The sequence below is a fragment of the Miscanthus floridulus genome, chromosome 5 (genome assembly GCF_019320115.1).
Source record: "Miscanthus floridulus cultivar M001 chromosome 5, ASM1932011v1, whole genome shotgun sequence".
Taxonomy (NCBI): Eukaryota; Viridiplantae; Streptophyta; class Magnoliopsida; order Poales; family Poaceae; genus Miscanthus; species Miscanthus floridulus.
The window spans coordinates 96,923,432-97,067,610 of NC_089584.1; the positions used below are offsets into that span (position 1 = coordinate 96,923,432).

Genomic DNA, 144,179 nt, shown 5'->3' on the forward strand with positions numbered 1-144,179 from the left:
CGGCTACTACAGCTCTAGTGGCTACAACCCATCTGGTGCCGGTGGTTCTTGTCCAGCTGGTGTTACCTACTCTGATGACGAAGATGCTGGGAGAGACAATGATGATGATGAGTGATGCCAGAGATTAGTGACAGCTTGTAGCCCCTTTGTCCTTAGTATGTCTTTGTTGGACCTTTGTGGTGATAGATGACAAAGGGGGAGAGAGACTGATTAAAGCTTCAGGATAGTTCATTTGCTTATCTTTGTACCTGAAGATATATACTACAGGCTGTAGTTTATTTTTGAGCTTCATTGATTATATCTTGTGAGAGATGAGACTTATGCTTTATCTTTGTATCTCTTGAGACATGATCTTTATCTATATATCAGTGGTTTCTGGACTTGAGAAAATTTGTAATGAGTGCTATGTGTGAATTACATGTGTCATATTTATTTTCATAAGGACTATGCATGCTAGAATGAAAATATTTGATGCGATGCCTTTATATTTATTCTTGTATGATATATCTTATCATATGCATCACGGTTTTCTCTTTGTCACATGCACCCCACGGATGCAATGATTTAGGGGGAGTCTCCTATTTGTTTTAGTATGTGCAATTGACATTTGAGGTCAGTTTGTGAATTCTAAATCATAAGCACATATTAAGGGGGAGCCTCTCATAAATCATTGAACCCAAAAGTTTAATTGTTTATATCATTTTATAAGCTTTAATCAAGTTGTCATCAATCACCAAAAAGGGGGAGATTGAAAGTGCATCTAGCCCTTTAGTGGGATTTGGTTGATTGAATGACAACGTGATTAAAGGACTAACCCGTTTGCTAAGTGTGGACAGGTAATAGGTTATCTCACAGGTACTTAGTGAAAGCCAAAATGATGTGTTGTTGTATAAACAATCTAGTTCAAGCACAAGACAACAATGCAAATGGAATTCATGTGAAGGCTTATTTATTGTGGGATTTCCATGTACTATGTGAAAGCAAGCTCGTGATTATTAGTTAATGAGACATGAGGGATTGCATATGGAATAGTCTCATATTTGAAGCTTGCTAAATTAAAATGAAAAAGATAACAATACATATGAATGGATGATTCAACAACAAGATGTGACTTGATGGCTTGAGATGGTGAAGATAGCAAGGAAAGGCTTCGAGGTACTAAGCAAGGGTGAAGGGCAAGCGACGGCTTGGCGGCTGAAGAACCTAGCTAGGGTGAAGAAGAAAGTACTTGCATTTAGTTGAGGTACTAATCAAGCTAAAGATGGTCATATTGATGTGAAGAATCAAATCTATAATAAAGTATTTGATGGAAGTGACTTGATACATTTGGGATTATTCAAATTTGATGAATGGAATCAAGTCACATGCTCAAGATGGCTATGCTCAAGTGAAAAGATCAACATCAACTTGTTAGCACCCTTACTTGATAAAGATTGGAAGGGACGGCATCAATTCAAAAGAAATCAACTCAAGTGGTATAAATTCATTTTTCCTTTGATCTTGAGTTTAATAGGTATGCCGTACTATTAAGAGGGATGCATCATATTGATAGATAATGTTTCATAAGTGCTCAAGCCAACCCATGTGAGTTTTGAGTATTTGAGCGACAAAAGAGCTAACTGATTTGTTGCTAGTCTGGCAATACCGGATGTGTCTGGTATTCACACCGGACGTGTCCGGTATTTGTCCAGTAGCTGTAAAATTATTGTTCTCGGGTTGGTTCGTCGGGAGTTCCGATGGTCGGGAGTCCCGGCATGGGTCGGGAGTTCCGACGTCTCGCACTTCAACTAACTTGGAGGGTTCACTGTCCTGGTCATACCGGACATGTCCAGTATGGATGACCAAGAAGCCAACGGCTAGTTTTCAAAAGCCTTGAGGGTCGGGAGTTCCGACGTGAGTCGAGAGTTCCGACGGTCGAGAGTTCCGACATGCGTCGGGAGTTCCAACACCTCACTAACTTTAACTCAGTTACATGTTTTTCAAAATTGCTGAGGGTCGGGGGTTCCGACTTGAGTCGGGAGTTTCGATGGTTGGAAGTCCCGGCATTCTTCGGGAGTTCCGATGCCTCACAACATCACTGTAACTTAGTTACCATTGACGCAGTGTGAGTCATACCGGACGTGTTCGGTATGCATACCGGACATGTCCGGTATTGCAACGGCTATAAAACGGCTAGTTTTCCAAGGGGGCTATAAATACCCCCAAGCCTCCACCTTTGGAGGCTGCTGATTCTGCTGAGATAGACACACGTTTTTGAGCCTTGCCAACTCTCTTAAACCCTCTCTTAGTGAGTGTGTGATCCAAATTGCAAAATCAATTTGTGGGTTGAGAAAGAATTTGAAAAAGAGAGCAAGCCACCACTTGAGCACTTGTGCATATTGTCAATCTCGTGATTCGCATTTGTTACTCTTGGACTCTTCGGTACTAGATGGCTAGGCATTGCCGAAGAGCAACCGAGAGATTGTGGTTGCTTCGAAAAGTTTGTAACGGTCGATTTCGCCGCCTTGGAATCATCTAGTGGAAGGAGGAAAAGGAGTTGGAAAAGACTCCAGCTAGAGTGACCTTCATGGTACCCTCTAGGGTGACCTTTGCTGGGTCACCCGCAGCCCCCTCAACGGAGAGTAGGACTCGAACGAGTCCGAACTTCGGTAAAACAAATATTGTGTCTTAATTCGTATTTCATTTGATATTTGTGTTGCTTTAGCTATTCTGTAGGTTCTCTGTGTATTTTACTATCTTTAATAGTTTCCTGTAGTTTGGATTGAAGATAGAAATCAAAAGGAGCAAGTTAGGGGCTGTTCCACTAAAGTCGTGAATATCGGACACGTCCGGTATTAACCCCTGCGCCAAACTGAATTGAATTGTGTTCTAACTCTTTGGTTGCAGGCGTTTGGCTCCTAGATTCATTTAGTATCTTTTATATACTCTATGGCTAACTTGTGAGGGGTGGTACTCTTTATTTGGAGTTTCCATTTTTGGAAACACACTTTACTAATCGTTTCCGCTTTTAAAGGTGTTAATTTTTAGAAACGCCTATTCACCCCCCCCCCCCCTCTAGGCGGCATCCTAGGTCCTTTCACCATGGCCAGAGCTCGCACAGCTCGGCCATCTTCCCGCACGTCAGCGAGGCGGCAGCGTGGTGAATGGTGAGGTAGGCCTCTTCCCCTTTTTCCCCTTTCTCCTTTTCTTCATCTATTTTTGGATCTTCTTCTCTATTCTTCTCGGATTTCATCCGATTCGGGATTAGGGTTAGGGTTACATCAAGTAAGGGTTAGGTTTTGACTCACTGGAGTCAATGTTCATCTTCCCCATCGAGTTCTTCATGGGTATGAGCTTGGATTCAGGTTCTTCTTGAAGCTGAGTCCCTCTTCTTACTCTTTTCCTTCACCCAGTTAAGGTTAGGGTTTCGCTAGGGTTAGGATTAACCTAATTCAATTTTTTCTTTCGGTTTGGGTTTGGTTGAACCCTCTGATCTTTTCTTGCCATGCGCCGGTGAAGATGGCGGTGCAGCACCTTTCCTCGCACAGTGGCAGTGGTGACCGACAGTTGAGTGACGCCCGCCACCCCCCGATCTCTTTTCATTTTCTTTTACCTGGTTAGGGTTAGGGTTTCAATCCGAACCGGATCGAACCCTCTGTTACTCTTTGATTTCTTTTCAATTCTCTACCCCATACTAGATCTACACACTGACAACCTAGCTCTGGTACCATTGAAGGAACAGAGTACCTCTATAACGTAGATCAGGGGATAAACATCTTAGATGGAGAAACTAATTCCTCTACTTTGCCTTGGCGCAGTTGCACCGTAGTCGCGTGGACGCCGGTTGTAACAACCCAAAAATCCACACACCAAAAATCCCAACTACAAATTTTTTTCTTCAAAACCCCATGAGATGATGAGTGACATTTGTAAGAGATAACCCTAAGTGTTGCATTAGTCATAATCTAACTAAACCTACATGACTTGCACAAGTATCTCACCTCATCACCTTGAATCTATTTTACCACATAGCATACATCAAGTTGCATTATATTCAACAAGGTGATTTGGATTTTATTTGGGTTTATGTGTTGATTAATAAAAGCTAACAAATATTTATAAATAAATGTACTAACATGGGATTAATATCCCAACATATACTATGACCAATGTTTATCACCATGGGACATTATACCAAAGGAGAAATATGCCACTTGAATTTATATACATGAAAGAAGTGTAACATAATAAAACAAGAAATAGGGAAAGAAAAGGAAATAGGAGAGAGGGAGTAGCAGCAGCCCAGGCCTGCTCGGCCTTGCAAGCTAGCCTAGCCGAGCCCACCTACCCTCCCACTCACGCACGCAGCCCATGAAGCCGGCCTAGCATCACCCTGCCACCCGTGCGCACACAAGCCGCTGACGAGCCGGACCCGCCCGTTAGTCGTCATGCACCGCGCGCCGCCGCATCAGGACAAGCTGGCAAATGGGCCCCCTCTGTCAGCCGCATAGCAACAGGGCCTTCTTCCTCCCCACGCCAGCCTCTCCTCCCGACCAAGCCTCGACCACAGAGTAGGCATGGGCCTGGGGTCACGCACATCGCATGACCCTGTTCCCCCTTGCACCGCGCTTACACTACCGCCCGTGAGCTGTCGGATGCGCCGCACGCATCACCACTGCCCGATCGCCGTCCGCCATTGGAACCCTTGGAACTCGGCTATAAAAGCCAACATCTGTGAGCCCTAACCCTCAGCCCATTCGTCGCCACCGCTGGTGGCACAGCACCACACCACGTCAAGATGAGAGAGAGGGAGGAGGGAGAAGCAAGGAGGAGAAGGAAGCCACTGTGGGGAGGACCTCGCCGGAGCCAAGAGCGCCGCCCCGATCAGCTATAGCGACGTAGCTGCTCGGCACGGCACTGCATCGCCTCATGACACCACGGCCTCGCCTCGCCACCGCACCACCACCATCGCCTTCAAGCTCTCCGTGGTGAGCCATCTTGCTGAGACCACCTGCCTAGCCAAATGGAACGTGCACCACCATGATCGAAACCTTGCTGAAGCTTCAAGCTCCGGCCTAGCCCAACTGGTTAGCTAGGGAGACCACCATGGCCACGCTTGCTGAGACCTAGGACATGCCATGCACACTGCCTTAGCCAAAAGGAGGACCCTAGCCATGATGTTGTACATCACAGCAGGAGCGCACAAGCACAGGCACGCTCACCATGGCCAAGAGCACAACCACGGCGAGACCACCACATCTTCTACATTGCGGTAAAGGCGATGTTGACACCCCGACTGGCTCCACCATGATGAGAGACACACCATGCTCACCTTAGCTGAGGAAGAAGCCCACTGGAGCCCTGTGTTGCCACACCGCATCTCGTCGGAGCGCCATCGCCTCCGCTTTGCCCCCACCACCGTGGCTAGAGCCACTAGTATGGATGAAAACGGTACGGATATTTATTCGACCGTCCGTTCGACCGAACAAATATGAACACTTATCTGGATAGTTACTCAGATATCCATAATTTTTTTGGATACGGATAATAAAACGGATATCTTAGGCGGATATCAAATACGGATGTAATATCATCGATATCCGGCGGATATCGGATAATCCGGATAATTATCGGATATATCCGGATTATTAAAACGGATATTATCCGGATATTATTCAAACTTTCTCAAATGAAAAAATAGCCTATATAAGGATTGTAGATCTTGATGATCTGAACAAACTTGGTATTCAAAACTTTTCAATTTGAGACAATCTAGGGTTCCGAAAACTAGTTTGTAGGCGTCGAAATTTAAAAATCACAAATTTGAACCGTCCAAACTATCTCAAATGGAAAGTTGACCAAAACAACAATTGTAGATCTTGATGAGTTGAACAAACTTGGTATTCAAAACGTTTCAATTTGAAGTCATTTAGAGTTCATAATACTAGAGTCAAAGTGTTGTTTTTTTATTTGACCAAATTTGACTTGGTCAAACTTGCTCAAATGAGACACTAAATGACCTCAGATGAAAAAACTCTGAATACCAAGTTTGATCATCTCAGCAAGATCTACAATTGTTACATAGCTCATTTTCCCATTTGAGAAAGTTTTATCAAACACTAGTCACAAATTCTTGAATCTCATATAGACTTTCTGAAACCATGTCACACACTTGTGAAATTTGAACTATATTTAGTTCAAACTTTCTCAAATGAAAAAATGAACTATATAAGGATTGTAGATCTTGATGAGCTTAACAAACTTGGTATTCAAAACTTTTCAATTTGAGACAATCTAGGGTTTTGAAAACTAGTTTGTAGGCGTTGAAATTTAAAAATCACAAATTTGAACCGTCCAAACTATCTCAAATGGAAAGTTGACCATAACAACAATTGTAGATCTTGATGAGTTGAACAAACTTGGTATTCAAAACGTTTCAATTTGAAGTCATTTAGAGTTCATAATACTAGAGTCAAAGTGTTGTTTTTTTATTTGACCAAATTTGACTTGGTCAAACTTGCTCAAATGAGACACTAAATGACCTCAGATGAAAAAACTCTGAATACCAAGTTTGATCATCTCCGCAAGATCTACAATTGTTACATAGCTCATTTTGTCATTTGAGAAAGTTTTATTAAACACTAGTCACAAATTCTTAAATCTCATATAGACTTTCTAAAACTATGTCACACACTTGTGAAATTTGAACTACATTTTATTCAAACTTTCTCAAATGAAAAAATGGCCTATATAAGTATTGTAGATCTTGATGATCTGAACAAACTTGGTATTCAAAACTTTTCAATTTGAGACAATCTAGGGTTCCGAAAACTAGTTTGTAGGCGTTGAAATTTAAAAATCACAAATTTGAACCGTCCAAACTATCTCAAATGGAAAGTTGACCAAAACAACAATTGTAGATCTTGATGAGTTGAACAAACTTGGTAATCAAAACGTTTCAATTTGAAGTCATTTAGAGTTCATAATACTAGAGTCAAAGTGTTGTTTTTTTATTTGACCAAATTTGACTTGGTCAAACTTGCTCAAATGAGACACTAAATGACCTCAGATGAAAAAACTCCGAATACCAAGTTTGATCATCTCAGCAAGATCTACAATTGTTACATAGCTCATTTTCCCATTTGAGAAAGTTTTATCAAATACTAGTCACAAATTCTTGAATCTCATATAGACTTTCTGAAACCATGTCACACACTTGTGAAATTTGAACTACATTTTGTTCAAACTTTCTCAAATGAAAAAATGAACTATATATATGCTGCTTTTACTCAATATCCGAATAGATATTTGTATCCGACCTTCTCCGAATCCGATTCATACCGTATTCGATACTCATTATTCGTATCCGTAACCGAGTCAATCCGTATTCGTATATGTATCCGAACGCTATCCGTGTCCGAATCCGAATCCGAACAAAAATATGAAAACAAATATAATATGAGTGATATCTGTTCGTATCCAATCCGTTTTCATCCCTAGCCACTAGTAGCACCAGGAGCTCCTTCAACACGCCCACCGTGGTCGTAGAAGCACCATGGAGCTCACATGCTCTTCCAACTGGGCTCTTGCTACCATTGTAGCCCTGTCCATGCACACCGACGAACCCATGCCACCAAGCTCTGACCACGACCACGGTGACCACGTCCCAAGCAGCTCCACCGAGCTCTGACCACGACCACGACGACCACGTCCCGAGTAGCTCCGCCGAGCTCCGACCACAACCACGTCGACCACATCCCAAGCAGCTCCACCGAGCTCCGACCATGACCACATCATTCACGTGAACCAAACCCTAGGAAGGAGTAAGTGGACCAAGTCCTTCATAGAACGGCTCTGCGGTCTATGGACCAACACAGGTGGGTTCACCATGAACCGCGCCTCACCTACGCCCGTGGATCACGGCCCATTAGTGGCCTAGTAAGGTGACATGGCCACACCAGTGTGTGCCACGTGGTGGGCCAAGCCTGGCCCAAATCCAGGCCCAACCATCCCATTCGAGGCCCAACCTATATTGGCAATTAACTGGTCAACATTGACCATTGACCAGGGCCACATGTCAGTGACACCGTCATGCGAGACCCACTTGTTAGAGGATGAAACAGCCAAGATGACATCATGCTGGCGTCAGCATGCCACGTGGACCAGTCACAGCATGACACGTGTTAGCACAATATTAATTCTGCTTCTTCCCATTTTCAGAAATGATTGAAACTTCAGAAATTCATAACTAATTCATACGAACTCAGAAAAATACAAGACTAGGACCAAAATTCATCTAAAATCGATCTCTACGCAATGAACCCATGTTTGAGTGCATTTGACTCTTTTGAATTTTCATTGCTTTTTGTGTTATTCTATATACATCGCTAACGCGACTATAATGCGATCATTTGCAGACTCGGAGGAGAACTAGATGAACGAGGACCGAGAGTACCGTGAGGAGTACGGAGATGACTTCACTGAAGGTGCCACATCCCACCCAACCTCATAGCACCTATTACGCATGGCTAAAATAGAACTGCTATTGCTTTACTTTATTATTATATTCACACTATGATAGGACTTGCATGGTAGTATGCTTACTTGATGGCCTTTACCTTGATGCAACCTTACCCCTGCTTATCCTGCTATTAGGCTAGACACACGCTTGCTGATATATTTCATTGCTTATTACTTCTACTATGCTTATACTACATTGAAGTGTGGTGGAAACTGGTGTTATCTAGACTATGGGGAGAGTGCTGCGTGTGTGACTTGGGTGTGTGGAGGGTGAGGGTTGTGTTGACCAAGTTGGAATATACAATGAGCCTGAGGCAAGTCTTGCTGTGGGGTGCTACCTGGGCACCCCTGGAATGAATACATGCGATGGGTAAATGGTGATATGAGGTGGCCCTGGGTGTGAACCTGTGATGGGAGGAGCCCGGAGTGGAGGTGATGTGGTGGCACGGTAAATGGAAACCCTGATGAAGACATTCTGGCTTGGTCATCCCTAAGGTCTTACTAGCACTCAGATTCATCGGGAAGCCTTATGTACCACTCGCCCTATATGGTGTGGGACGGACGGACTACTTGATAGGATATTGCCACTACTGCTAGGTTGATAGTGGACAGTGTAAAGAGGTACAGGACGTGGAGGATTTCCCCCACACCCTTTCGAGACTTCATGGAGACCTTGTGGACCCGGCTCATGACTCATAGTTTTAGCCACCCCAGACTAGACTTGGGGTGTACCAGGGTTGAATGGTAGAGTGACATTATCCTAGGCTAGCAAGCGGCCAGAATTAGCCCAGTTGACGACGGTCAGCGAAGAAGGCAGATCTTATGGTTATATAAAACCTCTACAGAGTGTATGGTTGATCGATCGATACATATGCTGACTAGTCGGCTATGGACCTTTCCTAGGTTTCGCTTAAACTAGATGTGAGATGAGTCCTTCTCTTCTCCCCCTATGAGAGAGTGTCGGTCGTAGCTAGGGGCTACGGGCCTTGAGACAGTGCCGAGAGGGAGTTGTCCTGTCGACTGAGTGATGGTATGGTGATGATATGGAGATGGTGATATATCGATCCCAGGATCGAAACCTGGCTCTGGACAGGAATGGGGTGGAATGGGAGTGGGAATGGTGTTAAAACTTGACTATACTATTATACACTTGATATGCTAATACATAGGAAACCCCAGCCTTATAGGTTCCTTTTGATTATATCCAACTTGCATCCAATTTCCACAAAGCATAGCTCATAGGGTGGGAGTGGCCAGTACAAATCATACTGATAAATTTTAGCACACAGGTTCTGCTGAGGAGTATAGCTCTGAGGAGTTTGACGGTTGAGGGGTTCATTCCTACGCTCGAGTTTGGCGATCTTATCTTCAAGCTGTTCTGAATGAATGCTACTTTTGATTCCACCAATGCGGCGATGTAATAATTTATGTAATTCTGCACTAATTGTACTCTGATATTATTGTTGTATGGATGTGGTATTCGACTGGAATTTGGGTAATATGATCTACAACGGTCATAATACACTTCAACTCTGTGGATTTCCCTTCACAGAAATCAGGTCATTTCAGTTGGTATCAGAGCCATACTTGACCCTAGGACGAAACCCTCAGAAATGGACAATAGAATAGGACGTGAACAGCCCTTCTTTTGGTTATATATCGACCCTGCATTTACTTTTATGCAAGGCTCATCTATTTATTGACCTGCTAACACATGTTCCTTAAAGCATGCAGATGGCAACAAACGTCGAATGGCCGCCTCTAGGACCGCTACCTCTAGACCACGCCAAGCTTACCTTTGACCTACGTGAGCTCATGGGTTTTGCACAGACCCTCTGCCGAATTCTCATCATGTTAGGAGTCCCTGATGAGCTTGTCAAGGTCACCTGCACCGAGAAGTCAGCTCAGGAAGGAGGAATCGAAGGACCAGTTGTCACCTTAGTCGAGTTTCCAGCTAGCACTACTTTACCTTCTGTCCTAGCTTTCACCGAGTTGACTATAGAGGACATAGTTGAGGGACTATGAGCTGTCTCACACAAGGCACTTTGCAGAGTGATGAGAGACCACTACGAGCACCTAAAGGCGACAGAGTTCCATCTACTTCCCTAGGCCCTCGACCTCAGCCTTACCCCTAGTGAGCAGAGTTTCGTAGCCGGCAGAGTTATCTTTGTTGAGGAGGACAGATGCCTCCGTGTCTCAGCTATCCACTTGCTAGAGCAGGACAGGTACGTGACCTAGCTTGAGCAGAGGAGACGTCAGGACTAGGCCCTTCTGTGGGAGTACCAGGAGTGAGACTTGCAAGGAGCATAGGAGCGAGCTAGTCTGCTTGAGATAGTTGCCAAGCTATAGGACAAGCTCAACCATCATGAAGAAGTCCATAGAGCCAAGGTCACTGACTTATAGGACAAAGCCACTGACCTAGGCAACAGGAACTGCTACCTCGACAGTAAGGTCTTGGAGTTGCAGAGAGAGTTGGATGACAAGAAGGTCGAGTTCAACCATAGAGGAGACAGAGAGAGGTCTAAGGGGATTGATATGCTGAAAATCCAATCTAAGAACAAGACCATGACTTAGGAGCTAGAGGAGTTCAGGAAGAAGGTCGTTCACAACTAGGGTCACTTGATCGAGGCACTCAAGCAGAACGAGTACCTATAGGACAAGTGTGAGAGGACTTGGCAGGCTTGGCAGAAGTCTAACAAGAAGCGCCTTAGGGAGATGAAGAGTATGTGGGATCAGCTACCCAAGGAGATTCACAGCAAGACGAAGCCTAGGATAGAGGAGTTTGAGTTAGCCCCGACTCACCTTAACCTAGATGCCTACCCTACCCTACCTAGAGCCAAGCCTACTGAGGAGCTCACCGAGGCCTTGAAGTACGTGCCCCGACTTCACAAGTCTAATGAGGAGATCGAGATCGAGAATAGTCGTATCCCAGCAGCGGTGTACGAGTTAGAGTAGATGACCCTGCGTGGACATGAGTCATGTTAGTGGCTTCCATAAGTTGTGCCCCATGATGTACCCCTTATGAGATGTAATATGAGACACTATGCGTAGTATGATTCTCGCAAGTCTCCAAGTGTAGCTACTAGAGATGATGCTATGTAATAAAACCCATGTAATTAATGTTTTGGATCTTAATGCATCTTATGGATCTTATTGCTTCTTTGTAATGAGTGTTGGGTAGTATAAATGTTTTTCTTTAAAATGTCAAAATCATGTAATCATACTGAATTATAAGCACTTATGGCACAAACACAAAAAAATTCCTAAAATCCGTGTTGTAGATGCCGAACCGCCAATCTGCTCGCCTAATGAACCGTGGACGTGTGCCCATCCCTGAACCAGTCGGACCAAACAGGGGGCGTGGCGGCAACAACTGTGGTCATGGCCGTGGCTGTGGACATGGAGGGATACCCTTCCACCTGGAGAATACCCCACCGCTTGATGAGGAGAACATTCTGCCACCACCACCACCGACCCTGGTAGAGGTGATGGCACAACAAACCTAGCTTCTTGTAGCTCTTGTTGATGAAGCAAACCATTGCTAGGGAGGTCAGCAGAATGACTTCCAAAGGAAGCTGGAGGGATTTCTGAAGCTAAGGCCACCTACCTATGATGGCACTGACCCTGACCCGCTGGTAGCTAATGACTGGCTCAAGGAGATGGAGAAGAAGCTTGACCTCACTACTTTCATCGATGATGAGTGTGTTGGAGCTACCACACACTAGCTCACAGGTGCAGCACGCACCTGGTGGGGCAGTTTCAGTGATTCCCATGAGGACCCTGCCAACATCTCATGGGATGAGTTTGCCGAAGCATTCACTGAGTATCACATTCCCAAGGGTATCATGGAGGCCAAAGCCGAGGAGTTCTGCAATATCAAGATGGGAAAGGACAGGGTGACAGAGTACACCACTCGCTTCACCAACCTTCTACGCTATGCACCTTCCTATGTTGTGAACTCTGAGAAGGAGAAGATGTACTATTACTGCAAGGGACTTAACTCGCACATCAAGCTGAAGTTTGGCGGTATTGAGAGTAGCACGCTACGTGCTCTGGTGGATCGCTGCATCTAGATCGAGAAGGACCGTGCTGAAGCTAGAGAGGAGTATAGGGAGAGGAAGCATAAGCCTGAGGAGTCCTTCCATGACCGTGATCACAAGAGGTTCCACAGAGATGCACCATCTAGGGAATGCTCTTGCCACAACAGGGATGACAACCCTAGATCGAGTAGGGGTGGTGGAGGCTACACCACCAGATACTCCTGCCCTGCTTAGGATCATTACACCCGAGACCATTATGCTCAGGACCGCAACACTCAGGACCGTTCCAACCGTCCTCGCTCTATGAACGAATGCCCAGCACAGAACCACTCTACACCAAGCACTAGAAACTGGAAGGCACCCGCGCCAACCCCTACAGGCGGTGCACCTTTCACCTGCTTTGCTTGTGGCCAACCAGGTCACAAAGCCACTGAGTGCCCTTAGAACTCAGCCGCTCAGAAGTCTCAGTTCAAGGGATCTGCTACTCGTGGATGTCTCAACCATCTGGACGCCAAGGAAGCACAGGCTGCCCCTGACGTTGTGTACGGTATGTTTTTAGTTAATGGCAATACTACATCAGTTCTATTTGATTCCAGAGCAACTTGTTCTTACATATCATCCAAGTTTGCATGAGAGCATGACCTGCTTGTAATCCCATGTGGAAAGCCTATCATCACCAACTCACCTTTAGGAGACCTAAAGTGCACCCACATCTGTAAGGGAGTGAGTCTTACCATTGAGGGTCTTATCTTTAAAGCCGACCTAACCCTATTACCTTCCATGAGCCTAGATGTCATCTTAGGTATGGATTGGCTAACCATTCACCGAGGTATCATATCATGTTCACCTAGATACATCCAAGTGACCCACCCATTAGGCCAAGTTATTAGGTGTGAACCTCAGTCCAAAAAGTCCACTTCTATCCTATGTGCCCTTAAAGCCAGTTCAGAATCACAAAAAGAGGAGAAGATAGTTCATGATGTGCCTGTGGTCAGAGACTATCTCGATGTATTCCCTAAAGAATTACTGGGTATGCCACCAGACCATGATGTAGAGTTTATCATTGATCTTTTACTAGGAATAGGACCCATTGCCAAGAGACCCTATCGCATGTCAGTTGACAAACTAGCCAAGCTCAAGAAACAGCTTGATGAGCTCATCTCGAAGGGATATATCAGACCCAGTGCTTCACCCTGGGGATCCCCTATTCTGTTTGTTAAGAAGAAGGATGGCTCAATGAGAATGTGCATTGATTACCAGAACTTGAACGCGGTCACCATCAAGAACAAGTACCCCCTGCCAAGGATCGATGATTTGCTTGATCAGCTTCGAGGTGCCAAGTATTTCTCCAAGATTGATCTCAGATCTGGCTATCATCAGATGAAGATTCGAGAGAGTGACATCCCAAAGACAGCGTTCGTGACTAGGTATGGGCAGTTTGAGTTCACTGTGGTGTCCTTTGGACTCATGAATGCTCCCGCATACTTCATGAACATGATGAATAAGGTTTTCATGGATAAACTAGATAAGTTTGTGGTAGTATTCATTGATGACATCCTTGTCTATTCACCCACCGCTGAAGAACATGAACATCATTTGAGAACTGTGCTTGAGAAACTAGCCCAACATCAGCTCTACGCAAAGTTCAGCAAATGTGAATTTTGGCTATAGAAAGTTGCCTTTCTAGGCCATGTACTATCAGCTGAAGGTGTCACAGTTGACCCAGCCAAGATTGAAGCTATGAAAGAGTGGGATCAACCCCATAATGTGATAGAAGTCAGAAGTTTCTTGGGATTGGCTGGATATTATCGCCGATTCATTGAAAACTTCTCCAAGATAGCCCGCCCAATGACCAACCTTGTGAAGAAGACCAAGGAGTTGCTCAAGTAAAGGAGAATTTGAGAATTGCTCAAAGTCGATACAAGAGCTATGCTGACAAAAGAAGAAGAGAACTTGAGTTCAATGTGGGAGACTTCGTCTATCTCAAGGTATCCCCGCTACGTGGAACTATCAGATTCCATGTGAAAGGCAAGCTCGCCCCTAGATTTGTTGGACCATACAAGATACGCAAGAGGATTGGAAAACTCGCTTACAAACTTGAGCTACCTGAGGAATTGGCGGGTGTACATCCCGTATTTCATGTATCCCAGCTACGCAAGTGTTTGAGAGTGTCCGATGAAGTAATCCCGACTGATACACTTGATATTCAGAACACTCTCAAGTATAAAGAGCATCCTATCAGAATTTTGGGTAGAGACACCAAAGAGACCTGAAGCAAAACTATTCCTATGTGCAAGGTCCAATGGAGCAATCACACTGAGAGGGAAGCAACATGGGAGAAAGAGTCTAACCTCCGGCTATGATACCCTTATCTCTTCGAAGAGTACGTTACGCTTTAATCTCGGGGATGAGATTCTGTTAAGGGGGTAGGACTGTAACAACCCAAAAATCCACACACCAAAAATCCCAACTACAAAATTTTTTCTTCAAAACCCCATGAGATGATGAGTGACATTTGTAAGAGCTAACCCTAAGTGTTGCATTAGTCGTAATCTAACTAAACCTACATGACTTGCACAAGTATCTCACCTCATCACCTTGAATCTATTTTACCACATAGCATACATCAAGTTGCATTATATTCAACAAGGTGATTTGGATTTTATTTGGGTTTATGTGTTGATTAATAAAAGCTAACAAATATTTATAAATAAATGTACTAACATGGGATTAATATCCCAACATATACTATGACCAATGTTTATCACCATGGGACATTATACCAAAGGAGAAATATGCCACTTGAATTTATATACATGAACGAAGTGTAACATAATAAAAAAAGAAATAGGGAAAGAAGAGGAAATAGGAGAGAGCGAGCAGCAGCAGCCTAGGCATGCTCGGCCTTGCGAGCTAGCCCGGGCGAGCCCACCTGCCCTCCCACTCATGCACGCGGCCCACGAAGCCAGCCCAGCATCACCCTGCCGCCCACGCACGCACAAGCCACTGACGAGCCGGACCCGCCCATCAGCCGTCATGCACCGCGCGCCACCGCATCAGGACAAGCTGGCAAACGGGCCCCCTCTGTCAGCGGCACAGCAATAGGCCTTCTTCCTCCCCACGCTAGCCTCTCCTCCTGACTGAGCCCCGACCGTAGAGCAGGCACGGGCCCGGGGTCACACACATCGCATGACCCTGTTCCCCCTTGCGTCGCGCTTACGCTACCACCCATGAGCCGTCGGATGCGCCGCACGCATCACCACTGCCCGATCGCCGTCCACCATTGGAGCCCTTGGAACTCGGCTATAAAAGCCAACATCCATGAGCCCTAACCCTCAGCCCATTCGCCGCCACCGCTGGTGGCACAGCACCACACCGCGTCAAGATGAGAGAGAGGGAGGAGGGAGAAGCAAGGAGGAGAAGGAAGCCGCTGCGGGGAGGACCTCGCCGGAGCAAAGAGCATCGCCCCGATCAGCTACAGCGACGTAGTTGCTCGGCACGGCACTGCATCACCTCATCACATCATGGCCTCACCTTGCCACCGCACCACCACCATCGCCTTCGAGCTCTCCGCGGTGAGCCATCTTACTAAGACCACCTCCCTAGCCAAATGAAATGTGCACCGCCATGATCGAAACCTTGCTGAAGCTTCGAGCTCTAGCCTAGCCCAACTGGTTAGCTAGGGAGACCGCCATGGCCACACTTGCCAAGACCCAGGACGGGCCATGCATGCTGCCATCAGCCAAAAGGAGGACCTCAGCCATGACGTTGTACATCGGAGCAGGAGCGCACATGCACAAGCACGCTCACCATGGCCGAGAGCACAACCATGGCGAGACCACGGCATCTTCTACATTGCGGTAAAGGCGACATTGACACCCTGACTGGCTCTGCCATGACGAGAGACACACCGCGCTCACCTTAGCCGAGGAAGAAGCCCACCGGAGCCCTACGTTGCCGCACCGCATCTCATCGGAGCGCCACCGCCTCCACTTTGCCCCCACCACCATGGCCGGAGCCACTGGGAGCACCAGGAGCTCCTTCAACACGCCCACCATGGCCGTAGAAGCACCATGGAGCTCACACACTCTTCCAACTGGGCTGTTGCTACCACTACAGCCCTATCCATGCACACCGATGAACCCACGCCGCCGAGCTCCGACCACGACCACGACGACCACGTCCCAAGCAGCTCCGCCGAGCTCCGACCATGTCCCGAGTAGCTCCGCCGAGCTCCGACCACGACCACGTCATGCACGTGAATCGAACCCTAGGAAGGAGTAAGTGGACCAAGTCCGTCATAGACCGGCTCTGCGGTCTATGGACCAATGCAGGCGGGTTCACCATGAACCGTGCCTCACCTATGCCCGTGGATCACGACCCGTTAGTGGCCCAGTAAGGCGACGTGGCCACACCAGCGCGCGCCATGTGGCGGGCCAAGCCTGGCCTAAATCCAGGTTCAACCAGCCCAGTCGAGGCCTGACCTGTATTGGCCATTGACCGGTCAACATTGACCGTTGACCAGGGCCACATGTCAGTGACACCGCCATGCGGGACCCACTTGTCAGAGGATGAAACAACCGAGATGACGTCATGCTGGCGTCAGCATGCCACGTGGACCAGTCACAGCGTGACACGTGTCAGCACGATATTAATTCAGCTTCTTCCCATTTTCAGAAATGATTGAAACTTTGGAAATTCATAACTAATTCATATGAACTCAGAAAAATATAAGACCAGGACCAAAATTCATCTAAAATCGAGCTCTATGCAATGAACCCATGTTTGAGTGCATTTGGCTCTTTTGAATTTTCATTGCTTTTTGTGCTATTCTATAGACGTCGCTAACGCGACTATAATGCGATCATTTGCAGACTTGGAGCAGAACCAGATGGACAAGGACTGAGAGTACCGTGAGGAGTACGGAGATGACTTCACTGAAGGTGCCACATCCCACCCAACCTCATAGCACCTATTACGCTTGGCTAAAATAGAACTGCTATTACTTTATGTTATTGTTATATTCACACTATGATAGAACTTGCATGGTAATATGCTTACTTGATGGCCTTTACCTTGATGCAACCTTACCCCTGCTTACCCTGCTATTAGGCTAGACACACGCTTGCTGCTATATTTCATTGCTTATTACTTCTACTACGCTTATACTACATTGAAGTGTGGTGGAAACTGGTGTTATCTGGACTATGGGGAGAGTGCTGCGTGTGTGACTTGGGTGCGTGGAGGGTGAGGGTTGTGTCAACCAAGTTGGAATATACGACGAGCCTGAGGCAAGTCTTGCCATGGGGTGCTACCTAGGCACCCCTAGAATGAATACCTATGGTGGCTAAATGGTGATATGAGGTGGCCCTGGGTGTGAACCTGTGATGGGAGGAGCCTAGAGTGGAGGTGTTGTGGTGGCACGGTAAATGGAAACCCTGGTGAAGACATTCTGGCTTGGTCATCCCTAAGGACTTACTAGTACTCAGGTTCACCGGGAAGCCTTACATACCACTCGCCCTATATGGTGTGGGACGGCCAGACTACTTGGTAGGATATTGCCATTACTGCTAGGTTGATAGCGAACAGTGTAAGGAGGTACGGGGCGCGGAGGATTTCCCCCACACCCTTCTAAGACTTCATGGAGACCTTGTGGACCCGGCTCATGACTCACAGTTTCAGCCACCCCAGACTAGACTTGGGGTGTACCAGGGCTAAATGATAGAGTGGCATTATCCTAGGCTAGCAAGCGGCCGGAATCAGCCCAGTTGACGACGGTCAGTGAAGAAGGCAGATCTTGTGGTTATGTAAAATCTCTACAGAGTGTATGGTTGATCGATCGATACATATGCCGACTAGTTGGCTATGGACCTTTCCTGGGTTTCGCTTAAACTAGATAGTGAGATGAGTCCTTCTCTTCTCCCCCCGTGAGAGAGTGTCGGTCGTAGCCAGGGGCTACGGGCCTTGAGACAGTGCCAAGAGGGAGTTGGCCTATCGACTGAGCGATGGTATGGTGATGATATGGAGATGGTGGTATATCGATCCCAGGATCAAAACCTGGCTCTGGACAGGAATGGGGTGGAATGGGAGTGGGAATGGTGTTAAAACTTGACTATACTATTATACACTTGATATGCTAATACATAGGAAACCCCAGCCTTATAGGTTCCTTTTGATTATATCCAACTTGCATCCAATTTCCACAAAGCATAGCTCATAGGGTGGGAGTGGCCAGTATAAATCGTACTGATAAATTTTGGCACATAGGTTCTGCTGAGGAGTATAGCTCTGAGGAGTTTGACGGTTGAGGGGTTCGTTCCTACGCTCGAGTTTGGCGATCTTATCTTCAAGCTATTCTGAATGAATGCTACTTTTGATTCCGCCAATGCGGCAATGTAATAATTTATGTAATTCCGCACTAATTGTACTCTGATATTATCGTTGTACGGATGTGGTATTCGACTGGAATTTGGGTAATATGATCTACAACGGTCATAATACACTTCAACTCTGTGGATTTCCCTTCGCAGAAATCAGGTTGTTTCACCGGTGTCATGGGAGCTCGATGCGGTGGAGTCCAGCGTAGTGGTGGCGATGCAGAGGCGACGGTGACATGAGGTGCCGCGGTCTGGTGGTGACAGCAAAGTTAGTGGGTCTTTCCACCGCTGGCAGCACCCTCTTTAGATTGGGTTAGGTTTTTAGCTATTGGTGGGTCACGGTGGCTTAGGTCAACCTCGTAGTTAGAGCCCTGGTCCCCATCTCTTTTTATAGTGTTGTGCAATAGGGACCCACCAACCATGGAGTGATTGAATGTCCCTGATCAAAATGTTGATCCAAGGGTCCAATTGACCGTTGGGCCAATTGGTGGAGATCAAACTAACATGTGCCTCACCTTCCTCCTACTTAAACACCAGCCACACCGGCGAGACCATACCACACTTCATCACCAAGCTAATTAAAGTGCTAAACATGGCACCACCGCCCAGCAATCCCCGCCATTGCACTCGCCAAGTCCGCATTATGGTTGTGGTCCTACTCCTCCTGTCGTCCATCGCCACCACCCTCGTAGCCGTTGTCCTGTCCTCCTACTCCTCCCACTGCTTGTCCCCATCTCCTGCTCCCGACCTTCCCATCGACGTCAGCAAGGACATTGATGAACTCGTCAGCTCCTTCCATCTCTCCACTGGCTTCTTCTCAGGCAGCGGTGCAGACAGAGCCTCTTCTACCCCGACAACGGTGTCGGCTTCCACCACCCCTCCTTCAACTTCAACCTCCACGACCGCTTCTTCACATTCATCTCCGACGACGTCTCCTGCACAACCGACCCTGCCTTGATCCATCTCACCGCCACTCTCACCCTCTTTGGCTACCGTGTGGAGACCTATGAGTACAACGGTGACACCATGCGCGACCATCGTGCCCATTCCATTTCCTTCCACCTAGACGGCTACTCCTCCTCCACCTCTGCTAAACTCTGCATGGTCGGCGCAGGCGCTGAGCACGCCGCCGCCGTGGCTGGTGGCTTCGTAAAACACTACACGAACGTCGCCCTCCGACTCCGTGTTCCCAGCCCTCCCAGCCTCACCGACACCTTCGTCACTGGCTGACTTGAGGTTGAGGCAGCCAACTTCAAGGCCGTCTCCCTCGTCATGTACACCGAGGGCAACGACGTCTACAAGTACAGTAGGCGTGCCTCGTGCCCCCCCCCCAACGCCCATGGAGCTAGAGGCCACCGCGGGGCACACTCTCATGCCACCGCAGGCACAGCACAACGGCTTCTCTTGTTCGGCCCTTAGAGCCCGGCTCATCACTAAGGCTGTCTCCAACAGCGCAAACCCAAACATCAAACCCATTCTATGCATTGAGTCCAGCACAGTAAAAAGGTCACCCATCCAAATCTTTGCTTCTCCAATAGCCAACCCAAAGGGTCCCTGCATGTGTCGCCGCCGCCGCCCTGCTCTACAGCTCCGCCCATCTCTGCTCCACCTCCATTCTCCTCTCTATCCCCATCTTTGCTCTGCTCCACACCGCCGCCGCTGCCCTGCTCTGTAGCTCTGCCTGAGGCCGAGCGCCGCGCTCGCCTCTGCCTGATGGAGCCGCGAGCAAGAGAGAAAAAAAAGGGAAAGGCGGGCAAGAAAGAGAAGGCAGGCGAACCAAACCCCAAGGAGGCCAAGACACGGGCGGCAGCAGGCTCAAGCTCCGACTCGCCGTCGTCCTAGCCCTCTCGCCCCCGCCAGCGGGGGCCGTCGTCGGAGCCGTCTAGCTCCGACTTCGGCACCGACGATGGCGCTGCCGGCTCCTCGGCCTCCGACCGGCGCCAGCGCAAGCTCAAGCTCGTAGTCAAGCTCTCCCAGCTGCCCCCGGATCAGCACCACCGTCAGGCCCCCACCTCCCCCGCCGTACTCTGACGGCTCCGACGGGGCAGAGGACCTGGCCGGGGACAGAAGCGGCGACGAGGAGCAGGTCAAGCCACCCAAGAAGCGCCGGATCGAGCCGCGCGTCGACAGATCTCGCCATCGCGAGGTGGTCCACGTGTGCTTCTTGCCGGTGATCCTCCTCGGAGCAAGAGCCGCGTCTGGCGAGCTTCTCCTCCTGTCGTCGACTTGGGTCGAGGAGAGAGACATACGCATTTTTGAGTTTCCTCTCACCTCCGACGTAAATTGGGTCTTCCCTTTGCCTACTCTGCTGAAGGCCATTTCTTTCGTATGAACTAGGCATTTTGGGTATAGGTCGCGTGATGTGTTGCCTGCTGGAGACCGTCTAACTACAGACTGGAGTACGGGAGTAGCAGGCACGTGTCAAACACCTCCTCCTCACTGCCGTGGTTGCGTGAGCCATGGATGAACGTGAACCAGGTGCGTTGCGCCGCTAACGGCGCGGTGCGCGTCTACGCGGTGTTCTCCAACGACACCAACCTGTGGACGACGCCCATGGACCGCTTCTTTATGGAAGAACAGGCCATCGTCGCCGACAGGTTCTGGGACTCTGCGATGAGCCGGCTCTACCTTAGCGCGTGCCGGGTAGTGCGCTCGGCTTCGGGGCCATCTGGGGCTACGGAAAACCTAGAGGTGCGCGAGTGCGGGATCGGAATGAGCTTCTGGTTCCCGGCCGTGTGGACCGGAGCGTCGCCGCCGGCTTGCTTTGGAACGCGAGCCAGACAGCGAGCGCCAACAGCCACGCGGCCGTTGGTGTCGTACAACCCGTTCGCTTGCTCGTATCCGGCTTATAAGTCATGGCTTATCAGCCAACAAACATTATTTTTCTCTCACACCAACCCAGTCAGCAATACTTTCAGTCATGGCTTATAAGTCAAATGAGCCTAACCGAAGTCTCCAATCCAATAACAGCGTCGAGCTTTACCAAGGTCATCCGTGGCAACCTCTCTGACGTGGCGTACGAGTACAACCATACAATGCTTGAGACGGCGAAGCAGCATTATCTCAAGGCCACGCTGAGAGCAAGGATTCGTTTCCGAGCAACCACACTTACTCGTACCGTGCTTTCGAGTTCAGATTCTTCCTGGACGACCAAAGCGGCGGCGGCGACGGCAGCGGGCGCGCCTACCCTGTCATTTGCGATGGTCGACAACGTGATGCTACAGTAAATATGTGCTAATGACAGATTAATTAGGCTTAAAAATTTCGCCTCACAAATTAGGCTCCATCTATATAATTGATTTTATAATTAATCTATATTTAATGTTCTTTATTAGTATCTAAACATTCGATGTGACATGAATTTTAGGAGCGACTAAAGAACCAAATATTCCCTAAAACAGGCTTCCTGTCCATGGTCATCTGCCAAGAACGAAATGGCTCAACGGACTGTCAGATACTGATGACCGTCCAATTCACTTCGTTCGACGCGCCACAGGGATTTGGGCACGGCAAGGGGAGGATCAGTAGCCTCAGAGACAGCACCGACCATCTCTACTTCGAGCCGAGGGACATCACCTTGCTTGGCGTGTACATCCAGGCCGGTAGGAGAGGGCAGGAGATGCGACTGTCGCGGCCCAAGCCACTAGGGGACTATATATTTATATGTTGTAGATATACATAGCTATTATATAACAGATAAAGCGTGGAAGGTCCATGTATTTACTACAGCAGTCCATGAGAGCTTTAAGGACGACAGGACCAATGTCTTCTCCTATTGCCGATCGACGTGGTCTGTCTTTCTCGCGGTCTCGTCTGACATCCAACACATCATGCCTCGACTAGTCAACCGAGCGTGATGCCGTCCTACTTGTACGCGAGCCCGTCAGCCCGAGCGACGGCCTCTTCGGCGCCGCGTGGGACATCGGCCATACCTTATGGAGTGGAGCGGTTCTTGCAGCAGCTGCTCGGTGGCGACTTCTTTCTCTGTTCGAGGGGCAGGAGGTCAGGTGGCTACCAGATGGTCTCAACTCCCCCATAGAATATATAGATCTTCAGCCAAGAAGCCTGGCACTCGATAGTACACTGATGGATATGTATCAGCCTTAGTTATTTGAGTGAAATGTAAGGGGTATATATATTGACTGAAATTGCAGATAAATAAGCCTCCGTCAGCATCTGCTGTGTCACTTTTAAGCTATACAAATGGTATATATATGCTACCAATCGAAGTCTTTGGACATGCTGTAGAGTAGAGATGAGACAGGTATTCATAATGGAAGACGTGGTTGAAGTTAACGAAAAGCAGGGTAGTACTAGTAGTCTTTTTTTTAGGGGAATTTAAACTTGTACTAGTAGTCTTAGTACCATTAAGATGAGTTATCAATCTGAGTTTTGAGATCCATCAAGTTCATTGCTCAACATATGGTGCAGAAGAATATCAACCATAGTACCCTTCGTCTTCACACTGCAGCACGTCAGCACTTTGTAAGCAAAGGATGCAACAGTAAGGTACGAAGAACTTAGCAAATACACTTCAGTTGATTACCGCATGGATCGCCGCTTGTTTCTTCCTTCGGGGGTAGAATCCTGCAAGGGTGGACAAATACCCTCAACATTAGATACAATGATCTGTGTAACTACTTTTAACGAAATATTTACTTGGCAAATGAAGTAAAATGGTGACAAAATGATAAGAAAGTTTTTAAAAATCTAAATGTGGCAAGTTCTTCTCCACCAAGTGTCTGGTGTGGTAAAACATGCTGAAGTCATGATACTAGTGCCAAATGTGTCGTTGGTTGAAATTCCCTTTTCAAACCTAGTGAAATTAAACCTCTTAGTAGTGAGAGGCTAATTTGAAACTTTTTAAAACGATACTGTGAAGCTGTGTATATCATAGCCAAAGGACAAAGTAACCAGAACTGAATAGCATTCTGGGCTCATTAGCAAATAAGGTACCAGCAATTCCTTAATTACTGACTTACACCAGTTTTCTGAGTAGAGTAATGATAATTTGTTATGAGCAGAAACATTCGTCTAACCTGCGTATCAGCTTCTCCAGCTTTCTCCAGTTCCATCTCAGCAAAAAATGCCTCCAACACAAATGCCACAATCTGAAAATACAAAAGGCTACATATGGTGACAAGACATCTAATAGCAAAAAAACAAGGTTAAAAGCATACTTGGAAGTATCATTTCTGAATAAAGTTTAAAGCTAATCACAAACCAATCATAACTAACAAAGTTTCTGTTGCGGAAATTAGAAAATTTATATCATGCAGAAGCCTGGACCAACTGTTAAAAGAAAAAAAAACAATATCTTACCAGATTAAGCAGCAGTAATACTGAAATAAGGTAAAAACTGACAAAATAAACCAGGCTCCAAGAACTTCCAGTCAGGTGTGCATAGCTCTGAAAGAATGGGAAAGGTTAGGGGAAAAAATGCCATCCAATACAAAATTGGTTCAATACTTCTGGCAGAAATCTTCTAATAATCGTTTAGACAGACAATCCAGAACCCATGAAAAATTAGGGGGCAGTTTCAGGGAAAGACATAAGTATTTCAAGCTAGTTCCTTAGATTTTAGAAAAATCAAGTCAAGCAAAATAAAAGGACGTGCATAACAAACTGGTTACATGTCAGACCCCTAAAAGAGATGGGTCAAGAAAGAAAGCAGATTGCAGTTTAAGGGTGCGTGCGAAATTCTTACCTCCATCCAGACTTGCCAATTGCCCATCACTAACAAATTGAACAGAGTAACCATACCACTTGGGTAGTCATTGAAGTTGAAAAGAAGATAACTATATACGTCAAGGGAAAAATTGACAGTACTGGGCATAGTACATTTTGATATCATAGTAAGTATTAGTATAGAGGATATGTGAGCCAGGACAAACTGTAGAAGTCTACGTGAAGATCAAGATAAAAAAAGGATACTCGTTCCCAAAGAGATCTGTTTCTTCCAACTTCGAGTTTCCAGCATACACGATGCCACCGAAAAACTGCAAACAAAAGAGCCACAACCATCATCTTATGAAAAACAGAGATGTAAAAAATGCCTATGGTATTTCAACAATCACTGCATGTAGTTCAGCTCAGGAAAAGCCCAAGCAACAGGTGTTACAAGTAATTTGTGATCAAAGAGAAAAAATATCTAGCTAACAGGTATATGTAGTTATTATACAGGTGTTCAACTAAACAAACTGAATCAGTAAATTGCAGTCCTTTACAGACTGTAGATTTAAGTTCAATTCCTTACTTGACACCTGTGAAAACTAACCATAAATGCTACGTGTTTAATAATAATTAAGCTCTCAGGTGAACTAGTTTATGCAAATTTATCACGGCAAAGCACAATTATATTAGGACCTGTAAACCAATGGAGCAGTATACACAAAGTATACAAAACACAATCCCCAAGTATGGCAACAAGCTAGAAATGAGGGTAAAGAATGTCGCAACAAATGCTCTGAAACGCTGAACTTGCAACAAAATTCTTGTCAAACGCAACATCCTTCCAAGGAGAAGATATCGAATCCTGTTAACAGAAAAATCAAAGGAAAATGAATCACATATTTGACAGCAAGATTGTTACAGCAAGCAACAAGAAAATGTTGTCAGATTTTTCTCAGTGCTCTATCATCTTGAAGTGGCAAAAATATTGAATTTACAATTATTAGGAGTACAGGCGTACAGCACAGGACAACTCTGGGAGTACACCCTAAATCATCAACACATGTAGCTCGACATAATTGTGACGGTGGCAGGTCCTTGACTTGCATTTGCAATATAAAGGAAACTGAATAATAGCTTAACATAGATGCATAATGTTGATTTTTTTCACAAGTTTAGAGACTTCTAGGCATATTTGTAAGGATGATGTGTATTTACAAGGACTAGACTAAATTTTTGAAAGTAGTGCATCCAAAGCAGTGATGTTACCATTCTCCATTTGAAAGAAAAGGAAGCGTGGATGGGGAGGCAAATGTCAGGGTCTCTCCAATAACTACAGGAAAATGGGAAGTTAGATACTACAAGAATCATTTACTAGTACACTTATTTTAAAAAAAAAAATCACTATGACTTCAGAAGATGCCCTCATAGAAACGAAATAAATAATTCAAGTCAAGCATCTTGTCATGAACTTATTTACAGTGAGGACTTTAGGAGATGTATGCAAACTCCCCGAATATTGAGAAAAGGTGTCTTTATAGCCCAGGCTTTTATAGACAAACTATACTGTTGTTTTTGTAGCTTATTACCTTTATTTTTACTTGCACTTTTTACATATTTGGCTTCTTATGTTATCCTCTTAATGCAAGGATATGCAGCTTTCCTGTGTGTTCTAAAAAAGGATAGAAAAAATCTTAAAATTTAACAAGCATCATGCATCTGGCACAATCATTGTTCTGTAAGAAAATATGGCTATGATTAGTTAAGTTGATTACCAATCAAATCAGATCTAAGACTAACCACTGGAAGTCAGTGCCTTAAACATTATTATGTAACATATATGGATTTCTGTTCTTACAAAACGTCACTGCAATGCATGATTCAGCGAATTTACAGGTTTTTATTGTAAAAATGGAGCTAATCCTTTGAACCAAAATATTTCACAGTGCAAGTGACTTTTTCTTAATATAATGCAAAATGAAAAAAATAATAATGGAACAGTACAAATAAACTCTTCTAGAACTGAGGTTACACTTACAAATAGTCCAAGTAATCACAAAATCAAACTTATTTTGACCCTCCATCCAATAGGCACCAAATCCTAATGAAAATATTTTGAGTGCCATCTCCACAACATAGATCCATCCTACAACATAAGATTAGTATTAGCATTCATGGTAATAAAGGAAACACAATATATGGTTAAATAAATGTTTCATGAATGATGTCTTCCAGGATGAAATAGCACCAAGGAAGCACTTCAAATGCTCAGCTAAGTGTCAACAGGACAGATAGGAGGTGACAAAAAGGAAGAAATGTAGGAAATGCAATTTATGTAGTGCAACACTATTATAGTATGTTACCTCACTAAGCAAGAGCAATGACCAGTCTATAAATAGCCAATCAGGTACTCGCATATTTAGCATATCTTTCTTATGAGCTTCACAAAAGAAAAAACAGGTCTTTTATAACTTATAAAATTATTGTGGCAGTGCTTATGTGCAGAAGCATTGCAATTTGCAAAATTTACATTTGCACATGATAAATGAAAAGCCACTCATAGCCTGATGAAACTTTAGCAACCTAACAAAAAGGACTAAGGCCATACCCATTTTCAGGATATACTTAGCAGTCATAACTAGTACTTGGACCAAAAGCTGTATGCACCTAGTGGAGATTTTGTAGGCATGTGCAATTTACTAATTAAAAAAGGGCGTACCTAGTGCAGAGAGCTCCCGCTCTGTGCGGGGTCTAGGGAAGGGTGTCAGTAGCAAGCCTTATCCTCGCCTGTGCAATGCGAGGAGACTGCGACTCGAACCCGGGACCTTCCGGTCACAGGCGGTAAGACTCTACCACTTGCACCAGGCCCGCCCTTCATGTGCAATTTACTAATTATTCTAGGGAAATGCATAGCAACTGGACCAAGATACCCCCAATAGAAAATGTTGACATGTTTTGGACACTAAGGTATCATCCCTAGATTATTTATTTATTTATTTATTTGAAAATGGATCATCACGAGAACCAGATCATTTTTTGTAATTGTATTTAGAAAATGGTGTAGATGTTTTCATTTTAAAACTTGAAAGTTAGATGTTTACTGCAGCCTTGATTACATGCTACAAACCATTTCACTGATTCATATTTGCCACAGTACTATGGCTGTATGCTACTCCCTCCATTCCAAAATGTAGGGCGTTTTGGTTTCGTCCTAAGACAAGCTTTTCTTATATTAACCAAGTTTATAGAAAATGCACCAATGTCTATAACATCACATTAGTTTCATTAAGTGCGCTATGAAATATGAGATAGAGCATTCATTTGGTATTTTAGACATTAATATATATTTTTTAACTTGGTCAAAGTTAGAAAAGTTTGACTTAGGACAAAATTAAAACAACCTACATTTTGGAACAGCAGCAAGAACAAAAAGAAATGTTATTTGACAAATTAAGTGCAAAAGACTACCGGAACATTGTGGCATAAATAACAAAGAGACTGACTTTAAGTTAGAAAGTCAAAGACTTTACATAATATACCATTATAAATTCCATCAGAGCGACTAAGGACATGTTCACCACAATATACTTACCAAAGACAAACTCAACTTCTTGCCACACTTTCTGTGAAGAGCTGTTCTCTATATCTAGCTGCAAAGATCACAGCCAAGAGATTGCATTTTATTTGACTCAAACTCTCAGTGTGCTATTACATTAATTTCAATTCTAGTTTATATTTGTAAAAGAAAGATACACTATTGTATCTATTATATTTTTTCTCAAATACGCTGCATATCACTGCAAGTATCTATTACATATTTTGTTTCAGCAGAAACGAGACATCGAACAATCAAGGCTTTCAATGGAACAAAGCAAACATAGGTTGCTTATTTCACCATGCCAGTAAAAGGATATATATGGTGGGGAATCCTCATAAAATTTTGTAAAGATTGCTGTTCTGGCAGAGTTGTAGAACTCTTGTTCAAAAAAATGCCAAGATTACATATTTCATTTTTGTTTTGTGTGCATTCTCGTACCATCATAAGAGTACCCAGAAGATCATCATCTGGGAAGTCATAATCAGTGTGTATCATGGCATCCAGCACTTGGAAAACATGCTGCGCTTAGTGGATACTGTTAGAGTGGACTGTACTAACCAGATGAACCCAAGCTTTTGGGAAGAGGTAGGCAATCCACTTAAAAACTTCAACACCCCCACTCACATGCAGCCAGAGACGAAGGCGCAAACGTGAGCCCAAGTGCAGCCAGAGACAAAGGCGCAAACGTGGAAATAAAAGGGGCAGAGGCAGAAATGAAGCCTTTGCCAGGACTCGAACTCGAGACCTCTAGCTTTGATACCATCTTAGAGTGGACTGCACTAACTAGATGAACCCAAAAGCTTAAGCATTTGGGAAGAGGTAGGCAATCCAATTATACACTTCAACAGATACATCATACAAGTACGTGACATGGAGGAGACATGAGATGGGATGGTGTGGAGACAAATAAAGAAAGTTAGCTACTTCATGACTCTGCTTCAAAATTACTTGTCTTACACAATAACTAACCTAACTAGTAAAACTAATGTAGACTCTTTAACTACAATTGTAGACTCATATTACATGTGTAAACATGAACATGAACAAACCAACCTTCCTGAAGGTTCCTCATGCGGGACAAAATATATTCATATATTTACCATGGAACACATACTTAGTGAACGAAACATGATAGTTTACCTTCCACCAATACAAAGAATTGCTCTCATTTTTTTCATTTGTAAAAGAAACACTTATAATTTGAAGCTTTGCTGCATGCATTCCAAAGATTCAATACATCTGACCTACGTTACACGGATACTTCCCTGGAGCCGCGTATCGCGTATCCGATACGTATCGGATACGGATACGTGTCCGATACGCCTAGGATACGTATCCTTGGAGTATTCGATTTTGTATTATTTTCGTGATAATCGGATACGTCACTGGACACGTATCCTTCGTCCTGATACGGCCCAGCCGAAGCCCAGAAGACATTCTTATCCTCTGCCCCGACGCCCGCAGTCGCATTCCCGCAGTCCCGCACGGAGACAACCTCACGGCTGCGCCCGCGCGTCGCGCCGCAACCCCGCTCGCCGGCCGCCAGCCACCGGCGACGAGCCTCCGCCTCCGCCTGCGCTTGCCGGCGACGAGCCTCCGTCCCTACTCGTCGGCTGCCAGCGACGAGCCTCCGCCTCCGCTTCCGCTAGCCGGCCGCCAGCGACGAACCTCCGCCTCCGCTCGCCTCCGTCCCTACTCGTCTCCGCCCTGGCGCCCTGCGACGTGGATCCGTGAGGTAATCCCCTTCCCTCTTCTCCATCTATGCTTGATTTCTTTGCTCCCCACGCCGCATGGCACTGACAGTAAATGGGGAAGCGCGGCGGGAGGCCGTCGATGGCGGCGCTGCTGCTGGCGTGCGCGGCACTGCTCCTGCTCCTGGCGCTCGGCGCGCTATCGCTGCCCGGGGTGTCCGAGGGCCGCGGCGCGGGGCTCGCGCGCCCGCACTTCCGCAGATCCACCTTCGACTCCCCCCCCCCCCCACGATCTCTCTACCGCGCGGTTTTACCCTGAGATGCTTACTCCTCTGAGGTGCTTACGCGTGGTTGCTCGTGCTTGCGTGCTGCAGGGGGCTACAGATGCGTGGGGAGAAGGGGGAGCCGTGGACGGAGGTGCTGTCGTGGGAGCCCCGCGCGTTCGTGTACCACAACTTCCTGGTGAGTCCCTTGCCTCATTCGTTTCTGTTTGGTGGGAAGGACAAGGACCACATGTTCTAGATGCGATTTGCTTCATACTTTTGGCCAGGAGGTCTCGAGTTTTCTGTTGTTTCAGTTATGTTGAAATCTTGGATGAGCAGTTGGCACAGCACCAGACCTGTTGATACCCTGATTATGGAGAGCGATCGAAATGGCTTAGCCCTTTGCCAGATTCCTTGCTCCTTTTTCAGTAACATTTACGGACGCTTTGAGAAAGCCTTTGCCCGAAGTGGCTGTACAAAAATAGTGGCATTGGGTTATGCTGCGAATGAGATGCCGAATTGTGTGGCTTTGTTAACTCTTCCAGATCTGGGCGGCAGCACTACTGTCAGTGTACTTGAATTTGCTAGTCTACATATGAGATATGAGATATGGCTGTCATTGAGCTTCACCAAGAGCCCAAGAGTTGAAACTGAGCCAGGGGTACTAATCCCCATTTACTGTCAGTGCCCAAGAGTAGTACAAGGTGATGTACTGAACTACTACTGATTACTGAATACTCAAGTAGTCAAGTTTTAGTAATAAATTGATTGATAGTTGGTTACTTGGTTTTTCTGTGCAAATTCTGGACTTGGAGTCTTGGAGAACTCGAGAATGGACAATTAAAGAATGGAGATGCTTCCGGAGTTCCGGTCTTTGCTTTGGCTGGTAATTGCTATTGCAAGGTAATTTATTGCTTTCACTCTTTCACAATTTTAATATGCGCTATTATCTATATTTATTAAAAAAACAGTAAAACGTATCCGCGTATCGGGTTTCTTAGGAAATTGCCGTATCCGCGTATCCGTATCCTTCCGATACCGATACGCGTATCCGTATCCGTGCAACTTAGCATCTGACCTCTAAGAAGTCAGAAGCATGAAGGTTTATAAATCACAATCATATTTACTGGTCAAATTGTCATTTTATCCAGCCAGGTAAACATTAAGAAAATATGACTGCTCATTATGAAATTGAGACAAATATAAAATGTGGAAAAAAAGAAAAGGAAATAATGCTGCACCTCCATACCGTTGTTTCAATAACGACAGCAATTAGGTTCACCAGAAGAACAAAGACAACAATATACTCAAACAGGCGACTCCGTACAAAGGACTTCAACCTTTCACACTGTGGTGAATGGTAGAAAGATGGGTACTTCTCCAGATATGAAGGCTGCAAAGACGAAAACAAAAATACAAACCAGTCAAACTGTCAGTTACAACAACATGGGATCCTATCCTATGTCCTATACTCTTATAAAGCTAAACCCCACTAGACATTTCTCTCAACATGCAAGCTATCCACGTCAACAATCCACTAGAACTTGAAATTATAGCCAACTAGCACATGTAATTATGATAGTTATCTCTTCATCCACTAACATGCATTTAGCTGTCCACATCGATGTGTCAAACCATTCACCAAAATTAATTTAAGATAGTTTCATTCATATAACTATAAATATAAATAGTCTAATTTCTTTATAAATTATCTGGCGCGGGGATTCTCCTAGTTAACAATAAAAGTAAATGATTGAAATATCGCTAGTTTTGATCTGAAAACATCAGTTCTGTATTAGTGGTAGACATATCTTTTCCTAATCTAGTTACTGCTGACAGTTAGTGCTTTTCTGCTCTCCCAAAATTTAAATACACAAATCCTAAGGCATTATTGTTAGTGGTTGGAACAGTGCATCAGACCCTTGATGCCCCCTTTTTGGTTGAGCATAACAGCACTATCATTTATGCACTGCAAGTATAGGTACAGGCCCTGAATGATAGATTTGTAGTAAGAATATGATTTCATAAAACTATGAGTTCAAATATGCTTTCACATTATAGCTTGTGCTTGTACATAACACAAATGTTTGACAATGAATCAAGCCTCGTCCAAATATGAGCACAACACAGAATTATGAGCAATTGAAGCAGTCAACATACTGGTGGTTCTTTCTGGAATTTTATTGCAATAGTATTGCATAGGTCAGCAAATTCCTCGGAGGTAACCTGTATAAGGGTATATGATTTAAAATCATCAATATTGATATGCAAGCATATTTATATTTTGAAAAATCAAAGGTTAGAGGTCATAAATAACAGGCTGGGAAGCTAGCAGAACTTCAATATTATATTTACTTAATTTTCTCTGGATTTTTAAATTACAGTCCAAAAACTTGAAAACTTTCAGAAAGTAGAGAAGCCAGTGTTTGATTAACATTTCTGCACAAATACTTAAACGTGAGCATGCAGCAGGTGTACACTGGTCTGTTCCAATAGATGGAGCACTCAAATGCCTACTTTTTCTTCATCATGGTGCTAATGAACTTAGACAAATAATTTATTCCTGATTTATAAATGGCAGACATTCAAATGTACATGAAAAATACCAAACAAATTATTAAAAAATTAAGAAGCAAACCACAAACATTTTGGAGCTCAATAACATTCCATCTCAAGCTAATATTTTGAATATCGAAGACACATTATTTAAAAAAAATCAAAATTCCAATAAGCCTTTAGAAAAATCACAAACGCAAAAGTATATAATCAATATACCAAATAATTATAGTAGCCCCCTTTTCGTGTGTGTGTGTTTGGGGTGGGATCATACCTTGAAATCACCACTCTGATCAAGCTCGGCAAAGATTAGTTCAAAATCTTCCCTTGAGGTTTTGGGCAACGACCTAAAAAGATGTTCCATGACATGATGATCTAAAAGCCACCAGCAATTCAATGATGTGTACATCAAATGTTAAATCTTTAGCATGTTGGATCCCTACTGGCTACTATGTTAAACTAATAAAGGAAGATTCAATTAAGTAACTCAAGACCGCCATAAGCGCTGTTGCAAAATGTTGCGCCAGTGGCGACACCAAAAGTGCAAAACTAAAAAAACAAACAGCATAAGATGATGCACAGCAACAACAAAGCGGGCACCAACAAGGGTATAAGAGTAAAAAGTGTATAGCAAATTATGTAGATGAAACCAAAAGACATTTCGTATTATGAATACTGAGCTATAATTAGAGTGCTAGAATAAATATACTGATACTAGTTAGTAATTTAGTATCATACTATCCTTTTTTTTTAACCTAGTATCATACTATCCTTACTTGAAAGGAAAATCTAATTTGGTTATGAACAGGACAGTTCTCCAGGAAGATTTGACAAGATATAATGCACCAGAGAGCGAAAGGAGACACTTTAGTTACCTGTACTTGTTCAGCTCATCAAGCAATGATATGCACTGTTCCTTGTTAAGGTAGCCCTGACCCTGATGCACAGAAAAAGGGAACATATATTACTGCTAAATTGGATAGTACATCAATGTCCAAGAGAACATAAAAAAGGACTCACGTTAGTGTCGATGAGATCAAATGCCTTCTGTAGAATACTTTTCCTTATACAGTCCATTTGAGCAAGTTGTTTTGCAAGCTGGATCACAAAAAAAAGTTCCATGTATGCATTCAAATTACATTTTGGCATAGCAAGAACACAGCAGAATTCGGAGATAAGAATACTAATGTTCAAGAGAATTAGGATGCGAGGAAGGATTCTACCTGCTCTTTAAAGCTATCATAAATGACAGCAAGAATCAAATTTGTTAGGAAGTAAACTCCTAACAGCACATAAATAACAATAAACAGGGCGTTCCAACGAGAGCTCCTACTCAAGAGATGTGTGAGCATGTGTGAGTGAATCTGAAGGAATTATCAAAACTCTTCAGGAATAGTGATGCGCAGCTTACTTGTAAGCAGGGACCCATACGTCAGGATTATTGGATGTGGTGAACAGGACAAACATCTGATATAGTGTTGTACCGTATGATGTGAAAATGGTCTTTCCTTGTGGCGTGTCCTCAAATGTTACATAGGCTAGCCAGCTTGCAAATAATAGGAACAACAGTGACAGAGCCTACAAATGCCAGTGACAAAATCATATGATGAAACTGAAAAAGATAATGCGCACAACAAACTTATAGGCATATGATACTATGAGTGGTATAAAAAACAAAGCCTCACCAAAACATTAAGGTATGTCCCAACAATGCCAACCAGCGTAACAGCACACATTCGCAGTTCCCTATTGCAGAAAGGAATGTTTACTCAGTGTGTCAAAACCACAGCAGTCCTTAACCAACAATGAACGTGCTCTGTGCGCGTGTCTCAAATTCCTTGTTTCTAAACAGCATGACTCTCCTCTTAGCTTTTATATTCCATGTCAGTTAAACATGGATTTGGTTGGAAGCCCTCCTACTGTGTTCATTATGGCAGCAGAAGTAGCATCAGTTTGGGCAGATAAACACATACCTGATCGTCATGATAAGAAATACAACGCGAATGTACGGAGCTACTCTGAAAGGTCCAGGACTAAGCATAAACACAAGTATGTCGCATGCTAAGATGAAGAGAAGAAGAACCTGCAATGCAAACCAGAACCATGAACAAATTACAATGACTGGAGCAGCAAAAACACATACCCAAACCCAACTCGACAAGTGAGAACAGATGTGTATTGCAGCTGTCTTGGTTAATTCATCAAAGGATGATTACAGAGTACACTTTATAGAAGAGAGCTAGGACTAGGAAGTAAAGGGTCAGAAGCCAGGGGAGGAACCCATGCGACGCCCAGGAGCCAAGGCAGCATGCTGGAAAAGTTCCCAGGGGCAGGCCAGCTAACAGTAAAGCAGAGCGTTAATCATGCATAGAGAAAATCTCTAACAATAAGAACTAGTAAAACAAGAAAAATAGAAGTACTATGCCTGAACACAGCTCCATGTAAAATGCAGAACTCAAAAGGATCTAGACCTGTGCAAAGCTAGTATGCTAATGACTGAATAGTTTATCACGCACTACAAGATTACACTAAAATCACAAAATCAAGCACGCATTCCTAAATTTACTATCTTAAAATTGGTGCTCTACTTTCCCAAACTGTGTTGTGGTGGGCAAGGGCCAGAAATATTTCAAATCATTTTGCTGACATTACTTTTTGAGGTGACATTTCTCTTTGAACTTGGGATAGCTTTAAAGTAAAACACAGATATTTATTTTCTACTCGTAGTCATTATATCTATATCACAATGTATAGAAGCTACTTTAACTCTTTCAATCAGCATCTATGCCTTACCAAATGTTTGAGTTATCTGATCTCTACTCTGCTAGCCTCTATTTACTGTTCCTAGTCATCTATATATAAAAGAAAATTAATGTTTGTCGTTGGCATGGTCTCCAAAAACACAACTTTAGCCATCCTATTTTATTAAAATATAATATGATAGAAATAATTTCTTGAGACAGATTTACACCACATTTTCATATGTACGGTTTAAATATGCATAATATGCTGATAACCAAAGTTCAGCAAAGTTTAGCTACATATTCTAAAATGCCAATTTATGTTTTACTGGATAAAGATATTATAGTGTATCAAAACCTACTTTCACTGTTTCAAACCACAAAAATAAATAATATTCAAGCACTCAGATCTATGCAGAAATGTGCCCAAGAAGACATTAGCGAAGACAAATGTGTTACCTTCAATTTGTTCATGGAATTCTTCCAGAAAATATTTAAACCTTCATAGGAAAGTGGGTAGAAGATATCCAAGACAAGAATGACAAGGGTAAGCGCCTGAAATTAAGAGTAAGCAACATAAAGCTCTGATTTTCAGACTCCTTATAAGAAACTATATGTTCTTCATTCAAAACATGCACAATTGTTTACTATGATAGCTCCAACTCTAACTGAAAGTTTGAAAATTTGTAAAAGACTACTTTAGGTAAAAAGGGTGTACCCAGGTAACTGAAGATAAATATACATGCCCTGAAACACACTACTGACCATAATAATGCTTTAAGGTTTGAGTCATTAAGTTCTTGCCTAGGCACTGAAGCACTATACATGTCAAGGAAGCCTTACCTCATATACGAGTGATTCTGTTTTGCTTAAGTATGGCAGCTGCCCAAGAAAGTAAAGATCCCTTTGATCACAAGTATGTGAGGCGTATTTTTGGCACCAGAGAGGCTTCTGGAAATGCAAATAAAATATCTCATTAATTGTTGTAATGGTCCTTGTGATGGCATGTCATTATTTTGGCCAAAGCAAACTTGTTACACTTAAGATGCCCAGTTTCAGCTATGAGTAACAAAAGGTCAATGTTGACCTAAGAACTTATACAGCATAACAAATGGAGATCGCAAATATTGGGAACTGACCTCTAGGAAATTCAATAGAATCAAAGCAAATAGGTTAAGTGACCAGAGCCAATCCAATCGGAGATACACGAAATAAAACCTCATGGCCCTCTCAAACCTTGTGTCATTCAAGACATCCTCAGGGATACCGACACCATCTTCTGCCTGTCAACCAGAACTGTACTGAGATTTTCAAATATGCCACAGGAAATGACAACAGAAACCTAATTTCAGATTGACAAATAAGCTTCATCATTAATTGTTCATTTCTTGTCAAGGAAAAGTGCATTTTGCCTCCAATAACTACAGCCCAGCTCTCAGGAATAAAATAACGTTGTTTTGTGGCACGTAATAAAAAAAATGTCAATTCTGGTAAGGTAAAATTCTGTGTCAAATGCAAATATTTCTTGACGCCGTAACTGTGAAATCATCACTAGTTACATACAGCATCACAACTACCCCATATCCTACAACACAGCACAGTAGTGCATCATCTTCAAACAAGCATCAAACATATGGCAACCACATACTCAGGTCAACAGTGAACTCCACAAGCAAAAGCACTGGAACGTAAATGCTCCTCCATATGCTGATAAACAGTTAAGTATCCCCAGAGGACGAAACACTCCAAAATCCAAACCACCCGAAACTAACATAAACAGCACATGAAGCGGTACCTCAGCTTCATCTCGACGTTCTAACCAGAGCACAAACTCTGAAACAAATTTTGTGCAACAACCCACAACCCAGAGCTCAACGTTGCATCTGTCTCGAACAGGAAATTCGTCCACTCCACCAACAGCAAACTACCTCACCGACATCAACAGGCTACCAGCACCTCAATTCTCAGCTACAGCAAAGCATCACAGCATTTCACATAACGAAGCAAAGCGGGGAGAGTGCGAGAGCAGTGAGAGGCGGAGCGGGAACCGACGAGGTCGACGAGCGCTGCCGCCTTCTGGTAGCGGTCGCCGTACGCGAGCGCGTCCGAGCGGCGGTGGTACTGCCTCGTGCCCCGCATGCCGTTGCCCAGGCCAGAGCGGCCCCCTCCGGCGGACGCGGAGCCGCGGAAGCCATGGCCCTCTTCCCCCTCCACCTCGGTGATGAGCGGCGCCTCCACTTCAGCCATCGCTCGCTCCACCTTGACGGGGACAAACGCCGACGGAGATCTGGAATGGCGAGCCAAATCTGGGATTAAAGTACTACACTTCCACGCTCATCGAAGTGGAAGTGGAAGTGGAAGTGGAAACGGGAGCGGGGGTGGGATTAAAGTAATCAAACGCGAAGATGAACGTGTTCAGTTAAGGAGTCCGCCGCGCTTGGGAACAAGTCTGTCGTAATCATATGGCGATTTGTAGCTTTGGAGTGCAGATATCGGCGGGTACAACGTAGCTGAGGGACGCCATCGCGACGAACACGCGTTGCACGCTGCCGTGCAGCGTCTGCCGGTTCATTGGTGGGCGCTGGTGCTTGGTGTTTGTGTACGCACGTTGACCGTGCACGTCGGCGCCATTGCCGAAACGAGTGGCTTTCGGAACGGACACGGGCGTGATGACGACACGAGGGCCTTACCTGGCTGGACAAGGACAATGTCGGCAAGATCACAACGGTTCGCAGATATGCAAGAGCATATGGTACAGTATGCTGTTGATGCCCGAACCCTGTCCACACCCACCGACACACACACCGGAGCACCATGGCCATGTTTGTTCTTGTTCATGCAACCTAGAAAAATTTGGCACTCGTCTACCGGAGCACATCGCCAGGACAGATGATGGGCGTCGGCGCCCCGGTGTTTCTTGGCCGCGAGGACGAAGTGACAGCGCCATAGTGGTTTTACAAAGTCCAATGACTTTTGGGTTAGCGAACAAAATGTAGCTCGATTAGTTTGAATTTTCTTTTCTGGTGTTCATCTAAGTCATTTTTTTACTTGACATGGGTGCTCGTTTGTTCGTGGATTTATTCTAAGATTTAATAGTATTATTCTTTTTTTTGGTAGACAACGTGTTTGTTAAGTGAGCTTAGCTTAACTGGTTGGTTGAGAGATGTGGCAATGCACTCAGTCACCCAGGTTCAAGTCCCGTCTTAGACCGAATTTAGGTGCCTATTTTCTCTTCTTAATGAAAAATCACCTAGTTCCTCATAAGTTGGATCTCATTTTTTTTAATGATAAGACGTCTGTATCGAGACCTACCATCTTAGTCTTTTAGAGGGGATTAAGTGAGCATATATGTATGTGAGTGTCTATGACTTTATATTTAGAAGCTTTATTAAGTGACATTATTTTCTGAACCACGTTACTAATTCGTTTTAAAATTGGTGTCCCAAAATTCGGCAGCAATGCGCAGGGTGAATTTTTTTAGATGGCTATAGGGGCTAAATAGTCTAATTAAAAGTTTCTACAAATCACAACATTAAGCAAAACGTGAGATAACAAGATGCTCTAATAAAGCTACCTCTAGCTATTGTTTAGCAAGCTTTGGTAAGCATAACTACACAAATTCTAGTGATCAAGATAATGGATTACACTAAGTCACTAACACCCTCTCTGAACTAGCCTCTGGTGCTACCACCAAAAGGCTCTGGTGCCCATATATTTGAAATTTTCGTGCGTGCCATCTTGTCAGATCTAAACTCTAGTGGTTACCTCTCTGGTGTCACTGCAAGGATATGTTTGTCTCAGTTGAAAACTACAATCCAAGTGTGTGCTCAAAACTCCGTAGTCGAGCCACGGTGACCACGGGTGATATTCGACGAGCGATCGTACTTATCCGAACAACAGCAACTAAGCTCAGGTGGGTGCACTCTAGTGCCCACCGGATAGCTTCGATGGCTATGAAAATAGTTCACTTAAGCTTATTTTAAAACCTCTTTAAATGGATAACTTCAATAGGTTTCTCGCCGGATGATCGTCGTCTTTAGCACTGAGTTAGCATTTTTCAAAAAAAAAATCAAAGTTTTTCACTTGCATCTCGTCGTGCCACCCGATCTTAATGCGCATGCAAAGCTATATCTCACCTAGTGGCACTAGATAATCGTAGAAGCAACAGTTTGTCCCTCTTTATATAGTACGCCTATCTCTACCCTATCAACCTTGCCATTCAACTTCTCTAATCACCACATGGCCGGTGAAAATAAAGCATATGCCTATAACTTCGCCGTGCACTTTGTTTCCACCCTTTGCACTTCCATCCGCCCATCATTTTTAACCCTTGACTTGTTGAGCCTTTGCATATTCTATGATCAATGCCATCTACACCACCATGGCCTCGTGTAAGCTCAACCTAGCTTGTGGAGTAAGCTTGGTCTTTTTATCTCACAAATGTAACCATTAGTTCACAATTACCAAAATCCAAACGAGTCTTTCAGGTATTCAACTAGCCATCATTAATTTGCTCTTTTGTTGTGAGCTATCTATTTTGCTCAGCTTGACATTCATATTGACTTTCTTTTTTCCTCGCAAAAAAATATTGACTTTCTTTTTTGGATTATGTGACCTGTATGGTTTTATGGCTTTGCAATGTGTAATATCTTGTCTAATTTAGCAAGTATGTCTACCATTTAACTAAATTGTCTATATCTTTTTGTTGCAATTTTGCAATAGGTCAAATAGGAATGAGTGCCTACTTAAAGCCTAAAAATAGACACAAAAGAGATATTAGGCCACCACCAACGCAGGCATATAGGATAATATGCCTCATGAAAAAGCGTTCATCCATGTAGGAGCAGGTGCATTGAGACCAACGCAGCCTCAACACAAGGCACACCTCCATATGCCTCCTTGGTCTGATCATTGACCACTGCCCCTGTCATTCTCTCTTAACTTTCCCAATCCTCAAGGTTATTCCTCCCTAACGCGGTTGTCGTGGTTAGAGATGGCAACGGGGACCCGATCCTCGATTCCCCGCGGGGAATTCCCCTATTAGGGGACGGGGATGGAGTCAAATATGCCCCCACGGGGATCTAAACGGGGAGAAAATGTCCCCCGTCGGGTTTGGCGGGGACGGGTCTGGGGGAGCATTCCCCGTCCCCGATACCCGCATCCCCGCCCCGTTTATATACAGGCTTTGCTATCTTTCCTAATGGCCCAACCAGCCCACGAAGGCCCAATGTCTTCTGAGTATATATAACAGCAATAACCCTAGTTCTACACCTTTGTGATGATTAATATCCTGCTTCTTGCTATTTAGCTATTTTTGGATTGTGATTCGTGGTGTACTCTAATATTGTGTCGATGAACTCATGTGAATGATGATGAATTAACCTGAATGGTGATGAACAAATGTGGGGACGGGGATCCCCGACGGGGATTTTTCCCCTCGCGGGGGCGGGGATGGGGGAGAAATCGTCCCCGTGAGCTTTGGCGGGGACGGGGACGGGGATTTTTTCTCCCCGCGGGGACGGGGATGGGGAGGCAACCTCCAACGGGGAATTCCCCGTTGCCATCTTTAGTCGTGGTAGCTTCGTCAATTTGTCAGGTGAGGCGCCTGCTACCTCTGCAAGCTCCTTTGACAGCTTGCGAGACCACCATCTTCTCACCTTTTTTTGTTCACCTGGTATCCGGGCCTACGTGGACTACGGAGCCGGTAGACAGCGTAGATTGTTGGGGCTGCTCTTACTACGGACGCAACGTGCTTTTTTAGCCCATAGTTCTTTATTTACTGCACATATGAACATTGAAATTTGAAATTCACCTGAACCTTCGTGGTCCGTGGACCATATAGTCAGTAGCTATAGCAAAAAGCCAAAAATGCACAAACATACTGTGTCCCTGTGTTTCTCTCTGTCTCTCGCTCTCGATTTTCTGATCCCGTGTTGGCGTGTCGATTGCGTAATTCTCGCGTCCGCCTTCATACCCTGCTCGTCGGCCTGGATAAGATAACGCCCATCTGCACGGGCACGAGAAGCGCTCGAACTCCTCCCACCGGCAGCCATGGCCACCGCCGCCACCTCCCCGCTCTTCTCCCTCTCCTCCCTTTGCGCCTCCCTCCCTTCCCCCACCCGGATCCCCACGTCTCTCTCGCTCCGTGCCCTCTCCCCACGTGCCCGTCTCTCTGTCTCCCTCCCTTTCGCCTCCCCATTCGGTACGGTTCTCCGGCACCTCAGGTTCCGATTCCTAGACGGCTCGGCAATGTCCCTGTGCTTACTCATCGGATCCTGTGCTGGGAATGGCGGTTTCAGGCGGGTACGGGACCTGGGCGGCGACTTCAACGTCGTCCGCGGGAAGGTTGAGACGGCGCGGGCTGGAGGTGGTGTGCGAGGCCACGACAGGGCGGCGGCCGGACTCGGTCAAGAAGAGAGAGCGCCAGAACGACAAGCACCGCATCCGCAATCACGCGCGCAAGGCCGAGATGCGCACCAGGATGAAAAAGGTACCTGTTTGAATGAGTGATGCTTAGTGGCAGCGACTATATGACTCTCTCCCTGTTGCTTATAATTTCGCCAGAAATTTAATCGCCTTGTGAGATAGAAATGCTTAAGTGGACCAATGCAGTTAGAAAGGGAGGTTAGCTTTGGAGAAGCTCTTGCAAGATTGTAGTGCCAGTACATTTTATCGAATTAGCTTTGTCTTGAAATAAGCATGTGAATCAGCTTGTTAGAAGGACTCCATTTGTGAATCATACAGCCCAATCGAAGTGCTGAGTTTGTTCTTCGCTGACGTTAAGTAACTGGGTTGTTTTGGTTTACTTTGGCAGATTGGCTGGTTGCTTATGTAAGCCGGTATTTATCACAGGCTAATGTGTATTGATTGAGGGGCATGGAGGACAGGAGAATTGAACAGAGTCTGAGTTTTTTAGTCTAGATTAGATATTTGTAGAGTTAACGGTATGAAAAAAATTTACAAATGTAGATTGATTTGACTTTAGTTGAATATTAGAATGTCAGCTCATTATTTTAGTGTACGTGGAAGTAAACATTTTGTTATTATTTATGAATCATTGCTCTCAAAGGGAAAAAAAACAGCTCAAGGAAAAGAGGAGACATAGTTAATGAATTTCATTACCTGGTTATCTTGTGCGTGAACAATAGTTGTTTTGTGTTGATGTGATGAATCTTATGACACAAATGAAACTGATAATGGTCAATGGGGACGAGAATATGAAATTCCACTTCTCATGTGGCAACCAATATCATCATCATTTTGTACACAGTTAAGTATTGCATACTGTTCTCTGAAAAACAATCATAAATGTTTGCTCTTTCACTAGGTCTTAAGAGCTCTTGAAAAGCTTAGGAAGAAACCTGATGCCCAGCCTGAAGAAATAATTGAAATAGAGAAACTGATCTCTGAGGCATACAAAGCCATTGACAAGACAGTGAAGGTTGGTGCCATGCATAGGAACACCGGGAACCATCGTAAGTCTCGACTGGCGAGGAGGAAGAAGGCCATCGAGATACTTCGTGGTTGGTATGTTCCAAATGCTGAACCTGTCGCTGCCACCTAGGATTCTTGTGAAATCACTATCATGGATCCGCGGTCGTTTTTCATCAGATTTCACCAATTTTGGGCAACCTATGCTATTCACGGATCTCAACAGCTTGCCAAGTTCTCTATTGAAATGGTCCGATCATACCTTTTCTGCTATCTTCTATGTTTATGCGCTTGCTCTGTACTAGCAGTTAACTACTGACTAGAGTGGCCACCTCTTCTCCCCCGTTTCTGTTGTTGTTCACCTCATTGTTGTAAAACTAAGGTCAGAAAATTTTAAATATAGCTGTCCTCTGGTGTGTCCAGATTTCTTCAGCTGGACAAAATATATTACTCCATTACGCATGTTCTATTCCATTGTGCAAATGGTGGAATAATCCATGGTAACTAGGAGTATTTGGTACAAAGGACAACGTGTAAGGCTGGATTACACGTTGCTTCCTTTCTGAATATTTAACTTACAACTGGATACTAGCTTCCTATCCGATTGTCTAAGCTTTATTTTACTTTATAATACCCTTTTTATCAAAACTATAATTTTTTGATTGTTTCAATATGTCCCGCACGTGAGGAAGAGATTGCCAGTGGCAGCAGCTGCTGTAACTGAATTTAAACTTCTGTAGATGCACAGCAGCGCAGGGGCTACTTGAGAGTTGAGACTGAGATGCTGAGACACTCGTGTACAAGGTTTTCATTTTGCTGCCTATAGAGAGAATGAGAGATGCAACCGTGAGACGTCTGGCCTACGAACATCTCCACCTGATCTCTTTTTCCTTTTTCTTAAAACTTATTATAAAGTTATTTAGGGGATTGAGAACACAAGAGCATTTCTAAATCTCACTCTCTAAATCATCACTTAGAGAATCATTTGCATAAAAATCACTTTCTATATCTTTTCATCCTTCAACAATTTTTCTATATCTTATGCGCACTCTAGATATATATTCTCGTCTTCTATTTTGACTAGCGAAAAATCCGGAATAAAATATGACTATATTTGAATAACCATTTAGAGAAGCTGTTGGAGGGTAGTTTTTTATCAAAATCTATATTTCAAACATTTAGGAAGAATATGGAGAGTCTCTTGGAGATGCTCTAAGAATTCTAATTTTAAGAAAATGTTGCTCTACAAATTGAGAAAAAATCACATCCCCTTTAACTTCATTGCATGTAAGTGAATCATTTTAGGGTGTGTTTGGATCTCTCATCTAAATTTTAGACCTACAAAAACTTGAGCACTTTAGCTTAGTTTTGAGATCTAAAGCTCTAATGTGAGTGGACAAAAGCTTAGGTCTAATTTTAGACCACCTGTTTAGACACTTTAGCTCTAAACTTTAGAGGTGGATCAAATAGACTCTCAATCCATGCTAGTTCTCCCTTCTCTCTCATGTGGCCAGCAAGGGGCGCAAGGCGGAGGCCTCCCGACAGCTCGGCGTGGCGCCGACCTGCCCACAGCTCGGCGTGGTGGTGGCCCGCCCGCAGCTCAGCACGGCAATGTGGGCCCCACCTCGCTCATCCCCATGCGCTCGGCGGCACGGTGGCCTGTGCGCTTACCCGCGTGCTCACTCCTGTGGACCCGCATGTCATTGTCCGGAGGAGGAAGAAAGGGGATTGAGAAATTGAGTGGAGGTTTTTAGGGGTTGGAGAACAAATACAGTAGTAGTAGATTGAGAAAGAGAATCTTTTGGAGCGTGATTTTTTCTACCAAATCCCTTGTGTTGTTGATTATAGAGAAAGGGAATTGAGTATTCTCGATCCAGTGGAGATGCTCTAAGGCCGGCGGGCTCTCCATCGGCTAGACCGTCATGGAACTGGCGCATTTTTTTTTGTTTCGGATCACTTGGCCATACTGAGCTCTACTGCTTGCTTGTGTTACATGTCATGATTTTATATACTACTTTCATTCCAAACTATAGAAATTTTGGTAGATACATAATTTTTTTACTATGCACTCGATATCTAGATACATAGTAAAAATAATATATCTAGAAAAACCAAAACGCCTAGGCTGTCATAGAACTGGAGCATCTTTCGGTTTCGGATCACTTGCCATACTAAGCTCTGCTGCCTGCTTGCGTTAGATTTTAAATACTACCTTCATTCTTCTAAATTATAAGCCGGTTTGGTACATCGTTTTTTTTTGTTATGCATCTAAATAAATATATATTATATCTAAATATATAGTAAAGCAATGTATCTAAAAAAAAAACTGTCTTATAATTGGTTGGAACGAAGGGAGTAGCTTCCACGCCTTCACTCTTCATCAGGTAAACTTAGAGGAATGGTAAGGTTCGAATAACAAAAATGTTTCCTACTTAAAACATTTTTCTTTACTCTGGAACAATGTACCAGAAAAGGACTAAAAATGTACCAGAAAAGGACTAAAAAAGAATAGCATATGCCTCACAGGGGGCACAAGAACCAAGAGGCAGATAAATGTTGAACGGAAGATACATTCTCATAGTCAGTGCAGCTAGAGAAATACTCCCTCTGTTCTAAACTATAAGACATTTTTTGTTTTTTAAGATACATAACTTTTACTATGCATTTAGATATACTATGTCTAGATACATAGTTAAAGCAATGCATCTTGAAAAATCAAAATGTCTTATAATTTGGAAGGGAGGGAGTACATGATTTGCCTAGGGCAAAACACCCGAACATCATGATAACCAGCAAAGCTTGTACACAAGCTTTCGAATTGGAGCTATACTCAATTTAATACATAGCATTATATATGAGACTAATCTATCTCAGACCCAATAACCTGCTAGGCGCAAAAAGGGGCAAAATTTGCAGGCTAAATCTTCACAAGCCAGAAAGGCTGATTTGAGGACTAGGTCAAGTTTTCATACTATATATATACCTACACATACTAATGGCTATGCAAAAGGAACTGATTATATCAGTTTTGTCACCATCAACAGATCAAACCACATTCTCGATCATCTAATGATGAGTGCTGAAGCTAGCTAGCTCTTTTTATGCTATTATTATTACACCTGATCGCTTCAAGGATTGAGACATCGTCATGCAAGGTGAATGGTGTACTGAAAAATGGAGTGGAGAGTATTTGGTTAGGATCAAGATATGTTAATTTGGAGGGAGCATCAGTTTTGAATTCTGGTAGCAAACAGAGACATACCAGTTGAAGTCGAAACCAGCAAACTTTGAGTTTTCTGAAATCTCAATTTCCACCCTTGCTTTTCTGGATGCCTGCTCAAAAATAAATTCTACTAATTACTACCTACAAGACTAAAAAATGTCCAGCACGTTTTTAAAATTATTAAGCTTGTTGATAAGCAAACAGGAGGTATGAGCCCTTTTGCGTGCGTGCATAAGTCAAGGAGTTGTGTGCTACTCAAGTCACCAAGTAGATTGAGGTCAATGTGAACTCAGAAACCTGTGTGGACTAGCCAGCAAGCAATGTGGAATCAGCTAGGTGCTGCCTCTATATGTAGCTATGTTTCTTTGATATGTGTTGAGAGGAAATATCAAATTCATCTGCTGCCTGGTGTGTTCTGCGTTTGTTGCTTTTCACCATGTGTACAACTGTACTTGAGTTTGCATGTGTCTCCTAAGTTCTGAACCAATAAAACCATTTATATATAAAACCATTTATATATGACACAGATTAATTTTAAACTATTACTATACGGTATTCATGCCATGAAATCGAATAATTTTACTATCCAAAGTGCCTAATCACTAGCACAGTTGTAGTGATCCACATTTCAAGTCAGGTAGCTGGTAGGATATTTCCATAAACAAGTATAGATCAGGCCACCTATGTCAACCATATTTAATTGAACATTTGAAACATGCAATGACACAAGTTTGGACCGGACCATCTAAGTCAACCATAGTAGGTTGAACATTTGAAACACATAGAAACCCAATCTATGAACATCCAGATATTACAGCTGAGTTGCAAGCTGCTTTTGGAGGGTAGATATTTTCGGCAGCTGTAGACCAAGAAAAATACCTTGACCAATAAGAATGGAAGGCAGATACCATTCGCACTCTCTGCTGGTCTCTGTAGTAACTGGTTGCGAAACTTGATATTCTGGAGGTCATCAAACTTGAAATAAACAAGGAAGAATCATGAGACAATAGTAACTACACCAGTTAGGAAGCAGTAGTTATATCTCTAAATGAAAGCAAAGAAGAGTTTTTACTTCAAAAAGAAAACAAAGAGTTATTGCTACTCGCTAGATTCACAAACAATGAAACAACTTACCTGTCGTTCAATTTCGTGGAGAAGTTTTTTCTTGTTCTTAATCCTGACCATGAGTTCTTTGCGAGTTTCCTTTGAAATAGAACATGACAGGAATCACATACAAAATCCTCCTCAATTATTATTTACCTGCCAGCACTGCAAAGCACAAATACTGACCTCCAACTTTATCTTTTCATATTGGAAGTTAGACAAGCCCATCCACTTTATCTCCTTTTGGTCTTTTGTAATAACACGTAGTGCGATTAGCACATTAAAAGCATCATACACCCTCCTCCTAATATTCTTCTCATCAAACTACACCAATAAGTTTATTTTCTTTGGATCAGCATTTTTTTTTTGGGGGGGGGGGGGGGGGGGGGGGGGGGGAGTGCAAGGGAGATCAAATTTGTGCAACATAATAATACGAAATAACCTCTTGACCAATAAGAGTCAGCTTCAGCTCCCCACAAATTTCATCTGCAACCTGGAAAAGACATTAACTAGTTGAGGTAGCTTACAACCCAAAATGGGAAAGAAAAAAAAATCACATGTGATGCCAAAATATGTAGAAGGAATACTGTACTAAACTACCAATGTAGTATTTTGGAGATACCTTTCAGCATTTATACAACACGCCAATGATTTTATATCAGGCATTTAGGATGCATCATATGCCTGTGACCTTAGAGTTCATCTTGGCCACAGGTTGAAATAAATACTGTAAAGTAGGATAATTCATATAAACTAAAAAAAAAATCTAGATATAGTCTCCATTTTATCCATAATTTTATCTATAAGGTCTACTGAAAATGGCATGTCTAAACAGTAGAGAGTTGCAGAAATGCATATGTTACGTTGGATTTTTAGTCATACAAGGAAGAACCAGTTCAGAACAACAATATATGTGATAGGCTAGGGGTAGCACCAATCAAAAGGACTGGTTGAGATGGGTTGGACATATCCAACAAAGGCCCTAGGGGCACCGGTGCATAGTGGAATCCCAAGGAAAGATAATAATCGAAGGACAGGCAGTGGTGGCTGAACCTGACATGGGAGGAGGCAGCAAAAAGGGAGTTGACATGATGAATATACCCAAAGAATTGTCATTTAATAGTAATAATAGTAATATTATTAGTGCCTTTTCATTTCATTTGAGTTGTTTCTTTCGGGTTGGTGGTTCAACTTGGGTTTCATCTCTAGCCTACCCCAACCTGCTTGCGTTTGAAGGTTTTGTTGTTGTTGCAGTCTTCATTATGAAGTATGGTCTGTTAGTGAGAGTTTGAGGGATACATATATAAGAGAATACCTCATTGTAAGTAGTCCGTCCTTTGGCCTCAACCTTTTTAGAAACTGCAATGTCAAATCAAATGATGGTTACATCATAGTAGCAGGTTAGCAACTTAAGTTTACATCATCGAAGGAAAACATCTAACACAAGTGCTAATTGCGAAACATAAATATTTCAATTAAACTACACCCTATTTACTTTTGCTTCACATTTATCCTAACAAATATTCTATTACACTACTCCTATGTCCTAGCACGTGTAAATTGTAAACAAAAAGAGCCTGGTGGATGAATCATGTTGCACATACATCATATGCACCAAAAAGGTGCATGCATCACCCAACACAGCATGCTCCAAATGCAACCATCTCATTACACTAAGCAATAACTTTTTCTGAGCTCAAACTCAAATAAATTCACTGTCTTTCAGATCAAAATCCACAGGAAGAGGGCCTCATCCAGTCACAGTGAACATTTTCCAACCTAAGTCTTGCTTATATAATTTTGTCAAAAGGTGAGCTGAGTAACATTCACCTGTACAATTTTCCAACAAATGGAAATTCTTGGTTTAACCACACTAATAAAACTTGTTTCAGCAGAAGCAAATGAATTTCAGGACTGAAATCAGCCCGAGAACGTGAATAATACAAGAAAGAAAACAAATGCAGTATACCTATGAGGAGGTATAGGCAGTAGCAAATAGCAACCACATCGATGAAAGAGACACCAAATTTCAACGTGAAACCCACTCTCCCTAAAGGGGTGTAATTACCACACTTTGTTGCTACAAGTGTGGCATGTCACACTGTCACAGTTATCGTGGTGGGCAAGAAGGCCACCACAACTTTGGTAGTACTCCATACATTCCGAATTATAAGATGTTTTGACTTTTCAGATACATTGCTTTTAGCATCTAGACATAGCGTATATCTAAGTGCATAGCAAAAAGTAAGTATCTAGAAAAGCGACAACGTCTAATTTGGAATGAAGAGAATAATTGGCAAGAAAATGAGTCACTGACAGTAGGGTCCCAGTGAAGACATGTTTGGCACAACTTAAGTTGTGGTTACTAACCAAAGACCTGCCACAGTTGGTCGTGGCTCCCCAAACCCTAAGGTGGGGCATTGTGTAGCCACGATAGCCCAGCCAAATCTCCTCCACTATATGCTTGTGGGATTCCACCAAGTCATCTTCTAGGCAGGACTAGAGGCTAACATGAATCAAGATTCACGGTTTTTAACACCAAGAGCAAGATTCAGAGGGCTGCTAGCTTAAGGTTCAGATTTTCCACCTCATGAGGACAATTTCCCAACAGAAACTCTACACAAATTCTATACAGCTAGATCAAAATTGGATTAAGTAGAAATTTTGCTCCCCACCGGTTCCCCAAACGGCTCGATGTCACGGCTACACCTACACGCCTTCTGTCGAGAACACAAGCCGCAAAATGGTCTTTCGCGAGGCGCGACGTCTCACCTATCTTGCTGAACTCGCGGAGCCCCCACCCGGCTATCCGCTGCGTACCGGCCTTCTCCTTCCTCGCCTTCTTGTTCGCATCGCCCTCCTCCTCTCTCTCGCCCGCATTGCCGCCGACGCTTCGCCTGCGCGAACAAACCCGAAAACCCCCCAAAACCCTCGGTTGAAGGCTGACATAAAGCGTTCGTCAAGGAATCGGAAAGTGAGTGAAAGAATGGTCGGTACCGTCCAGGAAGCGGAGGGAGCCCAGCTCCTTCGCTGATGCGCAGGCTGGTGAGCTCGGCCGCCGCGTCGCCGCAGGGGGGCGCCATTGCGGTGCTCCCTCGGTATCCTAGGAGAGGGGCAGAGAAAAGTGGGTTTGGACCTTGTGCCTAGGAGTAGGGACGAAAACGGTAGGAAACCGAATCCGTACAGAGGGCTGAGATATGTCCGTATCCGAGTCCGAATATTTAATATCTGATATCATATCCGTATCCAAATACTCAAATCGCATATTTATGATGTCGATATCCAATTATATCTTATCCGACATAGTTGACACTATCTGTATTCGAATCCAAATCCGAACAAAAATATAAAAACAAATATAATATCGGTGATATCCGTCCATATCCGATCCGTTTTCATCCACCTAGCAGCAAGAGGGCACCAAGATACGGCGGCCCAGGGATCCAGAGGTATTCAGGTATAGACCGGTGGCCCATATCTGGCCATTGGGCATTGGTTGAGCTTTGTTATCTTTTTTTTTCCTCCTATTATTACCTCTGGGTCCTCGGTCCAGAAAAGAATAGGATTCTAGTACAGTATTTGAATTAAATAAATGTTGCTCAAAAAAATATTTTAAGCTTGACTAACTATATATAAAAATTATTAATCTTTATGATTACCAAATAAGCATTATTATATTTGTTACGAGATTTATTTTCATAGTATAGCTATTTGGTGTCATAAACATTATATTTTTTATATATTTGATCAAACTTTAGATAATTTAATAAAAAATGCATCTAGAGTTACATTTTTTTTAGACAGAGGTAGTACAATATAAATTCATATTTGTTGGGGGATATGACCCGCCTTCTCGGTACCCACGTATCATCCTTTCCAGGAGCTATCATCTCATTTCGGCAATGGAAGAGCGTTCGCCATCGGCGAAAAGAGGTGGCATTTAGTCCTCAGTATGGCAAAGAGCAGACGAAACCATGCCGGCCTTTACGCTTGTGCCTCGGCAATTAAGTCGTGACCCTTTCGCCTTGTCCCTGGGTTTCTTTGAGCGACACATTTTCGGCTATCACGTAACGTTGTCACGTGACTATGTATTGTGCAGGAATCATCACCCCACGTCTCCACTTCGGCGAAAGGCAGCCGGAGGAGCAAGGGCGGCTCAGTCCCCAGCTGTCGGCGCCCAAGGAAGGCCCTGACTGGGGGAGGCTGGAGGCAGGCTGGACCACAACTACCCTCACGTTTTGGAATATACGTTGACATCAGGGTAGTTGGAGAGGGCAAGTTGGTCCTTTAAGGTGTTTACAGGCTTATATAAATAGAACCCCAAGAGGGTCATGTAAGGAGAAGATGATGAAACCTTAATTTTCCCAAAGGAATGCAACCTTTCGATCATTACTTTCAGTGTTATCATTTCTTCCTTGCGTCTTTCTCTTGTCTTCGTCTACTGACACGGCAACCAAGTGTTCGAAGACTAAGGCCTAGAACAACAATATTGTTAACTTTATGGTATTATTACTCGATTCAGAAAGAAAATTATGATGCTATATACCACTTTACATGTCCTGGTCTCCTGTATACCATATACTCACCAAGTAATTAAATCACAATGATAATAAAGAAAGTTGTTTTGTACGATCAGGGGCGGACCCAGCGCTAGGGCAACCAGGGCCATTGCCCTAGTCGCAGCGCCGAGTCTTGAGTCGCGCCGCTCGGCTCCTCGCTCTCCTGGCCACCTCCACGCCGTCGCCTGCCGCTGCCCCTCACCGGCTCGCCCCCTCCGGCCTCCGATTTGCGCTCCGCAGGCCGCTTCTCCGCCATTGGCTGGTCGCTGGCCACCCGCCCGCCGTCAGTCGCTGCCCAAGTGGCCGCCCCGGCGCCCGGCCCCGCTCGGCTGCCCTAGTCATGGCGAAATCCTGGGTCCGCCCCTGTGTACGATAGGAAATACTTGAATCTGTCTAGCTGGCTACACATTATAATGTGCTATAGGAGGATTTGCGTAGCCACCTTGATTCCTATAAGCGTGCAGCCACCAAGACACTGCATCCATTTATTATATGCATCCATGTGCCACAAATCAACAAACCGTAGAGATTTGTTATTTTGCAAATCTAGGTAAACACGCTCCAATCATTTGACACCATGTTTCGCATCCGTGTGTGTAACATATTATTTATGGGAAAAAGTCTACTTAACCCCCCACCTTTTATACTTGGTCTACTTCACCCTCAACTATGAAACCGTCTGTTTTACCCCCCTGAACTTTCTAAAACCGTCTATTTTACACTAGGTGGTTTTCAGCAGCGGTTTTGCTACAGTGCCAGTGGTTTTGATTTTTTTTATTTATTTTCGGTGAATTTTTGAAAAATCATAGTAAATCATAGAAAAATCATAAAATGAAAAATCTAATTTTATTGGACTCCACATGAGTAGCTACACAGTGAATATATAATACGGTATGCTTTAGTACAAATTTTTTTTGTAGCTTTAGATTAATTGAAAAATCCAATTTTGTCTGTAATTAATTAGAATTTATCTATAACTAAGTTATACATAGTCCAATGAGTACAAAATTTTTACTATAGTTCAAGCATACAATAATTAGCGTACCCTAAAAATTTCACCACAATTGGACCATAGAAGCTGCAGCTATGAATTATTCTAATTAATTACAGACAAAATTAGATTTTCCAATTAATCTAAGGCTACAGTAAAAATTTTGTACTAAAGCATACCGTATTATATATTCACTATGTAGATCTACTCATGTGGAGTCCAACAAAATTAGATTTTTTTATTTTATGATTTTTCTATGATTTACTGTGATTTTTCAAAGATTCACCGAAAATAAAAAAAAAAGGAAATTCAAACCCACCGTTATTGTAGAAAACCGCTGTTACTGTAGCAAACCGCTGTCAAAAAACCGCCCGGGTGGGTAAAACAGATGGTTTCATAGTTGGAGGGTGAAGTAGACCATGTATGAAAGGTGGGGGGTTAAGTAGACTTTTTCCATTATTTATGATACAGAAGGATGTACAATGTTGTTTAACCGTTCATGATCGAGCACCAAAAGTACACAACTCTCGTGCTAGTGCCAAAATCTATTTGCCATGACACGAAAGGTGCTTTTGTAAATTTGAAAGAAAGAAAAAAATGTGATGGAACAGATTGGTCGAAACTCTCGAATTTTGGTCTTAGTGACTAGTTAAGACCCTACTTGATATCTCATGGTCTAAAGTTTGGCCACTAAATTTTAGACCACTTTAGCTCTTGAGACTCAAAACAGAAGGTTTAAAGTATCGTCTAAAGTTTAGCTAATCTTAAAAAAAAACTTTAGACCACACAAATGAGCTAAAGTGGTAGTTTTAGCCGTCAACTTTAACCAGCTAAAGTTTAGACCAGAGAATCCAAATTAAATAGGCCCTAAGCCGTCTTCCTAATTCTATTTTTACAAATTTATTAACCAAGATCATGTCATTTCCTTAGAAAATTTAAGATTATGGGTGGGGCATACCTCTCTTCCTGGCTTATTAACCTCCGCCACTGTCACAGTTGTACTAACTTTGCCAAGGAAACCATTGAGTTTTTACATCATGTTAGTATGTGACTTGGCAATGGATTCATATTCTACACAAAATGTTTGACTCCGAAAAAAGAAGACCAGTCCGTCGCACTGTATACTAAGTTATATACCATATCAATGGCAAATTGATGATAGTTTATTCAATTTTTAACATTGCAGGAAGCTTTGACTATGCCAACCTGTCCTCCTCCTCCTTTTTCTTTTTTTCTTACTTTATTTTTGTGATCCAGGCTGCTTATCTGTGAGTTTGTCTGGTGGGAATGGGCGACGACCATCACGAGGCAATTCGTTACCGACTCACAACTTCAGATGCTTGGAATTTCTTGCAATGGTATCTTAATCTTGGAATTCGATTGGAAGCTTGTTACAAAGCTGTACACATAGCACTTATGACTTACCTGAATGTGTCCATTACATCATATCATTCAGCCACCTATCAATCTATAAGCTGAATGATGGAGAAAGACCACGCTAGAATCATAGAATGAAAAGGACAGAAAGAGAATGTGCATGGAAAGAAACCAATTCTTCCAAACCGATGATTGACCCAGGGCCACAGCTGAAACTCAAGTGCCTTCTGCTGGAAGAGTGCGTAGTGGCTTTTCCATCAGCGAGGAACTGATACGGATGGCCATGGTGTTGCTCTCTCGGTCTCAGACGATGGTGCAGGGCCCGGGGTACTCGTCCTCGATGGGAATGTAGCACGGCTTGAGGTACGGGTACGGGCACGGCGGCGGGCACGGCGGCGGAGGGCACGGCGTGCACGGCGGCTTGGGGCAGCACCTTTTCTTCTTCTCCTCTTCCGCCTTTTTCTTCTTCTCCTCTTCCTCCTTCTGTTTCTTCTTCTTCTCTTCCTCCTCCTTCTTCTTCTTCTCCTCGGCCTCCTTCTTCTCGTCGATCACCGACACCACCTCCGCCGGATGCTTCGCCTTGCGCAGATGCTCCACGATGACCACCACGTCCACGTCTCCGACCACCGTGAGAGTGCTCTTCTCGTCGTCGTATGTCAGGGACTTGATCCCTGTAGTAGGCACCGTTATCAGTCAGTTCATGACCACACACAGCTAAGCTAGCATGTCCATCAACCATCAGAGAACGAACACCCTTGAATGACAAATGCATACACAAAAAGAAAGGATAAATTTACCTTTAACTTTCGAGGCGATCCCAAGGACGCAGGTTTTGCACTTCTTGCAGGTGATCGCCACCTTAAGTACTATCTGACGATGATGCAGAGAAGAACAGTTAATAGATAGACCATAGAAAATCCGTGGGAGGGATCAAGAAAATTTAAATGCTAACCTTCATCACCGCTGCAAGGTTGACTCTCTATACTGCTTGTGGTTACCAATTGGTGGTTCTTATATATCGTTTCTGTAATGAGCTCAGCCGAAAGCCTCTTCTGCTATAGGTGGCTTTATACAAGCAGCAGGAGAAGGGTCCTTTCGTGGAGGTTACATGCATGCCATGGTTTGGAATTTGTCACTGGTCATACAGAGAGCCCTTTGAGAAGTTAAGAGCCTCTTTGGCAGGGCTCCTCTAGGGATTTCAGCTTCGGCTCCTGTAGGAGCTGTGTCAAACGCCTGTTTTGGAAAGGGCTCCGTATGAGAAGCCGGTCAAGAGCCGGAGCCATTTTTTGCCTGCGCAAAAGAAGCCTAAAAACGAGCTTTACGCGGTTACTTGCTGTAGGTTCACGTCGTCTAGTGCGAAGGAGCCGTTTTGCTAAACGTTTTTCAGAACGGTTTCAGCTCTTCCAGAGAAGCTGCTCCTTCAGATGAGCCAGAGCCGGAGTCATTTTTAGAGGAGCCAGAGCCCTGCCAAACAGGCCCTAAATCATTGGGAGGCATGCAGCAGTCCCTTACTGGCTTACTTGCAATAATTGCTGATCGACTGCCATGCAAGTCAAGCACTACTACGTAGTTAGTAGGTGCAGCTCGTACTACACATATAAGAGACATGGTCGTTGGAGTTATTTTGAAGCACTAAAAAAATGGAGTGGAGATATTGTATCTAAATTTCCCTATCATAGGATCTGCCAAATCACTTCAACTGCCGGTTTTCGCTATAAAATGCTGCAGCAAGTTGGTGCTCTCTAACAACCAGTTCAAAGAATATAATCTCCAGCAAGTTAATCATGGCGTGAATGGATAGAGAATGCATGTTATTGAGTGCACTAGTTTCCTTTTGTCTCGACGCAATGCACATCTTTGTAATTAAGGTAGAAAAGTTTGATACAAACAACGCGTTTCTGGCGAGCGCTCTTGGAGGCGGTCTACAGGATTACGGCCATGGGCTGGACCATCCTAGCATACAAATACTGATTTCGATATTACACAAACGGTCCAGGTCATTATCAGTCAAGATGTAATCCCTAGTACTTTCTGCAGCCTCCGGTCTCCGGCAATCTTGTAAATATACTCTATTCCTTCTTAATACAAAGATATACACACTCGTGCGTATTAGAGAAAAAAAGATATTACACAAACGGTAGACATAGTATTATCATGGACTAGTGTCTTGTACATGGGCAGTGACATAGTATTATTCTTGGTTTGTTGTCATGCCGACAAGTACTGGTATTATCAGGAGATGACATGTCAATCAGCTACTAGTACCCTACTTTCCGGTTGGTTTAATTTTAACTAATTAACGAACAAGACAAGTTGAGCAGGTGGCGGCTTGGAAATGTCAGCAACTAATACTAGTAAAATAGTACTCGTACTTGGGCATTTGTAGGTTTTTTCTATGGGTGCATTGTCGTAGAAACCTGCTTGGAGTTGTGTATTGTCGAAGTCGCTGACGTCATCTCGCCCTGGAAGATGGTTCCTAAGGTTCCTGAGAATCTAATATGATAGCCGGGGAGGTCATAAATTAGAAGGAAAAAAATGACAGCCCATCCTTCTATATGAAGCACATCTATATTCTTTTCTCAAAGAACATGCTTTTTCTTTTTTCTTTTGACTAGGTAGCGTGCACGTGCGTTGCTACGGGATAACTAAACTTTTATATCGAAAACATATAGATCGCACGAGTGATATATTTATATATACTCAAAATAATCTTTAAAATTATAGAGATCGGTCACGGCACATTTGCAGGAGATGATTGATCTTGCCGTGCTAGATTTATTTATCCAGCTGCTGACAGCTTCACTAGCGGCAGAGGCGCTAGGGGGACACACCCTAATCCTCCAGTTAAAACAGGAGGATCACCTTTTTGTGCTAACTAATGTGTATTAAGTGAACTTGGCCCCTCTTGCCCTATAAAAAAAACGTAGCCCCTCTTGCTAGCTAACCACTACTATGTCTTTTTGACTATGGTCCCCCTAAATCAATTTTCTGGCTCCGCCCTGACTAGCGGCCGGATTAGGCTTCATATGATATGATGCGGAGAGGCGGCTAAGCACGGATAAGCAAATGCAAAGGTCGATCTTCACGCCAGATTGGTGAACTGAGAATCAAAGCATTAGATGAACAAAGTGTTTGTCAATGATGCTGTGACGAAGACCAAAAGACAAACATAATATAATCGAAGTAGTACTTGGCATGCCCGGCCTGCTCGCTGTCTCTCGTTCGTCCTTCCTCCCGTGACCAAGTCGTCATCTTCTTTTTATCTACATAGCATGTCCGTGCGTTGCTATGGAATAACTAAATTTTTATACAAAAAATATATGGATCATATAAGTAATATATTTAGATAACTAATATATGTATATATACTCAAAATAATCTTAAAATTACAGAGACCGGTCACATAGCATGTTTAAATAATGGTGGTACATTGTTTCTATTTAATCGTCAACGTCTAAAATATTCTTTCATCATTTAACATTGGACAAATATGAGCTCGGCACTTTTGGATACTTCGATTTATAAATGCATTAATCTAAAACAAATTTGAATGTGGTAGCAGACTAATATTTATTCACAAATTGATTGCAGAATTGAAACATAGGGAACTTGTAATAACTAGCACGTGCAATTTCTTTTAGATACATTTTGAACATATAGTTTTATTGCGGGATGGTTAACATCATCCACAAACTGAAACTATCTTGTTGCTGCAACTGTGCAATCCAGTGATCCAATAACATCCCTTCTATACCTAAATAAAGATATATATATATATATATATATATATATATATATATATATATATATATATACGATAGTTGGGTTACTATAACAAATAAGTTATTCTGTAGTCACTTCCATTTACTAAATAAGTTATTCTGTAGCCGGCTATTCAGTAGCTATAACAATATAGGGAGAGGTTACTAAATAAAGATATATATATATAGGAAGAGGCTATTCAGTAGCCGGCTACAAAATAAGTTATTCTGTAGTCACTTCCATTTACTATAATTTTATATACTAATTTACTATAATGTCAATACATATTTACGATAGTTGGGTTACTATAACACATGGGGATATTTACCATAACGTTATATTAAACCACTTAGTAAGGAGTTACTATAATCTCGTAAATTAACATAGTAATTATCATAACTCAAAGTGGCTACAGAATAAGTTATTCTGTAGCCAGCTACAGGATAGTAGTTCTATATATATATATTCAAAGATATACATGTAGTGTATATTCAGAGATATATTTTGCAGTCTTGCTGGTGCTGGTCTCTTTGTAGTTTGTACTGACCTTCAAATTCTCTTGAGGGTCCAATAACAACCTCTGTATTCTTGCTTGTAGCCTACCAAAGGAAATGATCAAAAAGCATGATTTAGAAAACAATCTTGACACATAGTATATGGAGTGTCATCTTACAGGTTTTCACTTCTCCATAACTATGAATGATACAGGAAATTAAAACAAATCAAATTCACATGTATGATCTTTGGATAGGCAGTTTAATAGAATCAGTAACTAGATGACTAAGCGAAACAGATCATCACCACACAAGCAAGAACATCACAAAGGACAAATCGATTAGTGATTTTACCTTGGAGAGGGGTGGCGGCTCTTCATACAGGAGGCTACAGAGGGTCGGCTCAATTTGTTGCATGGCTCATGGAGAAGGGCAGAGCTGCTTCTTGGACGATGATGAAAGATGTCGCTACCTCTCCGCGTCAAACGTCCAGAATGCATGCCTCTTACTTTTCTTACTTGCTGTAGCGCATGAAAAATTCTCCTCCTCTTGGCATGTCCATTCAACCCAATCTCCAACTGGAATTGAACTTTGGGAGGGTTACCTTCACAACCACTATATAGTAGAAAAATAGCAAATTCCCTCTGTATTTTAGCCATTGTGTTTGCAGCAAGCTAGGTTCAAATCACTAACAAGAGACCTCCTATATGAAGAGATACTTTCAATATAAAAGCCTCCTAGTTCCTAAATTACTGCTCTGCACATTGTTTCATAAAAGCTAGAATTTTTTAAAGCTAGATGTTAAACCTTCAGGTCCTATAGATTTCCAGGGGCTTTCCCAGGAGCTGGATCAATTTATGTCCATCTTATGCTTTAGGAACAGAATCTGTTTATAACATGTTCAAGTGGACCAAATAGGCTGCACATATGCACAGTCGTGTGCTGCAATGTGTATCTTCTATGGCTTTATATTTGAAAATACAATTAGACATATATCTTATATGATTATATCTTATGATGCCTAGGGTGATAATATATGCTCACTAATCTATATCTGATAAATGAGAAGCCCCATGATAAAATGTGCATTTGCTAAAAATGATAATATATGCTGACTAATGAGGGAGGAGGTTGTCATTTACCGAAATTAACAAAATAACAAATGTACACGCTAAACTCATGCTGGATATGCATGTCTAATATTGACATTGACTCACTTAAGTAGCATTTAACGGTTCAAAATTTACCTGAGTGCATGGCCATGCCCAAGAATAGTTGCCTCACCAAAGACATAGACCAACAGAACAATGAAAGTTACTGTCATTTCAAACTCTACACCTACAATACCATAACAAAAACCCCACGATGACACTGCATAAGCACTCCTTTGCATTAAAGTAAATGACATTCTAGTAAGAAAGTTTATAATTGCAGTGTTAATTTTGTAGGCAACCCAAAACATGAGAGGGATACATGAAGGCAAAGAGATGCAATCAAAGCTTGTGATCTTGTGTCTTGCTAATGCAGATCAACATGTGTCCTGCAGGATCCATGAAGGATGCACATTGGCATTTTTACTAAACACATTTCAGCCTAGGTGATCTGCTCCCTAAGATTGACAATAGGTCTCTACCAAATAGTTAGGGAGGTTCATCCCCCATTAAACTTCTAGCAACAGTGCATTGCATAAACTTAAGAGAAGTCCTACCATAGCTATTTGTGCTCCTGCAGTACGTGCAATGTCTCCGTAAGGATCAATATGGAATTGAAGGGGCTATATACTTGTGGTTGACACCACATGAAATTGATTGCATGGTCTTCACTAATCACTACCCGTTATCTATGCACTTTCTAGAAATTGAACACTCGTTGCCTTGCTTCAATGTCAGTGCCTAAAAATATAGTACAGACAAATGAGACTAACCATATCACATAGATCAGTTTAGTGCTTATCTATAGTCATTTAGAACATGTTGTGTTTGTTGGCTTGAGGATTCCCTAGAGCTTGTTGCAGTTCTTGTAACCAACAAACTTGTTTTTTTTCTTGAGAACAATATAGACAGTGGACAGTAATGACTAAGTGATCTACCTCGGAGCATGGTAAAGTCTACACCAAAGAACCATATGGATAATTAAAAGCTTGGTAGTATCCAAGAAAGATTGGGATTGCTAGCATAGCCAAGGGTAAGGAATCTGAAAATAGCCGATGCGGGGTTTAACCACTTGTCTTTTGATTTACCATCTAGAAGAGCAAGCATTGCAGTTGTACACTGCCTTTTGGCAGGCTAAGACAGCCACAATAATTTGTGGTGAGTCCTCTGATTGTTGACTAAAGAAAATACACAGACTATAATTCATTTTAAATCAATAATTCGTAGCCATGATAATTTTAGTTTAATCAGGAAAACATGATAGATAACATGAGTTTTTCCCCTTACCTTGAAATTGTTTGCCTCAATCTGGAACTAACTGAAACCTGACCCTGAGCCTAGCGACCTTGGTGCAGTGCTATCTATTTTATTGAATGAAGTGGAGAGAGGGTTAGAGAAAATTATATCTAAATGTAAAAAGAGGATATATTCTATTACCAGTAGAGTTAGAGTGTACAGAATTGCTCCGTCCATGACGACCTGTGCTACTTTTGATGTCTTGATTAGCAGAACCTCTTTAATCTTAAATGACCACAAGTATAGTTGTCAGTTCTAACTGTAGTAAAAAGAATAATCAGAACTACTGTTGAATATGCTAGCTTTTGTTGAAGTAATCACACAGAAAAATCATGGAAAATTGCAGGCAAGTTTCATTTTCATTCTTCACCTAATGAAACATACAATGTTTGAGACCATTGTAGGCAATCAAGAGACCACTGAACCATGAAAATTTTGAAGATGTAGCAATTTTTTTTGTAGGAAATAGTCATACTGAAATTAGACACATAGAAACAGTCATATGAGAATTAGCAGTGGCAATGCCCACCGAGCAGCAACAGTTCACCACAACACCCACCAAGACACATTGAGTGTCATCATCTGATAAAAAATAAACATTTTTAATCTCCGTGAGACTGCAGCTTCAGGGACATTTTGTCGAACAACATACTTGCACCAACATGGCGGTAAGCAGCTTCTCATAATGTGGATGGCGCCGGGGCCAAGTCCGCTCGACGGTCGCTACCATATAGGGGATGAGGGTGGTGTCGCTATGGGACTCGTCGCCTCGCAGTCGCAGGTTGACGTCGCACCGCAGCCCGCCACTGTGCGCCTGTGCCCACACCGCGTGCGTATGAACCCGGAGGTGGCGGAGGTAGTGGCAATGGAGGTCTGGAGGGCAGGTCGTGGGACGACAGTTGTGGCGAAATCCCTGCACGCAGGTTGCATGACGCCACGGCAAAGGCCCGGAGCACAAGCCGGGGGGCACCGGCATCGGCCTCGGCTGCGACGGAAGCCCAGAACGTGGATCGCAGGACGCTGCGCGCCTGCGCGGTGAAGGCCTGGAGCGCGGGTCGCGAGGAACCGGCGGCGATGGCCAGGCGCTGGTGAAGATCGGGGGTGCAGGTGGAGACCGCGCGGGATGGGGAGTGAGATCCGAAGCACGGGCGACAGGGAAGCTGATTGGGAGCGTGGTTTCCTTTCTTGCCGGACGGAGCATTCACGCGAGGGAGTTTCCTTTCTGGCCGGAGCCTTCATGCGAGGGAGTTTCCTTTCTTGTCCGCGTCACGCGAGGGCCTCGTGGGATCGCAGGTGTCCGGTAGACCGACGAGCCGAGCGAGGGAGCGGGATCGCACCAGGCAGGACGATGGACCCACGATAAAATGTCGCGCCAAAAAGTGTCAACGTTTTGTTCTTTTTAGTCGTAGGAGACATAGTATTATCATGCACTAGCTGTCTTGTACATGGGCAGTGACATAGTATTATTCTTGGTTTGTTGTCATGCCGACAAGTACTGGTATTATCAGGAGATGACATGTCAATCAGCTACTAGTACTCTTCTTTCCGGTTGGTTTAATTTGAACTAATTAACGAACAAGACAAGTTGAGCAGGTGGCGGCTTGGAAATGTCAGCAACTAATACTAATAAAATAGTACTCGTACTTGGGCATTTGTAGGTTTTTTCTATGGGTGCATTGTCGTAGAAACCTGCTTGGAGTTATGTATTGTCGAAGTCGCTGACGTCATCTCGCCCTGGAAGATGGTTCCTAAGGTTCTGGGAATCTAATATGATAGCCGGGGAGGTGATAAATTAGAAGGAAAAAAATGACAGCCCATCCTTCTATATGAAGCATATCTATATTCTTTTCTCAAAGAACATGCTTGTTCTTTTTTCTTTTGACTAGGTAGCGTGCCCGTACGTTGCTACGGGATAACTAAACTTTTATATCGAAAACATATGGATCGCACGAGTGATATATTTATATATACTCAAAATAATCTTTAAAATTATAGAGATCGGTCACGGCACATTTGCAGGAGATGATTGATCTTGCCGTGCTAGATTTATTTATCCAGCTGCTGACAGCTTCACTAGAGGCAGAGGCGCTAGGGGGACACACCCTAATCCTCCAGTTAAAACAGGAGGATCACCTTTAATTCTTGTGCTAAGTAATGTGTATTAAGTGAACTTGGCCCCTCTTGCCCTATAAAAAAACGTAGCCCCTCTTGCTAGCTAACCACTACTATGTCTTTTTGACTATGGCCCCCCTATATCAATTTTCTGGCTCCGCCCTGACTAGCGGCCGGATTAGGCTTCTTGTGATATGATGCAATAACATTCCTTCTATACCTAAATAAAGATATATATATATATATATTCAAAGATATACATGTAGTGTATATTCAGAGATATATTTTGCAGTCTTGCTAGTGCTGGCCTCTTTGTAGTTTGTACTGACCTTCAAATTCTCTTGAGGGTCCAATAACAACCTCTGTATTCTTGCTTGCAGCCTACCAAAGGAAATGATCAAAAAGCATGATTTAGAAAACAATCTTGACACATAGTATATGGAGTGTCATCTTACAGGTTTTCACGTCTCTATAACTATGAATGATACAGGAAATTAAAAAAAAATCAAATTCACAGGTATGATCTTTCGATAGGCAGTTTAATAGAATAAGTAGCTAGATGACCAAGCGAAACAGACCATCACCGCACAAGCAAGAACATCACAAATGACAAATCGATTAGTGATTTTACCTTGGAGAGGGGTGACGGCTCTTCATACAGGAGGCTACAGAGGGTCGGCTCAATTTGTTGCACGGCTCATGGAGAAGGGCAGAGCTGCTTCTTGGACGATGATGAAAGATGTCGCTACCTCTCCGCGTCAAACGTCCAGAATGCATGCCTCTTACTTTTCTTACTTGCGGCAGCGCATGAAAAAATTCTCCTCCTCTTGGCATGTCCATTCAACCCAATCTCCAACTGGAATTGAACTTTGGGAGGGTTACCTTCACAACCACTATATAGTAGAAAATAGCAAATTCCCTCTGTATTTTAGCCATGGTGTTTGCAGCAAGCTAGGTTCAAATCACTAATAAGAGACCTCCTATATGAAGAGATACTTTCAATATAAAAGCCTCCTAGTTCCTAAATTACTGCTCTGCACATTGTTTCATTCAAGCTAGAATTTTTCAAAGCTAGATGTTAAACCTTCAGGTCCTATAGATTTCCAGGGGCTTTCTGTTATAGATTTCCAGGAGCTGGATCAATTTATGTCCATCTTATGCTTTAGGAACAGGATCTGTTTATAACATGTTCAAGTGGACCAAATAGGCTGCACATATGCACAGTCGTGTGCTGCAATGTGTATCTTCTATGGCTTTATATTTGAAAATACAATTAGACATATATCTTATATGATTATATCTTATGATGCCTAGGGTGATAATATATGCTCACTAATCTATATCTGATAAATGAGAAGCCCCATGATAAAATGTGCATTTGCTAAAAATGATAATATATGCTGACTAATGAGGGAGGAGGTTGTCATTTACCGAAATTAACAAAATAACAAATGTACACGCTAAACTCATGCTGGATATGCATGTCTAATATTGACATTGACTCACTTAAGTAGCATTTAACGGTTCAAAATTTACCTGAGTGCATGGCCATGCCCAAGAATAGTTGCCTCACCAAAGACATAGACCAACAGAACAATGAAAGTTACTGTCATTTCAAACTCTACACCTACAATACCATAACAAAAACCCCACGATGACACTGCATAAGCACTCCTTTGCATTAAAGTAAATGACATTCTAGTAAGAAAGTTTATAATTGCAGTGTTAATTTTGTAGGCAACCCAAAACATGAGAGGGATACATGAAGGCAAAGAGATGCAATCAAAGCTTGTGATCTTGTGTCTTGCTAATGCAGATCAACATGTGTCCTGCAGGATCCATGAAGGATGCACATTGGCATTTTTACTAAACACATTTCAGCCTAGGTGATCTGCTCCCTAAGATTGACAATAGGTCTCTACCAAATAGTTAGGGAGGTTCATCACCCATTAAACTTCTAGCAACAGTGCATTGCATAAACTTAAGAGAAGTCCTACCATAGCTATTTGTGCTCCTGCAGTACGTGCAATGTCTCCGTAAGGATCAATATGGAATTGAAGGGGCTATATACTTGTGGTTGACACCACATGAAATTGATTGCATGGTCTTCACTAATCACTACCCGTTATCTATGCACTTTCTAGAAATTGAACACTCGTTGCCTTGCTTCAATGTCAGTGCCTAAAAATATAGTACAGACAAATGAGACTAACCATATCACATAGATCAGTTTAGTGCTTATCTATAGTCATTTAGAACTGTTGTGTTTGTTGGCTTGAGGATTCCCTAGAGCTTGTTGCAGCTCTTGTAACCAACGAACTTGTTTTTTTTCTTGAGAACAATATAGACAGTGGACAGTAATGACTAAGTGATCTACCTCGGTGCATGGTAAAGTCTACACCAAAGAACCATATGGATAATTAAAAGCTTGGTAGTATCCAGGAAAGATTGGGATTGCTAGCATAGCCAAGGGTAAGGAATCTGAAAATAGCCGATGCGGGGTTTAACCACTTGTCTTTTGATTTGCCATCTAGAAGAGCAAGCATTGCAGCTGTACACTGCCTTTTGGCAGGCTAAGACAGCCACAATAATTTGTGGTGAGTCCTCTGATTGTTGACTAAAGAAAATACACAGACTATAATTCATTTTAAATCCATAATTCGTAGCCACGATAATTTTAGTTTAATCAGGAAAACATGATAGATAACAGGAGTTTTTTTCCCTTACCTTGAAATTGTTTGCCTCAATCTGGAACTAACTGAAACCTGACCCTGAGCCTAGCGACCTTGGTGCAGGGCTATCTATTTTATTGAATGAAGTGGAGAGAGGGTTAGAGAAAATTATATCTAAATGTAAAAAGAGGATATATTCTATTTCCAATAGAGTTAGAGTGTACAGAATTGCTCCGTCCATGACGACCTGTGCTACTTTTGATGTCTTGATTAGCAGAACCTCTTTAATCTTAAATGTCCACAAGTATAGTTGTTAGTTCTAACTGTAGTAAAAAGAATAATCAGAACTACAGTTGAATATGCTAGCTTTTGTTGAAGTAATCACACAGAAAAATCATGGAAAATTGCAGGCAAGTTTCATTTTCAGTCTTCACCTAATGAAACATACAATGTTTGAGACCATTGTAGGCAATCAAGAGACCACTGAACCATGAAAATTTTGAAGATGTAACATTTTTTTTTTGCAGGAAATAGTCATACTGAAATTAGACACTTGGAAACAGTCATATGAGAATTAGCAGTGGCAATGCCCACCGAGCAGCAACAGTTCACCACTACACCCACCAAGACACATTGAGTGTCATCATCTGACAAAAAATAAACATTTTTAATCGCCGTGAGACTGCCGCTTCAGGGACATTTTGTCGAACAACATACCTGCACCAACATGGCGGTAAGCAGCTTCTCATAATGTGGAGGGCGCCGGGGCCAAGTCCGCTCGCCAGTCGCTGCAATATAGGGGATGAGGGCGGTGTCGCTATGGGACCCGTTGCCTTGCAGTCGCAGGTTGACGTCGCACCGCAGCCCGCCACTGTGCGCCTGTGCCCACACCGCGTGCGTACGAACCCGGAGGTGGCGGAGGTAGTGGCAATGGAGGTCTGGAGGGCAGGCCGTGTGTAACACCCAAAAATTTGCCTTCTTTCAAAATAGTTAAATTTGATTTATTTATGTAATTATATGTGCATTTCAAATTTAGGAAATAATTTTTTTATGAAATTAAAAGTAAATATAAGGATAGAAATATGTTGATGCATTCATGCTGCTGCACATTTGTTTTTGTAATGATTAGCTTTGACTAAAATTTGAATTGAATTCAAATTCAGCTTGAAAATGAGTTTGGAAATTTTATTTGGAAAAAGAAAAGGGATTTCTTTCTTTTCTCTCTCCCTTCCTCACTTTCGGCAGGATTGGCCTTTTTCCTTCCCTGCGGCCCGCTCGCCCTCCGCTCTTCCCTTCCTGGGCCGGCCCAGCTCGGCCAGGCGGCCGTTGCCGCGCCTTCGCCCCGCTCTCAGCCGCTAACGGTTCGAGCCCACCTATCGGCGCCGTCCCCCTTCTCCCGCACCGCGCGCGTCAGCCGCAACCGCCGCCCCACGCCCGCTCCTCGCGACGTGGGCACGTCGCCCCGCTCCTCGGTCTTGTTTAAATGGGAACCGAGACGCCCCCCCGCGCGCACCCCTGCTGCCTCCCCGTCTCATTTTCGCATTCGCCAAGCGCACAGGAGCCAAAACCGCCGCATCGGAGAAGCGACGTGAACCGCCGTCCGCCCTTCGCGTGGTCCGCGTCTCCGAGCCACCGTCAACATCAATTTTCCCCGCTGTGAGCTTCTCCGTGCTCCCCTCTTTCTCCCCATGCCCTTAATTCCTTGTTTCACGGCCTCTAGGGCCCTATCCGTGTGCGCCCGATAGCTCCCACCCGCCGGCCATGGCGACCGCCGCCTCAGCCGCGTCCTCCGGCCACCGTATCGGCCTGGCCAAGGGTCCCCTTCACCCCCGCCGTCTCCCGGTGCCCTCGGTTCTTTGAACCGTGGCCCGTAGGCCGAGTTCCGCGCGCGCCGATGACCTCCTCGCCGCCGGCAATGGCTGCACCGCCGCGGCCGCACTGTTCCGGCCAACTCTTTCTCTCTCCCTCCCCTAGATCTAATCCGAGCCGTCCGTTCTTGATCCAACGGCCACCGATGGCCGATACCATTTCGCCCTGGCATAATTGCTTAAGAGACCCTGAGTTTTTCTAAGTCCTAACCCGCAGTCCATAAGACATTTCCAGAGTACGCTTTCCCCTTTTGAAAACGTAAAATACATTGTTTGAGTCGAAAATACGTTTTCGGTATTTACAGAAATGCCATTGCACTGTTTGGCTAATAGAATCATCGTTTTAGCTCCGAATCGACCCGTTCAAATTGCGTTAGTTTCGTAATTTCATAATCTACGTGTTAGTACCACTGTGAATCATGTTTGCAACTTTTAAATTTTGAGATTAGATTTAGTTAAATAAATTGCTATAGGAAATCCTGTTTAAATCATAACTTTCGCGTTTTAGCTCCGTTTTTCGTGAACTTCGCGTTGCTGTGATCATAAAGAGACGTAGATTCTTTTCATAAATATTTTAATTTGTTTTCTAAACTGTTGGTGTACCGTTCTAACTGTAGTATTGTTTGCTTTGCATGAATGTTCATGGAATGTTGTATGTTGCTGTGTTGGTCGTGTTCAGACGGTGAGGAGAACGTTGGTGACCAGGAGTACTTTGACGACCAGTAGGATCAGCAGGAGTTTGCTAACCAAGGCAAGTATAGCATGGGCCTACCTTGATGTCCTATTCACTTTAATCATTCACTCATGTGCATGTGTCTAAATTTGATAATCATAAGGACATCCTAGTTATTGGATGACATGTTTCCTTGACTCCTATGGGTTAATTGCATATGGGTAGATTGCTAGCGCTCTAACTGAACATGGTCTATATAATGGTTAATGGTTCTATGGAACTAAAGGTAAAACATGCTTTATAACAACTGATCCATAGGGCGAAGGAGCAAATGACTTTTGATCATGTTGCTCTCGGCCCTCCATAAGGACTTATCTGTCGGCAAAAGCTGGGACTGATAGTGCAACCGTGAGAGTCATATGGCTCTGACTTTAGCTCAGTAATATGATCTTTTCTAGCTTATTAGAGGTTACCTTTATGGTGCAAAAGGGGCTTGCCACGTTGGGTATAGGGCTGCCTCTGTTCCTATGTGTATAGCCGCGATGGATATGTGCCATAGGAAAGGGGGGTTCCTACATCTGCCTATCGAGGAAACCTAGCGGCCCTAACTTGTTAGAGAAACCTATGAAATGGCTTCATAATGTACCATGCCCGCTCACCTTGGCAGTGACATGGGAGTAATTAACCCGGGCATATGGGAATCACGACTCGCGGTGAATGTGCACCTGCAGAGGGTTACAAACTGTTATAACAGTTGTGCTCACGGTCACGAGCGGCCAGAAAAACTCACAGAATAATTGGTTACTCATTGTGGTTCATTTATGATGGTATACGATGATAATAAGATGCAAATGATTCCGATATCTGATTATGTGGGTATAAATGGGAGCTTAAGCATAACTTGATAATACTTGATAATAAAATCTTGACTTACTAAAAGTGCTAACTGCAGTAAACCAGTGTCATCCTTTTTGAGCTACATAACCCCATGTTATCTTGTTAAGTACGGGAAGTACTTACGCTTGTTTACTTTCTATATTTGGATAAAAATCCCGGATGGGTAACAGATGACAACGTGTATGAGGAGTTTCTAGAGGATTATTAGGCTTGTGGTCAACCAGTTGACCTTCCCTGTGATGGAGTTCTACGAGAGAGTTATCTTTTTATCTTCCGCTGTGTTGTGTAAGACTATGTGATGTTATTAATCTTGATGTAAGATACACCGTGATGATACTTTTTATAATTTATCGACTTATGTGTGTGACTGATCCCTGGGCACACATGAGTTTAGTGCATTCAATTTTATCCTTAAAATTGGGTGTGACACCGTGGGACGACAGCTGCGGCGAAATCCCTGCACGCGGGTTGCATGACGCCACGGCAAAGGCCCGGAGCACAAGACGGGGGGCACCGGCGGCGGCCTCGGCTGCGACGGAAGCCCAGAACGTGGATCGCAGGACGCTGCGCGCCTACGCGGTGAAGGCCTGGAGTGTGGGTCGCGAGGAACCGGCGGCGATGGCTAGGCGCTGGTGAAGATCGGGGGTGCAGGTGGAGACCGCGCGGGATGGGGAGTGAGATCCGAAGCACGGGCGACAGGGAAGCTGATTGGGAGCGTGGTTTCCTTTCTTGTCAGACGGAGCATTCACGCGAGGGAGTTTCCTTTCTGGCCGGACGGAGCCTTCACGCGAGGGAGTTTCCTTTCTTGTCCGCGTCACGCGAGGGCCTCGTAGGATCGCAGGCGTCTGGTAGACCGACGAGCCGAGCGAGGGAGCGGGATCGCACCGGGCAGGACGATGGACCCACAATAAAATGTCGCGCCAAAAAGTGTCAACGTTTTATTCTTTTTAGTCGTAGGAGACATAGTATTATCATGTACTAGCGTCTTGTACATGGGCAGTGACATAGTATTATTCTTGGTTTGTTGTCATGCCGACCAGTACTGGTATTATCAGGAGATGACATGTCAATCAGCTACTAGTACTCTTCTTTCCGGTTGGTTTAATTTTAACTAATTAACGAACAAGACAAGTTGAGCAGGTGGCGGCTTGGAAATGTCAGCAACTAATACTAGTAAAATAGTACTCGTACTTGGGCATTTGTAGGTTTTTTCTATGGGTGCATTGTCGTAGAAACCTGCTTGGAGTTATGTATTGTCGTAGTCGCTGACGTCATCTCGCCCTGGAAGATGGTTCCTAAGGTTCTGGGAATCTAATATGATAGCCGGGGAGGTGATAAATTAGAAGGAAAAAAATGACAGCCCATCCTTCTATATGAAGCATATCTATATTCTTTTCTCAAAGAACATGCTTGTTCTTTTTTCTTTTGAAAACATAGCTAGTCCACATGCAAAATAACAAAGTCAGTACATCCACCCTGCTGCTAGAACAGACACCTCGCCTACCAATGGCCATATAAAATCGATCTGGTGAGGTGGTTGCATTAGAGAGAATCTAATTAGGTGGGTATAGATACATTCCATCAGGAAGGAGATAGTTTTACATGCAAACCAAAGGCACATAAGTCTAAATGAAAGTTGAATGGTGTTAAAGTTACACGAAAGAAAAAGGGGGCGACATGAGCCTTCGTCCTACAACCGAGAAACGAACACCGTACCTTATATTGACTTGCGGTTGAACACCTTTTTTTTGAGCAAAAGGAGGCTACGATTTTGTGCTTTGATTCAAGCACCAAATCAACGGTACACAAACACTAGGTTTGTGGTTTATTTTTGCTAGGCTCCGAAGCATCCATGTGGATCTACGACATTTACCCGGCCTATCGAAACTTGTTTTCTGCTAGACGAGTCTCTATATTTTAAGGAAAAAAAAAAGAATCAGCGGAGACGGTACACCATGAAAATGTATTTGGAATAATATCAATTCAATGAATGTACGTCAGTACATATAGGGTGGCTAATGAGCCAACCGCACAGGCGTGGTACAAACCACAAATCAAGGCTGCCTACTATAATTACAATAGACTAACACTCCCCCGCAGTTTGATCGGGAGCACAGCGAACATTCAGGCTGGACCGAAACTCTTGAAACAAGGAAGTAGGGAGGCCCTTGGTAAAGACGTCGGCGTGCTGGGATGTCGTAGGGACATGAAGGACCCAAACATGAATGAGGGCGACCCTCTCCCGAACAAAGTGGAGATCAATCTCAACATGCTTCGTCCGTTGATGTTGCACCGGGTTGCTGGAGAGATACACAGCACTGGTATTGTCACAGTAGACCAGGGTGGCACGACGAGGCGGGTGGTGAAGCTCATGGAGCAGCTGGCGTAGCCAAGTAGCTTCAGCAATACCATTAGCCACAGCTCGATATTCGGCCTCGGCACTGGACCGGGAGACCGTATGCTGACGCTTGGAGGACCAAGACACCAAGTTATCTCTGAGGAACACTGCGTAACCAGAAGTTGACCGGCGAGTGTCGAGCCAGCCAGCCCAGTCGGCATCCGTATAGACAACGAGCTCAGTAGGTGATGAACGGCGCACGGTCAAGCCAAGGGAGGCAGTGCCCCGTAGGTAGCGCAGAATCCGCTTAAGGGCAGCAAGGTGGGGTTCCCGTGGATCATGCATATAAAGGCAAATCTGCTGAACAGCAAAAGCAATGTCAGGACGGGTGAAAGTCAGATATTGAAGTGCACCAGCCAGGCTGCGGTACTGTGTGGAGTCAGCAACCGGAGGACCATCTGCAGACAATTTGGAGTGCAGGTCGACAGGGGTGCTGCAAGGCTTGCAAGCACTCATCCCGGCGCACTCCAAAATGTCCTGAGTGTACTGCCGCTGAGACAGGAACAACCCATTTGCATAACGTGTCACGGAGATGCCCAGAAAGTGATGAAGCTGGCCCGTGTCTGTCATAGCAAATTCACGCTGGAGAGCTGCAATAATATGTTGGAGAAATCCGGCAGATGAGGCGGTGAGAACAATGTCATCCACATATAGCAGCAAGCAGGCTGTATTTGTTCCTCGGCGATATATGAACAGGGAAGTATCTGACTTGGTCTCAACAAAGCCAAGGGACATGAGGTGAGAGGCGAATCTGTGATGCCAAGCACGAGGAGCCTGCTTCAAACCATATAGGGACTTGTTGAGCCGACAGACAAAATTTGGACGGGAGGAGTCAACAAAACCAGAAGGCTGCACATAGTACACCGTCTCAGTGAGAGTGCCATGTAAGAATGCATTCTTCACATCCAGCTGATGAATAGGCTAGTTCTGAGATAAAGCCAGAGAGAGTACCACCCGAACTGTCGTAGGCTTGACAACTGGACTAAAAGTCTCATCATAATCAATACCTACACACTGTGTGAAGCCCCAGAGAACCCAGCGAGCCTTGTAACAATCAAGGGAGCCATCTACTAGCAGCTTGTGACGGTAAATCCACTTGCCGGTCACAAGATTAACTCCAGGAGGTCGAGGAACAAGACTCCATGTGTCATTGGCCAGAAGGCCATCATACTCAGATTGCATAGCAAAGCGCTAATTGGGGTCTGACAGAGCATCACGAATAGAGCGTGGGAGAGGCGACATGGGCACAACATGGAGGTTGAGACGATCCACGGGCTGTGCGATGCCTGCCTTGCCGCGTGTGTGCATGGAGTGTGCATTGATGACCGAAGGGATGGCGATCGGCCGAATGGCAGCTGTACGGCCGGTTCCGCTGGCAACAACCTGTGCTCTAGCATCAGGGGCAGCAGGACCGATAGCACTGGGGGGCGCCGTGGGGGTGGTATCGCTGGCAGCGACCTGTGTGGGATGCACAGGCGCAGCAGCACCAGTCGGCACGGGCGACGACGTAGAGGGCGCACTGCTGGCAACAGCATGTCCGGGTTGCACAGGGGCAGCAGTGCCAGAGCCTGGTGACCATGGTCTAGGGCTCAGTGATACAGGTGCAGCCTCAGGTGCGGCTGCAGACTCATGTACGGGCAGAGCGCCATGCACAGCATGTGTCGTCGAAGTGATGGAGGGACCTGCATGCACAAAACGAGCTCCAGGGACTGAAGTGGTAAGATCATGATCATCAGTCAAGAAGTCCAGGGCGGAGGACGCCATGGGTGTGGTGGACATGTTGGAGAACGGAAAGAAGGATTCATCAAAAATGACATGTCGAGAAATAAGAATGCGGTTCGACTAGAGCTCAAGACATCGATAGCCTTTGTGGTCCGAGGAGTAGCCGAGAAAGACACATAAGGATGAACGAGGGGCGAGTTTGTGAGGTGCTGTGGAGGATATGTTGGGATAACAAGCACACCCAAGAGGGCTGGGTGGAATAAAGGGCGCTATATGGTGTGGAGAAGGCGAGGGTTTTAGTGGGGAGGCGATTCACAAGATATGTCGCAGTGTGAAGGGCCTCAACCCAATAGGCCAGAGGGAGACTCGCCTGAAACAAAAGGGAATGCAGAATGTTATTAATGGTGCAAAGGGAGCGTTCTGCCTTTCCATTTTGTTGGGAAGTATATGAACACGACATGCGGAGTGCAACACCGTGGGAGAGGAAGAACGTGCGGGCCTGAGAATTATCAAATTCACGACCATTGTCGCACTGGACGCTCTTGATGGTGGTGTCAAATTGTGTGTGAATATATACAAAAAAAATTGGAGAGAGTGGAAAATGTCTCGGATTTGAGGCGGAGCGAAAAAGTCCAAAGGTAGTGTGAACAATCATCAAGAATGACTAGATAATATTTGTATCCCGACACACTAACAATAGGAGATGTCCATAGATCACAGTGTATTAAATCAAAATTATGAGCAGCGCGAGAGCTAGATGAACTGAAAGGCAAACGTGCATGGCGACCAAGTTGGCATGCATGACATATGTGGTCGGTATCATCTTTATTACAAGAAATGACACTGGAACTAATGAGCTTGGACAGAGCGTCACGCCCAAGGTGTCCGAGACGACGATGCCAAAGGGAGGTGGGTGCAACGATGAACGCGGAGGTGCTGGTAGAACTGTTGGAAGGTGCATAGAACGGGTAGAGGTCACCGGAGCTATTGCACCTGGCGATCACGTTCCAGGTGTGCAAATCCTTCACAGAAAGGCCAAAAGGATCAAACTCAATGGAGCAATTATTATCAGTGGTAAAACGACAATGGAAATCAGATTCTTAATAATGTTGGGCGACACCAACACATTTTTAAGAACAAGATTGCGATGTGGTAAAGAAAAAATCTGTGATCCAATGGCAGTGACAGGAAGTAAAGCACCATTGCCCACAATGATAGATGAAGGAGTAAATGGAGATGGTGGGGAGATGGTGGAGAGTTTACCAGCGTCCGCGGTCATGTGGGAACCAGCACCTGAATCGGCGTACCACTCAGGGGAAGGGGCCGGCGAGTTCAGGGTCATGGTGTTGAAGGAGTGCGCAAGGGAGTCCTGATGCCATGACCCGCCTTGTGTAGGGTTCCAGGGTGCTGTAGGGGAGACCTGGTAGCCCGGTGAAGGCGCCTGGAAGGCTGGAGGCGCAGCTCCCCCGTAGAACACGCCATACTGAGGAGGTGGAGCGCCATAGGTGCCGCCATAGGCACTGGATGCGCCACCAAAGCCGCCATACTGGGGGACAGCACTGAACGCAGGCGGAGATGGAGGGCGCCATGAAAGTGTATTTGGAATAATATCAATTCAATGAATGTACGTCAGTACATATAGACGCCGGGGTGGCTAATGAGCCAACCACACAGGCGTTGTACAAGCCACAAATCAAGGCTGCCTACTGTAATTACACATACTATAGTTACATTATGCTAACACACCATGAGCCAGTAGTGGGAACCTATCGTGGATCTACGACATGTGTGTATGCAAAACCACCCAACACATGAGAGATATTCAGTTTTTCTTTTCAATTGTTACTCCTAAATTTATACAACAGTCATATACGTTGAATGGTTTTGCATACACTCATGTGGTAAATTAAATCCGTGGTAAGTGCTCATGGCTGCCTCATGGGGGACTGCCCCCACTGATTTTTTTCCATATTTCAAGGGTCACCCCGACGTGGAACCCGTCCAAATCATTTCCAATACTTAGGTTTGAGCCAGGATTTAATAAAGTTCAGAGGCAATTTTTCTAAATCTATAAGTTTTTTGTAATTTTCATTCGAGAGGACTACAGAGTACAGAGTAGTTGATAGGAGTATTTTATGAAGAGTGTTTTTTTTTTTGGGAGGTTCTCATTAGGCCTAGCTTCCAACAAGAGGCCCAACAATCTTGGGCCCAAAATGGGCCAACAAGGCACTGTGCAGAGGGCACGTGGAGCTCTTGTTTTTACCAGTTGTTTCTCCCATAGGCCATACCGCCGGAGCAAATAGAGGTCGTATTTAGAGAACAGCCGTGATCTCTTCGCTTGGCTTATAAGTCGTATTTTTTCATTTAATGAATATTATTTTTCTTTCATAATAAATCAGTCAACAGAATTTTTAGTCATGACTTATCAGCCAAGTGAACATAGCAAATAATCCAGACTCTATCAGCATGTTCGTTTGGCTGTGGCTTGTCGTAAACGATCGTAAATTTTCAGCCGGAACAGTATTTTTCTCTCACACAAACCAGCCAGCAGTACTTCTTCACGAACCAGCAACAATACGAACCGGTCAACCGAACATGCTGTATGTTGTGTATGTAATGTAAACAAGTAAGAGCGGTTGTATCGAGTACTCTCGTATGTCAAAGGACTAAGATCATAGAGTGAACATGCTCACCCAGAAGAAGAAGAAAAACTGTTCATAGATTGCGGGCTAGTAATAAGCTGAGATTTTGGGGAGGAAAAAACATATCTCGGATATGACCGAGTTATAGCAAGAGGTACTTTGTGCACTGCTAACTCTGTAAAACTGAAGAATGCAATCGTTGAGGATCTGAGATACTAGCAGTAGCATATTATACTGGTGTTGGGGCAGTGCACACCGGAGTAGTAGTATATAGCAGAGATATATAAACCAACAACCAGATCATTAACCATATGGTTTCAGTTTGTTCGCATCCTGCGTGCGCACGTCCTGCTGCTGTTGGTCACCGAGGGCGTAATTGGTTGCAGTGCGAGCCATGATGGATAGGCTGTGCAGGATCGAAGAAGTTAGGTTGAGCTTGTGCAGGTGGTCGTGTTTGGTTGTCTTAGCTGTTGGTTCAGTACGAGACGGGGTTGTGTTTGGTTGTATACATGCATTAGTTTTTTTTTTTTTGTCTGACGCATGGGTCCCTGCATCCTGGGTGAATCAAGTCATCCTGCACCATGAGGGAAGGAGAAATCCAGAAGACGGAGCCGTGCGGGATGGATGAGGGAATCTGCACGGGAGGAAGCAGGAAAAAGATACGAGTACAGCAATCAAACACAGGCGAATGCACCAAAGGATGCGGGATGGGCCAAATGACGATCCGATTCGGGCAACCAATCACGTCCTGATTAAACCAATCCAGCGGCTACTTGAATGAAAGCTGAAACTAGAGGTGAGACTTGTTTATTGCTTTGCCCTCGCGCAATTTCCGCCGTGGGTTGGCATATCACTTGGCCCTGTTCGGCTTATTCTATATTTGACTTGTTTAACTTGTTTTTTTAGCCAGAATAGTATTTTTCTTTCACAACAATTTAGCTAGAACAGTATTTTTCAGCCAATTTCAACCAACCAGCGAACGGGGCCAGCAGCGGTTCACTGGTTTATGGAAGAAGTCACGACCGCGGGCCGGTGCCAACTGCCGAACCGACTAGGCCACGCACAAACTTTGCACACGGTACGTGGAGCAGATCCAAAGAACGAGAACTTGTGGGCACAGCTGTAAGTTGTTGGTGTGGTGCTTGTAACTTGGACAAATTTTTTTTCGAGATCGGGTTGTGCCCATTTTTGTAACTTGGACAATTTACATGCGTATATTTTCATTTTCATGAACCACAGTGATACATCCAGCAAGCTGTATAGATATATCTGCATCAATCGATGGATCGATCGATCCTGAATCCTCGACGAGGGGCTCTAGCACCCTCCAATCCATTGGCTGGCAGCTACGTACTGAAAACGATGATCTCCGCATCCGCACCCGATCCACGTCCGGCCCATCGCGCACGACCGGTCAGGGCGTCAGGCCACGTACCCGAGGAAGCTGCACGAAACAACACACCAAGCAAAAAGCCCCCGCTTTGTGAGATCAGAGATCATGACGCGTAACGCCCGCGGCGCACAAGTGTTCAGAACTGGAGATCGGCTTGGCGCTCGCGGCCGGCGCACGGCAGGCACGCACGCACCTGATGGACCTGGCGACGGCGTGGCGCGGGGCGAGGAGCGCGCGGAGGAAGAGGCTGGCGCCGTGGAGGAGCACCACCACGCTGCTGCACCCCACAAGCAGGAGCTCCAGCATGCTTGATGGGATGCTTCCGCTTGCCTTGCCTGCCTCGGCGGCCTTCTTGCTCCTCCTCCTCCTGCTCCTGCTCCTGCTCGGGCTCGCGTCGGTCTGGCGTGTGGGTTTTTCCTTCACTGGTGGAGCGGGGACGGGCCGACGGGGAGGTGCAGGAGTACAGCTGGGCTGGACTGATCACAGGATTTTATTAAGGTGGTGCGGGGTGAAGAGGTTTCTTTGAAGCAAAACCAGATGATCCGGACGGGAGGTTTCTTGCTTCCTCGATCTGTTAATCTGTTTGCTTGTCTAAAAACAGGTGGGATTAAGTACGTGAGAGGGAGAGAGATCAGAGACGACAGGCGACAAGGACAGCTTCCTTTTTCCTATTTCCTTTCATCTCACTCACGGCTGTTGCTTTCGGACAACTTATTATTGATAGTGGTCTAATTTATTCTGTTGTGTTTGGACTTTTGGACGGGGCCGGCGCGGTGTACATATATAATACTAGGTAGCGTGTACGGGACAACTAAATTTTTATACAAAAAACACACGGATCGTACAATAAGGTAATAATATTATAAAATTAAATATCAACGTTAAAGCGATATTTAATCCAAAAAGCAAAGTTCATGAAATTAACGCAGTCATGGAGAGCGCAGCGTCGCAGGCTTACAAACTCTATTGTATATCTATATACACCTTTCCGTGATGTGGGTAAGATAATATTTTATATCAGCAGGAAGAAATATCCGATATTCATTTCTTTCGTCAGCTAATAAATCCACGAATAAGTTCCATCACATCACAAGGCTCACATTTTAGTGACCCCTTATCCTGAGCAAGTAATGCCCTGCCGTGAATGGCCACAAGGATCACCGCCATTCGTCTGCCAACCTCTGAGCTGCCCATAAGAATTCAGACCGGTGAAGAGCGTATATTGCCCCGGGCTAACATCACGATCACATTTTAGGTGATGCAAAGTAATAGCCAAACGTGGTATAAAATAAGGAGTGATACAAACTTACAGGGTTATTATATCATTATCCAAAAAGGATCAAACTTATGTTGTCCAATACAACAATGATTAACTTAATCTATGCCTCGATATATATTGTGTTTCTCTCCCCGTCCAACCTAAGACCAACTATCCAGTTCCAGTTAGCAGATGCTGTCGAGCTTTCCTACATTGAACCATTTTGTTGTTGAGACAGAAACAACTTAAGGCTAGATTTACAGTGCTGCGCATCCAAATATGGTTGATATTTGCATTTGCTTGAGTGAGAAGTGGGAACACATGCATGTTGCCTGGTGAACGGTCATATGGTTCCATTCCCATGGTAATCATTTCTGAATCACTCATGCTAAACGGTAGAAAATGCAATTGCAGAATTGCCCATGCTCACAGATTGATCCCAAAAGGAACTCATGGTTTATTCTACATATATTGACTTCCACCCAAAGACAATAGCTATTCCACTCTAATACTGTGTCGGTAGAATAGAGAAGTCAACAAATGACATGGCAATGGTTTGATGAGACCATAGATACACACATGCTCAATTTCATGTATCATGAAAAACTTTCATTGACGAGCATGTTTTTTACTCTGCTCTTCATGCAGCCCTCTTTCAGATAATCAAGACTGCATCAAGCACTTGTCTACTATGAGGATAGAGAAGCTGACAACCAAGGAAAGATCTGTCCTCCCGTAATGCCAGGCACACCAAGCCAAAGGAATGAAGAATATGAAACGCACACTTCTAATGATGGCTCTGCTTCACCAGCAATGACCGGACCAGCTGCTCTTGATCTGCAAAATGTATCACCACAAGAACAATAATTCGATTTCATGGCTTCAAATATCATGAGCTGAAGAAAACATGAAAGCAAAATATTTAGTGAGGTAGCTGATTATCAGATAATAGTGCTACCATCGGTGTGTGTTACCAGAATATAATTTTGCAAGCTAACAAACATCCGGCATTTAGGATAAAACAATTATGTACCATCAAAATTATAAAAAGAAAAGCCTCACTTCACATCAAACTTACCAATATAGCATTTTTAAACCAATACTGCCAACTTGCTCGAAATACAGGGTCAGCACAGAATAAATACATAGAATAAGCCAAGTGGTAATAATATTTTCCACTTGCTAAAATATTTTATCTTTGTTAAATAAACAACAAAATTATCGGGTGAGCTGCTTGTGTTCTCACCTAGGTCACACCTCTTCACCAGAAATGAAACAGTAGCATCCAATACCACAAAATTATCTGCCAAGAAATGTTGCACAATTTCAGGTCACGTAATATAAATTGCATTTATAACTCAAGGTCTTCCGTATATCAATTCCTCATCAGCATCTGGACCAAACTATTTTTCATAATGCATAATCTGAGAGACTAGTTCTGCTCAGACAGAGAACAAAGGAAGCGTAGCAGCCCGACCACCATTTTTACACTTCAGGAACACAAATCTACTCTCGTAACATAAATCTACTCTCATAACAACAACCTATAGACTGTAGATAGAGTTTGTCTGTTTTTTTTATCTCGTGTAATGTAATCCATGAATTAATTAGAATCACAATTCTAGATATTAACTGAGTTACATGTCCCAAACAAACTGAATGCATCTACTCTGAATTGTAGTTTATGAACTGTTTCACAAAAATTGTTGCGCAAAACAGTTGCCCAAACGAAACATCTTACAAGCTAATTGATTTTGTGGATTTACTGGAAAAACAAATCATGACTCTTAGAGCAAACCATAGAGTGCAACCTCTTGATGCCTCGTCTAAGTCCGAGGTCATGACGAGATTGATGCCGCAACCCCTTCTTTGCCACTGCCTCTGTCCGTGCTGCCACTGCCATATAACCGAGCCACAGATCCTGAATTGCAGCCTGCTGTGGGAACCAGCGGAGGTGCTGTCGACGTGGAGGTTCTAGGAAAGCAGGGTTCTACCTGCAACAATGGGACAAGACCTACAACAATGGGGCAAGATAATGAATCGGCTATAGAGTGAATAGATCGACAATGGTGTAGTCCAGCGACTCGATGTCATTAGCTGCTTCGTACCCCAAACCACCAGTGAGTTTTCTAGCGAATCAACGGCATTACCTTGGTCTCCTCCCACGGTGCAGTACCAAGGCACCAGATCTACCAATAGGGCTTGTTGGATGAGCGGGCGTGTGAGGCGGGAGTCATGGATCGGAGTGGGAGCAGGGTAGCAGAGGAGCTATGGTGCCATCGAGGCCTACTGCGGCGGACGCCGAGACGTGGCGGCGGTAGGGAGCGGGCGAGCATCAGGAGGGTGAAAGCTCTAGTTTGGTTTTGGTTAATTGATAAAACCCTAAGTGCTAACCTAGTTTATCAAAGTGATTATGAGATAGGTAGTACTGCTCCAAGTGATGAAGCAATGGCGAAGATCATGACGATGGTGATGGCATGGTGATGATCAAATGCTTGAACTTGAAAAGAAGAAAGAGAAAAACAAAAGGCTCAAGGCAAAGGTATAAATAGTAGGAGCCATTTTGTTTCGGTGATCAAGACACTTAGCGAGTGTGATCACAATTAGGTTAAATAGCCATACTATTAAGAGGGGTGAAACTCGTATTGAAATACGGTTATCAAAGTGCCACTAGATGCTCTAACTCATTGCATATGCATTTAGGATCTAGTGGTGTGCTAACACCCTTGAAAATGCTTATGAAAATATGCTAACACATGTGCACAAGGTGATACACTTGGTGGTTGGCACATTTGAGCAAGGGTTAGAAACTTCACCGGTGGAGTGTCCGCCCGTAGAGTGCGGACAATCTGACGGTGCCACTGGCGCCCTATACAGAAAAGACAGGGGTTCACTGAGTGACCGGACGCTGGTGGCGCAGTGACCGGACGTTGGGGTCCTGAGTCCGGTCAGTAGCAGCAGTGAGCACGTGTCTTGGTCTTGTGACCGAACGCTGGCGCGAAGAGTGACCGGACGCTGGCGTGAAGAGTGACCGGACGCTGGGTATGTTTGGTCGAGCATGACCGGACACGTTCGGTCATGAAATTTCATGTTTGGAACCTTACTGGAAACAACCGGATGCTGGGGTCCTACGTCTGGTCACTTTCTAACGAACGCGTCTGGTCATCACTTGACCGTTGAAATCAGACGATCGGCGTTTGAAGCCGATGACATGTGGCAAGCATCGGGCGACCGGATGCTGGGGTCCTGCATCCGGTCGAACTGACCGGAGCGTCCGATCACCCTGAGTTGTGCCTAGTGAAGGGGTACAACGGCTCTATTTCATGGGGGCTTCTATTTAAGCCCCATGGCCAGCTCAAGCTCACCCTCTTGGCAATTTACATTGACATAGCAACCTTGTGAGCTTAGCTAAAGTCCTCCCACTCATCTCCATCATTGTTTCATCATCATTATGAGATTGGGAGAGAATCCAAGTGCATTGCTTGAGTGATTGCATCTAGAGGCACTTGGTGTTCGTGTTTTGCTGCAGGATTCACTTGTTGCTCTTGGTGGTTGCCACCACTTAGATGGCTTGGTGCAGCGGAGGAGGATTGGCATGAGTCGGTGATTGTTCATGGCCATCTTCGGTGATTGTGAGGGGATTTGTACCTTCCCTGGTGGAGTGCCGAAAGGTCACTCTAGTGGATTGCTCGTGTCATTGAGTTACCTCACTTGTGGGTAGGTTCTTGCGGTGTCTAAATTGTGTGGACGAGGTTTGTGCAACACCTCTTAGCCACCGAACCACCAAGTGTTGGTCGACACAATGGGGACATAGCGTGTTGGCAAGCACGTGAACCTCGGGAGAAAATTGGTTGTCTCTTGCCATTTGGTATTCTCCTAGTGATTGATTTAATATTAACCTTGTGATTGGTTTACTCCTCTACACGGCGGTATAATCACCCTACTCACTCATTTATATTCTTGCAAACTAGTTGTGGCAAGCTCTTTAGTGTAATTAGAATTGAGAGCTTGCTTTGTTATTTTAAGTTCATCTAGTGGAGCTCTTTAGAGTAACAAGATTGAGAGCTCTTAGTAAGTAGTAACATTGTAAGTTGTATGCCTAGTAATCATTGCAACTAGAATTATTGGATAGGTGGCTTGCAACGCTTGTAGAGCTAGAGCAAGTTTGCATTTCGCTATTTGTCATACTAATCAAATTGCTCTAGTTGATTTATAGATTTTTAAATAGGCTATTCACCCCCTCTCTAGACATATTAGGACCTTCAATTGGTATCGGAGCTGTGGTCACCGTTTGATTGAAGGCTTAACAACCTCGGTGTCAAATTATGGCTCAAGTTGTGTTCAACCATGTGGGGGGTAAACCACCATTCTTTGATGGCACATGCTATGATTATTGGAAGAGAAAGATGAGGATGTATCTTGGTTCAATCAATGATCAAGTATGGGAGGTGACCGAGAATGACTATGCTATCATTGATCCCAATGACCCCACCAACCAAGACAAGACCAACAAGCAATGCAATACAATGGCTCTCAACACCATATACAATGCCATTGATTCCAAGGTGTTTAAGCAAATCAAGGATTGTGAAAGAGCTAATGAGGTGTGGAAGAGATTGGAGGAAACATATAAGGGCACACCAGCGGTGAAGAGTGCCAAGTTGTACATCCTCAAGGATAAGTTGACTAGCTTTAAGATGAAGGATGATGAGAGCATTCCGGAGATGTTCCATCGGTTGCAAGTAATTATCAATGACTTGAAGGCTTTGGGAGAGAAGATCAAGGATGATGATGTCTCTCATCATTTCTTAATGTGCCTACCTCCAAGATTTGAGATGTTGAGATTGCTTATCATAAGAGGAGGATTGAAGGAGATTACCTCTAACCAAATACTCGGTGATGCCATGACACAAGAGACATACCGTGTGGAAAGAGAAGGGGTTGACAAGGATGACAAGAAGGAAGAAGAAGACAAGAAGAAGAAGAGTGTAACATTCAAGGCTAGCTCATCATCCAAGAACAAGGGCAAGTCTAAGAAAGTATCAAGTGATGATGAGGATCTTAGTGACATTGATGATGAGGCCATGGCTCTATTTGTGCGCAAGATGGGCAAATTCATGAAGAAGAAGGGGTATGGTGCAAGAAAGAGAAGAGATCACACTAAAAGCAAAGAATATGTGAGAAGATGCTATAATTACAAGAGCCCCGATCATGTTGTAGCGGATTGTCCCTACAATAGTGACAATGATAAGGACAAGAAGAAGAAGCACAAGAAGGACAAGAAAGAAAAGTAGGAGAAGAAGGAGAAAAAGATGACCTTCCAAAAGAAGAAGAAGGGTGGAGGCTATGTGGTCACTTGGGATAGTGATGGCTCTATGGATAGTGATGACTCTAGTGATGATGGCAAGAAATCTATCAAGAAAGCACTAGCAAGCATTGCCATCAACAATAAGCCCTCCATCTTCGACACTTCATCAACATGCCTCATGGTAAAGCCTACTAAGGTAAAATATGATGTGAGTGATGATGATGAACGTGAAAGTAATGCTTGTAGGAGTGATGATGATGAAGAAGAGTATTCTAAGGAGGAGCTCATGGACATGTGTGAGCAAGTGCATACTTGCTTTGAGATGAAGAGAAAGGAGTGCAAAGAATTGAACAAGAAAGTCAAATTTCTTGAGCAATCTCTTGATGAGCTCAATGCCACTCATGAGAGGCTAATGGAAGCCCATGAGAAGCTTGGCAAAGCTCACTATAAGCTTGAAAAAGCTCACTCCTCTCTCATCGAGCAAGTCAAGAAGGAGGAGGCCAAGAAGGAGCAAGTGATCGTGTCTTGTGATGTGGGACTAACATGTGATCTTGTTGATGAATCTTTTTATAAGCCCATTATAGTTGCTCCCACTAACACTTCTTGTAGCACTACTACATCTACTTCACCTTTGAGTGATGGTCTCACTTGTGATGCCTCATTAATGGTGGAAAATAAGACCCTCAAGAAGGAGGTGAATGAGCTCACTTGTGCCTTAGGCAATGCCTATGGTGGAGATGCCCACTTGCTAAAGTGCTTGGGTAGCAAAAAGTTTTCTCTCAACAAAGAGGGATTATGCTATACCCCCAAGAAAGGCAAGGCGACCTTTGTCACTCCCAAAGCTAGCTTTTGTGAAGGGCAATGGTCAGTTTTGCAATAGATGCAAGCAAGTTTGCATATAGAGCAAAATTGCAAGATTAGCAAGAACAAGCTACCTAATGTATCCTTAATTAAATTTGATTCTTATTACATGCTTGTTAAGGGTGCCAATGGTGTGAGGGCTAAATTCATTGGTACACCAATTGTGGGCCCAAAGAAGAAGGTCATTTGGGTACCAAAGACTTTGGTAACTAACCTTCAAGGACCCAAGCAAGTTTGGGTACCTAAAAGAATTGATCTTCTTTTGTAGGTCAATTATAAATCCGGAGGAAGGCATTGGGTGCTTGATAGTGGGTGCAGACAACACATGACCGGTGATCCAAGAATGTTCAATTCAATCAATGAAAACAAGAGCAATGGGATTGATAGTATCACATTTGGTGACAATGGCAAAGGCAAGGTCAAAGGGCTTGGTAAGATTGCAATATCTAATGACTTAAGTATTTCTAATGTGCTACTAGTAGAGAGCTTGAACTTCAATCTATTTTCGGTAGCTCAATTGTGTGATCTTGGTTTTAAGTGCATATTTAGTGTGGATGATATAGAGATCATAAGTGTAGATGGCTCTAACTTAATTTTCAAAGGATTTAGATATGAGAATCTATACTTGGTTGATTTTAATGCTAGAGAAGTTCAATTGATAACATGTTTGATCACTATGTCTAGCATGGGTTGGTTATGGCATAGAAGGCTTGGTCATGTTGGAATAAAACAATTGAACAAGTTGATCAAGCATGACTTAGTTAGAGGCTTGATGTCACATTTGAAAAGGATAAGCTATGTAGTGCATGTCAAGCCAGAAAGCAAGTTGGTAACACACATCCTAAGAAGAGCATAATGAGCACATCTAAGGCATTTGAGTTGATGAACATGGACTTATTTAGACCAACCACATACACTAGCATTGGTAGAAACAAATATGGATTTATAATTATGGATGATTTCACTAGATACACATGGGTGTTCTTTCTTGTTGACAAGAGTGATGTATTTGCAATATTCAAATCATTTGTCAAGAGCATTCACAATGAGTTTGAAATAACTATCAAGAAAGTTAGAAGTGACAATGGTAGTGAATTTAAGAACACTAAAATTGATGAGTTGTGTGATGAATTTGAAATTAGACATCAATTCTCGCCCAAGTACACTCCACAATCAAATGGCCTAGTTGAAAGAAAGAATAGAACTTTGATTGACATGGCACGATCAATGTTGAGTGAGTACAATGTGAGTCATTCATTTTGGGCCGAAGCAATAAACACGGCCTGCTATTATAGCAACCGACTCTATTGTCACCCCATGATGGAGAAGACACCATATGAGCTATTGAATGGAAGAAAGCCCAACATAGCATACTTTTGGGTTTTTGGTTGTAAATGCTACATATTAAAGAAAGGCACTAGATTGAGCAAGTTTGAAAAGAAATGTGATGAAAGTTTCTTGCTTGGTTACTCCACTACTAGCAAGGCATATAGAGTTTGGAATTTGGCTAGTAGTACTCTTGAGGAGGTTCATGATGTGGAGTTTGATGAAACAAATGGTTCTCCAAAGGAAGATGAGAATCTAGATGATGTAAGAGGCACTCAATTGGTCAATGCAATGAAGAACATGGACATTGGTGATATAAGACCTAGAGAGGTGATTGATATTGAAGATGACAAGAATCAAGTGCTCTCTAACATAAATGTGCAAGCTAGTGATTCTAATGATCAGGTTCAAGCGAGTACTAGTGATGACAAAGTGCAAGATCAACAACAAGTGGCTAGTTCATCATCTCAACCAAGTGATCTATCAAATGCAAGCAATCAAGTGTATGTGCTTCAACCAACCAATGTTGCAAGAGATCATCCCTTGGACATTATCATTGGTGATATTTCAAGAGGTGTGCAAACTAGATCAAGATTGGCTTCATTTTGTGAGCATTTCTCATTTGTGTCATCCACTGAACCTAAGAAGATAGATGAAGCTTTGAAAGATGTTGATTGGGTCAATGCTATGCATGAAGAGCTAAACAACTTTATAAGAAACCAAGTATGGAAGTTAGTTGAGAGGCCTAAGGATCATAATGTGATTGGAACCAAGGTGTCTTTCGGAACAAGCAAGATCAAGATAGGATAGTAATAAGGAACAAAGCAAGATTAGTGGCTCAAGGTTACACTCAAGATTAGTGGCTCAAGGTTACACTCAAGTTGAAGGTCTTGACTTTGGAGAGACATATGCCCTGGTTGCAAGATTAGAAGCAATTAGGATCTTGTTAGCCTATGTTTGTGCCCACAACATCAAGTTGTACCAAATGGATATGAAGAGTGCATTTCTCAATGGGTACATCAATGAGCTTGTGTATGTTGAGCAACCTCCCAGTTTTGAAGATGAGAAAAAACCCAACCATATTTATAAGTTGAGAAAGGCTTTGTATGGATTATAACAAGCACCTAGAGCATGGTATGAGAGATTGAGAGATTTCCTACTCTCTAAGGAATTCAAGATAGGAAAGGTTGGCATCACTCTTTTCACCAAGAAGCTTGGAAATGACTTGTTTATAATGCAAATCTATGTTGATGATATCATTTTTGGGTGAACAAATTAAAATTTTTGTGATGAGTTTGGCAAGATGATGGCAAGTGAGTTGGAGATGTCCCTGATTGGAGAACTTAGCTACTTCCTTGGTCTTTAAATCAAGCAAATAAAGAATGGCACATTTGTGAGTCAAGGCAAGTATATCAAGGACATGCACAAGAAGTTTGGAATGGATGATAGTAAAGCTATTAGTACACCAATGGGGACAAGTGGAAGCTTGGATAGTGATGGTAATGGCAACATAGTGGATCAAAAGATGTATCGGTCTATGATTGAAAGCCTACTTTATGTGATCGCATCAAGGCCGGATATAATGTTTAGTGTATGCATGTGTGCTAGATTTCAAGCCTCATCAAGAGAAAGTCATTCAAAAGCAACAAAGAGAATATTGAGGTACTTGAAGCATACATAAAATGTTGGATTGTGGTATCCCAAAGGAGCAAGATTTGAGTTGATTGGATATTCAGACTCCGATTATGCGGGATGCAAAGTTGAGAAAAAGAGCACATCGGGCACATGTCAACTATTGAGAAGATCACTTGTGTCTTGGTCATCAAAGAAGCAAAATAGTATAGCACTTTCAACCGCCGAAGCGGAGTATATTTCGGCCGATAGTTGTTGTGCTCAATTACTTTGGATGAAGGCTACTTTGAGTGACTTTGGAATTAATTTCAAGCAAGTGCCATTGCTATGTGACAATGAGAGTGCCGTAAAGCTCACTAACAACCCGGTTCAACATTCAAAAATAAAGCATATTGATGTCCACCATCATTTCATAAGAGATCATCAACAAAAAGGGGACATTTGCATTGAGAGTGTGGGCACCGAAGATCAACTTGCCGATATCTTCACCAAGCCACTTGATGAAAAGAGGTTTTGCAAGCTAAGGAATGAATTGAACATACTTGACTTCTCCAATATGTGTTGATGCACCCCCCCCCCATTATATGACATGCCTCTCCTTCAAGCAAAGCAAGGTAAAGTTGATTGACATGTCATCTATCCATTGCTAAGGACTTGTGTAGTGCATCTAGTCATTCCTATCATGTCCTAGGTTCATTCATTAAAATCAAATAAATTTGATGCTTGTATGATATCACTATTGCTTGTATGTTTGAAATGATCTAGTGGTAGCATATGACATGTTTGTGGGCTTGTAAACCTAGTGTTTGATCTAGAAAATAAGCTATAAGTGTTTAACTCAACATGGTACAAGATAACCCTTATTTAGAGGTGTGAAGAAGCTTGTCCTTGGATCAAACTGAGTTAAATATCTTTTGCAAGTAATCTAGATTGAACCAAATTAGGAAAATGATCCTCATTTCACATGGTTTCACCCCAACCTATCTATAATTTGAGCTCACCTTTTGTGCTAATTGTTGACAAAGAGGGAGAGAAATTCACAAAGATAGTAAGATAGGAGAAGCAAACAAATAAAATGACATTGTAAAGGGAAAATAAAAAATGCACACAAGTAGGGGGAGCAAGCTCATAAACTTGTATGTTGCATTTTGATGTGCATTTCATATATTTGCTTGCATAGCACAAGTTCTAAATTTTAATATCCATGCTTGTGTGGTGTATGCTAGTTATATGCTTGAATGGTGAAATGAAAAACTAGCATGCATAGGCTAAAGTAACTAGACTTATGTTCATTCTATGGAAACTAGACCCTTGCTTGTAATGTTGATCTCATGGGGTATTTTAGTTTTTATGTATGTCTAGTTACTAATAGTGCTAAGGATGGTATATTGCTATACTCCGATTGGTATTACGCTTCAAAGGTCCATCTCTTATACCTTAGCATCATACGGTAGAAAATTGTCTCCTATATTTCCTATCTAAGCATATGTGCAGGCTATAATCCAAACTCTTAGCACATATATAGGGAGAGCAATTGCTACCATTTGGAGTTCATGAAACTTATCCATATTCTTTTACACATGGTAAATATGCTTGGCCAAGCAATGTGGATTCAATTAAATCTTAATTCATATCTTTATGTAAGGGTTGTCATCAATTACCAAAAAGGGGGAGATTGAAAGCTCTAGTTTGGTTTTGGTTAATTGATAAAACCCTAAGTGCTAACCTAGTTTATCAAAGTGATTATGAGATAGGTAGCACTACTCCAAGTGATGAAGCAATGGCGAAGATCATGACGATGGTGATGGCATGGTGACGATTAAATGCTTGAACTTGAAAAGAAGAAAGAGAAAAACAAAAGGCTTAAGGCAAAGGTATAAATAGTAAGAGCTATTTTGTTTCGTTGATCAAGACACTTAGCGAGTGTGATCATATTTAGGTTAAATAGCCATACTATTAAGAGGGGTGAAACTCGTATTGAAATGCGGTTATCAAAATGTCACTAGATGCTCTAACTCATTGTATATGCATTTAGGATCTAGTGGAGTGCTAACACCCTTAAAAATGCTTGTGAAAATATACTAACACATGTGCACAAGGTGATACACTTGGTGATTGGCACATTTGAGTAAGGGTTAAAAACTTCACCGACGGAGTGTCCGCCTGAAAGCATCTAGGCCCCTAGTTGGGTTTCGGTGATTAAATAATAATACAAGATTACTATGACTAACATGTGTTTTGCAGAGGCAATTAAGTTAGGTCATGGTAATGGAGATCGATTGGGCAATCAAAGTTGTCATGCCCCTACGATGGAAATCGTTTCGGTTTTCAAAGGATGGATGACAAGGTTAAGGATGACTAGTTCTAAGTGTCGTTTGGAGTTGGAGTGACACTTAGAGTAGTTTAGGACTTTGTTTTTTCCTTTGGCCGTACTATTAAGGGGGGTATAGACGGGTAGCTTGACCTAGTTGAGACTAGTGAGTTAGGTGTGGTGCACACTTGTTAAAACTAGCTCTAGGTAGCTCCTATGAATGCCTAAGATCCTTTGGAGCAAACTTCATTCACATATGATCGAGAGTTGGAAGTGAATGGAGGGTCAAATGTTGACCGGACGCTGGCCTCGGTGCGACTGGACGCTGGCCGCAGGGTCCGGTCAGTTCATTTGATTAGCTGTCTGCGTTCGGTGCGACCGGACGCTGGAGAGGTCAAGTGACCGGACGCTGAAAGACAGCGTTCGGTTGACTCCAGTAAGGTTCCAAAGAAGGGAATCTGTGATCGGACATGTCCGGTCAGAACTGACTGAACTCTGAGGGTTCAGCATCCGATCGAGTCCAGTAAGGTTCCAGTAAGGGTTTTAAGCGACCGGACGCGTCCGATCAGTACTGACCGGACCCTACCAGCGTCCGGTCAACTCATTGTTACTGGTTCGTGGGTTGAACTGATCGGAGCGTCCGGTCAACATGACCGGAGCGTCCGGCCACCCCGTAGAAGCTCATAACGGTTCATTTCTTAGGCTGTCTTACAAATAGAAGCTCTACTCATGTGTGAAGTTACTTTTGCTCATTCCAACAGCTGAGAAACACGTTTGTGAGTTCCAAGAAGAGCAAGGTCCTAGTAAGGTGATTGAGATTTGAGAATTCAAGAGAGTAGCATCATTAGTGAATCAAGAGTAGCAAAGTGTGCATCCATCTTCTCATTAGGCTTCGCGTGGTTAAGTGAGAGTTCATGCTTGTTACTATTGGTGATCGCCATCACCTAGATAGCTTGGTGGTGATTGGGAGCTTAGTGATCACCCGGCGGAGCTTGTGGGTGACCCAACTCAAGTTGTGAGCAGCTTTGGGTGATTCACCGCGATGGAGTGTCGAAGAATCAACCCGTAGAGAGCACTTAATCCTTGCGCGGATCAAGGGGGAGCTACACCCTTGCGTGGGTGCTCCAACGAGGACTAGTGGGGAGTGGCGACTCTCCGATACCTCGGTAAAACATCGCCGCGTTCCTCTCTCTCTTTACTTTGAGCATTTACTCTGAGTATTTACTTTGTGCAATTCAATATTTGTCTTTACATTCATAGAATTGTCATGATAGAGTAAGTTTGAAACATAGGTTGCAAGTCCTTTGTGCGTTAGTTTGATAGAAACACTTTGCTAGGCACAAGGGGTTAATTGGGCTATCCGTAGTATTTGATTATTGCAAGAAAATTTAGAATTAGCCCAATTCACCCCCCCTCTTGGGCATCTTGATCCTTTCAATTGGTATCAGAGCCTCGTGCTTATGTTTTTAAGCTTAACCGCTTAGAGCAAGATGTCTCACGGGGATGGACCTCCTCCTATCTTTGAGGGAGATGACTTTCCATATTGGAAAATCCGCATGGAGGCGTACTTAGAAGCTCTAGATGTTGGTATTCTTAGAGCCGCCTCATAAGGCTTCCCAAAACCTCAAAATGCTACTAACCTACAAGGCGATGAGGTTAATTATGAAAAATGGAACGCTGAAAGGTCCTTGTTTGGTTTTGGTAATTGAGTGACAACTTAGGTGGACTAATTGTGTTTATGTGAGATACACAGGTGATTAGTCCATAGGTACATGTGTGTGTGAGCAACATATGCCATGAAGGTGAAAATGGCTTGGAAATGTTGCAAAGCTCACACATGTGATGATGAAGGAGCTTATTGCACATGAGACATGACATTGAGTCATGTGATCAAGGTGGAGAAGATCAAGATAAGACTTGGCTTGATGGACCGGTTGCAAGCATGAAGGGCAAGTCGAAGGCTTTGGAATGATGGACCGTGTGGCGATGAAGCTTGAGCAAGACTTGGCACCGATGGACGATGGCAACAGTGAAGAGCAAGTGAAGTCAAGATCGATGAACCAATATGATCACATGATGATATGAAGTGGATCATATCATTGTTGATCGTGTTGGTGCATGTGTTGCATCGACATTGAAGGAGATGGAATGGAATGCACAAGGCAAAGGTATAACCTAGGGCATTTCATTTCACCGGTCATAGGTGTGTAGAGAAGTTTATGACCAGGTTTAGGATAGATGGCCGTACTATCAAGAGGGGCAAACTTGTTTGCATATCAGTCATCTAGTGCCACTCGAGTGATCTAACTTTGCATCGTCGCTAGGATTGAGTGGCGTGGCAAGTTGAGTGGCTAACATCCTTTGGGAAATGATTGTGAAAATGCTAACACACATACACATGGTGGTGTACACTTGGTGGTGTTGGCACATTTACAAAGGAGGTGGTGTTTGCAGGGTTGAGATCGGCGCTTTCGGGAAAATAGAATGCCTATTTTCTATTGCGCCGGATGTAAATTCTTGTGGTTAGCACACTTGAGCAAGGGTGAAGAAAATGGAGGAGATGCCAGCGTCGGTCAAGTGATCGGACGCTGGATCCAAAAGCATCGGACACTGACTGCCTACGTCCGGTCGCGCTGATGTGGAGTGTAGCAGTAGCTGGAGAGTGACCGGACGCTAGTGCTGCGTCCGATCGCGTTCGACTGGATGCGTCCGGTCATGCTCGGGAGCTTACTGGAAACGACCGGACGCTGAGGGTTCAGCGTCCGGTTAGTTGAAGCTATTACGTCCGGTCAGGTCAAGTGACCGTTGGAATCGGGACACGTGGCCGTCTATGGGCGATCGGATGCTGAGGTCCAGCGTCCGGTCAACACGACCAGAGCGTCCGGTCGGCCCAATTTTTGCCCAATGAAGGGGTAACGGCTAGTTTAGCCCTTGGGGCTATAAATAGAAGTGGCCTTTGGCCATGGCTGGTGTAGAGCACTTAAGGGGACTTAGTGTCCTTGCTTGTGAGTGCTTGGGAGCCCTCCATCACACATATACTTGATAGTGATCATTCGATTGTGTGAGTGAGCGATTCTAGTGCGATTGCATCGTGAGGTTGCATCGAGTGGCACTAGGTGATCGAGTTGCAAGCCGGTGGTGCTTGTTACTCTTGGAGGTTGCCACCTCCTAGACAACTTGGTGGTGGTCTCCATCGAAGCGCGCAAGAAGCTTGTGTGGCGCTCCAGAGAAGTGCTTATGAGGGGCATTGTGCTCACCCCATGGGAGCCATGAAGAGCAACTCTAGTAAAGCGTGTCATTGAGCTACCCTCACTCAAGGGGTAGGTTCTTGCGGCGCCCGACGTGCGAGCTTAGCGGGTGATGCTAATTAGCCACCGAACCACCAAGTGAGCGGTCGACACAACGGGGACTAGCGTGTTGGCAAACACGTGAACCTCAGGAGAAAAATCATCATGTCAACCTTGTTCTTCCTGTTGGTTTGCATCCCCATTACACAAGCTTGTAATTACTTTTATACATATTAAGCTTGTGTAGTTGCTCTTGTAATTAGATAGCTTGTGTAGCTTGCTAATTACCTTCTTGCTTGTGTAGCATAGTAATAGCTCCCTTGCGTGGCTAATTTGGTTTTAGTAACCTTGTTAGTCACATTGCTTAGTTTGTGTAGCTAAGTATTTGCGCTCTCTAATTAGGCATTGGTTGCCTTGTTATTGAGTATTGCTAGTGAGCTTAGTTAGCTTTGTGCTTTTGCTTACTAGCATGTGTAGGAGCTCCCTTGTTTCTTAAAGTACTAGTGGCATAGGTTTGTGTAACCTTGCTCCTAGAATTGTTTAGGAGAGCTCTAGCTAGCCTAACACCTTAGTTGCATAATTAGTATCTTTGCAAGATGCTAGAGAACATAGATAGAGGGGTGTAGTCTTGGCTAGACCGATAGTTATAATTCCGCACTTGTTTCGGTTAGCCGACGCGATTAATTTTAGAAAAGACTATTCACCCCCCCCTCTAGTCCACCATCTCGATCCTTCAAATGCAAAGGCTCGTAACACCATCTTTAGAGGCCTTTGCAAAGATGTGTTCAATTGTGTAAGGAACCACAAAGACGCCCATGCACTATGGTCGGATGTTTGTGCGCTCCATGAGGGAACTAAGAGTGAGCGTGAGGAACGCTATCATCTTGTGATTGAAAAGCTAAACTCTTTTGAGATGCTTCCTAAAGAAAGTGCTAATAAGATGTATTCTCATTTAAATGTTCTTATAGAGGAGGTCAATGGGCTTGGACTTACTCAAATGTCACCATCCGATGTTGTGAGAAAGATCTTGAGTGTCCTCCCCATTGACAAATATGGGCATATTGTGACCGTGCTACATCAAGGTGATCTTTCCACCGCTACACCGACACAAATCTTGGGGAAGATCAATGCTCATGAGATGTACATGCATATCACTCCACAAGATGGCTCATCCTCTACAAAGAAGAAAGAGAAGGACTTAGCATTCAAAGCTAGCCAAGATAAGGGCAAAGCAAGACTTGAGTATGAGAGCTCAAGTGATGAAGATGATGAAGAAAGTCTTGCTCTCATGGTGAAGAAGACCGCCAAGATGCTAAAGAAGCTAAACAAGAGTGGCATCAAGTTTGACGGGAAGAAGAAGAAGTTCTTCACTAGCTCAAGAAGAAAGCCAATCTTCGAGATGGATTGCTACAATTGTGGCAAACTTAGCCATCTAGCTCATCAATGCACAAAGCCTAAGAAAGACAAGTTCAAGAACAAGAACAAGGGCAAGAAAGATGACTTAAGCAATGAAGATGAAGATGAGAAGAAAAAGAACAAGCCATACAAGAAGAGAGATGGCAAGAAGAGGGACTTCCACAAGAAGAAGAAGAGTGGAAAGGCCTACATTGTCGATGATTGGCTCACGGACATTGATTCATCAAGTGGATCATCCGATGATGATAGTGACAATGAGAAGGTGGCCGCCATTGCTATTGATCTTGCATCTTCACCGCCACCATCGCCATCATCCTATACACACCTATGCCTTATGGCCAAGGGTGAACGCAAGGTAACTAAGAGTGATGATAGTAGTGATGATGAGCATGCTAGTGATGATGATAGCGATAGCGATGATGATGATTCACCCACATATGATGATCTTGTCAAAATACTAAGAAAATACACTAAGATCATTAGAAAGAGTAGAGCTACCAATGAAAAGCTTGATGCTAAAAATAATTCACTCTTAGCTAAGTGTGATACATTGGAAAAGGCTAATGATGAGCTTAGAGAAACCAATAATGCTATATCATCCAAACTCAAGGAGCTCAAATCTTCCAAGAAAGAGCTTAAAGATAAACATGATAAACTTGAGTGGGTGCACACTAAACTCATCACTAGCCATAACAAGCTAAAAGATGAATACACTACTCTTAAGATTAATCATGATACTCTTGTTATTGCTTAAGAATTTCTACCAAATGAGCCGCATGATGCTACTAACCATGTTATCAAGATTGATATAGCTACTTCATGTGATGATTTAATTGATGAGAGCATTGAGCATGGATCTAGTAGCAAAGGCAAGCAAGTGGTTGAGTGCAATGACTTTGATGAGTATGCCAAGCTCAAGAGTGATAATGAGAAGCTCATGAAAGATCTTGAAGAAATGAAAAGCCACAACATCATTATGCCATAAACTCTTGATCATGACAAAGAGTTGATCCTTGAGAATGAGAAGCTCAAAGAAGAATACAAGAAGCTCAAGGAAGAGAAGAAAGATGATGCTCTAAAGGAAGAAAATAAGAAACTCAAGTTAGAGAAAGAGCATCTCAAGATTAGGTTGAGCAAGTTTGCTAGAGGCAAGCACCTCCAAAGTGAGCTACTTATGAACACCGTTATGAAGATGGATAGAAGTGGCATTGGATATGTGGCAAGTATAGAGAAGAAGAAGGCTCAAACTTAACAACAATAATCAAAGCCAAAGCCAAAGCCAAAGAGATGCTTTGAGTGTGGACAAGAAGGTCATTTTGCTCATGAGTGTCAAACTCCACCGCCATAACCCTTGCCCAAGCATGCTAGACCCTTTGCTTTCAATGCTCACTACATGCTTAGAAAAGATTCTAGTGGAAAGATGAAAGTCATATTCTTAGGACCCCCAACAAGAGTAGGCCTAAGAAGATTTGGGTGGCTAAATCACTTGTTGAGAAGGTGAAGGGCCCTCAACAAGTTTGGATTCCTAAAGTTTGAATCTCATGTGTGTAGGTGAACTACAAGACCGGTGGAAGTCATTGGGTTATTAATAGTGGTTGCACTCAACATATGACCGGTGATCCTCGTATGTTCACCTCACTAGATAAAGAGGTAGATGGGCAAGAGAAAATAACATTTGGAGATAACTCAAAGGGTAAGGTTAAAGGATTGGGCAAAGTGGTAATATCAAATGATCATTCCATCTTCAATGTGCTATATGTTGCTTCATTGAGCTTCAACTTACTATTCATTGGGCAATTGTGTGATCTTGGCTTCCAATACTTGTTCACCGAGAAGGAAGTTGTTGTATCCAAGGTAGATGACAATCAAGTGATATTCAATGGATTTAGATACAACAACTTATATCTAGTTGACTTCACCTCCAAAGATGCAAATTTGAAGATTTGCCTATTCACCAAAACAACACTTGGGTGGCTATGGCATAGAAGACTTACTCATGTTGGAATGAGCTCACTCAAGAAGCTTATGAAGAATGATTTGGTGAGAGGATTGAAGGATGTGAAGTTTGAAAAGGACAAGCTTTGTAGTGCATGTCAAGCTGGCAAGCAAGTTGCAAACACTCATCCAACCAAAGCTTTCATATCAACCACAAGAGTGCTAGAACTCCTACACATGGACTTATTTGGACCAACAACATACAAGAGTTTGGGAGGAAATCTCTATTGTCTTGTGATTGTGGATGACTATTCAAGGTATACATGGGTGTTCTTCCTTCATGACAAATCCAAAGTTGCATCTTGCTTCAAGAAGTTTGCCAAGAGAGCTCAAAATGAATTTGAAGTAAAGCTCAAGAAGATTAGAAGTGACAATGGTAAAGAATTTGACAACACAAATATTGAAGCCTATTGTGATGAAGTTGAAATCAAACATGAAGTCTCTGCAACTTATACTCCTCAACAAAATGGTGTAGTTGAGAGGAAGAACCGGACTTTGATCACTCTTGCAAGAACAATGCTAGATGAGTACAACACCCCCGAAGCTCTATGGGCAGAAGCAATCAACACCGCATGCTACGCATCAAACCGCCTATTCCTTCAAAAGTTTCTTGGCAAGACACCTTATGAGTTGCTCAATGGGAAGAAGCCGGACGTCTCCTTCTTTAGGGTGTTTGGTTGCAAATGCTACATCTACAAGAAGCGGCAAAACCTAGGGAAGTTCCAAAGATGTTATGATATTTGTTTTCTTGTTGGTTACTCATCGAAGTCCAAATCATATAGAGTATTTAATCATGCCACCGGCTTGGTTGAAGAAACATATGATGTGGAATTTGATGAATCTAACGGCTCCCAAGGAACACATGAGAATCTTGATGATGTAGGTGATGAACCATTGAGGGAGGCCATGAAGAATATTCTGGTGGGAGACATCAAGCCAAAAGATGATGAAGATGATATACAAGTCATTAACCAACCCTCTTCATCAAGTGTGCCATAAGATGGTGAAAAAGATGAGAGAGTAGAAAATGAAGATACTCATATCTCCCATGAGCAAATGGTGGTACAAGCACAAGATGTTGATGCTCCACAACCTCCTCCTCAAGTGGTCAATAGAAGAAATACACCTCTCCTACAAGATCATCCATAAGATCTCATCATAGGGAGTCCATCAAAGGGAGTAATGACTCGATCTCAAAAACTTACTTCATTTGTCGCTCATCACTCTTTTGTCTCTTGCTATGAGCCTACCAAGGTAGAAGAAGCTCTTAAAGATCTAGATTGGATCAATGCCATGCATGAAGAGTTGAATAACTTCACTCGCAATGAAGTTTGGACTCTTGAAGAGCGACCAAAAGGTGCAAGAGTCATTAGAACAAAGTGGGTGTTCCACAACAAGCAAGATGATCAAGGTGTTGTTGTGGGGAACAAGGCAAGACTAGTTGCAAAGGGGTTCTCTCAAGTTGAAGGTTTGGATTTTGGAGAGACCTTTGCACCGGTTGCAAGATTAGAAGCCATCCGTATCCTTCTTGCATATGCATCACATCATGAAATGAAACTTTATCAAATGGATATGAAAGTGCATTCTTAAATGGCTTTATTAATGAACTAGTCTATGTTGATCAACCTCCCGGATTTGAAGACCCTAGATATCCTAATCATGTTTATAGGTTGTCCAAGGCACTATATGGGCTTAAGCAAGCCCCAAGAGCTTGGTATGAGCGCCTTCAGGACTTCCTCATTAAGAAGGGCTTCACCATTGGGAAGGTCGATACCACACTATTCACCAAGAAGCTTGATGGACATATCTTCATTTGTCAAGTATATGTTGATGATATCATTTTTGGATCATCAAATGAAGACTCATGCAAGGAATTTGGTGAATTGATGTCAAAAGAGTTTGAGATGTCCATTATTGGTGAGCTTACATTCTCTCTTGGTTTTTAAGTCAAGCAAATGAAAGAAGACATCTTCATCTCTCAAAAGATTCAAGATGGATGAATGTGAGCCAATCAAGACACCAATGCCTACCAATGGACATCTCGACCTAGATGAGGGAGGTAACCCGATTGATCAAACTCTCTATCGTTCTATGATTGGTAGCTTGTTATATTTAACCGCATCTAGGCCCGACATCATGTTTAGTGTGTGTATGTGTGCTAGATTTCAAGCTAGTCCTAAGGAAACACATTTAATTGCCGTAAAAAGAATCCTTAGGTATCTTAAGCACACACCAAGCATTGGCCTTTGGTATCCCAAAGGAGCTATATTTGAATTAATTAGCTATTCTGATTTGGATTATGCCAGATGCAAAGTGGATAGAAAGAGCACATCCAGAGGGTGCCATTTGCTTGGTAGATCACTTGTGTCTTGGTCCTCCAAGAAACAAAATAGTGTGGCTTTGTCCACCGCCAAAGCGGAATACATTGTCGCGGGTGCTTGTTGTGCACAATTTTATACATAAAACAAACTTTGCTAGATTATGGTGTAGTTCTAGAAAAGTACCTCTTTTGTGCGACAATGAAAGTGCAGTAAAACTTGCAAATAATCCGGTTCAACACTCTCACACCAAGCACATAGATATCCGCCATCGCTTTCTAAGAGATCATGTTGCTAAAAATGATATATCACTAGAAGGTGTAAGAACCAAAGATCAATTAGCAGATATCTTCACTAAACCGCTAGATGAGGCTACATTTTGTAGATTGCGGAATGAGCTCAATGTGTTTGATTTTAGTAACTTCACTAAAAATTGAGCTTGTGTTGTCCCTTGCATTCATTGTAATATACAACATGTTTAATTTTTGGCAATGCATATAGGGCTTGTCTAACATGGTTAAGATAACCGTCGAAAAGCATGTGAAGAAGCTTAACCTTGGATCAAACTTGATAAGCAACTAGATTTACTTTGAAGTATTGCATATGCATGAATGTTGTTTTGTTGTTTTGTTCCATTTGCCCTCTTATTGCCTATTTTCTTAAAAAGAATTATAGCCTAAGGCAAAATATCTTGAAAAATATGAGAGTTTGAGAGAGGTCACTCACATCAGTCCCAATTGGTGTTTATTTGAATCTTATTCAAGTTGGAACTTGATTAGGAACAGGCAGCGCGAAGGAACTTTGAAGTTTTGCTAAAAAAGGTGCACCGGACGCTGCTGTCCAACGTCTGGTCAGTTCACAGGAGGTGAACTGCTACTGAAGGAGTGATCGGACGCAGCGTTTGTGCGTCCGGTCAGGAGGGGATCCAGCATCCGGTCAATCGAAGGAAGAACAAGCTGTACTAACCGGACCCTGCTTGCGTCCGATCATGGACCATAGAACGCGTCCGGTCCTGATTCTAGAGGAATTGGACCTCTCTAGAATCGACCGGACGCTGGGTGGTAGCGTCCCATCGCTACCACCGGAGCGTCCGGTCAGTGGATTTCGTGCGACATCGGGACTCCTCTTTCATTTCCTTCTCTGTCACGTTTGGGACCCTCATATAACCGCAGCCATCGAGTCTCTTTTCCTTGACCTAACCATGCCGCCGCAGCTTCCGTGCCCGGGTCTCCCACGCCGTCGTAGCTCGCCGCGCCACCGCAGCTTCATCCTAAGCCCACGCGCCTTCCACGCCCTCGCTAGCCGCGCTCACTAGCGACCCTCTCATGCGCTTAAGCCAAACCTCTACGCCTCCCACGACAGTGCTCCATCGCCACCGCGCCACCATAGCCGTCGGCTCCTCTGCCACCGAGCGCCACTCTAGGCCGATTCTAGTGCCCTAGGCCTATCTCCTTTTTGGTAAGGCTAGATCTTTGTTCCAACTTTGTTTTGCTTAGATCAAATTGCAATGCAATGCACTAATTTCAAATAATCTAGGGCCATCGGTTCATCGCTGTTCTTTGCAATCCTAGCCCCAGCCGGTTCCGAGGTTCCCCCGCGCGACGTCTTTTCTTTTCCCGGATCACTGATCATCAGGTAGCTTGCCTGTTGTCTCAATTTCGTACCTACATTGCTTGCTTCCCAGGTTTTCGCATCTATTAGATATGTCGTATTTTTATGTATATCCATCTATTCCATCATGCAGCGAGTCGATGCCGTTGAGGTTCTTGTGACAGTTGGCAGTCAACTCAGAGCCAAGCTCGCGAGTAAGGATCAAGGCCAAGCCTCGGGAGTGTCAGTTTGACAGTTGATCTTCATCAGCGGCAGTTCACCCTCTTGTCAGATCAGATGGCTCACATCAAGAACGTTGGTGGTGGTCCGGGTGATGATGACCGGAGGCCCCCGCCTCGCCAGCCTGCAGGATCGAAAGGCAAGGCAACGAAGCAGGTGACATCCAAGAAGCGCAAGTACCCCGACATAGAGACAGCGAGAGCAGCAGCTGTTGCAGAGGCCATAGAGTGTGCCGAGAGAGGAGGCGCTCACAGTGGTGTTGTCATAGCAGATCCACAGCTCACACCAGCACAGAGGACAACAGTTGAGGAGGCTGAGCGATGTCATGGTGGTCCACCTAGGACTGTCATGATGGCAGGACGTCGACTGGCTATTGAGGAGGCTCAACCTCAGGGGGAGTCCCAGCAGGAGCCACAGTAGTAGCCCTCACCAGCAGAGCCTCAGCCAGCTCAGGACACTTAGGAGGGTCAGCAGGCCAAGGAGACCATGTCGACACCCTAGCTACACCGCTTTGGTAGGACTAGTGCCACAGTTCCACCGAGGCCAGCTACACAGCGCAGGGGTTCACGCCCACCACCTAGACCATAGGGTCCGCCTCCAGTGGTACACCTCAACTTGAGGGCCGCCACAGCCAGATAGGTTCACCAGTTGAGATTTGTTGAGTTCAATGTGTGGTTTCCTCTGAGGAGGGATGAGAGAGCAGCAGAGGGATTCTACACGCCGCTCCAGGAGGATTTCTATAATGCCTATATCAACAGTGGGGCAGTGTTCAGATCACAGAGAGTCTACAGTTTGGAGTCTATTGTGGCAGCAGCTGGAGAGCACATCCATCTTTACTTGTCATATTTGCCAAGGCTTGCAGATCTGATTGGCTGGATAGGAGTATATGTACCATCTTGGGTTCGGCAGTTTTATGCTTCACTCTACGTTGATCCGCATCACAACTTCATTCACTTTGCATTTAACGGCAGAGATTACAGGGTGATGAGTTTCAGGGCTCGGGAGATACTGAGACTACAAGATCAGCCTATCAAGTTGCATGAGGTATGTTATGGTTAGCAGGAGCCTCCCAGGCATCCTCATGGAGGGTTGGTGCCCCCTACAAATCTGGTGCGACATTACTTCAAGGAGCCCTTTGGTGAGGGGTCGAGCAGGAACCCCAGTGACCTAACTCCTACAGCGCGAGTGTTAGAGGCCATTATCAGGAGGACACTGCTTTCTAGGTTGGGATACAGGGAGGGTCTGACTCGTTTACAGCTCTGGCTCCTTAATGCCCTGATGCAGCAGACCGTGTTCGACATTTGGGACCTCCTTCTATCAGAGATGGAGGATACTATTGCTAAGGGCTTCAAGGGTCACCGATAGCTTCCTTATGCACATTGGGTCACTTTCTTGATGCTACAGTGTGTGCATGTCAGGACCCCTAAGTTGGTTGCAGAGTATAGGGCTACCACCATAGAGTTTCCCGCATATAACATGGCACAGAGGATCAGGCATAGCACTCCACAGGCACCAGCTCATCTCAGTCGTTGTCTAGATATTCCAGAGTCAGCAGCTCAACAGGACGAGATCATTAGAGGCATTGCCGCCACTGAGGAGTAGCTTGAGGCATAGCAGGGGATGACCGAGTCCAGTGATAGCTCAGATGATGACTATCTACCGATTCCTCAGATGCCTCCACGTAGATATGATGCAGAGGCCGACAGTTTCAGCTCAGTTCCACCAGCACCATAGACGGACCCCGCATTGATTGCCATTCTTGAGCGGATGTAGCAGGATCAGGCACGATAGGCATAGGAGACCGCTACCAACTTCGCATAGTTCTAGGCTCGTTAGGACGAGTTCTAGAGGCAGCAGCAGCTTCTCCAGCAGCAGCAGCAACAGTTGTATCAGCAGCAGATACTCATGCAGCAGTAGCTTATGGGCTTTATGCAGCATGTAGTGACAGCACTTGGGGCCCCACTGCCACAGCCTTCGCCCCAGCTTGCTCAGTCTGCCTCCACCACGATGACTCTAGCTATTCAGCCCAGCGGGCTTCAGAGTTAGGGACAGCCTCCAGCTCAGTTTGCTTCACCTATAGTTCAGGTGTCCCAGTGGTTGTCCTCACTGGTGGTTACCTCGTAGTTTACTCCATATCACACGGGCTTCTCACTGGAGCAGTCACCCTCGCTCTTTGTGCCTAACACGTCAGTCTCCAGGAGTCTTGGAGCATCTTTCAGTGAGCTAATCGACATGCCTACACCGCCTCATATGCATACCACCGGTCCTTCTACGGTAGCCCCAGTTGCAGTGACTACTCAGAGGCTCCCCTCATCTGTCGCCTCGTCAGATCCTACAATAGATGTACTAGCAGCTTCACAGGCAGCACCAGCCCTAGCTCAGACCTAGACTACTTCAGCGACACTTCCTGCCACAGAGGGTCAGTCAGTACAGAGCTCAGGGTCAGATGATGATGGTGCCTAGTTCTAGCTTGCTCCACTACTTCAGCACCCGACTCATCCGCTGCAGCCCCGCCGACCGACCCTTAGGTTTTGGTGTTTGACACCAAAGGGGGAGAGGGTTCGAGTATGTAGACTTAGGGGGAGTGAGCTTTAGGGGGAGCTAGTTATCTAGTATTAGCTTATATACATTTGGAGTTTTATTTGTGTGATACACTATTACTTATGCATTCATGTATTTACTTTCATGCATATGATTATATCTATGTGATAGTGTTATCTACGTGATTGTGATATATGACATGTGTGTGCTCTCTACTTTACAATATGTATGTCATATCACTTGTGTTATGCTCATTTGCCTTTGCTTCCGCGCTTATACTCCAATGCAAATGAGCTTTGTTACTTGTACTCATGCTTAATTCATATTCTTTGAGTACATTGTGTTGGCTTGGGTCATATAAGCTTGACTAACACTTTTATTCTTATCGACAAAAGCTTATATGAACCAAGCCCGTCAAAAACCTCACTCTTTCACATACTCGAGGTGGTATTGTCATCAATCACCCAAAAGGGGGAGATTGAAAGCATCTAGGCCCCTAGTTGGGTTTTGGTGATTAAATAACAATACAAGATTACTATGACTAATGTGTGTTTTGCAGAGGCAATTAAGTTAGGTCATGGTAATGGAGATCGATTGGGCAATCAAAGTTGTCATGCCCCTACGATGGAAATCGTTTTGGTTTTCAAAGGATGGACGACAAGGTTAAGGATGACTAGTTCTAAGTGTTGTTTGGAGTTGGAGTGACACTTAGAGTAGTTTAGGACTTTGTTTTTTCCTTTGGCCGTACTATTAAGGGGGGTATGGACGGGTAGCTTGATCTAGTTGAGACTAGTGAGTTAGGTGTGGTGCACACTTATTAAAACTAGCTCTAGGTAGCTCCTATGAATGCCTAAAATCCTTTGGAGCAAACTTCATTCACATATGATCGAGAGTTGGAAGTGAATGGAGGGTCAAATGCTGACCGGACGCTGGCCCCAGTGCTACCGGACGCTGGCCGTAGGGTTTGGTCAGTTCATTTGACCAGCTATCTACGTTTGGTGCGACCGGACGCTAGAGAGGTCAAGTGACCGGACGCTGAAAGATAGCGTCCGGTCGACTCTAGTAAGGTTCCAGAGAAGGAAATCTGCGACCGGACGTGTCCGGTCAGAACTGACCGGACTCTGAGGGTTCAGCGTCCGATCGAGTCCAGTAAGGTTCCAGTAAGGGTTTTATGCGACCAGACGTGTCCGGTCAGTACTGACCGGACCCTGCCAGCGTCCGATCAACTCATTATTACTGGTTCGCGGGTTGAACTGACCGGAGCGTCCGGTCAACATGACCGGAGCGTCCGGTCACCCCACAGAAGCTCATAACGGTTCATTTTTTAGGCTGCCTTATAAATAGAAGCTCCACTCATGTGTGGAGTTACTTTTGCTCATTCCAACAGCTGAGAAACATATTTGTGAGTGCCAAGAAGAGCAAGGTCCTAGTGAAGTGATTGAGATTTGAGAATCCAAGAGAGTAGCCTCATTAGTGAATCAAGAGTAGCAAAGTGTGCATCCATCTTCTCATTAGGCTTCGCATGGTTAAGTGAGAGTTCGTGCTTGTTACTCTTGGTGATCGCCATCACCTAGACGGCTTGGTGGTGATTGGGAGCTTAGTGATCACTCGGCGGAGCTTGTGGGTGACCCAACTTAAGTTGTGAGCGGCTTTGGGTGATTCGACGCGACGGAGTGTCGAAGAATCAACCCGTAGAGAGCACTTGATCCTTGCGCGGATCAAGGGAGAGCTACACCCTTGCGTGGGTGCTCCAACGAGGACTAGTGGGGAGTGACGACTCTCCGATACCTCGGCAAAATATCGCCGCGTTCCTCTCTCTCTTTACTTTGAGCATTTACTCTGAGTATTTACTTTGTGCAATTCAATATTTGTCTTTACATTCATAGAATTGCCATGCTAGAGTAAGTTTGGAACATAGGTTGCAAGTCCTTTGTGCGTTAGTTTGATAGAAACACTTTGCTAGGCACAAGGGGTTAATTGGGCTATCCGTAGGATTTGATTATTGCAAGAAAATTTAGAATTAGCCCAATTCACCCCCTCTCTTGGGCATCTTGATCCTTTCACCGCCCATAGAGTGCGGACAGTTCGACAGTGCCACCGGCGCCCTATACAGAAAAGACAAGGGTTCACTGAGTGACCGGACGCTGGTGGCGCAGTGACCGAACGCTGGGGTCCTGAGTTCGGTCAGTAGCAACAGTGAACACGCATCTCGGTCTTGTGATCGAACGCTGGCAGGGTGCGTCCGGTCAGTGCTGACGTACGCTGATGTGAGGTGCACAGAGGAAACGTTGAGTGACCGGACGCTGGGTGTGTCCGGTCGAGCATGACCGGACGCGTTCGGTCGTGAAATTTTGTGTTTGCAACCTTACTGGAAACGACCGGACGCTGGGGTCCTGCATCCGGTCACTTTCTAACTGACGCGTCCGGTCATCAATTGACCGTTGAAATCGGGTGATCAGCGTTTGAAGCCGATGACACGTGGCAAGCATCGGACAATCGGACGCTGGGGTCCTGCGTCCGGTCGAACTGACCGGAGCGTCCGGTCATCCCGAGTTGTGCTTAGTGAAGGGGTACAACGGCTTTATTTCGTGAGGGCTTCTATTTAAGTCCCATGGCCGGCTTAAGCTCACCCTCTTGGCCATTTACATTGATATAGCAACCTTGTGAGCTTAGCCAAAGTCCTCCCACTCATCTCCATCATTGTTTCATAATCATTGTGAGATTGGGAGAGAATCCAAGTGCATTGCTTGAGTGATTGCATCTAGAGGCACTTGGTGTTCGTGTTTTGCTACGGGATTCATTTGTTGCTCTTGGTGGTTGTCATCACCTAGACGGCTTGGTGCAGCGGAGGAGGATTGGCACGAGTCGGTGATTGTGAGGGGATTTGTACCTTCCCCGGCAGAGTACCGAAAGGTAACTCTAGTGGATTGCTCGTGTCATTGAGTTACCTCACTTGTGGGTAGGTTCTTGCGGTGTCCAAATTATGTGGACGAGGTTTGTGCAACACCTTTGAGCCGCCGAACCATCAAGTGTTGGTCGACACAACGGGGACGTAGCGTGTTGGCAAGCACATGAACCTCAGAAGAAAATTGGTTGTCTCTTGTCATTTGGTATTCTCCCAGTGATTGATTTAATATTCACCTTGTGATTGGTTCACTCCTCTACACGGTGGTATAATCACCCTACTCACTCATTTATATTCTTGCAAACTAGTTGTGGCAAGCTCTTTAGTGTAATTAGAATTGAGAGCTTGCTTTGTTATTTTAAGTTCATCTAGTGGAGCTCTTTAGAGTAGCAAGATTGAGAGCTCTTAGTGAGTAGTAACATTGCAAGTTGTGTGCCTAGTAATCATTGCAACTAGAATTATTGGATAGGTGGCTTGCAACCCTTGTAGAGCTAGAGCAAGTTTGCATTTCACTATTTGTCATACTAATCAAATTGCTCTAGTTGATTTGTAGATTTTTAAATAGGCTGTTCACCCCCTCTAGCCATATTATGACCTTTCAGAGGGCCGCGAGGAAGAGGAGGCGGAGGATTGGCACACTTGGCGATCCTGCTGCGTCATGTCGGGGCAGCGGCGGGCGATCGTGGAGGCGGCGGCAGCCGGTGGCGTCGGGTTGGCGGCGCAACTCCGACGTCCGGTGGCGTCAGGCCGATCGATGGATCGGGATTGAGGAGGACGGAGCCGAGGTCGCAAGGAGGAGGCCGCGGTGTCGCGAGGTCTCGTGAGGGCATCACACGAGGCGGCGGCGTCGCGAGGAGGAAGCCGCGGTCTCGCGAGGTCATCGCACGAAGAGGAGGCGTCACACGAGGAGTGGGCGCGACGAGACGGACGTTTCGGTCCCACCTGCCGGCGCTTCGTAAAAAGAAGAGTCGCGATCACACGTCGTTGGCAGATCCAAAACAAATGTCGCACAAAAAAGTGTTCGCACTTTGTTCTTTTTAATTGTAGGAGAATAGACACAAACAGGGTAGGATGAAATGAAATTGTTCTGGATAGGAATGATAGGCCGGGGCCGGCACGATCGATCCGCCGGTCCTGTCCAGTCATAAAGGGAAGGGGTATATTAGAGTATTAGACAGACTATTCTCTTGACAATCTCGTATTCTTGGAGTTGGAGCTACCATACAAGCTAAATATATTCACTGCTCAACTCTAATCTAAAATAAAACAGAGTATAATTTTAGATTAGAGTTCCAATTGTTGCTAAACTACAATAGGTATGCAATAACCGTCGCATTAGAATACAGATACAGAGCAATAATGTTTCCTTGAGACCCCTGACATGACAAGGGGATTATGACCTCCCTACTCTGCAGAGCGGGCTGCTTTTCACATCTGAGAACACCCTAGGATTTAGTCACAATAGTACAACCATACAACCACGAGTGCTCCTGTAGTACTTGTACTTCCTTCAGATTTTACATGGGAATGTATGTTATTTGTAACAACGGAATATTCACCTTTACCAATCTTCTATGAACACTTTTCGTCTCAAAGTGACAGTCGAAAATGGTTGTTCAATGTCCTGCAGGCGCTTTGGTACGTGGCCAGTACCAACACATGTTGGGGCCAGGTACAATCTTCACATCTGATTTCATTTGGCTCCTGTCTACGACTGAATCAAACTTCTGCGACTGCCTGAAGCCCTGAAGACGAGATGAAGGCAATTTCACAATTGTAATCCTTTCCTTACTGCCACTGGTCACTTGTATTTTTTTTTTCTGAATTCATGAATGGACCACCATAACACTACAATTCAGAGCAGCCTGAACCATGATCCCAGGAACGGGAAGACTGCCACAAACAAGCGCATGAAGAGTGGTGCCTGCTTGTATCTGGTACTGCCCAGCCCCATCGTTCTTGGCATCCCCCGTTCTCTCATTCTCTTTCTTTCAGGAGGAGCTCCTACTCCCTGCTCCACTCTTCCGCCACCACCGGCGGTGGTAATAATCCGCATCTTCCTCCCTAGTCGCTGAAGACCGCGATTTCGTGCTGTAACTAGTGTTGCCAGCTGAGAATGAGTTGCTAGCTTGCTGCTCCTCTTCGCCCCCGGGGCAGCAGCAGTGTTGTTGTCCAGAAGCTCATCCCATCCTCCATATCCGCCACTGCTTTTGTTGCCTCCGCCATCTCCACTGCTGCTGCTCTTGGTGTTATTGTCAGCTCCAACAGCAGTTGAGGCAGCAGCAGCAGCAAAATCTTTAGGAAACCATGACTGGTAGTTGTGCCTCCTTCTCCTCCCCTCATAATGGTTGCTGCTGCTGCTGCTGCTGTATCCATTGCCTCGACCACCTGTTGCAAAGCCAGTGGCGTCCTCGGGGTATTCCTCCTCTTCGAATGGTCTCCTCCACCTGTAATTTTTCTTGAAGAAAATCCCCCACCAGTCATCGTGGTTGCCTTTTCTCCGAAGCAGAAATGATATGGCCGACTGACTGAGCGGGATAGCCATGGCCATTAGAAAGGCCTTTAGCCCCGTTGCAGCAAGCATGGACATAAGCATCACCGGTAGAAGGACTCCGTACGTCTTAATAAATACCTAGTAGGCACAAGTATAGAAAGCAGCAGGCCATTGATCAGTCACTAGGACAACAACGAAGCACAGTTATTCGTTCATTGATTTTATTACAGTACTGATCTGATATGAAAATTATTGATGACATAAAAAGAGAGCGTAACAGAGAGGAAGAAAAAAAAAAACAGAAATCTTATACAGTGCGTATGTAGCAGACCTTGGAGAACCAGGACTCATCGAATAGCTCCCCGGCCCAGCCAAATCCGGAGAACGCAGCCTCATCCTCGTAATCGTAATCGTCCTCCTCTAGAGAAGAGGAACTGTAGTCTTCTTGGCTGCCGTCTGGGTCGGACCACCACCTCCTCCTCCTCGTCCTGATGCTCGTGGTGGTGGTAGTGATGTCTCTTCCATGGGCGTTGCCGTTGAAGAACCACCAGCTGGAGCAGCAGCGGCGGCGGAGGGAGGAGGAGAGAGGAAAGGGCGGTTTGCCTGGTGGTGCTGGAACTGGAGGCTCAGCGGCAGCAGCTACTATCAGTCGGACGCCGAGGCCAACGTGGAGCATTTCTTCATTGCATTAGATTCACATGGCAGAGTTAGTTTTTTTGAGAGGATCATGGTAGAGTTAGGGGACGTAGGATAGATAAAAAAAATGAGGTGGTGGTTCAGGAGAGTAAAGAGGTGGTCACTGATAGGCACTCTTGGGAGAAAGTTGAGGAGGAAGTTTTCCACGCAGCCTTTAGCTGAAGATTTTGGATAAATTGGTGGGTCAGAGCATCTCCAAGAGTTTCCAATACACTCTCTCCGTCTAGGATTTTTGGCAAGATTGAAAAAAATGCATCCCCAACAACTCCCAACCTCGTCTCCCAATCTTTTGGCACATGGGAACAGTGCAGAGCCAGGATTCCAACCTTGGGTATTCTCACTTCCACATAAAAAAACAATCGATAGTTTAGAGTAGTACGTTGCCCATAATTAAAATCACAGAAAGTAGTCAAATAACCAATTATTTAGCGATAAAATATGCTGAAACAAATTAGTAAGTAATGAAGAGAACGTACAAAATACTACAAATCTACAATGTTGCTTTTCCTTGCGATTCTTCGTGACCTGAAATTGCAAATTTGTTATTAGTAAAATACTAACCTTACAATTGCAAATTTGTTATTGGTAAAATGTAAATACTCTTATCCTCAGTTGGACAAGACGTACAGCTCCTCAGCTGCAGAGGCTGCACCGCAGTAGAGCATAGAGGCACGGAGCTGCGTCGGCCCCGGCGCTCCCAGGCCCCCGCCACCGCCCGCTCGCCGAGTGCCGGTCCCCCATCCCTGCCCTCGCGGCCCCGCCGCCGGCCGCCGCACAGGCGCAGCCGAAGTCACTGGCTCGCTGCCCGGTGCCCGCGCGGCCTCGCTGCGCCCGTGGCCCCGCGCGCCTGTCGCCGCACGCCGGCAGTCCGCAGCTAGGGCTCGAGATTCAGGAATCTAGAAGCGAGAGCGGGGAGCGGGAGGCAGCTGGCTAGGTGAATCGCGGAATCACCTATCCGGTCGTCCGTCCGTCTCGCTCCCCGGTCCCCATGTTCCGCACCGTCGGCCGGACCGCGCCCGTGCCTCCCCCCACGCTCCGGCTCTGGCGAGGCGGCGCTGGGCACCCCCGGCCTCCGTGGAGCCGGTGCCTGCGCGCCCCCGCCCTCCAAAGAGCCCAGTAGTCCAGTATACCAAATACTAGGTCTTTTTTTTTTTTAATTCCAGTACCAAACAGGTCAATATCCCGTGAGGCGGTTCAGGCGTTTCTGGGCTTTTGACTCTTCGATTCAATCCTGGCCGTCCATCACATTGACATCAATTCCCCATCCCACCTGTCCTCCCCTCGACGAGGGTTTAGGCGCGGCGAGACCACCGTCGGCCACCGCATCTCTCACCCAAACCCAGCGCCTCCCTTGTCGCCGCCGGCGCGCCGCCATGGTGTCGCAGCACGGCATTCTCCTCGCCGTTAACATCATCTCCGACCACTTCGGCCCCATCGTATCCGTAAGGCCGCCTCCGTCCCCTCCTCCTCTCCCCGCCGTTCCTCGCACGCTCGCGGAGCGACGCGCGAATGCGCTGCCCTAACACCCGCCCGCCGGGTCCCCTCTTTCGCAGAAAGTGTGTGGCTGCCTTCTGCGCTACGGCGCGCTGTCGCTGCTGGAGATCGTCCGCCGCCTCGAGCTCTCGCCCAGGCAGGTGAAGAATTCCCTCCTCATCCTCATTCAGCACAACTGCGTCCAGGCCTACACAAGCCCCAGAGGCAAGACCCTCTGCGAAACCTTGCTTTTAGCATCTGATTTGGTGGACTATCAGAATTTGATGCCACTATTGGGCGGCTTGCAGGGGGTGGCGATAAGATGGTGACGCTCTACTTGGCCATCTTCGACAATGTCCTGCACCGGCTGTGCTTCTCAAAGTTCCTTTCTGTCGTCCGCGTGGATATTCCAGAGGTAGTTTATATAAGTTTGATTGCAATCGTTCTGTTTATGCTGTTACATTTTAAAATCGAAACTGGTATAATCGGTCATGACAGTTCTTCTATAATTGCTGAAGTCAATATGGAGTAAAAGGTAGGTGGATGTGGTTGTTTGGTAGATGCATCTTCACCTTGTTTAATGTTCCAGAGTTGTGGTATGGGCCAGTTGAGTTTCCTAGTGCTACACTGAAGATTGTCAGGACAACCTAGAATGTGCACCATTAGTCAGATCTGGTGCCTTGGGTAGTGACCACTCGACGTTGTCAATGACATTGATGCATTCATAATATTTCAAATTGTACTTGTTATTTGGAGAATAGTGGGTAGTCAATGCTTTCTATCTGGAACTTTGCATTTGGCATGATCAAGCTAGCAATGCCGGACATATTATTCTCCCTCCTCCTATGGGATCTTGTTTGGTCTTTGGACTTCTACTCCCCTGTTTTGTAGGATCTGAAATATTCCATTTCATGTTCTGTTATGGCCTGGGTTAGGGGGCTGTGCTGTATGAGAGGATTGAGAGTCTTCGAGGGTGAATGGATGCTGAACGGGACACTTGAGAATGGGCATATGCTTGGACGGTGGCACCCAAACACAAGACCGAGGGGCAGATGATGATCTATTAAAATAATATTATTTCAAAAAAAATCAGAACCTAGATATGTAAATCCAATCTAACTAACAACCTATGTAAAAGTTTTACATATATGTCATATAGTAACAAACTAATGTCGCTGCATCATCCCTGCTGCTGATCTGGTGTTCCTTGGACAGCCTGACATGTCCCTACTCGTAAAGGTTCAATATGTTCAAGATATTACGTCTTGTTTGCATCCTAAACTTGTTGTATGAGTTATAACCAGTGTTAGAAAGCATTTTGGTTACCAATATTGATCATATATGTTCAAATTGATCAATTAACCTTAGAGTTAGAAAGTGCAACTTATGATGCCCATCCTAAATGTTCAATTTAATTGGTTATGCTCTTTTGCGATTTGCTAACTGCAGTAGCAATTATTGGTTTGTGACAGTTGATAAGACTATAAGAGAACTAACAGGCATAGTCTTAACTCTTAACATCAACTTCTCTTTAGTCGATGTACTAATTGTACCACTGAAATTGTCATCCATTCCATTTTATTCTCTGTCAGAAAGAAGGACTTGTTGTAACTTTAGGTCCCAACATATTTAGTCATAGTTAGCTTTTTGATGACGTTTTGCAACTCGCAGTCAGAAGTTCTTCTCGAAGGATTACTTCAGAATGGCAGGCTAACATTTGAGCAACTTGTGGAGCGAACAATATTTAAAGTACCAGAAGGTCGGTATTTTTATTGATGTGGTTATCTTACCATTCTTTGCTCTTTTTGTGATAATGTTTGCTTTCTTTTCTGTCTAAACTTTGGCCTTTTAGCCATAACATTTTCAAAGTTATCCTTCCCATTAATGGGTCAGTAAATGTTTCAGGCAGCCCCTTACCAACAAGGGAAGAAATACGAATGAACTTCAACAAACTTGTATATGCGCATTATGTGGAACGTTGCCCAAAACCGGAACCTTTTTTCGATCCTCTTGCAGTTGAACAACCTACATCCACAAGGAAACGAGCTCCTAAAGTAAGTCACTTTCATTCCTTATTAGCCGTTATGGTTATTAGTTTGTAGTTTTTAGAATCTGATCATATTCTATTTTCATACTCCTTTTGTTTCACAGTAATATTCTATTTTCTTGGAGTGTGTTGTTTTATTACCTTATTAATAGAGAAGCCATTTGATAGGGGCATGCATGGTGAGATATAATGGAATGTCTTAGATTTAATGCCTTAACTTTTGTGGGTTTGGACTTGTATTGTGTAGGGATTGATAAAAGATAACTAGCCTATTCATAGCCAAAAGCTAATTTATTTGAAGAAAATTTGCGAACTCAGTGGTTGAAGAATGGCAGAGTAGGGATAGAAGGAAATAGCACACTGTTGCTCCCTCATGACAAAGAATTGCACATCTTGTTTTGGTTCTGGGTTGTTGATGAATATGTACCTTGTCCTTACATTTTTCATGTTTAACTGGCTTGTAGTCTTTTTTTGTAACCTCATACCAAGGTCTTGATCTTGTTATATGTTATAAATATACATGGTGATTGTCTGGGTGAGCTGACAAATGTATCTTTGGGACAGACTGTTGAGACGGTTCTTTCACTTGAGCAGAAAGTTGTCTGTACTGCAGCTCTATCTGATGCTGAAAGATTTTCTCAGATACCATACCTCATGGAAGGGTCATCGAGTGCAAATGATGGCCATCATGCTGTTGCTGGTAATAAGGTATTATGTTCTGTTCAGTTATAGTGATCATCATGTTGCAATGCGGTGGTGTCATGCCATTACAATAGTGAAGTGTAAATGTTAATCCTGTTTCTGCTTTCCTATTGTTATTAAGCTAGAAAAGGCAAACACGGTGTTCTAGCCTTCTAGGTTATTTGCTAATGAAAACTATGATTGATTGACCAACAAAATTGAACTGCATGGTCTAGGTGATACATAGACCAAAATTAGCGCTGAACCTGTTTTTTTTGGCTTAAATTTGCTCCAGGTAACACATTTGACTTTGATATAGATCCAGATGAGCATGGTTTTTGATATCCAAACTACTTTCTTATTTTGAGCTTAAACTTTTCCTACATAATTTTTCTGGTGTAGATTTACTTATTTGGTCCTATTGAGGATCATGTAGTCCTCATTAGAATCCACCAAACTATGGACATATGTATCCCCTTTTTTTGAGTTGCAATATTTCTTCTTTTCTGAGATATTAGCCATGCATCATCATTGTGGTATTTTTAATTTATATCGTATTTGCCTTTTCATGGGAGCTTTAAAACATGAATCATTAGCTTTCATTCTATTTTGATACTGTTTGAAAATATGCATGGGATATGTTACTCTGTTCATCTTCTAATTATCTTATCATTTTTCCCAGCGAAAACATGAAGCCTTAGAAGTTGATGAAGAGGATTCGATAATTGCAGAAAGTGAAGTACTTTGGCGGATAAATTTTGAGAGGTTCATATTTTGTTTAAAGAAGAAGGTGTGCTTATGTACCTACTTTATAGCATATATGTAGTTGCATGTATTCGTTTTCTTTTCCCTCTGTATTTGTGCTTCCATTTGCATGTCTGCAGATGGGACTTCTTGAAGCAGGATCCTAGTATAGCTAGATGCAAACCAATTCATTCTACTTTGTCTTTTCTTGTGAACTAAATATTCTATTTTTCCAGAAACAACAAGGGGCAGGTTTTCTGAATAATATATCGTTAAATAGGATTAAGAGCAGAATGAGCTACAAAAAAAGGGTTTGCAATTCCGTTTTTTCCAAGAAAAAGATATGTTCATTACATGTCAGAGGTTGGTAAATCAAACTGTCTTCTCTATTAAGGAAAAAGGAAACCTTGGCCATGGGGAGAGATGTCCCCTTGCTTTGTCATAAGAGGAGTACTAAACCCTTTCATAAGGTACTCACATAAAATGACCTGTGAGCACCTGGGTTCAAGCCTGGTTCTGGTTGGCTGCCTCTTAACTAGAGCCTCTACCAACCGAGATAATACTTCTTTTTTATTATTATTTTCTCAAAAATCGAGGAGAGCTGTGCATCATTATATTTGGAAGAAAACCAAGCTATTTGCTCAATGGCCGGTTCTCTCTATAAAGACATCTTACATAAGCTTACCATCTGTTCCACTGAATTGCGTGTACTTGCACCGTAGTTATTATGTTATTTTTTAAAATCTTCTGAACAGCTCCACTCCAAAATAAGAAAACTGTTAGCTTCTCATTTTTGTATATATATTTATTTGTATGTACATGCATGGGGTTGTTAACATCTCATTTATTATGTATTTATTTAACTGTACATGTGGATGCTTTTGAGAGAAGCATGATCTTGAACTTCCTACTGCTTAGTCTTTCTTCCTGTACTGAAGTTCTGTGCAGAACGAAAGAAAGCAAAGATGAGGCTTGGAACACTTGCTATATGGGAAGCATTTTTTGAGGCCAATGTAACGAACAACGACAACAAGACTGGTAATACCCACTATCAATATATCAAATTCTCTCGTTACTAGATCCTAAGTATCACAGCATTAAACAATATCAGAAACTGAGGCTAGTAAGTGTTTTAGTGAGCCATTTTTTTAGAATAAAAATAATATATTTATTTTAGCTTACAAACACTAAATGTGACGTGGAGCTATAACTTGGAACCCTGCCAAAATGGGTTCCTAGTTAAAAATATTCACAAGAATTCATGAAGAGATTATAAAATTTACTGTTTTGTACTCAACCACAATGTGATAATTGTTCATTAAGCAGATAATTCTGAACCTATTAGTCTACAAGGGTCTTCTCTGAACCTGATACTTGGAGTATGCCATGCGTTTCATCCGTTTCAAAATACTTGAGCAACTACCCTATATGTAAAAGACCAAAGAGGCAGAAAATCTTGTTAACAATGGTATTTGACCATTATTAATGACATAAGAGGCCATTCGACATCTTTACATCATTAGTAGGAGAGGTGAAGGATTCGGAAAAAGCATAAATAACTACATTGTTGATCTCTCCGCTGGACAACCATTCTGAAATGAGGAATCCCGATAAACTGGTAAACTATCTTGAAATGAAGGAACTAATAGTTAGTTCTACATTGGTATATGGCCTTTTGTTAAAGTTGCATTGTTTCATCTTTCTTCTGAGCCACTAACCCTAAATCTTAGCAGCCTGGAACGCGGGATGAACCCACGCTCCGTATTGTGGGAACTTTGCCCTGAAATGAGGAAGTAGGAACTTAAGTTGTCCCAAACGCCGTTGGATTGTCATCCACCGGGACAATGAAACGGTGCAAAGAAACCGCTGCAGGCAGCTTCCTCTTCCTCGCTAACACGTATCTTGAGTCCAGACTGCGCCACTGCCTAGCCGACGAGGTTGTCCAGGTTGCAGTGCTGCGCTCCATAGGTGCATGCGTTGTGGGCTTGGCGGGCGAAGTCGATAGCTCTAGAGAGATTAAATGGAGCATGAGCTACCCATTTTAGAGGGTTGTTGGCGCAAGATTGTGGCCAGAGGTGTGATTTAAGGTGGCGCCTGCACCCTGTTGTGGCAGAGAAACAGTGAGAGGGAGAAGAGACGGTGGCGGGCGGGTGCATGCATGTGCTGGAAGAGAGGAGATTAGGGTAAAGAATCTGTGGTGGGCCAGTGGTTCGTGAGTGGGCTTAATGGGCAACGAAATAGAAACCCAGACCTATCACTTCTTCCATTTTCTTTCGTTTTTAACTTTTGATGGAATCAGCACATTGCTCACTAATTACTATGTAGATACAAATATAAATTTGTGTTCTGTGGTGGATCTTGCATTATCTGGAACACGTTCTTCGTCCCAGGAACATAGTTCAGCTATATTTGGTACACGTTCCCTGTCTCGAACGAACAACACAAAGTGGTGTCGCGCATACTCATTCCTCGACCCCATTGATCCGGGAATTTGTCTGCTGAGCCCTAATTTTGTCATCTCGTCTCTTATGTGATCCTCAATTTAGATGGCCAATAAAAAGGGACATTTAGTTGTATACTGTCATTTTAAAGGATTTTGTTCTGGTGGGTGGATAGGGACTTGAATTCAGAAGAGACACTACCTCTGTCCGGAAAATAATGCAGTTGTAGTTCTATCTCTAGTCAAACATCTTAAGTTCAGCAAAATTTAGATAAAAGAGTATCAACATTTATGGCACCAAATATATATATAATATGCAAAGTACATTCCATGACGAATCCAATGATATTTATTTGGTATCATAAATATTGATACCTTTTTTTATAAATTTGATCAAAGTTAAGATGGTCAAACTATCAAAATTTTGACTGGATCTTGGTCGAAGCATCAACTATTTGTGGCTGAGGGAAATGTTTTAGTAATGAATTCTTGACTTTTGCAGTGACATCACCAATAGATGGAATTTTGGAGAGAGTAGGACAAAAGGAAGGAGGCACGTCAATGACTTTGGATCAGATAATAAGTGTATTGAATGATTTAGAGTGTACTTCTACCACTAATAACCCAGAAGAATTCACATTCGGTAAGGACCCATACTGCTATGCATAAGTTTGATACATCCATTTCCTATAACTGATTTTTTGTACATAAACTGGAGACTGGACTGTTGCGTCACACTCTGCAGAAATTGTCTGGTTATGAACTTTAGTCTGGTTGACTGATTTAAATCCTACCTGATGAAAACTTTAATTGGTCAATTTTGTGTGATTATTTGGTACAAACAACCTTCAATTTGCTCGCAAAATGAACTAGCTTGCGACGTTGTTGGTCCTGATCCTTGTGGTTATGACTTAACAGTTAAACATGCTACTTCCTCCGTTTTTAAATATATATGATGTTTAGGACAAGCTAATCAGTTGTAATCCTCTTTGTAGATTTGAATAAATTGGTTGAGACATGTCGAAATGATGAGGTACATGAATGCTTTACTGTTTCATCCTTTATTATTCAGGGTTAGATAAATACTCCCTCCATTTCAAAATTTAAGGGGTTTTAGTTTTGTCCTAAGTCAAACTTCTCTAACAACCAAGTTTATATAAAAAAAATGCATCAACATCTACAGCACCAAATTAGTTTCATCATGTCCACCATGGCACCATGAAATATGTCTTGATAGTGCATTTATTTGGTATTGTAGATGTTAAATATATTTTTCTATAAATTTGGTCAAACTAAAGAAGTTTAACTTAGGAAAAACGAAAACCTCTTAAACTTTGTAATGGAGGGAGCTTCCTTTAATCAGATTCATATTGGTTCCAATTCTTTGTGCATTGTAGATAGAGTCCCTTGTGAAAAAGAAACATGGGCAAGAAGCTTATACAATCTTTAGGTTATTGCTGAAACAAGGCTGTCCAGTTGAGACCGATGAAGTAAGGAATCTTCTATGCTGAGGATTTTTTTTCTCTTTTGTGTGTTATTATCAGTTGCACTTTAATACTTGTTGCATCAATTATATTTTATCTTCATTATGTGGTGGTGTTTTTTTAACAAAATATTCATTAAATGGCACAGTTTCGTGTTGCAAACTTCAGTGTGTAATGCTGGACTTTCATCACAATTTGCAGATTACTGACAGGACAATTCTAGACAAGCAGGTTGTTCATGAAACTCTATACAAACTTTGGAAGGACGAATACACAGATTCAGAGGTTTGTTGTATAAACCGAACACATAGCATTTCCTCCTTAGACAAGCTTTCTACTTCATCCTTCTTAAGATTTTGTCACTTTACTTTGGAGTCGCTGCATCAAAATATTTTCCATGGAAGACTAACAGTGTACTTACTGCAATGTCTTCAGTATCTAACCAACTTTAATGATGTGAAAGAGGTTAATTGGTTTAGTATGTCATTTAACAGTGCAAGTCTGGACAGTGTCAAAACCTTTTCTTAGAATTAGCAGCCCCTGGATCTTTGCTTATGTTTGTTGAAATAGAATGAGTGGGTTGGAGTGAAGGAAGATATGATTATCTACTTTGGATGTTTTTTTACATTCCTGAACCAGACAGATGACATTATCATCCTTAGAAATTTGTTATGATATGTTGTGTAATTCAGGGAGTGGGTTTAGTTCCCTATAGGCACATGCAGCCCATAACTACACCTTCTGTTGTGCATCTTAGTGTTTGCTACACCTTAGACTTACTCATTAAGAATTTAAAGTTCAAAATGGTGTAGGACAGATCACAGATCCTACTTGACAATGCACATCCTTAGAAATTTGTTATGATATGTTTTGTAATTCAGGGAGTGGGTTTAGTTCCCTATAGGCACATGCACCCCGTAACTACACCTTCTGTTGTGCATCTTAGTGTTTGCTACACCTTAGACTTACTCATTAAGAATTTAAAGTTCAAAATGGTGTAGGACAGATCACAGATCCTACTTGACAATGCACATGACAGTTGCACAATGCATGTTTTTGACATGTATGTGCCAGCGGGGGTGGGGGCACTTGCATTTCTGTATTATACATGTATGGTGTGATGGAGGAGGCTGGGTTAGCCGAAAGATGGTTAGACATCGGAGGACAAGGGAACACTGATTTTTCAGTGTCAAAGGGGTAGATTGGTAGAAAATGCCCCCAAGCCAGGTTCAAACAAACAAGTGTCAGTAGTATGAGTCCCATGGACTAGTGATTTCTTTTTCATGTTCATAAGGCTCACTTCAATGTTCCTTAAAACCTTAAACTCCTAGCCTACACCAAGACTTGTATGGCAAGTTGTTTACACCAATAAACCATAGCAATGTCCTCTACCCTAAAGTTCCACGATAGCATAGTTGGAATTGATTGCGTTGTGCTAGCAATTATATCTAGCTAATTAATGTGCTAAACATAAACAATTAATGGGAAAGTGGGTTTTCCAACTGCCAATTCCAAAGTTTCAGGCTAGAATAGCAAATGTCTGGTGCTTCTTTTATCACTGTTTTTAAGCTTTTGTTTGCTCTTAATGATTTACTAGTAGATTGCAAATTAGTTATTTTTTCTGCAAACATGTCAAGTTTAGCATCAATACTTCTTCAGCAATATTACTAAATAGGGATGGAATTTTATGGCAACTTCAGTTTTTTATTTTTCTGGAGCAAAATTCAGAATGTTTCAACCTGATTGACAGACAAACTAAGCCTAGCAAATGAGCACTCTGTTCTTTTTGTCGGGCGAGATCACTCTTTTCTTGGATTCAGCAGTGAAGACAATCACTGAATTTGTGAATTGTTACACTTATCACTTATATTTAGCAGAGTATTATAGTGACTTAAGTATTTGTAAGCATATTGTACCATACTTCAAATAGACAGCAAAAGACTGCTTGTGCTGACAGTAAGTCAATTATGTTGCAGAGAGTCCCTTCTACATCAGGAACAGGAGCAGGAAGCACTCAGTTCTTTGTTTGGAGAGTAAAAAATATTTATAGGGAACACTTCATGGACCATCTTTACCATGCTGCTTTAAACTTGCGCCAGATGGTCAATTACATGGCTGAACTATTACTTGAGGTTAGTTATTTAACCCGAGATTTGCATGTTTAGATCCTAATTTTATAAGCTGATCATCGGAGATCAAAATTTTAATTAGAAAATGTAATTGGGGATTATAATGCCTTGGCTAGTCTGAATGTTGTTTGACTACATGATCAAGTCAAACCACTATTCTCAAAATAAAAAAATTAATAATGATTCTTATTTGTGTTATCTAATTCTCTGTGGGTAGGTGGAATTTTATTTTTCTTTCTATGTTCTATCCCCAAATTGCATAAATCCAAACTTCTCTATGGTCAAATTCTGAAAAATTAGTTTTGGACTCTATCTGTATTTCACTATTGGTAAGTAGTGATTGTGTGCAGACTGTGGAGCAGGAAGATGAGCACTTTATGTAGCGGTTTAAGATAGTTTGAAATTAATATTCCCTATCATATAGGCATCAAATGGTTCTTGTCCAGCTAATAATGTATTGACTGAATGTAACGATTGGGTGCAACCTTATTCCACTTGGTAGTAGTGTCATTCAAAATTCAGACATGGCATGGAATAACAATTTATAGATTTCCCAATATACTATCACTGTCTTTGGTCAGGAAAGTTAATAATTTCATCTTTTTTTACCAGCAAACCGTTCAATTTTTACCCTGCAATGTTTGGCTTGAGTTGTCTTAATTTCATCTACCCAGTGTTTTGTCGATGACACAATGAGTTAATGTGAGACATTGAGACATGTACTTTCAAATCATAATTCATGTGTATCTCATACATCGTTTTAAAAACCACGTATTTCAGGGTTCAAAGGATGAAATCAAGCTTCGGAACAGAAAAAACATTTTGGTCCTAGCTCTCACTAGACATGATGAATCCCTTATGATGTTCCATGATTTTTGAGAACACTGGAACAGGATCTGGTCTGTCATATTTACATATATGGATGTATGGTTAGATGGCTTGAAAATAAAGTAGCTTAACTTTTTTTTGCAGATAGGTCTTTATTTATGCATTATGTGTTTTGATGTTTTTCATATTTGATCATTTGATGGTGCCAGCTACCATAGGGCCTATGTTTGGGTGAAGGCGTCAATGCGTCATGCCCCCCTGTTCCATGCTCTGAATATTTCAAAAGAAACTTTTAAAAAGATGATAACGGTTATATTTGTATTTAAAAGTAGTTGCAAAATTTATATCATTGCTATATTCTGCTTACATTCCAATACTATTAATCAATGGTGAAACCAGTGTCTGGGTAGCCATAGCCATGCTGTGTAGTTTCTGTCAGTTGATTGCGTTTATATCATACTGAGAAAAAAAAAAAAAAGAGGCACTCGCTGACGAAACCCATCTCGCTCTTACCGGCCTGCTGTCACCGATGATTGCAAGTGGATAATCAAGTTGCAAAGAGCTCGGATATTGCGCCACTTGGAGCGGCCACCCATCATCGTCTGAACTGAGCTAGGTCGCAACCGCGTGGGCATGCACGCACGTATGACCATGGACTTCTGCGAGACGTGCACTACCGTATAAACGCCCATGTGCGTACCGGCACGTTCCAGCTAAGATACACTGCTGTCTGCTGGTGCTGAGAGAGCCTCGGCCGGTCATTCAGGTCAACTGCATGCGATCAGCTGGAAACTATTAGCCAACAAAAGCTACTGTCCTGTGATCCTGTCCATGGGAAGGAATGTTCGGCGACATACCAATCGACGTAGTAAACAACACAGCATGAAAAAAAGGCCGCGCACAAGTCAGATGCGATCCGCGTACAAGACAAACGCCGTACGTACTTGCAGCTATCACGGTGTTCGCTTGATCGGCTTATAAGCCGGCTGATGCTGTTTTGTTGTGAGAGAAAAACATTGTATCATGGCTGATAAGCATCGCTATGATTGATCTAGCTTGCGTATGCGAATCTACGCTATGGGAAGCAGCTGTCGACATGGCCCTTCCAGTGCGCCAAATACATTAGTATGTCTTCGTGGTTGAACTTTGAGGCAGTACGTAGGTGTTTCTCTGAACGTGAACGTGCGGTGGTTGGTAAAAGCTCGATGTCTCTTGAAGGGAACTCTCCATTGCTGGCCGGTGACGAGCCTGTTGTCCGCTGCTGCGACAACTTGCTGTAGTACAGTGCATTGCGGTAGAGTAGAAGCAATCCGTAAATACGTCTGCCACCGAGAAAGGTAAAGCAATGCCAGCCAGTTTCACCAGAATGCCATGATTCCATCATGGTCCATACTACCTGCCCCTGGGATTTCCCTTCAACGTAACTAGTTACAGTAGAAGCCTAGAAGAGTTACGCTGACAATAGCTCCGTCCGTCCTAAGGAGAATGCAATTCTCCAGGAGTCAAGTGATTTTAACTTTGACCAAAGTTTTTTTAAAAAAATACTAACATTTATAATGCAAAATAAGTATCAATATATTAATGTTGGAATATATTTTCGTAATAAATCTTGTTTGCGACATAAATATTAATACTAACACTATAAGCTTAGTTAAACTTTAACGTACTTGACCAGCACGAATCCTACGTCTGAGATTCTGGTCGCCGCGTGGGCAGACATGCATCCTCCTGTAGATGCCACATCATCTACTAGAGTAGCAGCCTACACATGCTACAAAACTGGATATGTCGTGATTGGTCGCAAGAACAGAAGATGATTACAGTACAAACACACACCGGTTGCAGTAGGAGGAGTATATGATTGCGAAGACCCTTTGGCATGCACTCGTATTCCTCTGTGCTACTGATGGCACCGTACTGATGGATGGAGTAGCACCGAACGTACACGCGGTGGTGTGTTAATTGCCCTCACCCTGTCTCTCTGACCGTCTGACGTACGTACCACGGTCAATGGATGATGAGCTGGATGATGAGCATGTGGGCTTGCTTCCTCCCCGCGCTCAGCTCAATCAGTTCACCACCACCAGTCGCGGACAAACTTCCAGCCGCCGCCGGCCCTGCCTACCTGCGACGTTGCTTTTATCATGGCTGACGGACCCGGCCGGCATAAAATCCTGCGTGGAATTCGGACGTCTGCATCTACTAGCTCATGTTACGCTCCTTTCCTTGAACGTGGAATACAGTTGTTAGTCAGAAACGGAAAATTGTGCACTTGTTTGGCGAATCGGAATATACATCGGATGGAAACTTGACGATAGAACAAACTTCCCAATAACATACCTGGGCTTGCCATTGTCATTGGGTAGACTAAAGGTAGTCCATGTTCAAAGTATTGTTGATAAATCAAGGTCCCGACTTGCTGTCTGGCAGGGGCAGCTACTAAATCCGGCCGGAAGGAGAGAATTGGTTCGCTCTGTGCTCAGCGCCATGCCTATTTACTTGATGACATCGATCAAGGCACCGAAGCAATTGACGGAGGACATAGATAGATAAGATAAGACGTCGCTTCCTCTGGGCGGGGGTGATAGGGAGCTCACCGGGGGAAAATGTAAAGTAGCATGGACAACTGTTGCAAGACCTGTGTGTTAGAATCGTTGTGTACCTTTCTGTGTAACCGTGGATCTGTAGTAAGGCTCCTTTGCCCTTCGGAGCTTCACCGCAGCGACGTGGACGCCGGTGTCGAGGCAGCTCCGGCTCGGTGGCGAGGTCCAGTGATGTTCCCGTAGCCTGTAGAGGCGTGGCAGAGGTCACGGCGGTGCGGTGGGATATCCCGTCGCTGGCAGCACAGCCTTTAGATCGGACTAGGTTTCTGTGGGTGGGATGGCGGCGGCTTCGTTGAACCTCGTAACCCGAGCCATGATCCCCACCTCTCTTTTATATGTGCTGTGCGACTGAGGCCCACCAACCATATTAGAGTTGGGCTCCCCCGATCAGGGAGCAGAGACAAGGGCCTATTGGTGGAGATCAACTAACATTCCCCCCTTGATCTTACTATCATCTTTCAATTTCATTTACTTTTATTCATTCTATTACAGATTAGCGCATAGAGCATGTCTCATCGTCATGGTTCATTGCTGATAGACTTAACAGCTACAACACACTACTCTATTTTGAAATAGATACTTATTTTTGGGCTTTCTTTTGTCCAGGAATTTTAGACTTTTTCTTAAACCCATGCTAGCTACATGTTCTCTGAACACGTTGGGTGATAAGCCTTTTGTAAGCGGATCTGCGAGCATCTTTTCTGTACTTATATGTTCAAGACTTATGACTTGATCCCGGACTTTATCTATCACAACATAATACTCTATGTCAATGTGTTTGGCAGCATCACTTGACTTATGTTGTGAGCATACTGTACTGCTAGATTATAATTGCAGTATAACTTAAGTGGTCTATAGATGTCGTCAACCACCTTCAAACCGGGTATGAACTTCTTTAGTTAGTTCACATGCCTCGTTGCCTCATATCACGCTACAAATTGTCATACATTGTGGACGATGTAGTGACGGTTTGCATTTGAGCTTTTTCCATGAAATAGCTCCCCTTTTCGAGGGTGAATACTATCCCGTCGTTGATTTTCTATCATCTCTCGCATAATCAGAATCTGAATTTCCCATTATGTGGAGTGAATCAGGTCTTCTATACGTTATCATGAGGCATTTCGTTCCTTGCATATAACGCAAGATTTTTTTATCAATTTCAGTGTTCTATTCCAGAATTGCTTTGGAATCTGCCAAGTAAAACCCGGTAACAAATGCCAAGTCAGGGCGCGTACATACTTGAGCATGTTGCAAGCTTTCGACAGCTGAAGCATATGGAACTACTTTCATTTGATTGAGCTCATATTGGTTCCTAGGGCATTGAAAATCCCCAGATCTGTCGCCCTTGACTATAGGAGCAGGTGAGGGACTACATTTGTGCATACTGAATTTCTTTAAGATTCTTTCTATGTATGCCTTTTGTGACAGTCCTAATACCCCTTTTCTTCTATCTCGGTGAATCTCGATCCCTAGAACGAATGAGACTTCACCAAAATCTTTCATATCAAGTTTTGAGGACAAAAACTTCTTTGTCTTCTGTAGTAGACTGACATCACTACTAGTAAGTAAGATATCATCCACATAAAGGACATGGAAGATAAATTTCCCATTATTAAACTTTGCATAGATACAATTGTCCTCTACATTATCTTTAAAACCCAAAATTCTTTATTGTCCGATCAAACTTCAAGTATCACTGTCTTGAAGCTTGTTTTAATCCATAAATGGATTTCTTTAGGCGGCATCCCATTCGTTCTTTTCCTTCCATGACAAAACCTTTCGGTTGTGCCACGTAAACATTTTCCTCCAAGTTTCTGTTGAGAAATACCGTCTTTACATCCATCTGATGTAATTCTAAATCGTAATGTGCCATTAATGCCATTATGATTCTGAAGGAATCTTTACACGAGGCTGGAGAAAAGGTCCCATTGTAATCAATCCCTTCTTTTTGCATAAAGTCTTTTGCCACAAGTCGCGTTTTATATCTCTCTATATTTTCTTGAGAATCAAGTTTTGTTTTGTAGATCCATTTACAGTATTCTGTTTTGGCTCCTTTAGGAATTACTTCCAAGTCCCAAACTTTATTGGCATTCATTGATTTTATTTCATTTTCCATGGCCTCAAGCCACTTTGATGAATGATCATTTCTCATGGCTTCTTCAAATGAGGTGGGATCATCCTCCATTTGAAATTCATCAGTGTTGTACACTTCATAATCAGCAGGAATAGCTGACTTTCTAACTCTTTGAGACCTTCTAGGGGCCTTCACATTTGGCACATCTTCTATTTGAGGTTGTTGTTGCTCCTCCTCATTTGTGGCAATAGGTTCTATAGGATCCTGAAGAACAGGTTCCTCATCATTGTTCATTGTTGCCGCAGGTGGGATAACAACAGGTGCCGGTACCATGGTATCTAGCACTGTCAGTGCAGCGACAACAGGTAGTGAGAAAAATGACTCATGAATCATTGGAGTGGGCGCATACACCCGCTTCACTTCAAGGTTAATTTCTCGAGCTACCATGCTCCCTCTCATCAATTCATCCTCTAGGAAGACAGCGTGTCTTATTTTTATAAACTTTGTATGTCTCTCTAGACAGTAGAAAACGAAAACTTTTGACTTTTCTGGGTAGCCAAACAAATGGCAACTTACTGCTTTGGGATCTAACTTCATAATGTTTGGGTTAAATACTTTAGCCTCAGTAGGGCCACCCCACACACACGCAAGTAGTTTAGTGAGGGTACTCTTTCTGTCCACAACTCATACGGTGTTTTGGGCACCGACTTTCTTGATACTCTATTGAGAATATGAATGGCGATTTTAATGCCTCCATTCATAGGCTCAACTGTAAGGTGGAGTAACTTATCATACTGCGCACCATATCCATTCATTGTACGACTACGTCTTTCAGCTACTCCATTCTGTTGAGGTTCGCCCGGTATAGAATACTAGGCTACTTTGCCATTCTCCTATAAGAACCCTGCATAAGGTCTAGGAACTTGGCCATATGGGGTATGCCAACTGTAGTACTCCTCCACGGTCAGACCTGACTATCTTTATCTTTAAATTACGTTGGATTTCAACTTTTACCTTAAATATCTACATTTATCCAATGCTTCTTTTCTTTCTTTGATTGGATAAATGTAGACATAACGGGAGTAATCGTCTGTGAATATTATGAACGAATCATTACCATCCACACTCTTTATAAGAAACTGACCACAGATGTTTATGTGAATAATCTATAAAATTCCTGTGCTTTGTTTGTCATCTTTCTTACTTTTCTTTATACACTTTCCTTTTATGCATTCTCTGCATTGTTTTAAATCTGAGAGCTCTAATGGAGGAAGAATATCATTCTTAACTTGTCTTTCTATTCTCTCCCTCAAAATATGGCCTAAATGATAGTGCCATAATTTCAACGACGCATCATGAGCTCTCTTATGCCACCATTTCCAGAGTGACTCTCTATCACCAGCTACTTTATCAGTTGGGTAGCATATGTCTTTGAAGAGCCAGTGAACTGACTCTTTATTCTATCGAGGTATTCGTTGACCGTGTCACACACTGGGATTTAGCCCATAATTACAGGCTCAATCGTGTTCTTTATCACAGTCAAACATTTCATATTGGCAGTGACCCACTTCCTATGCTCAAAGTCAAAGGACATCTTTTGGGATTCAAAATCCCTTTCTTTAGTTGCCTAATCGGCATCATTCTCATTTGTCTCCCTCACCGGTGCCACAGTGTAGTAGGACACGGTGAGGTGACTAACCAGTCCATCTTAGCCAAGATGAAAACTAGGTCAAACCTTTTCTTAACATATAAATAACATCATTTGCATGCCTTGATTCCAACGTTGGTCAAAATCAAAACATACAACTATTCTTATACACTAATTCTACATCACCGTTGGGCAGAAATAGAATTAATGCATAAAACATTAACTTTCACAACTTTCTTACACACTAATTCTACATCACCGTTGGGCAGAAATAGAATTAATGTATAAATCATTAAAATTTACAACTGTTCTTACACACTAATTCTATATCACCGTTGGACAGAAATAGAATTAATACATAAATCATTAAAATTATGATATTGTTATTAACAACATTGGTCAGAAAATAACAACATCATAATCATGTCAAAACTCTTTTTCTCCAATTAAATACCACATTGGTTCAAAATAACTCTAGAATTAACAATTTCTTTAGCAGCGGAAAAACTCTTACTCAATTTCTTGAATTTTACCCATAGGAAAAATTACTTTTCATATTTTCTTTAAGCCATTTATTCATTTTCCAAGAAATAAAATCTTTACTGGAAAATGAAAAAACAAAACTGATTCATTTTCTGTACTGTTCCTTTGGCCCAAAACGGCAAGGCGGCCCACGATCCAGCGGCGCAGCAGCAGCGTGCAACAATTCCTGCGGTCCATTTGCACAGCGCGGCCCAGCGCGAAAATTTTGGCCCAGAAGCCACGCGCGCCGCACGTCCCTGCGCCCAGGCCGCAACCTGGGCCTGGGCCGGCAAAGCGCCTCCTGCTCGCGCCCGCCTGGGCCTGATCCTGGCCCAGTGAATCTGCGCCGTTCGATGGAGATCGACGGCTGCGCGTTGACATCGGGTGCGTGAAAAACCCACCGACGCCGGCCTCCACCCGAAACCCTAACTCACTTCGGCGCCTCCCATTCTCTCTTTGCTCTCTCTTTCTTCCTCAGCGCAACCAACCGTGAGCGAGCGAAGGCGGTGGAGCGACCATGGCGCCGTCGCCGGCCCCCTCGCCGGCGCGCGTGCTCCCCAATGGGTGAGCACGCCGCCGTCGAGTGGCCTGGCCGTAGCGCCCCCTTGGCCAAGCCCAGCGAGCAGCTGCCCCGGCTCGACTCTTCTTCTCCCATGCCGGCGAATGGCCATTCCGACGCACGGCGAGGTAGGTCCATTCCTCTTTTCCCCTTTCTCCGATTTGGATTTCTCTTCTCTTATCCGAACCTAAGGTGGGGATTAGGGTTTAGATCTAGGGTTAGGGTTCAGAATCCGACCTTCCCCGTCTCTGATTTTCTTTTGAATCTTCTTTCTTTTCCTTTTGGATCTGCTTCTTTCTATGGATTCAACCGATTGGGGTAGGTTTCATTTTCTTTTGATTTCTTTTTCTTTTCGGAGTTCATCTGAATGGCTTTCCCCTTTTCCCTTTCTCCATGCGAGTTAGGGTTTGGGTTCGGTTGAACCCGATTTGTTTTGATTCGAGATCGAGATGCTAGGGTTCACTGTTCTTCCCCGAGACTGATTCCTTCCCCTTCTTCCCCCTTCCCCTTCTTCTTTTGGGATCAACCCAATTTGGGATAGGGTTAAAATTAGGGTTAGGTCTTAGGGTTCGGCCAAATCCGAACCCACTCTTCTTCTTCTTTCTACTGTTTCTCTTCCCGTTGAAGGCTTTTATGGGTTTAGGGTTAGTGAACCCCTTCTCTGTTCAGATCCGTAAGGAACTCTTTTCTTTTCTTGCCGCACCGGCACTTTTCCCCGCGCGGTGGCGGTGGTGACCGGGGTTCCAGTGACGTCCGCCACCCCCGGTTCCTTTTCCGTTTCTTTTACCCGATTAGGGTTAGGGTTACACACTAGCAACCTAGCTCTGGTACCAATGTTAGGATGGGGTTGTGTACCTTTCTGTGTAACCGTGGATCTGTAGTAAGGCTCCTTTGCCCTTCGGAGCTTCACCGCAGCGACGTGGACGCTGGTGTCGAGGCAGCTCCGGCTCGGTGGCGAGGTCCAGTGGTGTTCCCGTGGCCTACAGAGGCGTGGCAGAGGTCACGGTGGTATGGTGGGGCATCCCGTCGCTGGCAGCATAGCCTTTAGATCGGACTAGGTTTCTGTGGGTGGGATGGCGGCGGCTCCGTTGAACCTCGTAACCCGAGCCATGATCCCCACCTCTCTTTTATATGTGCTGTGCGATAGGGGCCCACCAACCATATTAGGGTTGGGCTCCCCCGATCAGGGAGCAGAGAAAAAGGTCCAATAGACCGTTGGGCCTATTGGTGGAGATCAACTAACACTGTGGAGTATGGCGGTCTGGGCATCATTGATTTGGATAGGTCCAGTAGAGCCTTATGGCTTAGATGGCTTTGGTTCAGTTGGACAAACCCAGAGCGGGCATGGCATGGAACTGAACTGCCGGTGGATTCTGAGGACCTGGCGCTCTTCAGTGCGGCCACCAGAGTCACAGTCAGGAATGGACAAAAGGCTTCCTTTTGGCACTCTAGCTGGATTGACGGGTGACCCCCAGCCAGCCTGTGCCCGTGGTTGTACCAACACAGCAAGCGCAAAAACCAAACAGTAAGTGAAGCATTGCTAGGTAGAAGATGGATTCAAGATATTGCATATAGTCTGAACCATGATCTTCTGAGAGTACTTCAAGCTTTGGACAGCTATAGAATCAGTTCGGCCCTATTAGATTGATCTCCTGACCAATAAGCCCAACGGCCTATTGGGCCTTGGTCTCGCGCCCTGATCGGGGGCGCCCAACCCTACATGGTTGGTGGGCCCCCGTCGTACTGCGCTATATAAAGAGGTGGGGGCCGGCGGCTCAAAGCACGAGGTTCGCCGTGAGCCGCAAACCCCACCGACAAACCCCAATTCCAATCTCGAAGAGGGCGCGTAGCCAGCGATGGGAAGCCGCCACCGTCATCACCGTCATCCCATCGTCACTGCACTGCATCACCGTCTCCACTGCGTCGCCTCTCTTCACCGACCGTCGCTGCCCGTGCGTAGCCCACATCGACGAACCTGATGGAGACTACTGGATCCTCCACCCCTACGGTCTCAGGTTCGGTACCCTTCCCTTTCTCTCCCTGTCTCTCTGTAGACCGTTCTACATGTCCTAGGATCTACCGTTTTACATGTTATACCGAATAGAACAGTTAAAGTCTAGATCTATGATCCTACAGTCCTAACAATGGTATCAGAGCTACGGTTTAGGTATAGATATGGCTAGGATTTTGATCTAGAATGGATAAATCGATAAGAAAAGGAAAAGATGAAGAGATCCAGTGCGGATCTAGAAAGTCGAAGGGGCTTCGGCCGACAAAGGGTTCGGTTGAACCCTAAAAAACTCGGTCCTTTCGGATCTGAGAAAAGCAGTGGGTTCGGATGAACCCTAACCCTAAACCTAATGAGGTTAAAGAAAAACCCGAAGGTGATTCGAGGAAAAAAAACAGTGTCGTGTCTAACCCTAACCCTAACCCTAATCGGGAAAATCATTCAAAAAAAAATCGATTCAAAGAAACTGAAAGGGGAAAAGAAGGGGAAAAGGGTGGCTCGGCTCACCTCGCCGTCGAGCACGCCGGCGCGCGCAGGGAAAAGAAAGGCCGGCCGAAAGGGGCACGGCTCGCCGGGATCCGGCCACAGGGGCGCCGCGGCCAGGCCGCTCGACGGTGGCGCGCTCACCCGCTGGGGAGCGTGCACGCCGGTGAGGGGGCCGGCGACGGCGCCGGGACCTCGCTGCTTCACCGTGTCGCTCGGTGATGAACTGAGGAGAGAAGAGGAGAGCAGTGAGGCGAAGAGAGAGAGTGTGCGCGTGAAAATGAAGCTAGGGCTGAGGGAGGCGCGGTCGGCCGGGGTTTTTGATGCCCCGAGCTGCGCGCTCCACCGTCGATCGGAGATCAATGGCTAGGAGGGCTCGGGCCTCTTTTGGCCCAGGCGGGCGCTGCTGCTCGGCCGAAATCCCAGCCCAGGCCCAGGTTGTGGCCTGGGCGCGTGTGCTGGCTGGGCCGAAATGGCCAAATAAATAGTAAAGTCACAGTTTTTGTTTTTCTTATTTTCCAGAAAAGAGTTTGATCAATTTGAATTAATTTTTTATGATAATTTTCTGTACAAAATTTATCCAACGATATTTTTTGTTCAGTAAATAGTAAATTTGCTTCTGGAAAATAAGAAAAAGATTATTAAATGTTAAAGTTTCCGCTGCGTATTTAAAGATGTAATTTTCATTATTAAATTCGAACCAACGGGAGAATTTAATTTTGAAAATGGAAATGATTTAAATTGATTATAATATTGTTGTTATTCTGACCAACGTTGATTAATGGCAATATTATAATATTTTTTGTTATACATTAATTCTATTTCTGCCCAACGGTGATGTAGAATTAGTGTAGAAAATAATTATATGTTTTAATTTTGACCAACGTTAAACTAAGGCATGCAATTATTGTTGTTATTTCTGTTCTCACACTATTTGAATTATGTTTTCAGGAGGATACAACTTGATGAGTTGTATCAAAGAGATCTCCACTCTAAAAGGTGATAACTATATTGAGTGGAAGAAAAAGATAGACCTGGCCTTTATCCTCGCTGAGGTGGACTGGGTTGTCACCACGCCGTGTCCCAAAGAACCTGTGGCACCGGTGAGGGAGACAGATGAGACTGATGCTGCATGGCAGAACAGAGAGCGGGATTTTGCTCCCGTAAAGATGTCCTATGACCTTGAGCATAGGAAATGGATCACTGCCAACAAGAAGTGTCTGGCAGTGATAAAGAACACGATTGAGCCTGCTATTGTGGGCTCAATTCCAGACTGTGACACGGTCAAAGAGTACCTAGACAGAATAAAGAGTCAGTTCACTGGCTCTTCAAAGACATATGCAACCCAGCTGATCAAGCAGCTGGTTATAGAAAGGTACTCTGGTGGTGGCAGTGGCATTAGAGAGCACATACTGAGAATGAGCAATCTGGCATCTAAGCTCAAACCAATGGATTTGGCACTCAAGGATGAGTTTCTTATTCATTTGATTTTTGCTTCTGTGCCCAAAGAATTTGACACATTTGTTGTTAATTACAACATACAGCCTAAAAATGGGATTTGGAAAAGCTCATAGCCATGTGTGTGCAGGAGGAGGAAAGAATAAAAGTTTCACAAGGTGGTTCTGTCAACTACCTAAAAGATAAGAAAAAGAACTATAATAACAGCTCTTCCTCCAAGTCATCTGGAAAAGGTCCCATGCAACAGTCTCAGAACCAGCAATTCTCAGTGGCCAAAGACCAGTGTCTCCACTGTAAGAAGATGGGACATTATAAAAAGAATTGTCCTGATTTCTTAAAGATGATAATGAAGAATAAAGGTGAGAACATTATTACGTTCGTAAATGAATCCTTGTATGTAAAGTTTTCAAAATCTACTTGGTGGATTGATTCAGGTGCAACTATTCATGTTGCTAATTCATTACAGGGATTCTGTTCGATGAGAACTTTGCAAAGAAGCGAAAGTTTCATTAAAGTCGCAAATGGAGTACAAGCAGATGTTGAGGCCATTGGAGATCTTCCTCTAGAGCTTCCAGATGGCTTCATACTTTTTCTTAGAGATGTTCTTTATGTACCTTCTTTGCAAAGAAACCTTATTAGTGTATCAAAGTTGGACTATGATGGTTATGATTGCCATTTTGGAAATGGCAAATGTCAGATATTGTTTAATAATAAATGTGTTGGTCTTGTCTTCCGACAAGACGAGCTTTATTTGTTATCACTTCATGAAAATGTGAATTCCGTATGTGATGTGAATGAAAATGTATCCTCATCGAACAATGGAAACAGAAAACGAAAGAGAGCTCACGATGCATTGTCGAAATTATGGCACTGTCGTTTAGGCCATATTTCGAGGGGGAGAATAGAAAGACTAGTTAAGAATGATATTCTTCCTCCATTAGAGCTCTCAGAGTTAGAACAATGTAGAGATTGCATAAAAGGAAAGTATGTAAAGAAAATTAAGAAAGATGCCAAACGAAGCGCAGGAATTCTACAGATTATTCATACAGACATATGTGGTCCTTTTCCTGTGAAAAGTGTGGATGGTTATGATTCATTCATAACATTCACAGACGATTACTCTCGGTTTGGCTACATTTATCCAATTAAAGAAAGAACAGAAGCGTTGGATAAATTTAAAATATTTAAAGCAGAAGTTGAAAATCAGCATGATTTAAAAATTAAGATAGTCAGATCTAACCGTGGAGGAGAGTACTACGGTCGGCATACCCCATATGGACAAGTTCCTGGACCTTTTGCAAGGTTCTTATAGGAGAATGGTATAGTCGCCCAATATTCAACACCGGACGAACCTCAGCAGAATGGAGTAGCTGAAAGGCGTAACCGTACCCTGATGGATATGGTGCGTAGTATGATAAGTTACTCCACTTTACCCACGAGTCTGTGGATGGAGGTGTTAAAAACCGCCATTCATATTCTCAATAGAGTACCAAGTAAGTCGGTGCCCAAAACACCGTATGAGTTGTGGACAGGAAGAGTACCCTCACTTAACCACTTGCGTGTGTGGGGAAGCCCTGCTAAGGCTAAAGTTTTTAACCCAAACATTGGGAAGCTAGATCCCAAAACAGTGAGTTGCCATTTCATTGGCTACCCAGAAAAATCAAAAGGTTTTCACTTCTACTGTCCTAATAGACATACAAAGTTCGTGGAAACGAGACACGCTGTCTTCCTAGAGGATAAAATAATTAGGGGGAGCATGGTAGCTCGAGAAATTGACCTTGAAGAGAAGCGGGTATATGCACCCACTCCGATCATTCATGAGCCATTTTTCGAACTACCTGTTGTTGCTGCACCAACAGTACAAGACACTGTAGTGCCAGCACCTGTTGTTATCCCGCCTGTGGCAATAATGAATGATGATGAGGAACCTGTGGCTCAGGATCCTATAGAACCTATTGCCACACATGAGGGGGAGCAACAACAGCCTCAAACAGAAAATGTGCCAATTGAGGAGGCCCCTAGAAGGTCTCAAAGAGTTAGAAAATCAGCTATTCCTCCTGATTATGAAGTGTACAACACTGAAGAATTTCAAATGGAGGATGATCCCACCTCATTTGAAGAAGCCATGAAAAGTGATCATTCATCAAAGTGGCTTGAGGCCATGGAAGATGAGATGAGATCAATGAATGCAAATAAAGTTTAGGATTTGGAGATAATTCCTAAAGGAGCCAAAATAGTAGGCTGTAAATGGGTCTACAAAACAAAACTTAACTCTCAAGAGAATATAGAGAGATATAAAGCCCGACTTGTGGCAAAAGGCTTTACACAAAGAGAAGGGATTTATTACAATGAGACATTTTCTCCAGTCTCATGTAAGGATTCCTTCAGAATCATAATGGCATTAGTGGCACATTACGATTTGGAATTACATCAGATGGATGTAAAGACGGCATTTCTCAACGGAGACTTAGAGGAAAATGTTTACATGGCACAACCGAAAGGTTTTGTCATGGAAGGAAAAGAACGTTTGGGATGCCGCCTAAAGAAATCTATTTATGGATTAAAACAAGCTTCAAGACAGTGGTACTTGAAGTTTGATCAGACAATAAAGAATTTTGGGTTTAAAGATAATGTTGAGGACAATTGTGTCTACGCAAAGTTTAAGAATGGGAAGTTTATCTTCCTTGTCCTATGTGGATGATATTTTACTTGCTAGTAGTGATGTCAGTTTACTACTGGAAACAAAGAAGTTTTTGTCCTCAAAGTTTAATATGAAAGATCTTGGTGAAGCTTCGTTCGTTCTAGGGATCGAGATTCACCGAGATAGAAGTAAAGGGGTATTAGGACTGTCACAAAAGGCATACATAGAAAAAGTCTTAAAGAAATTCAGTATGCACAAATGTAGTCTCTCACCTGCTCCTATAGTCAAGGGCGATAGATATGGAGATTTTCAATGCCCCAGGAACCAATATGAGATCGATCAAATGAAAGTGGTTCCATATGCTATCGGAAGCTTGCAATATGCTCAAGTGTGTACGCGCCCTGATTTGGCATTTGTTACCGGGTTACTTGGCAGATTCTAGAGCAATCCTGGAATAGAACACTGGAAATTGATAAAGAAAGTCTTGCGTTATTTGCAATGAACGAAATGCCTCATGATGACGTATAGAAGATCTGATTCACTCCATATAGTGGGATATTCAGATTCTGATTATGCGGGAGATAATAGAAAATCCACGTCTGGATATGTGTTTACTCTCGCAGGGGGAGCTATTTCATGGAAAAGCTCAAAGCAAACCGTCACTACATCGTCCACAATGTATGCCGAGTTTGTAGCGTGTTATGAAGCAACGGGGCAGGTGAACTGGCTGAAGAAGTTCATACCCGGTTTGAAGGTGGTTGACGACATCAATAGACCACTGAAATTATACTGCGATAATAATCCAGCAGTACAGTATGCTCACAACAATAGGTCAAGTGGTGCTGCCAAACACATTGACATAAAGTATTATGTTGTGAAGGATAAAGTCCGGGATCAAATGATAAGTCTTGAGCATATAAGTACCGAAAAGATGCTCGCGGATCCGCTTACAAAAGGCTTACCACCCAACGTGTTCAGAGAACATGTAGCCGGCATGGATTTAAGGGAAAGCCTATGATTCCTGGACTATAAAGGGCCCAAAAGTTAAAGTAACTATTTTAGATCAGAGACGTGCATTGTAGCTGTTAAATCTATCGGCGATTGACCGTGACGATGAGACATGCTCTATGCATCATCTGTGAAGAAATGAGTAAGGATAAAAGGATTGAAGTTTAAGGTTTAAAGATAAAAGTAATAGTGAGATCAAGGGGGAGAATGTTAGATTGATCTCATGACCAATAAGCCCAACGGCCTATTGAGCCTTGGTCTCGCGCCCTGATCGGGGGCACCCAACCCTACATGGTTGGTGGGCCCCCGTCGCACTGCGCTATATAAAGAGGTGGGGGCCGGCGGCTCAAAGCACGAGGTTCGCCGTGAGCCGCAAACCCCACCGACAAACCCTAATTCCGATCTCGAAGAGGGCGCGCAGCCAGCGACGGGAAGCCGCCACCGTCATCACCGTCATCCCATCGTCACTGCACTGCATCACCGTCTCCACTGCGTCGCCTCTCTTCACCGACCGTCGCTGCCCGTGCGCAGCCCACATCGACGAACCTGATGGAGACTACTGGATCCTCCACCCCTACGGTCTCAGGTTCGGTACTCTTCCCTTTCTCTCCCTGTCTCTCTGTAGACCGTTCTACATGTCCTAGAATCTACCGTTTTACATGTTATACCAAATAGAACAGTCAAAGTCTAGATCTATGATCCTACAGTCCTAACAGGCCCGACTTAGATGACAGCCGTGAGGACACCATATTATGGACCCTGGAGAGTTCCGGCGAATACTCAGCCAAGTCAGCATACACAATTCAATTCGTCGGGCAAGTACAATCAGACTACCCAACATTGATTTGGAAAGCATGGGCACCGCCGAAGTGCAAATTCTTCATATGGCTACTACTGCAAGATAGATTATGGACAGCAGCGCGACTACAGCGGCGTCCAGGGGAGAACAACTACTTTTGTGCGCTATGCGAAAGGAACTTTGGAGACGGCACACCACTTGTTTTTTGAATGCCCCTACTCTCGTCTCGTCTGGCAGCTTGTGGCTTCATGGAGCTCCTGTGCCAGCCTACATCCGGCATGCTGGGAGGCTAAGAATGAGCTTGAAGATTGGTTCAGTCAAGCGTTGGCGACAGGAGGAAATTAAAGAAGGGCCATACCCTGACAATCCTCACCATATGGATCATCTGGAACCGACGGAATGCGATTGTTTTTAGGGGCGAACGGAAGACAGCACAGGCACTGCTAGCAGAAATAAAGGATGTGGCGCAACAGTTGTCCATGGCTGGTTGCAAGGCCCTAAATTCTCTAATGGTCGTTGATGTAGTTAGTAAGTAATCAGCTATGATTTCAAACCCCCACGCAGCCTAGGCTACGGCGGGGGCGCGCTGCTCGCGCATGTCGCGTGTACCTGGATGTTTGCTCCTCCTTCTTATTATTAATCAAAGCCGGTTAAAGTTAAACCGGATCTTTCAAAAAAGAAAGAAACTTGACGATGTAAGAACTCTAAAAAAAACTTGACGATGTGGACGTTTGAGGCAGATGCTACATATGCACATGTGTCATGTGCTACACCCCCAGCCAATGCAATGTACCCTCGCTACAGCAAGTAAACACGCTTGCGAACCTGAGTACTGTATCAGGACGAGCATAGCTAGAACCAGGCCCACCAAAACAGGGTCCCGTCCACCGTCCAGGGCAGCACCAGGCCGTGCTGGCGTCCGCGTCCCCGAGCCCCAGCACCGTCGGTCATCAGTCCCCATGCAGGGCGGGGCAGCAGAACTGCCCGGCCCGGAGAAAGGGAGCGCAAGTCCCGAGGCGTGCCCGTGATGTGACGACCTTAGCTAATCACAGGCTGCTGGTATACAGGAGTTGGTTTCAGCATGCCTAAATCAGCTGGTCAAGAGTATTTTTCTCTCATAATAAATTAGCATCAGCCAGCACAAATTAACTTAGAAATCAATCAGCGAATAGGTCGGCTAGCAGCCCTAGCAGCCATCACACAGCTTGTTTGTTTCGGCTGGATTAGCTTATAAGCCATGACTGAAAGTACTGCTGGCTGGTTTGGTGTGAGAGAAAAATATTGTTTGTTGACGGATAAGCTAAGGCTTATAAGCATGCTGCCGTAGCAGTCTGGTCGATCGAGCCGAGTGGCTGTGTGGGTGACATCCGCATCGTCCCCGCCGGCATCCGTAGCAATGGTTCCGCTCGAAAGGCGCGCGTACGTGCACCCCGTCCCGGGCGGCAGCCTGGGCCTTTGGCTGCCTTTCGCGCGAGGCGGCACATGGCCATGGCCAGCCAATGACCCCTGGACCGGACGGCCGCCGGACCCTCCGCGGCGCGATCGCGAGCGAGGTCGATAGCCTCCAGGACCCGCGCGGGACGCGGCCGGCCCGCGCGAGCCCCGTGAATGAAGACGTAGACTTCCATCGCCTCTGGATGCTCGACCGCCGCGGTCGGTCGTTCAATCCGTCTCGCGTCCGATGACATCCACCGTCCCGGCCGCGCGCGCTGCGGGTGGGTTGCTGCCTGGTTGCCCCGGGGAAGGGAACCGCCCGGGTGATGCCATTCTCATCCCGTATGATCGAGTATGACCGAGACTTCGGGGACGACCACCCTTTTTGTCATTAATCCGCACCATTAAACCATTAATTACTATGCTTCTCGTTTCAATAATCCAGCTAGCTAGCAATAGTCGTGTCGTGTGCGTACACACACAAGCTAAGTACTACTGCTACTGCATGTCGCTGGCTTCTTCTGTTTCCCACCACTACTCCCACAGTCCCACTGACTGCGTTGCGTCTGCGATGACGGCTTTGCATGCATGACTTTTTCTTGCTTGCTTTTCATTCCGTATAGTAATTTCCATCTCAAGGGTAATCAAAATGTAGCTAATACTGCATTAATTCTGCATACACGATCCTTATCCTTAAATATAAATTTTGACGGTATGATCGATAGAATAATCTCCTTTTCTTGCGGGAAAAAAAATCATGTAGCGCGCGCACCCTTTCACGTCTTCAATCGGTGCATTTTGAGAGTAACGCTCTACAGAATAATGTTGCCATGGAAGCTCTAAATCTCAACGGTTCCTTATTAGTGCGGAGTACATACTAGAACTAATACGGCAGCTGGCTTCCTCGATGATTTGAACAAATTATATGATGATATCGACTGCAGTACGTCTAAGTACGAGAGAGAGAGATAGAGGTCAACGGTACGTATATATCCACACATTTATTAATATCATCATCCGCCCTCTAAAGTGCTGCTGTCATGATAACATTGATGATTAACGTAAGTACAAAGAACGAACGGGCCGAGAGACATGCTAGCTAGCCATGTCCGCCGCCTGCTCTTCCCTTCGTATACACACACCTGCCCGAACGAAACGCGTTGACCGTGTCGTGTCGCGTTAGTTGGCTTATTAGGTATATATGTACCACCGCTACCACGCAGGTCATCATCGGTTGTTCCCTGAGGAAATGGAGGAACTGGACCAACGGCCGGGTTACCGTACGCGTACGCGTACGCGTACGCAGCCGTCCCATCATGCGCTCTTCAAGATCCTCCGCGAAGCCGAGACGACGCTAGCTCACGCGGCGAGTGACTTTTGCCGGCCGAGGCTCAACTCCTCGATGGCTCGCTCGTACGTGCATGTGGCTTACGGCTGCCGGGCGGGCGCGATGCCGCGTTCAGCGCCGGGCATTAGGGGCCGGCCGGCACCACACCAACCAAACACATTATCCAACAATCCGTCAACCCCGTCGCCCCGGCTGCTGTACAGCGCACAGGCGTGCCGTGACATTATCTCGCGCCACCGCCGCCCGCGTATCGCGACGGACGCCGAGACCATACCTCCGTCGGAACACATGGGCCAAGGGCAAAATTCCAAGCCAAGCCGGCCGGGGTATAGTTGTTGAGGGCTTGTATTTGTAGGTACGTTCAGGCTTATATATCAGAGAGGAGATCTAGCTAGCTAGGAACACTAGTTTAAGTATAGGTGTCCGGTGCGTGGTGCAGTGCATACAGCTCTACGCAGATGCAGGTATAGCCCTTGGTGAAGACAAGATAATAAGGGTCTTTTTATTTGGGACTAGGTTTGTGTTCGTGCATTGCTACGGGATAGCTAAATCCTTGTAATAAAAACACATAGATCGCACGATAAGATAACAATACTGTAAAATTAAATACGACGTTAAGGTGACATTTAATCCAAAAAATGAAGTTCGTAAAATTAACGGTCACTGGTAGCACGGCATCGCAAGCTCACAAACTCTACTATATAGGCTTTTTTGTGATGCGGCTAAGATAATATTTTATATCGGCAGGAAGAAATTTCCATGACAATAGTATCGGCAAAACAATCTTGACAATATAAAAAAAACATGATCTGAGTCAGGCCGGTGGTCCAATAATGAATTGATATCATTATTGAAAAAATAATTAATTGATGTACCATAAAAATCAATCTACCAAAAAGCAAAGAGTCACGTCCAGCAAAAATGAATCGCTTAGTAAAGTGTGTTGCTCAAATTGACATAAGCAAGTTCATGATACAATTACTTGTTGGTATCTCCGACAACACCCCCTTCAAGCCTTCTTCCTCCAAAGCTCAATACCTTTAGTTAAAAAAGGTAATTATAATTTGAGCTACTGTCAGTCAGCCACATATCACTTGCCCGGTTGACCCTGAAATCTGCAGTCCAACAAAAACAATTAAGAAAAAATATGACAAATGATTATTTGGTATACATTGGTAGTTTAAATAACTTGCTAATTGCAATATTTATCCATAACTTGCTAATTCCATTTCCACTCACGCATTGACGCTCCAAAGAGAATAAGCTGTGATGGATGGAAATGTGACATCAACAATTTGAAAGACAACTGCAACATAGTGTAATGCCTCAGGTACCCTAAACTGCCTGCCATGCACTATGCATACCTCCACCCTCTAATAAGACTGTAAGAAAAATATTTTGTTTATTCTGCAACCAGTATATATTAGGGGACTTAAATGATAGCATACAAGTGTAAAAGCATGGAATCTAACAAATACATTCAAGAACATTTTGAGCATAGCATATGACAGCACGAGGAAGCAATGGCAGAGGAAAGAGATCACCAATGATGTGTCTGCAGCTGTAACAATGATAGGAGAAGATAATCGAGGTATCATGACCCTTCTTTAGTCCATTGTATTAGGACTTGCCAAGCCCGCAGTGGCTCTGTGAAGAACTTCAGAAGTTGTTTGTGCCTATATCGCCATGTAGCTTCCCATAAACAAATAAGCTTTGAATGTATTACAATTACAAAACTGTATAAAAAGGAACTTACCTCAACACACCCTCTGATCAGCATTGCCATATTATTGGAGGATTGTAGTTATTAGGCCATTTAAGTCTTAAAAACAAAAATTGTAGGGGCGACGCTTCTTCTTGCATATGAAGCAGACATCCCATGCATATGATCCAATGCCAAATTTGACCTCTCTTAAGTATTTTAGTTAAATACCTGGCACCAGCAAGCCATCCAAGTTATACGAAAATAAACACATGATTGGTAAAGAGTTTGGCCAAAGACAAACTTATTTTTTTAGACCAACAAATCTATTTATTAAGTCCACATATTAACTTTTGTTGAAGTATGATACTTATGAAGCTTGCAAGGTTGGGAAAGACAATCCCATGGCTTTTGCAGTAAGAATAAACCTTGGCCAAACCAGCCAAGGAAATCCATGAATCTTAGCCTCACCCTATAGGGCCACGCCATATTCCCGGTCAGTGACCACAACAGATCAGTAAATTTAGCAATTAGGTAAAATTTATTTAGAGATAGTCTGCCACACTGATTTTATGGATACTGACAATGAACACCAGAAAAATTAAACTTTACGGCCAGGCTCGATCTCACATGTATGAATATATGATTTTTTGGTCAGTATGAGAAAAATAGGTTGAAATTTCATCTAGCTTGGTCATGGGGTTAACCACACATATAATTTTCAGAGGACACTTGAGATACATATGAAATCATCTAATTAAGCTACTGTTCTAATATATATAATGGCAACACACTGCTGCACAACTACCAGAATTTAGTGAAATCATAAAAAACATTATGCTCACCAAAATAGCTTCCAATTTATTTATTATCCAATGGCACAACTGAGTCATATTGCAATTGAACACAGCCAAATTTAACCAATTCAAGATGCAGCTGAACAACAGGTTAATTGAGGACTAATGGTGAATTTGGTGAACTGTGAGAGCATCATAAGAATTACAACATGGAGGCATGTTCGCAGGTGTTGCCATGGCATGACAAAAATTGACAGAAACGAAATCGAACCTGATAGATCCCACAAAATTGTGGAAAGAAACTTAGGCATACCTAGTGCAGAGAGCTTCCGCTCTGTGTGGGGTCTGGGGAAGGGTGTTAGTGGCAAGCCTTAGCCTCGCCTGTGCAATGCGAGGAGACCGCGACTCGAACCCGGGACCTTTCGGTCACAGGCGGTAAGACTCTACCGCTTGCACCAGGCCCACCCTTCTGTGGAAAGAAACTTGATATTACCAAAAATAATTCACCGATCTAAGTTTACTTGGGAATAAACATTGAAGGAAGGGGATAATACCTGAAGAGGGTTCAACTTTCTAGGGAGGTGATGTCCTTGGGCCAAGGAATTGGTCGGCGGGCCTCCAACCGGAATTGGTCCTTGCAGATGAGGAAGAATCGATCGTGCTAGGGTGCAGTGTGCACAACATATATCATGCTGAACTGTTGTGAATCTACAGTTAGGGAACATTATAAGAGAAAAAGCTCACCTCTTTATGAGAGAATTTTCTTGCTGTTTTCATTCCCAAGCATGTGGATCAAAGCCAAAGGCACGAGCTTTGCATACTGCATCAGCAAATAAATAATAATTCATCGCATCAGTTATATGAGTGAACGAGTTTTACATCGGTGCAGTTTAGTCAATTGGAGCGTCTAGTTATCTTGTACTAATATCTAATATCTTTATAGCTGCAGGTCACAACAAAGGTGAGTAATCTTCCTTTTTGTTTATACGCAGTACCTGTTTGAGGGAGTCTCGGTTTGATATGTAGATTGAGCAGCCACATGAGTGATCCGGATGCGAACTTGAAGGTGGTGATGGCGTAAGGGAAGGGTATGGCTATCAGAACCTTGTCAACTCACAATTCCAAAAACAATCTAATTAGAAGATCTAATTCGGTTAAACAACCGCATTAGGAAAAGACCTGAGAAACGGGTTGAATAGGATCAGGACACGCATCAGCACTCACGACGCCTTCTGATCGAGCCAAACCAATGCCGAGCTGGGCTTCTGGTGGCACCCTCCCTTTTGGTGCGGCGGTTCCTGGAGTGCACCTCACACGAATCTGAGCACGCGATGGCTGGCAGTGGATGGATCGGCTGGTGAGGAAGATGAAGGATGTCAATGGCGAGGGCGATGACGGCGAGGACCGCCTGCGACGATGATGACGGCGCAAGATCCTGATGGGTGACGAGAAAAAACAATGTCACAATAATTCAATTTTAAATGTGTGATATACTATTAATAACAATATTTTGAACATGATATTTGCAACACCCTAGCTAATCATCAATATTACATGAGTTCTCACAAAGCATGAACAATTAGAATATAATATAATAGTTCATATTTTTTATGTGAACAAATATAGAAGATTACAATAAATAAAGTCATAATGTCCTCTGTTGAATAGTATATGCATCAAGTAACACAAATCAATTTAGAAATTTTCACATCATCAAACAATTTTCCATATGTTATTGGTGCTACATGTGTGCTCCATCAATCAAGAAAAACTATATGTTATAGGTGATAAGCAACAACTTCCATTCCAAACTACAAGACATTTTGACTTTTCGAAAATTCCATATATAAACTACAACATACATGGAAGTGTGCCGGCCACCTTCGTCCTT

The 144,179-nt window shown here is 43.9% G+C and overlaps 7 protein-coding genes and 2 pseudogenes across 15 annotated transcripts; 3 read left to right on the forward strand and 6 right to left on the reverse strand.

The window, feature by feature from the left end:
- Nucleotides 1–19,559: 19,559 nt before the first annotated feature.
- Nucleotides 19,560–22,598, forward strand: LOC136454967 (uncharacterized; annotated as a pseudogene).
- Nucleotides 22,443–38,112, reverse strand: LOC136450291 (two pore calcium channel protein 1). 8 transcript variants are annotated; one of them, XM_066450676.1, is made up of 24 exons: nt 37,488–38,112; nt 36,575–36,718; nt 36,279–36,386; nt 35,895–35,990; nt 34,668–34,777; nt 34,380–34,440; nt 34,106–34,272; nt 33,918–34,023; nt 33,715–33,792; nt 33,570–33,631; nt 32,969–33,041; nt 32,299–32,364; nt 31,388–31,531; nt 28,179–28,236; nt 26,625–26,732; nt 25,856–25,919; nt 25,283–25,451; nt 24,851–24,915; nt 24,624–24,714; nt 24,239–24,325; nt 23,956–24,027; nt 23,463–23,503; nt 23,282–23,381; nt 22,443–22,999 (listed from the first exon to the last, which is right to left on the reverse strand). In XM_066450676.1, the coding sequence occupies exons 1-23, from the start codon at nt 37,680–37,682 to the stop codon at nt 23,297–23,299; spliced, it is 2,250 nt and encodes a 749-aa protein (XP_066306773.1). In that variant the 5' UTR covers nt 37,683–38,112; the 3' UTR covers nt 22,443–22,999; nt 23,282–23,296. The 8 variants fall into 8 exon arrangements, with proteins under 8 accessions (XP_066306773.1, XP_066306775.1, XP_066306776.1 ...); XM_066450678.1 differs by having other exon boundaries at nt 22,515–22,900; XM_066450679.1 differs by having other exon boundaries at nt 22,943–23,058.
- A 3,286-nt stretch (nt 38,113–41,398) lies between these two features.
- On the forward strand, nt 41,399–43,311 carry LOC136452697 (small ribosomal subunit protein bS20c-like). The gene is made up of 3 exons (XM_066453287.1): nt 41,399–41,637; nt 41,735–41,925; nt 42,763–43,311. The coding sequence occupies exons 1-3, from the start codon at nt 41,487–41,489 to the stop codon at nt 42,997–42,999; spliced, it is 579 nt and encodes a 192-aa protein (XP_066309384.1). The 5' UTR covers nt 41,399–41,486; the 3' UTR covers nt 43,000–43,311.
- Nucleotides 43,312–45,621: 2,310 nt separating this feature from the next.
- Nucleotides 45,622–50,327, reverse strand: LOC136452698 (transcription factor-like protein DPB). Its single transcript, XM_066453289.1, has 9 exons — nt 50,191–50,327; nt 49,966–50,090; nt 48,509–48,552; nt 47,636–47,686; nt 47,380–47,517; nt 47,224–47,292; nt 46,969–47,064; nt 46,129–46,199; nt 45,622–46,033 (listed from the first exon to the last, which is right to left on the reverse strand). Exons 1-9 carry the CDS (start codon nt 50,274–50,276, stop codon nt 45,952–45,954), a joined length of 762 nt encoding a protein of 253 aa, XP_066309386.1. The 5' UTR covers nt 50,277–50,327; the 3' UTR covers nt 45,622–45,951.
- Nucleotides 50,328–54,100: 3,773 nt separating this feature from the next.
- On the reverse strand, nt 54,101–55,207 carry LOC136452699 (heavy metal-associated isoprenylated plant protein 2-like). Its single transcript, XM_066453290.1, has 3 exons — nt 55,073–55,207; nt 54,918–54,990; nt 54,101–54,791 (listed from the first exon to the last, which is right to left on the reverse strand). The coding sequence occupies exons 1-3, from the start codon at nt 55,076–55,078 to the stop codon at nt 54,424–54,426; spliced, it is 447 nt and encodes a 148-aa protein (XP_066309387.1). The 5' UTR covers nt 55,079–55,207; the 3' UTR covers nt 54,101–54,423.
- A 15,921-nt stretch (nt 55,208–71,128) lies between these two features.
- LOC136454968 (uncharacterized mitochondrial protein AtMg00810-like) lies at nt 71,129–72,178 on the reverse strand. The gene has a single exon (XM_066455192.1). The coding sequence runs from the start codon at nt 72,176–72,178 to the stop codon at nt 71,129–71,131; it is 1,050 nt and encodes a 349-aa protein (XP_066311289.1).
- Nucleotides 72,179–72,634: 456 nt separating this feature from the next.
- LOC136454969 (uncharacterized) lies at nt 72,635–73,207 on the reverse strand. The gene has a single exon (XM_066455193.1). The coding sequence runs from the start codon at nt 73,205–73,207 to the stop codon at nt 72,635–72,637; it is 573 nt and encodes a 190-aa protein (XP_066311290.1).
- A 34,214-nt stretch (nt 73,208–107,421) lies between these two features.
- Nucleotides 107,422–110,491, reverse strand: LOC136450293 (uncharacterized; annotated as a pseudogene).
- Nucleotides 110,492–110,607: 116 nt separating this feature from the next.
- Nucleotides 110,608–121,513, forward strand: LOC136450292 (uncharacterized). Of its 2 annotated transcripts, none has more exons than XM_066450683.1 (14): nt 110,608–110,820; nt 110,932–111,076; nt 111,160–111,266; nt 112,523–112,610; nt 112,757–112,905; nt 113,541–113,606; nt 114,262–114,369; nt 115,262–115,361; nt 117,266–117,406; nt 117,759–117,796; nt 118,161–118,253; nt 118,449–118,532; nt 120,224–120,379; nt 121,157–121,513. In XM_066450683.1, the coding sequence occupies exons 1-14, from the start codon at nt 110,752–110,754 to the stop codon at nt 121,253–121,255; spliced, it is 1,443 nt and encodes a 480-aa protein (XP_066306780.1). In that variant the 5' UTR covers nt 110,608–110,751; the 3' UTR covers nt 121,256–121,513. The 2 variants fall into 2 exon arrangements, with proteins under 2 accessions (XP_066306780.1, XP_066306779.1); XM_066450682.1 differs by having other exon boundaries at nt 113,463–113,606; nt 121,157–121,508.
- The last annotated feature ends 22,666 nt before the right edge of the window (nt 121,514–144,179 follow it).

Bases quoted from the DNA above. Each gene is read 5' to 3' on its own strand.
- LOC136450291 (XM_066450676.1), bottom strand. From the start codon at position 37,682: ATGGCTGAAGTGGAGGCGCCGCTCATCACCGAGGTGGAGGGGGAAGAG. The intron at 35,991-36,278 runs GTAAGGCTTCCT...TCTTAATTTCAG, and splicing joins CAGAATCACTCGTATATGAG to GCGCTTACCCTTGTCATTCT. The intron at 23,504-23,955 runs GTTAGACGAATG...CCACCCTTGCAG, and splicing joins CTGGAGAAGCTGATACGCAG to GATTCTACCCCCGAAGGAAG.
- LOC136454968 (XM_066455192.1), bottom strand. From the start codon at position 72,178: ATGTCCCTTGGCTTTGTTGAGACCAAGTCAGATACTTCCCTGTTCATA.
- LOC136454969 (XM_066455193.1), bottom strand. From the start codon at position 73,207: ATGGCGTCCTCCGCCCTGGACTTCTTGACTGATGATCATGATCTTACC.
- LOC136452699 (XM_066453290.1), bottom strand. The intron at 54,792-54,917 runs GTAAATTTATCC...TGCCTACTACAG, and splicing joins GATCGCCTCGAAAGTTAAAG to GGATCAAGTCCCTGACATAC.
- LOC136452697 (XM_066453287.1), top strand. From the start codon at position 41,487: ATGGCCACCGCCGCCACCTCCCCGCTCTTCTCCCTCTCCTCCCTTTGC. The intron at 41,638-41,734 runs GTACGGTTCTCC...TGGCGGTTTCAG, and splicing joins CCCTTTCGCCTCCCCATTCG to GCGGGTACGGGACCTGGGCG. The intron at 41,926-42,762 runs GTACCTGTTTGA...CTCTTTCACTAG, and splicing joins TGCGCACCAGGATGAAAAAG to GTCTTAAGAGCTCTTGAAAA.
- LOC136450292 (XM_066450682.1), top strand. From the start codon at position 110,752: ATGGTGTCGCAGCACGGCATTCTCCTCGCCGTTAACATCATCTCCGAC. The intron at 112,611-112,756 runs GTCGGTATTTTT...TAAATGTTTCAG, and splicing joins AATATTTAAAGTACCAGAAG to GCAGCCCCTTACCAACAAGG. The intron at 118,254-118,448 runs GTAAGGAATCTT...CACAATTTGCAG, and splicing joins GTCCAGTTGAGACCGATGAA to ATTACTGACAGGACAATTCT.
- LOC136452698 (XM_066453289.1), bottom strand. From the start codon at position 50,276: ATGGCGCCCCCCTGCGGCGACGCGGCGGCCGAGCTCACCAGCCTGCGC. The intron at 48,553-49,965 runs GTGAGACGTCGC...TTGACATTGCAG, and splicing joins CCGCGAGTTCAGCAAGATAG to TTTCTAAAAAGGTTGAGGCC. The intron at 47,065-47,223 runs GTAAGTTGTTTC...GTTTATTTCAAG, and splicing joins TCCACGAAATTGAACGACAG to TTTGATGACCTCCAGAATAT.